This window comes from Trichosurus vulpecula, chromosome 4, assembly GCF_011100635.1.
Source record: "Trichosurus vulpecula isolate mTriVul1 chromosome 4, mTriVul1.pri, whole genome shotgun sequence".
Taxonomy (NCBI): domain Eukaryota; kingdom Metazoa; phylum Chordata; class Mammalia; order Diprotodontia; family Phalangeridae; genus Trichosurus; species Trichosurus vulpecula.
In genome coordinates this window covers 399073947-399201680 of record NC_050576.1, presented here as the reverse complement: position 1 = coordinate 399201680, position 127734 = coordinate 399073947, and the positions used below count along the sequence as shown (strand labels likewise).

General features: G+C 39.0%; 2 protein-coding genes across 2 annotated transcripts; both read right to left on the bottom strand.

The window, feature by feature from the left end:
* Nucleotides 1-10493: 10493 nt before the first annotated feature.
* On the bottom strand, nt 10494-125820 carry FHL2 (four and a half LIM domains 2). The gene is made up of 6 exons (XM_036756049.1): nt 125486-125820; nt 64717-64896; nt 38940-39114; nt 20247-20416; nt 16967-17153; nt 10494-11287 (listed from the first exon to the last, which is right to left on the bottom strand). Exons 2-6 carry the CDS (start codon nt 64870-64872, stop codon nt 11136-11138), a joined length of 840 nt encoding a protein of 279 aa, XP_036611944.1. The 5' UTR covers nt 64873-64896; nt 125486-125820; the 3' UTR covers nt 10494-11135.
* Nucleotides 52088-52601, bottom strand: LOC118847535 (60S ribosomal protein L28-like). Its single transcript, XM_036756050.1, has one exon. It carries the CDS (start codon nt 52553-52555, stop codon nt 52142-52144), a length of 414 nt encoding a protein of 137 aa, XP_036611945.1. The 5' UTR covers nt 52556-52601; the 3' UTR covers nt 52088-52141.
* Nucleotides 125821-127734: the final 1914 nt, after the last annotated feature.

Here is a 127734-nt window from a genome sequence, read left to right as displayed (position 1 = left end):
ATTGGTTTGCTCTGCATCTTAATTTCTATCCCAGAATTTTAAGCATTGTAAAGGTCCTTTTATTTATATATTTTATTTTCCCTCTCATCTCTTCTCTCCCCTCTTGGGTGGGAGGGAACCTTGTAAGAAATATACATAATTGAGCAAAAAAAAAATTCCCACATTGGCCATATATATATATCTCATCCTACAACTTGAGTCCATCACCTCTCTGTCAGAAGGTGGATAACACTTCATTATCTTAATGGAATTGTAGCTGGTCATTGCATTGATCAGAATTCTTAAGTCTTTCAAAGTTGCTCATCTTTGCAGTGTTATTTTCTAAATTTGATTCTGTTCACCTCACTCTGCATCAGTTTAATGCAACCATCTCTATTACATTACAGTTGTGTCAGATTCGAGGTTAGCACAATTCCCTAGTGCAGCCTGAACCAAATTAAAATGCAAAGTTAAAAATGGGGAAATGTTTAACAAATAAATAAAAAATATAATGTAACACAGATTATGTTAATTTGTATTTTTCTAAATCAATATGCCGTGGGCTCCAAAGCAAGAATCCCTATCTATTTGAATGTGTCACAACTCCATTATGTTCCTATAACCTAATTTGTTCTGCCTTTCACCAGCTGATACCTTGCCCCTTAGTTTTCAGTTCTTTGCCTCTATTAAAGATTATTGTAAATATTTTTGCACACACACACACACGTCCTTTTTTACCTCTTTTGGGGTATAGGCCTAGTATTGGTATTGCTGTGTCAGAAAACACGGACACTACCAAGTTTTAACTAGTTCCAAATTGCTTTCCAGAATGGATGGACCAGTTCACAGCTATACCAACACGGTGTTAATATGCCTGTTTTCCTGCAGCCCTTCCAATATTTGCCATTTTAAAGTTTTGTCAGTTTAATGGGTGTGAGATGGAACTTCAAAGTTGCTTTAATTTGTATTTCTCTGATTATTAGTGATATGGATCTTTTTTTCATATAGCTATAGATTTTTCTTCTATATTTTTCTTTTCTCTATTTCTTCCTTTGCAAAAATTGCCCGTTCATATCCTTTGATCACTTATCAGTTGGAGAATGGCTCTTATTGTAAATTTGAATCAGTTTCTTATTATCTTGGAAATGAGATTTTTATCAGAGAACTTTGTTGCAAAGATTTTGTGAAGGTCCCTTTTTAAGTTTATATAAGATTACAAGCTGCTTCTGTGCATTCTAAATTATTAGTTTTTTGATGCACCTATATTCATAATCTCAGTAATATGGCATATTCCCTCCAGATGTGCAGAATGAAACCCTTCCAATTTAATCAATATAATAGACAAAAAGCAGTATAATGACAGAAGTTAATGATCTAAAATTTATCAAATAAAATTAGTCTTTAGACAAAATATTTTTCCATTAATATATTTTCTTGTTGATAATTCTTGTCTTACTGAAATTTAAGAAAATGTTACCGGTTGCACTGTTAGAGAAATATATATATAAAAAACATCATTTATGTAAGCCTATTCTAAATATTTTACACTTTTACAAAATGAAATTAACACTAGTGTTGAAGTTGTAATGATGGAAGAAATAATAGATTTATCTCAGTTTGAGTCGCATTTGAATTTTGACTACATATTCAGAAAAACAGAATGGAAGTTGATGAATGCATAAATTTGAGGGTGTAGGAGTAAGACAAGGTTATACTGTTTTATGCAATGGCTACTTTCTCTTGGTGTTATTTTCTTTCTTAATACCTTAAATTACTGGTCAGGTTATTAACAGGTGAGACTAAAAAGACAACTCATGCACTGCCTCTGGATTCAGAGGACTTGGGTTCAAATCTTCACTCTGGTACTTACCACCTCTGTGACCTTGGGCAAATTTCTGCATTCTCTGGGTCTCTTTCCTCATCTGTAAAACTGAGGGAGTGGGCTTTTCAGGCTCTTTGGAGATTTATAAAGCTTTAATCCTTTGATTCTATAATGCATGAGTGGTTTTTCACTTATTTCCAATTCCTTTCTAATTCCTTCCTAGATACTTACATTATAAGCATGCTGTGACTGAAATTTTATTATTGACATCTTTTAAGAAAAATTTCCAGGAGGTCTTAAAATGTCAGTTCCTTAATTCATACACTGTTTCATATACGTAGTTCCTAAACAGATACTTTATTCCCAAATGTCCATGACATCAACAAAAAATTGTGAATATTCAGTTCATTTTCTTGATTATCTTTTGTAATATGTAAGAAGTTTTATATTATTTTAGTTTTTAATTCTTATCCTTCAAAACATATCAAATAAGTAAATGCCAAAATGGGACATCATGGTGAGATGGGAAATAATTTAATTTTAAAAATTTATTTACAACTAGTTTTAGTCTTACTCAAACCATTAAACACCATTTAGCTAATGATTACTTTCAGATGTGTCTACACTAGTAATTATATGGAGAGAAAAATAAGCCCATGAAATGGATGCTTACCAGCCACTATTTAGAAAAGAATGTTAGTGCTTAAGGACAGCTAGGTGGCACAATGAATAGCGTGCCAGGCCTGGAGTCAGGAAGACTCATCTACCTGAGTTCAAATCCTGCCTCAGACGTTTACTAGCTGTGTGACTCTGGGCAAGTCACTTTACCTTGTCTGCCTCAGTTTCCTCATCTGTAAAATGAGCTGGAAAAGGAAATGGTAAAACACTCCAGTATCTTTGCCAAGAAAACCCCAAATGGGGTCCTGAAGAGTCAGACACAACTGAAAAAATGACTCAACAGCGACACGTTAGTGTTTAAAGGAGCCTTAGTCCATGTCCCTCATTTTGCATATAAGGAAACCTAGATCCAGAGAGGTGCACAACAGGTTAGTAGCTGAAGTGGCACTTTAATTTAGGTCTTACGGCTCTAAGGCCAGTGTTCTTGCCACCATTTGATAGTGTATAGTTTAAATTCATAGCATCTCTTAAACTCTTGCTCGTAGTAGGCATTAAAAAAAAAAAACAACCAAATTTAAGTTTGGCCGCTTCATAGGTGAGCTCATGCAATGTGGGTATTTGTTGCTTTGTAACTAACTCCACTGATACCATTCCAATGTGACTGGTCATAAACTAAGTTAATGGGGAGCAGAAGATAGGAGAATAATAAAATATGAGAAGATTGTATGACTTTGCAGTTACATTCAGAGATAACCTACCTTGCACCCAACCTTCACTCTTTGATCTACTGTATACCCTTAAAAGCTGGGCAATGAATGACAGCAGGTTTCAGGTCTTCATAGGCAAGTTATGAAACATAAGTTAATAGTGAATTTTAAGCTTACAAAGCAGTATGGTAAATTAAAGTGAATCAGAGTGTGTTTGAGAATAATTCCCAAATCTTTATGTCTGTCTTCAACCTGTTCCTCTGAACTCTTGAATCCCTAGTCTTTGAACTACCCACTTAAGATCATCAGGAGGTTATGCTAAAACTGAACTCTTCATCTCCCCCAAAGCTCATCCTCACAGCCTCACTCTTTGTTGATGGCACTGAGGAGTCACCCGCATTTGAAACACTGACTACGTCTTTGATGTCCTTTTTTCATTCTGTACATGTCAGTTGCTAAATCCTATAAATTCTACTTTTAAAATATCATCAGTTACTTTCTTCACTCACACTGTGACCACCTGGGTCATGCTATACTTGCTTATTGTTCCAGCTCTTCCTGGCCTCCAGTCTCTTCTCCACGACAATCTATCTTTCACACTGCTGCCAAAGTAATCTTCGTAATTCAGAAGATAATCTCGTTACTCTCTTTTTCAAACACTTTCAGAGGCTCTTCATTGTGTACAGTATATAATTCACACTCTCCTGGCTGGGGTAGAAAGGGAGGGGCAAGAACAGAGACTTCCAAAATCTCACCCCAACCTATTTTTCTAATTTTTTTATTTGCACTGTACATTCTAGCCAAACTCAACGTCTTACTATTGCCTAATTTTGATGCTGCCTTCTCCCATGGATATTGGTTATGCTGACTACCATGCCTGGAAGGGACTCTTCTCCACTGTCGTCCTTGAAACTCTCTTACATTTCATGGCGGTTCCCAATCCTCTTAAAGTCAAGCTTAGAAGTTACATATTCCAAGAATGCTGGTGCCCCCAACTAGAAGTGTTCCCTTTTCACTAGAATTTCTCGCACTGCTCTTTCTGACCTTGGAATATCAAACATTTATTAAATACTTAGCATGTGAAAGATACTGTGCTAGGCAACAGAGATATGTAGATGAAAAATGGCACAGTCCTTGCCCTTCCCTAATGTAGCTTGAAGTTGAATATGAATAAGGATATGTCATGTGCCTGAAAAAGTACAATAATGTAGGATAACGTAGCAGCAAAAGAAAGATCCAGACAAAGTGCCATAAAACATTTGAGGAGCCAGAAGTCCCCTAAAGCTGGGTGGGTCAGAGAAGATTTTGTAAACATTATGGCACCTGAGTTGGACCTGAAGGAAGATGGATTTTACAGAATTACTGAATTTGAGATTGGAAGTGACCTCAGTAGCCATCTCGTCTAATTCATACCCTAAAGAAACTCATCACTAACCTCTGCTTGAGGATCTTCATTGAAGGTACTACATCTGGAGGCAGCCCATTTCACTTTTGGACAACTCTAGTAAGGATAGGACCAGGAGCAATGAGTATCAGTTGCAAAAAGATATAGAAGGGCTGTGAGAAAACAGGCACACTAATGTGGAGCTTTGAATTACTAAAGCCGTTCTGAAAAGCAATTTGGAACTATACCCAAAAAGTCACCAGACTCTTCGTATTCTTTGACCTGGTTAGAGATGAATGAAAGGAAAAGAGCCCATATGCATAGGAACATTTATAGAGATTCTTTTTTATGGTAACTCCAAATTGGAAATAGAAGGGGAGCTCACCTATTGAAGAATGGCTAAACAAATTTTCGCATCTGAATGTAGTAGAATATTGTGCCTTAAACAACAGACTTCATGGTTTCAGAGAAACCCTGGAAGACCTGCATTAACCGATGCAGAGTAAAGCAAACACGATGAGAAAGACTTTTACAATAACAGTTTAAAGAAAAACAACTTAGAAAGACTTGAAGTGACAAACCACAATTCCAGAGTACTGAATATGCAAAATGAATCGAACAGTTTTGGATATGTGTAACGTTGGAATTTCTCCTGACTACGCATATTTATTTTAGTTTTTATTCAGTTACAGGGAAGGAGGTGAGAGGTAGAGAAAAGAATTGCTTAATAATTGAAAAAGATTATATGTGAAAAACTACAAAATGCCCTTCATCTTACTATCCCTTTAAGCTGTGGCCCTATATCTCTCCTCCCTTTCTCATTCAAATTAAAAAAAATCTACATTAGCTCCATTTGCCTCCACTTCTTTTCCTCTTCTCACACTTTGCAATCTGAAATTGCTCTCTCCAAAGCTGTCAGTGATCTAATTGCCAAATCTAGTGGTCTTTTCTCAGACTGAACCTTCTTCACCCATCTGCTAATTTTGACATAGTTGACCATTCTTTCCTCCTGGATATTCTTTCCTCTCTGGGTTTTAATGATGATAATTTCTCCTGGCTGTCACACCATTCCTCAGTCTCCTTTGCTAATTCATCATCCACATCATGCCCTTTAACTGTTCTCCAAGGTTCCACCCTAGGCCCTTTTTTCTTCTTCCATACTCTCTTGGTAACCTTACGAGAGCCTGTGGATTTAACTATCATCTCTCTGCAGGTGATTCTCAGACCTACATGTCCCTTCCTCATTATGTCCCCTGACCTTCAGCCCTGAATCACCAATTGTTTATTGAACATTTTAAACTGGATATGCCAGAGACATCTTAAACTCAGTATGCTAGAACAGAACATGTTATCTTTTCCCCCAAATCCATGCCAGAGACATCTTAAACTCAGTATGCTAGAACAGAACATGGTATCTTTTCCCCCAAATCCTCACCTCTTTAAAACTACCTTATTCTTGTTGAAGGCACCACCATCCTTTTAGTCTTCCAGGTTAGGGAGATTATTATTGCATTATTCTGGACTGCATCATTTCTGTCTCCAAAACATTTCTCATATCTAAACTGTTCTCTTTACTCACAGCTACTATTTTAGTTCAGGCCCTCATCACTTCTCCCCTAGATTATTTCAACAGTTTCCTAATAGGTATCCAAGTCTTAAATCTCTGTTCATTCTAAGCCGTCCTACACAACTGCAAATCTGACCACCGTAACCCCAGATCCACCAACTCCCATGTCTTCCTGTTGCCTCTAGAATAAAATATAAATTCCTCTGTTTTAAATCCCTACACAATTTAGCCCCAATTTGTATTTCCAATCTATATTTCAGCAGCTAGGTGGCACAGTGGATAGAGTGCTGGGCCTGAAGTCAGGAAGATTCATCTTTCTGGATTCAAATCCAGCCTCAGACACTTACTAGCTGGGTGACCCTGGGCAAGTCACTTAACCCTGTTTGCCTCAGTTCCTAATCTGTAAAATGAGCTGGAGGAAGAAATGGCAAACTGCTCCAATATCTTTGCCAAGAAAACGCCAAATGAGGTTACAGAGAGTTGCACACAATTCAAATGACCAAACAATAACAAAGTATTTCCAACCTCATTGGACCTTACTCCCTTTCTTGCACTCTAAGATCCAGCCAAACTATCTATTGCATACCCAATACCCTATCTCCTGTCTTTGTGTGTTTGCACCAGCTACTTATTCTTGGCTATCCCCTGTGTCTGGAATGCACTCTATTTAACTCCACCTCGTAGAGTACCTCTTAATCTTTAAGATATAGCACAAGCACCAGCTTCTACATGGAGCTTTTCCTGATTCTCCCAGCTGTTAGTACTGTCCCTCCCAAGTTACCGTGTATTAATATATTTTGTAGTATGCTATGTACATACACATCATGAGATCCCATGGAATACATGGAGATCGTATATGTATATAAAATAAATTATGTATTTTTATATAATACATTAATGATATATATATATATATGATATATATATATATATGAATGCATGTGTATATGTACATATACATTTAGCTTCCCTATTAGAATGTAAACTTATCATGAGTAGGAATTGTTGTTTTTTGTACTTATATTCTTAGCACGTAGCACTGTGGCTGTCCCATAGTATGCGCTTGTTTAGTTGTGTCCGCCTCTTTGCCACCCCTTTTGTGGTTTTCTTGGCAAAGATACTGAAGCGGTTTGTCATTTCCTTCCCCAGCTCATTTTGCAGATGAGAAAACTGAGGCAAACAGGGTTAAGTGACTTGCCCAGGGTCACACAGCTGGTGTCTGAGGCTGGATTTGACTCCGGACCCAGTGCAGCATCTTAACCATCTAGTGCTTAGTAAATATGAATTGATTGGTCTGTTCCAGAAATGGCTTGTGGGAAATGAGGCATAAATTAGCATTTATTAAGCATTTCATTTATCAGGCACTGTACTAAAGTGCTGCGGGTACAAATACAAGCAACCAAGACAATCCCTACCATTAAGGAGCTTATATTCTAATAGGGAAAGAGCTCATAGATAGGAGCTAAAAAGCTGGGAGGTGGGAGTAGGGCAAAATTAACAAAAATGGAGAATGACAAACAGTAGAGGGACTATCAGAAAACAAATACATTATTGCATTGCTGGTGGAGTTGGGAATTGGTCCAGCCTTTCTGCAAAGCAGTTTGGAACTGTGCCCCCAAAGCTATTAAACTGCGCTTATCCTTTGACCCAGCAACAACTATCAGGTCTGTACTCCAAAGAGATCAAAGCAAGAGGAAAAGGACCTATTTGTACAAAAATATTTACAGCAGCTCTTTTCACGGTGGCAAAGAATTGGAAACTGAAGGGATGCCCATCAATTGAGGAATTACTAAATAAGTTATGGTATGTGTTTATGATGGAATGTTACTATGCTATAAGAAATGATGAAGGGGGTGCTTTTAGAAATACTTGGGAATACCTATATGAACATACGTGCAAATGATGTGAGCAAAAACAGAAAACAATTTATACAATAACAATACTGTAAAGACAACTTTGAAAGACTTAGGAACTCTGACCTATACAGTGGAACCAACTCTAGTTCCAGAGGACTCATGATGAAATATGCTACCTACCTCCAGACAGGTGATAGATTCAAAATACAGATTGAAATATAATTTTTTTGGATATAGCTAATGCCGAAATATGTGTTTGTGTGTACATGTATATATGTATGTTTTATTTTTATTTTTTATATTTTATGTTATATATTTGTTTCTATTTTATATTATTCTATTTGTTTCTATTTATATTATTTTATATCTATTATAGTATTTATTTATGCTTTCTCAATCGGTGAGGAATGGGAAAATGGAAGGTAGAGAATAACTGAAAATTAAATAAAATTGAATTTTTTTAAAAGGGGGCTATTGCAACACTTTTAGTCAAGATACAATGAAGGCCTGAACCCGGGTGATGGCTGTGTAAGTGGAGAGAAGGGTTCAGATGTGAGAAATGTTGTGAAGGTAGAAATGACAAGATTGGGCGATGGATTGGATGTGTCAGGTGAGTGAATAGTCGTCAAGAATAACCCCTTATTTGTGAGCCTGGCTGCTTGGGGGAATGGTAGTACTCTCAACAGTAATAGTGATAGTCAAGTTCCCTTTCCATGATATTTTGTTTCCTTCTAATTGGTTCTCTTAAGATAAGTGTTGTAACCTAATAATAACTACTAATTTAGCATTTGGCAGTAGTTTGAGCTTACTTGTGAGCTTGTGGTATTCCTATGAAATTTTTAAGCAATTTAAAATTTTAGCTTTTGTGACATAAAGGTGTGTTTTTAGAAAAAAAATCATAGCCAAAATAATGGCACACAGTAACATCTAGTTACAAATGGCAGCTCGGTGCTAGGTGTATAGTCTTTTACCGTGAAACAATATTCTCTTTATCAATTAGGTCCAGTTAACTGTAGATTTGAACTTGTTTACCTTAGACATTATGTGATCATAGCGTGTCATTCATATTTCTTCTCTCACTCTCTCCTCTTGTACTTGTTTCACATGAAGAGCTAACCCTTCTACATGCACCTTGATCCTGTTTCATCCTGTTTTCCCCAGCAGATTGCCCTTTGCACCACTGCGAATCTCTTGCTAATAATCTTCAATCTCTTCCTGGCTGCTGCTTACATAAACACCCGCGTTTCTCCCTTTTAAAAGCCCTCACTTGATCCATCCATGTCTGATAGCTACCTTCAGATAATCTCTCCTTTTTGTAGTTAAAATCCTTAAGAAAGCTATCTACAAATGGCATTTCTACTTTTTGTCCTTTCATTCTCTTCTAAACTCTGAGGTCTGGCTTCTGACCTCATTATTCAGTTAAGATTGCTCTCTCCAAAGTTTCTGATGATCTCGAAATGGCCAAATCTGTGGCCTTTTCTCAGCCTTCATTCTTCTTGACCTCTCTGTAGCCTTTGATACCATCAATCACTCTCTATACCTTAACACTCTCTTCTTTCTAAAATTTTGGCACCCTCTTATCTCCTAGATCTCTTCCTACCTACCTGGCTCTTCAGTCACTGGTTGCTCAGTCCTTCTCAGTCATCTCGGTGATGCCTACTAACCTTGAGTACCTTCTAAGGCTTTGTCCTGAGCCCACTTCTCTTCTCTCCCAATATTAACTCAATTGGTGAGATTGGCTCCAATAGTTCACTGACCAGTGAACTGGATTCCTATAGATATCTTAAACTCAGCATATCCAAAAATGAACTCATTATCTCTTTTTGTAAACCCTCCCCTCTTCTGAACTTCTCTGTTACTGTTGAAGTTAACACCATCCTCCCAATTACCCAAGCTACCCACCCAGGTTTCATTATCACTTACATTCACCCAACATATCCAATCTGTTGCCAAAACCTGTTACAATATCTCTCTTATATGCCCACTTCTCCACTCTGACACTGCCATCACTCTGGTACAGACCTTCATCCCTCACACTTGGACCTCCTGGATAGTCTCCCTGTCTTAAGTTTTTCCCTCTTCCAGCCCATCTTCTACTCAGCTCCCTATTACCCTATAAACTCCAAGATCCTCTTTTTGGTTTTTAAAGTCCTTAATACCGTGGCCCTTTCCTACCTTTCTAGTCTTCTTACACCTTTTCTACCTTCCACTTTTAGTCTATGATTTAGCGACATTCATATCCTCACGCTCCATTTCTCTACCCAATGTATTTTCCCTGCTCCCCACCTTATACAAGTTTTTCCCACTTAATGTTAGTCCCTCCAATTTAATCTGTATATATCTTTCACGTACATAGTTATTTGCAGGTTGTTATCCATCCCATTAGAATGTGAATTCTTTGAGGGCAAGGATTGTTTTTTCCTTCCTTTGTGGCCCCGGCACTGAGCTCGGTGCCTGGCACCATGGTTAAGCACTTAATAAATGCCTGTTGACTTGACAAAGCCACAAATTTCAAGCAAAAATATTTTTGAGGGAGAAACAGACAATTAAAAGGGAAATGTGAGGTTGTTGGCTGACGTAATTTTTATTATTTTGAAAAAGATAAGGCGTGATGCAATTTCAGTTAACACTGACACAGTCAATCAGCTAATCATGCAACACAGTAGGTGCTTGTTACACAACACTTCTGCCTTCACTGATTATCATTTCACACCACGTGTGGTGCAAATTTCTGTTCTGACATATACATATTCTAAGCCACAAGAATTTGCCCTACACCTTGTATCACATGTGGTTACACAGTCCACAGACACCATCCTCACCTAGGACATTCCCTCATGTATTTTGGAAAGATTTTCAAATCCTACATTGACTGTATTATCTCTTTGCATCAATCATTCAATCAAAGAAAGAAAATTAGCTCATATTGATTGGTTATCTACCCACTCTTGGACCTGCTTCAGCTGCAGAAATTCAGAGCCACTTCCCCTGCTATAGCTAGAAGAAAAAGTATTTGCTGTTTCCTCTGGACATGTCCAATCCAGGGGAAAAAAAGTTTTATAGATGTGAAGCCCATTGCAAAACCCACAAAGAAAGTCTGCATGTGGCTCATTAAAGCTAGTATACAACATAGGCATATTTCAGAAAAAAATATATGTATGCATGTATTTGGCAAGCACAGCTTTCCCCTTGTTTGTGAGCTTCAGATATCTTTTCCACACTCTGGGCAAAGGATATCATCCCTCTCGGTGAGGAAGCCACGTCCAACTAAGGACAGAGAACACTTCTTGCAGTTGAAGCAGTCATTGTGCCACTGGCGTTCTTCAAAAGAGATATACTTTGTTCCTCCAAGTCCTGGTGAAAGGAAAATTTGCATCAGATAAAGGAATAAAGTTATATGGACCAAGGGCTTCTTGGGCTGAGGAGAAGAGTGAAGTAGAAGGAATGTTCATCCATGGCTAAGGCTTAAAAAAGGGGCCTATGGAAGCTGGGGCTAGTTTTTCCTCAAAGGAAATGAAGTCCCTCTAAACTTGACTGCTTGGTCTTTCCTATCTGTCTCTTTCCCACAAAGATCTTTGAGGAAATTGACTGTGACTAAAAAAAATCACCCCATTAGAAAAAAATAGTACATTTGAAAAAGGGTATTAATTAATTACATTCAGTAATTTAGTCAACAAATATTTATTAAGTGCTTGCTGTGTGCTAAGCACCAGGAATATAAGAAAAAAAGAATGCCCCTGCCCTCACAGAGCTTTTATTTCTAGCAAGGGAAGACAACACAGACAAGGAGAGAGGGATGAGGATAATGGCACTCCACAAGGATACCTTTAGTTCTGAAATTCAGTATGTCATCTGGAAATAAAATGCAGTCAGCTATAACTTCCAAATAGGCATACCTTCTGTGATCATTAAAACAAATTCTAGGGAAATTTTGTATGTGGATTTAAATTACAGAGAAGAGTTCCTTATGGGGAAAAATGATTGTAGTTGAAAGCAAAATGTCCCTATAATATTTACATTAAGGAAAAAACTGTTGAGTGATGTCTGTGGTTCATAGAATCCTTAGTAACGCGGGCAGTTAGGTGGTACAGAGGATAGAGCACTGGACTTGCAGTGAGGAAGACTCAAGTTCAAATCCTGCCTCAGAGACCAAGAAGCTGTGTTCCCTATTTGTCGTTCGTCCTTTTTTTCTCGAAGAGGACCAATGATATCAGGAGAGAGGTGTGTTGACTTGCAAGTAAATTGGATTTAAGTGAGGCAGAGCTATGCAAAGTCATCAGCTTCACTGTCTCCTCCAGAGTCACTGGAGTCCAGTGGCAAGATGTAAGTCAAGACAACTGGTGATGGCCCTTCCCTATTTATAAAATGGGAACAAAATTAACATTTACCTTCAAGGGCTGTTATGTGAATCAAATGAGATAATGTACGTAGATTGCGTTGCTTACCTTAAAATGAGATTACACACACACACACACACACACACAAACACACACACAGTTGTGGTTGTTGTTCAGTCATTTCAGTTATATCCAACTCTCCCTGACCCCATTTGGGGTTTTCTTGGCAAAGACACTGGAGTGATTTGCCATTTTCTTCTCCAGCTCATTTTACAGTTGAGAAACTGAGGCAAACAGGGTTAAGTGACTTGCCCAGGGTCACACAGCTAGCAAGTGTCCAAGGCCAGATTTGAACTGAAGAAGTTGAGTCTTCCTGACTCCAGGTCCAGCACTCTATCCACTGCACCACCTAGCTGGTACGTATGTATGTATGTATGTATGTATGTATGTATGTATATATGTATATTATATAAATATATAAGTGTGTGTGTGTGTGTGTGTGTGTGTGTGTGTGTGTGTAGGCTAGTTATTATTACTATCAACTGCTTAAGCTGAATTTTGAGCATTGATTACCTCCAGTCTACTACAGATAAGAGCGTACTAATCCAAATCCTACAACTCTTTCTGAATGAATTTTAAATAATTGATATCTTTTTTTGTATTGTCTTCATTTCACATGAATTGATGCAGAGTAAAGCAGAGTCAAGAAAACAATATAGACAATGATTACAACAATATAAATGGAAAGAAAAAACACACACAAAAATCAGAAGCAAGTGTTGCAAAATTATAAAGAATAAATATGGTTCAAAAAAAAAAAAGACATGAAAGGATTATCCCAAGCCTCCCTTTTGAGGAGGCGGAAGGTTCACAGGTATCCCACACTGTACATGTTTTTAGACTTTTTCAAATTATCAATCAGTTGTACTGATTTTTTTCCTTTCCTTTTTCTTTTTCCTTTTTTTAATCTTTAAAAATGCTATTTGTTATATGAGATGGCTCATAGCAGGATACTGGGAAAAATCAGATGATGTAAAAAAATATTTCAATAAAAATTAATTAAAAAAATGAAATAAAACATCACCTTCGTTTCCATATATATCCCCTCTAACCTCATGGATGATATCTCTCAAAAGGAACTAGGTTGAGTTGTAATGAACAACTAACAAAGACCCAATGACCAAAATACTGAGTAATTTTGTTAATTTTTGTATGATTTGTAATTTTTGTATATTTTAAATCAAGAGTACATGGTCAAAGAATATTATTTTTGCAAATTTTATTAAATGTACCCTTTCTTTTTAAAAATTAATTTGTTTTTAGTTTTCAACATTCACTTCTTTAAGATTTTGAGTTCTAAATTTTCTCCCCCTCCCTCCGATCCCCTCCTTAAGACAGCGTGCAATCTGATATCAGCTATACATCAAATGTACCCTTTCTTTCCTTGAAATTGGGGCTACCCTGGAAAATCAAGGACATACGAACACCATAGCTATACAGTGCCTTGAAGTTATCTAACTCACCATAGGTAGGAATGACTTTGAAGTCATTTAGACCATCCCTTGAGTTACACAAAACCTAAATCAAGGGTTCAGTTCAATGAAAAGAGCATTAAATACTGTGTATTTAATACTGTGTACGTACACTCTGGGGCACAGTGACTAGATTAATAAATGCTTGTCAACCGATTGAAAGATACAAAATTTGGACAATGTGCAGGTCTTCCTGCCCTCATGGAACTGAGAATAAGACATAAACATATAAATATAATATACAATATCCTACAATAAATGCACTAGATAGGTGCAAAATAAAGTACTTTGTGAATCTGGTTTCTCATTGGTAATCTTTCCCATAAGACACCAGCCTTTCTTCCCACCGTGGAAGAATAAAAAGGAGGTCGAATGAGTCTCATTTATTCCTTGTTCAATTTCATCATTTTATATTTAAGGAAAGTGAGACCCCAGGGAATTAAAAGAGAGTTCCCAGAGGTCATACAGGCAGGAAGTGATAGAAGTGACATTTGAACTCAGGGTCTCTAATTCTAAATCCATCCCACTCCTCAACACCCTACCAAACTGAAAGTATGGAGAAGCCCTTTTGTATCCCTGCTGCTATTTTACTCGCTATGTTCCATAGGTTAGTGTCAGTTGGCAAACCCTGAGAAGAGAGAATGCAGCTTTTATCCCAATTAAAAAAAAACCCAACAACCAAACCTAGTATAAGAAGCACCACTGTTTGTCTTGTTAAACCCAATAGAAGGAATATAGCAGAGGAGGCATGAGGCATGGAAGAAGTCTATAATCATGTGTGAATTAAGCATCTCCTTTCAGAAAGAGAAGTGTGAGGATTCTAATCTTTAAAAAGAAATCATGTTCCTAAAATTGCATTTTTCTCAATCAAGATGGAAGTCTTGCTGTTTGTCAGAAATTCATTCTACCAGACCCTTGTGCACTAGTGTGAAAATCCAGATAACTAGTGTCTTTTAACTATGTTTTCAAAAGTCCCTTCATCGGCCTCAAGATTTTGCTTCTCTTTTTCAGAAAATTAATTTCCCTCTTTTCATGGAATTTTCTATTCTACTAATTTCTGTCTAGAGGAGACTTTGTTCTTATTGTGAAGCATGTTACAAACCTTCAAGTGCTGGATTATTATTATTATTCCTACAATAGAAATTACTATGAGGTTGCAGTGAATTCAATATTTTATCGCCCAATATGATGAAATTTTATGATTAAGAAAGAAATCTAAAAAAGAAACATTGGAAGGTAAATTTCAAATAAAAATAAATCCCACAATTGCTTTTTCTCTGTATTTTAATTCCAAAAGGTCTCCTTACTCTCTGGGCCTCAGTTTCCCTATCTGCCAAAGGACTAGATGACCTCCAAGGTCCCTTTTAGCTCTAACATTTTATAATTCTAGGATAATGCTAAGATATGCAAAGTCACTGATTTGCGTTGTAACACAGGAAAATCAACCAATAAACATTTATTAAGTGCCTACTATGTGCCAGGCGCTGTGCTAAGTGCTGGGGATATTAAAAAAAAAAGTAAAAAAATAGTCCCTACCCTCAAGGAGCTTATAATCTCAAAAAGACTTTAAAACTAATAACCTACACATGTAAAATCTGTCAAGCTCTTTACAGACATTCTTTTAAACTTTACAACAGGCCAGTAAGGTAGGTACAATGGGTATTATCTCTATTTTACAGGTTAGGAAATTGAGACTCAGCAAAATTAAATGTTTGTCCCATGGCCACATAGCCACTAAGTTTTAGACAGGATTGTAAACCTATATTTCTCTAACTAGGCCAGCTAGGTGGTGCAGTGGATAGAGTACTGGGCCTGAAGTTCAGGAAGATTTATCTTCGTGAGTTCAAATCTGTCCTGAGACACTTACCAGCTGTGTGACCCTGGGTAAGTCACTTAACCCTGTTTGCCTCAGTAACTCATCTGTAAAATGAGCTGGAGAAGGAAATGGTAAACCACTCCAGTATCTTTGCCAAGAAAATCCCAAATGGGGTCACAAAGAGTCAGACACAACTGAACAACAGTTTTCCTAACTTTGACTACCAGCTATGCCACATTGCCCATTTGATCCTCTGATGTGTTTATTACAGTCCAGTCCAGACCCTCTGACTGAATCCAAACTTCACAGAACAAATCCCCTTAATAAAGCAATTTGTTCTGTAAAACTTGTACTCAGTCAAAAGGCTGCACCCAAGGACCTAGAAGGCCACATGTGGCCTCAAGGCCTCAGGTTCCCCATCCCTGGTCCAGTCAACCAAATATTTTTTGAGCCACTAGTGAGCCCTGGTTAGAGGTGTGAGATTGAAAAACAAAACTAGAAACGAAACTTCATTATGTCTGTCCCCAAGGAGCTATGGATTTTTTTTTTCTTTTTTGGCCTGGACCTGCGCTCTGAAGCCCAATGAGAAACTTCCACCATTCAGATGGGTACCTACTCTGAAACTCAGAGAGTTTCATGGGGCACTGAGGTGTAAAGGATTTGCCACAGGGTCACAGAGTCAATGTGTGTCAGAGGGGAAACCTGAACCCAGATCTTTCTGACTCCGAGGCCTGCAGGATATCCACTATTCCAGGTCTTACAATTTAAAAAGTCAACTTGACCTTGAACAGGAGTCCCAACAGGGCAAAGCTGCCAAGCCTGAAATCAACTGCTTTGTTTTATCTCATGTGCTTGTCATGTGTTAATAAAAAGCAGTGCAGGAAATAATCCAACTTGAAGCAGAAATAGTAAACTCCATGACAAAGGAGCTGATAGATTAGAAGTGACCAGACAAGCTAAAGTTGAATAGCAGTCTGTGGAAAAGGGATAGGTCAAGGAGATTAAAGCGGAGGTATTCTCAGAATACTAGCCTATGGCCTGGGGTAGATTTTAAGGGGTCCAGGAACCGGGTTGGGAAAAAAATTACATCTTTATTTTCACCTATTTCTAGCTGACATGTTTCCTTCAATTATGAATATAGGCTACAAACCATGGTAGTATTAGGCTGCCTCTGACTGCCCAAGGGGTCCATGTACCCCTGACCTATGATGAGTAAAGTTAAGGCAGTGAACAATATCATATTAATTTTTATAAAATGCTATACTTTCAAACTGTAAGCCGACGCATGCAAAAACTGATCCTCCTTGAATTTATAGGCGTATCTGCTTAATTCAAAGCAAATACCTACCACTGATGGGGTTGGTGCACCCAGCACACTTCTTGGCATATAAATTACAGAAGCAGTTGAGGCAGTAGGCATCCTCATCCCGAGAAGTGAAACGTTGCCCAGACAGCTGCTTCTTGCATTCAGTGCAAACAAAGCACTCTTTATGCCAAGGCTGTTCCCTGTAAGTCACTCCCCCAGTAGTGATGGCCTAATAAGAAAAAAAAAAAGGTTTTTATAGGGTCAACTTCTTAATAACAATCACCTGTGTGTTCACAGGAATAACGAACTTTCTTACCTGCCAATATTTGGTCCTTTTCTGGATTCTTCTAAAGTAAGATAGCTAAGTTTTTGGAAATTCCCCTAATAGATTGCTTTACAGACCTCACTCTTTCTTCTTGTAGCTTCATCACACAATTTTATGCCAGGCCTTGTAATTCATTTCTATTAATTAATTAGTTAATATAATTTGGCTCAGGTTTCTTTAGCTTTAAAATGACGATTGAAACATTTGTTTCTAGGGAGGGATGTTGTGGCAATCTGCAGTTTGGGGGGGGCATAATTAATCCACATGCCTTTGTTGGCGTGCTATGTTTGGTGCTGGGAATACAAATTCAAAAATGAAACAATTCCTGCTCAGAAAGGGCTGCTATAACAAGGGATACACTGCATTCCAGGACTTAGGGTGGAAATATTGGATCCTCCAGAACATTTTTGCTTATGGAACTTTTAGGGCTGGATAGAGAGAGAGGAGGGCCAGCCCAAGATCAGCCCTCATTAGAAAAAGAAACTCATGAATGTGATGAAAACATTGTAAAATAGCTTTTTAAAAGAACTTGTTAACTTTATTGTTTAAATATTGTGGGGGGTGTTTCTTAGAAGAGGGGTTACTGGTTCCCTTATAGGGTTTGGTTGTTTTTCAGTTGTGTCCAACTATATGTGACCCCATTAAGGGTTTTCTTGGCAAAGATACTGGAGTGGTTTGCCATTTCCTTCTCCATCCCCTTTTATAGATGAGGAACTTAGGCCAACAGGGTTAAGTGACTTGCCCAGGATCACACAACTAGTAAATGTCCAAGGCCAGATTTGAACTCAGGAAGATGAGTCTTCCTGACTCCAGGCCTGGCGCTCTATCCATTGTGCCACCAAGGAGCCTTTATAAGGTAGCTTCTGATACAGGCTGGTTTTTAAAATTCAAAGTTATGTATTAGAGGCAAATTTCTAGTAGTTGAGGGAAGATGTATTTATTTCAATTGCCCTGCTGGGACAAAAGATAGAAGTTACAACAGCAACCAGAATGAATTTTGCCCAGATCTTACCAAGATAAAACAAACTACAGCTCCAAGCAAAAGGAGATTGTTACTTAAGGATGGAAAGATAAATTAAGCAGAGGCATAAGAAGGAGAAAGAAGGCAGGGATTAAGGAAGAGATGAAATTAAAAACAGTTTAAGTTGAGAAAAGGGAAAAACGTCAGGGAAAACAGCTGCAAAAGTGAGGATTGTTGAAAATTAGCATGTAGATTCTATACTTCCAAAAGGAGCAGGAAAGTCTCTCCTTGAAAGCACTTTGGCTAAAGTTGACTGACAGAGGTGGGACTTGGGGTAGGACTTAGCCAAAAGTTAATAGATTGAGAGATTAACATATAGTTTCCCCTCAAATAATAGGCCTCCCTGAAAAAGAGAAGAAAGAACCCTTGAATGGTGAAACAGAAGGACTTTTAGTGTGATAAAGTAAAGGCAAGCAGCAGTAATACTTTCAAATAAATTCTACAGCTGCAACCAACAAAGAGGAAGTCAGTAGTGCCCAGAACATAGGACCCGGGGTCAATTTTTTAATTGTAAGACCAAGAAATCTAGGGACACGATCTATGAGGGTTTTTGCTTTCTTAAAAGAAACTTTGTCCACGTATCTATCTGTCTGTCTATCTATCTATCTATCTATCTATCTATCTATCTATCTATCCATCTATCTACCAATCTCTCTATCTGCAGAAAATTAAACTAGGTTCTGGGAAGGATGCAGTTTGACACAGCTGAATATATGTGGACCTGGACTGAGAAGGCCTGAGTTCAAATGACAGAAATTTAGACTTGAAAGACCCTTAGAGATCACCTAGTATAAGCCTCTCATTTTCTTTTTTACGGATGAGGAAACCAAAGTCCACCAGGGTTAATCAGCTTGCCCAAGATCACACAGGGAGGGAATGAATGGCAGAACCGGGACTGAACCTAGGTTTTTAGACTCCAAACTCAGTATTCTTTCCATTGGCTCTGCTGCTATGTGACTGGGTCTCAGTTTTTTCAAGCATCTTGGACTAGATAGTAGCTGATAGATACACCATTTTCTAGGTGAAGCTAGGTGGCACCATAGTGCATAGAGTGCTGGGCCTGGAGTCAGGAAGACTCATCTTCCTGAATTCAAATCCAGCCTCTGACACTTACTAGCTGTATGACCCTGGGCAAGTCACTTAACCCTGTTTACCTCAGTTTCCTCTTCTGCAAAATGAGCCAAAGGAAATGGCAAAGTACTCCAGTATTTTTTTGCCAAGAAAACCTTAAATAGGGTCATGGTAAAATGACTTTCCTGTGATCACATAACTTTAAGTGCCAGTAGTGGAACTCAAACCCATATCTCTTGATTTAAAGTCTAGCATTCTTTCTACTGTATCATGACAATACTACTACAACTACTTAACGCTACCACCAATACTACCACCACTTAGCATTTAACTAAGGTTTCAAAACACGTTACAAGTGTTAATTCATTTTGATTACTTTATGATTCTTAAGACCCCTTCCAGCTCTGAAAAATCTATGAAATTTGAGCCAGAGAAGGATCTAACCAATACTAAAAGGGAGTGGAACTGAAAGTGGAGGTAGATAGCGAATAGCGTATGCCCTCCTCAAGAAAGCAAAGGATAACATGCTCTCTTCCTTCCTATTTCAGAAGAGCAGTATATGAAAAAAATCACATAGCAGCATAGCAAAGAAGACTAATAGAAAAATAAAGGTCAAAAATTAACATTTACCAATGTGAAAAAATATTTGGAAGTCTTCTATAAGAAGGTAGAGATAAAAGATTTTTAACTTCATGATATACAGGAGTGCTGGAGAACTTTAAATGAGGGTGAATCTAATGAAGTAGCAATATTATGGAATAAGAAGGAAGTCAAGGCATGTTAGCCGTGCTATATATATGTGGTATTGAAGGCCAAAATCACGAAGGGAAGTCCAGAACCCCAGGAGGAAGCCACAGGAGCAAACTGACAAAACAGTGAAGTGTCACTGGGAGAGTAAAAGGTACCTTCTTGCATTGAACACACTGCATGGCAAATTGCTTCTCATAGCAGGGCACACAGAAGTTCTGATCATCCTTAGGAATGAAGCTCTTAGTTCCAATTGGTTGCTGGCAGCGATGACAAATAAAGCAGGTCTCATGCCAGCTATTGCCCCTGTACTCCATCTTGCGGGTACCTGCCACAAGAACCAAGGACAAAGTTATTTTTTTTTCACGTAAAACAACACACAGCTTGGAATACTGAGGTCTTCATAGCAAAAGATTCACTGATGCAGGGACCACATCTTCAACAGTACTTATGTGCTCTGTAGGCACAACTTGAGCTGTCAATAAATGCATCCCTTCTACTTTCTGGGGAGTACAGTTTTCTATGAGTATATCTGAGGCTATATTGATAAACCAGTCTCACAGATTTCAAACATGGGCCACAGGCCACATTGCTGCCCACAACACTTCAGAGTGCAGTCCAACTGTATTAACATATAATTGGGAGGGGGCAGAGCCAAGATGGCAGCTGGAAAGCAGGGACTTGTATGAGCTCCGCGCCCAGGTCCCTCCAAACACCTATAAAAAATGTCACTGAACAAATTCTAGAACTACAGAACCCACAAAATAGCAGAGGGAAGGAGGGCTCCAGCCCAGGACAGCCTGGATGGTCGCAGGGTAAGGTCTACCTCACAGAACTGGGAGCAGAGCGGAGCAGAGCCCAGCGCAGGCTGTGCCGGGACCAACCAGATCTGGAGCCAGGCGGAACAGGCCCTAGCACCCTGAATCAGTGAGCTGTGGCAGTTACCAGACTTCTCAACCCACAAACATCAAAGACAACAGAGAAGGTTAGTGGGAAAAGCTGTGGGGACAGAGTGAAAGGAGTTCACGGTGGGGCCACTGCCCCGGGGGCAGCAGAGGTGATGCAGCTCTGAGGCTGCTTACACAGCTACAGCTGCAGTTGCTTCCGGTCCCAGGCCCACCTGGTGGGAGGAATTAAGTGGAGGATCAGAGCAGGAGTGCAGAGCCAGTTTAGATCTGAGTCTGGTCTGGGTTGGCAGTTCTTGGGGGAGGAGTAGCGCTGGTGTGGCAGAGCTTGCTGTGTAGAAATAGCTCTGAAAACAACAGCGCAGCCCCTCAAGCTGAGGACAAAGTACTCTCTACTCTGCAAGCAGTCATACCCCGACGAAAAACTCAGGGGTCAAGTAGTTGGCTGGGAACATGGCCAGGCAGCGAAAACGCACTCAGATTCAGACTCAGACTTTGGAATCTTTCTTTGGTGACAAAGAAGACCAAAACATACAGCCAGAAGAAGTGAACAAAGTCAAAGAGCCTACATCAAAAGCCTCCAAGAAGAACATGAACTGGCCTCAGGACATGGAAGAGCTCAAAAAGGATTTGGAAAAGCAAGTTAGAGAAGTAGACGAAAAATTGGGAAGAGAAATGAGAATGATGTGAGAAAACCATGAAAAACGAGTCAATGACTGACTAAAGGGGACCCAGAAAAAATACTGAAGAAAATAACACCTTCAAAATATACTAACTCAAACGGCAAAAGAGTTCCAAAAAGCCAATGAGGAGAAGAATGCCTTGAAAGGCAGAATTAGCCAAATGGAAAAGGAGGTCCAAAAGACCACTGAAGAAAATACTACCTTAAAAATTAGATTGGAGCAAGTGGAAGCTAGTGACTTGATGAGAAATCAAGATATTATAAACAGAACCAAAAGAATAAAAAAATGGAAGACAATGTGAAATATCTCATTGGAAAACCACTGACCTGGAAAATAGATCCAGGAGAGAGAATTTAAAAATTATTGGACTACCTGAAAGCCATGATCAAAAAAAGAGCCTAGATATCATCTTTCAAGAAATTATCAAGGAGAACTGCCCTGATATTCTAGAGCCAGAGGGTAAAATAGAAATTGAAAGAATCTACAGATCGCCTCCTGAAAAAGATCCCAAAAAGAAAACTCCTAGGAATATTGTTGCCAAATTCCAGAGCTACCAGATCAAGGAGAAAATACTGCAAGCAGCCAGAAAGAAACAATTTGAGTATTGTGGAAAAATAATCAGGATAATACAAGATCTAGCAGCTTCTATATTAAGGGATGGAAGGGCTTGGAATATGATATTCCGGAGGTCCAATGGAGCTAAGATTAAAACCAAAAATCACCTACCAGCAAAACTGAGTATCATGCTCCAAGGCAAAATATGTACTTCCACTAAAATAGAGGACTTTCAAGCTTTCTCAGTGAAAAGACCAGAGCTGAACAGAAAATCTGACTTTCAAACATAAGAATCAAGAGAAGCATGAAAAGGTAAACAAGAAAGAGAAATCATAAGGGACTTACTAAAGTTAAACTGTTTTGTTTACATTCCTACATGGAAAGATGATGTGCATAATTCATGAGACCTCAGTATTAGGGTAGCTGAAGGGAATATACATATATATATATATATATATATATATATATATATATATATATATATACATAGATATAGACAAAGGGCACAGGGTGAGTTGAATATGAAGGGATGATATCTAAAAAAAAATCAAATTAAGGGATGAGAGAGGAATACATTGAGAGAGGGAGAAAGGGAGAGATAGAATGGGGTAAATTATCTCGCATAAAAGTGGCAAGAAAAAGCAGTTCTGTTGGGAGGGAAGAGGGGGCAGGTGAGGGGGAATGAGTGAATCTTGCTCTCATCACATTTGACCTGAGGAGGGAATAACATACACACTCAGTTAGGTATCTTACCCCACAGGAAAGAAGGAGGAAGGAGATAAAAAAGGGGGGGATGATAGAAGGAAGGGCAGATACAGGGAGGAGGTAATCAAAAGCCAACACTTTTGAAAAGGGACAGGGTCAAGGGAGAAAATTGGATAAAGGGGGATAGGATAGGAGAAGCAAAATATAATTTGTCTTTTGCAACATGAGTATTGTGGAAGGGTTTTGCATAATGATACACATGTGGCCTATGTTGAATTGCTTGCCTTCTTAGGGAGGGTGGGTGGGGAGGGAAGAGAATTTGGAACTCAAAGTTTTAAAAATAGATGTTAAAAAAATTAAAAAAAATGTTTTTCCGTGCAACTAGAAAAGAAGATATACAGGTAATGGGGCATAAAAATTTATCTTGCCCTACAAGAAAGTAAGGGAAAAGGGGATGGGAAGGGAGTGGGGTGACAGAAGAGAGGGTGACTGGGGAACGGAGCAACCAGAATATATGCCATCTTGAATTGGGGGGGAAGGTAGAAATGGGGAGAAAATTTGTGATTCAAACTCTTGTGAAAATCAATGCTGAAAACTTTAAAATATTAAATAAATTAAATAAATAAAAATTTAATTGGGAAATATTTAACAACATAAAAATGCAAAAGAACATAATGTTAACATGTGAATTTCTAAGTTTAAGTCAATATGTCACTGCAGGGATCCTTATCAACAGTTTAATGGCTTTTTCTATTTGAATTTGATACCACTGCTCTATAAAATTAGTTATTTAAACCAAGTTGTGATATCTGTTCATAGTTTTTGATTGCTGTGAGGTGTCAGATACTCCAAAACAGAAAGTCTTAATAATTGGCATCTTTCGTAATCTTATGTATTTCACTTTATGCATCTAAAAATATTATGCTGAGAAGGAGTCTATAGGTTTTACCAGATTGTCAAGGGAGTCCATGACATAAATATGATTAAAAACCTTGAAGGGTGAATGAAATATTGAAGATCTTCCCTGTACATTTATATGCCCACACGACCACATATGTTGTCCTTTCTCCTTGGAACAGGGGCCGAGTTCCCAGGACTAAAAGGTCAGCTTATGCCTGGCCAATTCCTCTTCCTGGAAGAGTTGGCCACCCTTCTAGGAATATATGGAATCCATCCTGTGTTCTTTTGAATGCAGACATTTTGCCATATCAGTCATGGTTGTCTTGCTTCTTTGAACTCCACAGCCTGTGCTGAGTCACCTAGGGCCCTGACACTGAGTCAATCAGGTGCTAAGTCATGTAGGTAGGCTCTGGCACTAAGCCGATTGGTTGCTAAGTCACACCATGCCAATTTCTTCTTTGTTTGAAACTCGATATAATCTGGAAAAATTGCTATATTCTTTGGGGCCTTACTTGTGGGGAAGATACTCTTCCTGAGACTTTCCTAGCTGGGACCTGAAATCAAGGGACCCCCCAGCATGTGAGCCCAGATGTTGGTGTTTTCCCAGTTTGGTGATGTATGTAAATATTTCTGTTACTCTGTTAAGCTTTATCTTTATATTTCAATACTTCTTTAATACTGCTTCATATTGTTACTGTGTGCAGAATAAATGTTATGACGATTCTAATTTGGTGAGAAGAGCATTCCTTATACTGTGCAATCCAATCCTAAAAATATTTAAAGCAGCTGCATGTTATCTCCTTAATGATACAAACCTTTACTCTAAAAGAAAAGGGCATGAAGTAGGGGGCTTACAGAGCTAAGGGGTTATAGCTGTGGAATATTGCATATGCTTCCAGACACAGTTGACATATTGGTTAGTTTTCCTGAGCTGTTTTTTTTTCTCTTCTTTATTTACCTTTGTTATAAGGGATGGTTCACTGAATAGGGAAAGAGGAAGGCCTAAGTTTGTAGATGATATGATGCTAAAAGAAGACATTAATAAAATACAAGATTTTTTAAAAAGGTAGGTAGCATTGTACAAGAGAAAGAGTATATGACCTGGGGTCTAATCTTGACTCTGCTACTTAATACCTGTGTAACCTTGGGCAAATCACTTAAGCCTCTCTCAAATCCCATTTTTAATAGAGTATAGCCCAAGCTCCTTGAAGCCAGGGACTGTTTCATTTTTGTTTTTCTGCCCCAAGCACGTAGCACTGTGCCTCGCACATAGTAAGTGCTTAATATAACTATATTTTCTTGAACTGAAATTTATCTATGAAATGAATGGGTGACCTCTAAGATCCTTCCAGCTGTAAATATATGATATGATCTATGCATAATACAATCATACCACACATCACTAATCTTGTACAAATGTTACATGTGAAAAATAACACCTCATTCAGGCCTGCAGTCCAATATCATGAGCTGCCCCAGGCTCATGGGTCTCTCCACAAACGTTCCTCACTGCTAGGTTTCTGTAAGTATGCACCCACTCCCCCTGCCATAGATATCTGTGGGAGATTGTGACCTAGGTTTATGGGTGAATATTTATGTTTTGTTTATTCCAGTTTTTCCTTTTAATGAGTAAATGTTATGTTACGATTATTCTTGTTTTTGCCTTTTTGTCTAGTAAATGTTTTCATATTTGAAAGTTAGTGGTGTCATTGTGACTGACTTGTATAAATGGGAAGCACACCAGTGGGAGCTCAGTAGCAACAGCAGTGATCACAGACCTGTATTTCCTTCACACCAAGGTTATCCCTAGAACTCTGAGAGTAAGTTGTAGGATGGCCATTCTTCGGAAAATAACTTCCATCTGCTATCATAGCAGCTAAGTGGCAACATGGATAATTTTTACATTTTAAAATAAAATTTAAATTTGTGAATTCAAAAAAATATCACATGCATAACACATACAATGTGTGAAAATATCACACATAGCATTTTTCAACATGTCCTTGCCATTTCTTTTTGAAAAAATAATTTACTAAATGTAAAAATCAAATACTCCCCAATAATATGAACATAGAGCAGAATCCTAAATTGACACCAAGCAAGATGATAAAACAGCATTCTTGATGGGTTCTAGAATAAGTGCCTTATACTGATACCTGTGTAGAGGAAGCTCTAATATGTCTGGAATATATTCACTGATAGCATAAAGAGATTGAGAAATTGCTATTTTCAGAATAGAGCTCTGGGATAAGTAAGCAGCTAACATGACAGGAAGTAACTCTAGAAAATTCTATGAGGAATTATTTCCAAAGCTTCTCCCTAAGCCTGCTTAGAAGTCCTGAATGTTTCTTGTGAAAATCGAGATTTGTGTAAATTCTAGATTTGTGGTTTTAACAAAAGTCCCACATTCTCATTTTCTCTTAATGGGATAGTGGATAGAGAGTTGACCTCAGAGCCAGGAAGACGTAGTCTCCGGATCTACCTCTGATACACACAGTCTGTGTGACCCTGGGTAAGTCTCTCCATGCCCTAGGCCACTCTCTGTGACTAGAAATTGCAGAGAAAACTGTATCACTTACAAAAACTTGACCCATGAATGAGTAGGACCAATCAATCAACAAGCATTTATTAAATATCTACTGTGTGCTAGGAAATGAAGATACAAAGACAAAAAAACCCTCCAGTTTTTCCTCTCAAGGAGGAAAGCGGGGAGGCATCATATTCATATATAATAGGGGTTGCCCCTCAGGGAACATGCATGGGTATGGGACTTCCTAAAGGGGTCTTTCCATGGAATGTGCATTAGAGCTCCCTTGGTAACTTCCAGATGACCATCAGCAAGAGAATGAGCCCAATCAACCCCTGGCTTGGTTTGCTAGAAGACATGGAATTGGAGGGAATTATTTGGACAGTGCAAAGCTGAGATGAAATACATTGAAGTCTCAAATTTCCAGGAGAGGGTAACAGTAGTTATATATTATGGCTGATTGTTTACATTTCTGTCACTGCCTACTTGTGGATTTTGTGTGTGTTAAGAATTTTTTTTTATTGTAGAGAAAATAAATAGATGCCCTATGCTTGCTTTATATTGTACACTGAGTACCCTTCTGCTTCTTTTGGGGCAACCCTAGACATGAGCCAAATGTAAATTTTAAGCTATCCTCCCCTGGGTAGGGGTATAGAGACTAAGAGAGTTCAAGAAACAGCCATATCCATCTTTTATAGGTTAGTCTCCCCCAGGACTTAACCTGGTTGGCTGGTTGATCTTATGTTTGGATTCAGAGGAGAGAAGCCCTTGTATGGAGAAGGAGAGGATATAATACTCCAGTCCTCTGGGCCCAGTAGTGGTTTGTTTTTACTACAAATTATGTATGTACTATATAATGTACATATATATACACATCTATAACATGCATATATAATAAATACAAAGTTTGTTGTTGTTCAGTCAGGCTCCAACTCTTTGTGAACCCACTTGGGGTTTTCTTGGCAAAGATACCAGAGTGGTTTGCCATTTCCTCCTCCAGCTCATTTTTACAGAGAGGAAACTGAGGCAAACAGGGTTAAGTGACTGGCCCAGGGTCACAAAGTTAACAAGTGTCTGAGGCCAGATTTGAACTCGGGAAGATGAGTCTTCCTAGCTCCAGGCCCAGCACTCTATCCATCATGCCACCTAGTTGCCTCAAATACAAGGTTGCTAAATGCAAAGTAGTTAAGGAAAGAGGGCACTAGCCGTTAGGGGGAATCACGAAAGCCTTTGTATTTAGATGCTTCATCATATTTTTTAATAGAAATGACCCCAATGACAAGTTATATTTATTTCCTGACTTCAAAAGCACTATCCTAAAGGTAGGACATCATCGCAAAAATGGACACCAGTAAAAAGTCATGAACATCTGGTTTCAATCTATTAGTAAACATACTCAGTCTTGCCTCCTGAGTCCCTTCTGTCCTTACCAACCTTCATCTTACTGAACTTTCCCCTGTGAAGAATGAAAAATATAATACTCCTGCAACCCTACTCTTTTCCCTCCCCTTAGAACTTAATTTAACAAACTTTGTTAAGCGGCAATTATGGGCAAAGTGCTGAGGCATTGGGGATAGAGAGTCAAGATTATAAACAGTTTCTGCCCTAAAGGAACTTATGCTGCAGTGGAGAGGAAGTGAGAACTAATCACTGAAGGGACCTAAGAAAGCAAGGTAGATTAGGGCCAGATTGTGGAGAGCCTTAAATGCCAAGTTGAGGGGTTTGCCTGTTTCCTAGAAGCCACAGGGAAGCTTTGAGCAAAGGAGTGCCATGGTCAGACCTGTATCTTAGGATATGATTTTGAAGGACTGAATCAGGGGAGATACCAGAGTCAGGAATACCAATCAAGAGGCTACGTCAGTAGTCTAGGGGAGAAGTGATAAGGGCATGAATCAGGGTGGTGGCTGGTATGAGGGGAGAGGAGATGACACAAGACATGTCATGGGGATAGAACCATCAGGATTTTGCACAAGACATCAAAGTGAAAGAGAGAGAGAAGCCCCTTAAAATAACAAAAACAAACAATAGCTAATATTTTATGTAGCTCTTTAAGATTTGCAAAGCACTTTAGAGATATTGTTTCATTTGACTCCAACATTGTCATCCCGGATGACTGGAAGGATGGTGGTGGTCTTAAAAGAAATAAGGAAGTTCAAGAGAGAAGCACATAATGGGACAGATATTGAGGTCTATTTTGGGGAGGTAGAGTTTAAGATGTTCATTGGATATATTCAGGTGGAAATGTGCATAGGCAGCTAGGTGACACAATGGGTAGAGGGCTGGACTTGGCATCAGGAAGACCTGAGTTCAAATCCTGTCTCGGACATTTCCTAGCTATGTCATCCTGGACAAACCACTTGACCTCTCTCAGTTTCAGGTTTCTGCTCAGTAAAATGGGGGTAATGATAGCAACTGCCTCACAGAATTTTTGTGAAGATCAAGCAAGATAATGTAAATAATAAATGAGACGATGTAAAATGCTTTGCAAATTGAGGGTGCTATATAAATGCAAGATATTTTCATCATCAGGTAATTAGGGCGGCAGGACTGGAGTTCACAAGAAAAATTAGGGGTAGCTTTGGGAATAATTTGTGTAGAGAGGAAGATTGAACCCATCGGAGCCAATGACATCACCAAGAGAGAACGTAGAGAAAGAGGAGCAAAGCTTCATGGAAGGAGCCCCAAGGAACACCCTTGAATGTTAATCTGGCAAAAAATCATTAACAGGCAATGGAACCTGAGAAGGAATAGTCAGGTGGGTAAGGGGAGAACTGAAAGAGAATAGTGTCATGGAATTGAAGGGAAAGGAAAATAGTTAACAGTGTCAGAAGCTGCAGAAAATTCAAAGAATATGAAGGCTGAGAAAAGCCATTGGGTCTAGCATCTAAGAGATCTTTCATAACCTTGGAGTTTCAGTAGTGATGGAGTAAGCAAGATAGTAAGGGGTTGAGAAGGGGATAGTGAGAAAGTGGAGTCAATAAATATAGATGGCTAGAAGAATTTGGCAGTGAGAGGAAGGGGAGATAAAAGCTTCATAGCTTGAGGGACTGGCAGGGCCAAAAAAAGCCTTTCTTTAAAGACAAAGAGACTCAACATATATGTAATCAGCAGAGAAGAAGTCACTTGAAAGGGAAAGAATAAAGATAAAAGGGAGAAAGAATGTTCAATACAATGAACTCTTGGAAGAGCTGGAAAGCGTTGGGCACAGGAAGGCGATGTGGTCTTGTACAGGAGAATGGTCACTCTTAGATCCTGGAGAAAGGACAGTAGAAGATACAGACTGATTTGGAGATATGGAAGAAGGGAAAAGTAGGAAATTCATTACACGTGGTCTAATTTTTTCAGTAAAGTAGGAGGTAAGGTCATCTGCTGTGAGAAAATGATTGGAGTGGAATTCAGTTTAAGTCTTCATTTATTAAATGCTTACAAGGAACCATACTAGGTACTATGAACTTGGGGAGAGAGAAATTTCTGCATCATCATGGTATTGCAGGAAAACAAACATAATAGACAATCAGTGAAGAGTAAGTAAAAAGCTTGCTATACAGCAGTGAGGGCCCAGTCGAGCTTACGTAATATATAGCATATATATTACTTAATAATAAATACTATATGTAGTATATATAGTAATATATAATAGACAAAGTTGGCATAGTGCCTGACTTTGACTATCAGTGTTCAGCGGCTCAGGAGTAGGAAAGAAGAGGATATATGATAGAGGTGAGAACTCATAGTGAATGAATGAATGATGGGCAAAGACGTGAGGGATTTAAAGTCCAAATTAGTTAGCTATAGGGTCAAGATGGTGGAGAAAAGCCCAGAATGGAAATGACAGACTGGGAAAACAGAGGGATGGAAGTTTTGGAAGCCATGGTAAGAATGACCACAGAAGATTTGGGGGTTTATCATCATGGAAGTAAAATAGCTTTGGGAAATGGTGGGATCTGTGTGACCATCCCTTTGGGAAGTTGTCAGAGCAGAGATAGAAGTCACAGGAATCAAACAAGTTGATGATCTCTAAGGGGTACTTAGAGTGCCAGCCTGGGGTCAGCAAGCCTCATCTTCCTGGGTTCAAATCCGGCCTCAGACACTAGGTGTATGACCCTGGATAAGTCATGTAACCCTGTTTGCCTCAGTTTCTCATCTGTAAAATGAGCTGGAGAAAGAAATGGTAAACCACCCCAGTATCTTTGCCAAAATCCAAATGGGGTCACAAACAGTTGGACATGACTGAACCTGCATCTCCTAATTTTGAAATTTTATTTTACATCATGACTCACATCAAAAGTTCAGGTCTTAGGCATTACTTCACTTTACAACTCCAATTACAGGTGGTCATTGGGAAAATTCATTTATGCTATCCCATCCTTTTTCCTCAGTGTACTAATAACTTAGAAATTGCATGAAAATCAAGCGAGTGTAAACTCCACCAAAATAAAACGTCAATTAGGGAATAACAGATAGAAAAGTCAGAGGTAAGGACGCATTTGTCTTCTGTGCTCCAGCTTGTCATTATCCTTCATAAAATAAAGGACCTAAAATCGAACACCACACTACTACGCTAAGGCTTTTTGAACATGAAAGATGTGATCCGACCAGAGTAGAGTACGATGAGGCTATTACTTCTATAATTGTTCTGTTAATCCAGGCCAAGAGCCCTTTTAATTTTGGGGCTGCCACACTACACTGTTGACTCATTTGAGCTTGAAATTCACTAAAATTCTAAAGCCATGATCTGCTTTATAGCTATGTCTTGCTTCTTATAATACTCATGTGGTTAATTTTTTTTGAATCCAAGTCAAGGACTTTATACATATTAAATGGTGTTTTATTAGATTCGGAACAATGATTCTAGTCTGTCCAGGTTCTGGAGTTTTTTTTTTTTTGGTTCTAATTTTTTCACCCAACATATTAGCTATCCTTCCCAGTTTCATGTGGCTCACAAATAGCCACATATGCCTTTATCCAAGTAACAGACAAAATACATTGAACAAAATAGGGCCAAGGAGAAATCCTTGGGGGCACTCCACCAGCCACTTCCTCTCCAGGCTGACGTCAATCCATTGATCATTCTTTTCATCCAGCTTTTCAATCATTTCTGAATCTACCAGCTACAGATGTAATCTGCCCGTCTCTTTCTGCCTTTGTCCTCCAGGAATATCATGAGAGATTTTGCCAAATGTCATGTTGAAATACAAGTATATTATATCTAGGACATTCTCCTTACCTACAAGTTTAGTAAGGCTGCCAAGAAGAAAAATGAAGATATTTTGGTATGGGATGTTCTTGATAAAAAGTATTTCCTTGTTCTAATGTTAACAAACCTTTTTGTTGTTTTGAGGTCTCTCAATCTCACTCAGTCTAAAAGTTCAGAAACTATTCACGGGCCTTGCCCTACTGATGCTGATCCGCGTGGAAGTTTTGACCTGCCCCGTTTCTGTTGTAGGCCTGACTGCGCCTCCTTAGCCAGCTTGATGCTTCCCTGCTCCCAGGGTCTCACTATATTGCTGATGAACTTAGCGTAACCATATGCTCAGCTTTAGCCATACTGTAGCTCAAAACTCCCAAGTTCAAGCAATCCACTAGCCTCAGCCTCAGCCTCCCCTCGGCTCACACGCCTTTAATAACATATTCTAGAGTTTTGCCAGGAAACAAAGTCAAGTTCACTGTGGCACAATTTGAAGGATCCACCTTTCTTCCCTTTTAGAAAACCAGCACACTATATGTCTGTCTGCAGGCCTGCCACATTTCCCCATTCTCCCTGGTCTCCAAGGTCACTGACAGTGGCTCCTAATGACATCCGTAATCTGATGCACATCTTTGGACAAGGCCCCAGGATCTTAGACACAGATACAGGAAGGGATCATAGAGGGCATCTAGACCAATTGTCTTGTTTTTACAAAAGAAGAAACTGAGGCTCAGAGAGATTAAGTGATTTGCATATGGTCACACAGTATCAGCGATGGTATTTGAACTCCGGTCTTGCTGACTCCTTGTCTAGTGTTCTATCCTCTGTACCACTGTGCCTTCAAGTTAAGGTGATAAATTCATTGAGAGCTGATAAATGAGGAGATCATGGGACCTATCTTGTTTCATATTCCTCTTAACATTTTTATATCTATTCCCAGATTGAAGATTATTCTCTGTGGTAGAGAGAAAGCAAGCAAACTAGGAGTTATACAGTCTCTCCTACATCATACTGTATACATATATATATTATATGTGTGTGTGTATGTGTGTATATACACACATATATCTATATCCATATATCTATTCCTGTATCATCTCCTTGTTGTCATAGCATCTACTCTTCCTTGTTTTTCCCTCTTGCCTCATTTTACAGATGAGAAATCTGAGACCGAAGGAACTGAAGTGCCATCTATATATCTACACTCATATATTTATCTCATGTACCATCTCCCTGCTATCATAGCATCTACCCTTCCTTGTTTTACCCTCTTGCCTCATTTTACAGATGAGAAATCTGAGACTGAAGGAACTGAAGTGCCCTGTCTAATGTAATAGAGCCATTTAGTGACAGAGTTGAGACGCTATAATCTTGGCCTCCTGACTCCTAATCCAATCTTTCCTAATGCACTCCATCCTGTTTTATTGGTATTGTAATCCAGATAATTAGTTTAGCCTTATTTTGTTTTGCCTTTTTCTTGGGTCCACCTGTGTTTTCATGAGAATATGGAAGTCCCAGTGTGGAAACAACACCAAGGCATATCAGCAACTATTCTGTACCTCATAATTCTAAAAAATTGTCTGAGTCATTGAGAGTTAAGTCACTTACTTGCCCAGGGTGACAAACTAGTATTGTCAGAACCAAGACTTGAGTCCAGGTCTTTCTGACTCAAAGATGAGCCCTCTATCTATTGTGCCACTCCCTATCTCTATAAAGAGAGTGCATCTGGATTTCAATACAATTGATGGAAGCAGAGTTTATGTTGTCCGTATTTATTTACTCTATATAAATAATGACTTTGCAGATGATTCTCATTTACCATGCAGGTAAGCAATCCTGCTCAGATCCTTAATGAATATTTTGCCTGTTTTATATGTTCTAATTCAGGAATGGGGGAACCTGCGGCCTCGAGGCCCCATGCGGCCCTGTAGGTCCTTGCGTGCTGCCTTTTGACTGAATTCAAAGGGCCGCACTTGAGGACCTAGAGGGCCACAGGTTCCCCCACCCCTGTAAATCTAATTTATCACCAAAGGACTTCTAGGGGCCTGAAATCATATTCTAGAACAATCGACTGGGAGTCAGAGGACCTGCAACCTAGTTCTGGTTCTACCCCTATCTGACTCTGTCACTTCAACATTCTGGGCCTCAGTTTCCTCTTCTGTAAAAATCAAGTCAAAAGCATCTGTTTATCTTAAAATGAAGGTATCAGACAAAATAGCCATTAAGGCCCATTCATTTCTCAAGTTCTATGATTTAAATATTCAGATGCATCCTGGGCTAACCCATCTTGTGTAGGAACCATTTCCTTCAGTATGAATTATAGAAGAGGTATGGCTCCCTATGAATTATAGAAGAGGTATGGGCTAATGGGAAGGAACCCAAGCCTTGGACTCAGGAGGCACTTGGGCTTGAAACCCAGCCCTGACACTGGCCAGCTCTGTGACTATAGTTAAGTTATATCACCTCTCTCAGCCTCTGTCTCCTTATCAGTAAAATAGGGATACCACAAGTACTTTCTGACTCAGGTTCGTTATGAGGAAAACATTTTGTAAATATTTAGAGCACAGGCACGAAGGTGAGTAGTAATAACTTCAGGCAGGAAATATCTTTTCTCTTTATCTTGTGGAGTGTACTATATACTGTCACCACTAAATGAATAACTCTCACTTACACCCTTTTCCCTTGAGATTTTATCTGTTCTAATAGCTTCGGCCATCACCTCTGTAGATATGGACAACTCCCAAAATTGTATCTTTGGCCTTCATCTTTCCTGTCTTTCAGTTTGACATTTTAACTTGCTTCTTGTGCATTCCCATTTAGATATCTTGCCACTACGTCAAACTCAACTTGTCTAAAAACAAAACAATCTTTCTTTCCTAAAACAGTGGCTTTTCTGGACTTCCTATTTCTCTTAGGAGTACCAGCATTCACCTGACATCTAGGCCCACATATGCCTTGAAATTATCCCCAGTTTTCCCAGCCTCCCTCACCACACCTATCAAACATTTATATTTGTTCCTCAGTTTGGTGCTCTCCTTCCTATTTCCTTAGCTCAGGCCCTCACTATTATCTCATTTTACACTATTGTGATAGTTTTCAAAGGGGGCTCTCTACCTTCAGCATCTTTACCTCTCTCATTTATTTTACACAATACAACCAGATTAATATTTTGTAGATGTCATTCTTTTCTTTCAGTAACTCCTTCAGTGGCTTCCTACTACCTACAAAATATAATCCAATCTTCCTGGAAATCTGTAATCTGGCTTCAGTTTACTGTTCTTGCCTTAAATTCTAATTCCATGTAAAGACAAATTTTAACATTCATTTGAAAATTTTGAGTTCCAAATTTTCTCCCTCCCTTCCTCACTTCCCCCCACCCTAAGTCAGTAAGAAAATTGATATAGGTTATATAAGTGCAATCATATAAAGTACATTTCCATATTAGTCATGTAGTAAATGAAACAGATCAAAAGAAAGAAAGCATGAAAAAACCAAAAGAAAGTAAAAATAGTATGCTTCAATCTGCATTCAGACCCTATCAGTTCTTCCTCTGGATGTGAGCAGCAATTTTCCTCATGAGTCTTCTGGGCTTGTCTTGGATCATTGTATTGCTGGGAATAGCTAAGTCATTTATAGTTGATCATTGCACAAAATTGCTGTTACTGTATACAATGTCCTCCTGGTTCTACTCACTTCCCTTTCTTGCCTTAAATTTTACCCTTTTCTTACAAAAAAGCTCTGTTCTTCATTGTTCTGTCTCCAAAACGTTTGCCAAATGCCTACCGTGTAAGAAATGCTGTATTAGACATTGAAAGAAATATCTCATTTTCTCAGTTATCCAATCTCAAAATGAAGTCATCTTTGGGGCATGCCTTGCCTTCATCTAGGGGGAGCCAGAGTCAGCTCAAGCTATTTTGGTGAAATCCAATTATTAAATTTTCAGTGTATTTATACCTTAGAAAATGACAAACAATATAAATTAGGGCTTGGCTTATTATTTTGTTTGTTGTTGAATGATTAATGTGTTGATCGAGAAAGCGATGGAGAAAATGTTAATGATTCAGACTAAACTTAAAAGTGTGTGTACTTTTTTTGGCGGAGGGGAGGAGGGAGGAATTTGTTGTTAAATATTTACTGGCACCCTTCAGGCCAGTCTAGTTTACAGTGATTTCTCCTTCCTCTGAACTCTCACATCATTAATTTGGTGTTTAGCATATGCCATTTTATAATCTTAATTGCTTTTGGTCCAGACATGTGTTGTTTTTTGCAAGGGGGGGGGCCTGGGGACCTCCTGGTATGGAAACTCCCTCCATTAATATAGATCAATAATTCCTCTAACTTTAGTCTTAAAAAGTCACCTGATACTCTGAGAGTTTAAAAGATTTACCCATGATCACATGGCTAGTGTGTGTCAGATGCAGAATTTGATCCCACATCTTCCTGACTCCAAGGTAATTAGTGCTTTATCTTCTGTGACATGCTGCTTACATAATGTTATTATTTTTATTTTATCATTATATATATATATATATATATATATATATATATATATTAACAAATCCGTGATTTCATATAAGGAGCTCTGGGTGAAGAACTCCTTCTATCAGTGCAAAAAAACCCACCTGCTCTGCAACTCTCGATCTAGTCTAACCCAACAAACATTTTATAAAGTACCTACTATGTACAAGGGCTACAAAGACAAAAGAAATAGCAAAAGAGTCCGCTTTCCTTAGGGACTATCTTGGGCAGCTCACTGGCACAGAGTCAAGCGTGCTAGGCCTGGAGTCAGGAAGATTCACCATCCTGAGTTCAAATGTGGCCTCAGACACTTACTAGCTGTGTGACCCTGGGCAAGTCACTTAAACCTGCTTGCTTGAGTTGCCTCTTCTGCAAAACGAGCTGGCTAAGGAAATGGTAAACCACTCCAGTATCTCTGCCAGGAACATCCCAAATAGGTTCATGTAGAGTTGGACATGATTGAAAAAACAAACTTGACTGAACCTCTTTCCTTCCTCCCAAGGGATTTTACATTCTTTTGGGGAAGGTTGAGGGGGATATAACAGATACACAAATTTGAATAGGTGAGAGATAACATTAACAACTAAGGGAAACTAGACGATTCCCTGATGGCAGGAACTCCTATCTCATAGGGTATGATGCCTTGCTTCTAGTAAGTACTCCATAAATGTTCATCAATTTTTAATGGTACCCATAATGATGATCAAGTTCAGAAAATGTTGGATTAGATTTAAAGTAAATGTGCCAAGAAACTTTAATTAAAGGGTTCCTAGGAATCTTCGATTCCCCTTTCTGCTATCAGGAAATGGAAAAACTGAACCAAAATTCACATATGAACTGAATCGGTAAGTAAAAGGTTTCATTTTGGAAACAGCCTGAAAATACATAAATGCTTTGACTTCTATTTTGATAGCACACTAAATACTAACCATAACTGCTTGCAAAACCTCAAATATTTTTACAAATATGATACAGACATTCTGGCTCTACCTGGCTATATTAGGGAAATACTGGAAAATGCTTATTTGTTAGATGAGTGTTTGAAAGCAAATCTCTTCCACATGGGAACCTGTTTTATTTAGTCTGAAAAAATCCTATTTTTTTTAAAAGATTAGAAGCAAATGAATGCTTGCATATGGGAATATTGTTATGAGATTGACTTCCAAATAGGACTCCCCTCCACTTAACAGGAAGGGATCTGCCTTCCTCTTTCTCCTTTAGAAAGAAGAAAACCTAGGTTTTTCATACTATGGGTAACAGAAATTTTTTTCTGACTTTGGTTTCTCATACTAAGAGGAAGTTGCTTTAAACTTTTGAAACAGGGTCTAGGATAATGAGAATTATATGATAGTAATAAATTATTAAATTTTGGACTGAGTTTTAAAGAGAGGTTGCAGAATTTCTCAATGCTGTTTGGCCTAAGAAAATTACTGCCTGTTATAAGAAGTGATCAGGGAACCTCTGAATTGGTGAATTCCCATGGAACTGAATTTCATCTTGACTGTTTGCTCAGAGACATTCACAGGAAACTCCTGATGGGTTCATCAGCACCTTGGGGTGTGGAGTGTTGAGTCAACAATATGTGATCAAATGTCAGAGGGTTCAGACTTTTATTGAAGAAATGTTTTCCCTGAATTGAGTCTATAAGAGATGTGGAAATGATTCTGCCCTCCCTCTCAATTTAGGCAAATTTTTCTCTCCCTTGGACTTTCAGTAAGAGAGTAGAGGGGCTTTCTCTTTGTTCTTGAAGACCAAGGAGGGGAAGGAAGGTTGCTTTAGCAATCATCCATCTTCTCTGATCCCAACCCCTCCATGCTCAGTTATTAGTCATCTTAAGCACAACCCCCTTGTCAATGAGACCTAGTAAACCATTCCCTGGGCTATCCTCAGCAAAGAGCCAAAGTCCAGCTTCATGGGAGGTGCTCTAGTCTAGTAATTCAGGGGTGCCCCTGATCATCTCTGGTCTATTTTTTATCTTGATTTTGATGCTTGCTGACCAAAGGCAGGAGGACAGATGAGATGATTTCTCAAGCCTCCTCATGGCCCCAAGGTTTACAAAAGTTGCTCCGATTTTTAAGTCTGAAAATCTAGCCCATTTTGGTATAAGTTATATAGAAGTGGTGATACGGATTGCAATTTAATTTGTATAGCAAAGTCCCAGGTAAGTAAACTCCCTCTACCAATTCACATTGGCAGCTTCTTTCCAACTAACAGAGACTTGCCTACTACATTGAGATATTAAGTGACTTGTTCAATCATGAAGCTGGTATGTGTGTTCGGGGTAGTATTTGAAACCACTCTTCTTGGCTTTGAATTGGGCTCTCACACAGTAGTAATGATTTTTTTGGGGGGGAGGGAAGGGTTACCTCCCCCCATCGTCATCCAATTCTATCAGCCTCTTCTTATCTGACTTCTCTCAAGCCACTTTCTTCCCATCAATAAACATATGATTTCATCCTCAAAATTCAATTGTTAGTGGAGGATAAAAGAGAGAAAGCAACTTGCACATTGACGATGAAGACGCATTGAGATGGCTTGTGCTCAACAGTTAGTTGCTTGATAGAATCATTCCTTTAGATACATGCCAAGTACACATCCATTAAATAAAGGTACTGCTCCTAAAAAGCATGACTCAGTACACTCTACCTGGGTTTTCTGGGTGTTTTAACTGCTACTCTGCAATCAAAAAAACTGTTAAGCAAACTCTAACTAGTCAATCAGCACATAGCCCTGGACCAAAGGCAATGCAAATGCAGATCAAGGGTACTTTTACACAAGGGCAAAATGTTAGAATTACTAGAACCATACTTTAATTCCTTTGTGGCATTCATTTAATCCCTTTTCTGAAATAGAAAGTAACACATCCTGACCTGGCATGATTGTCTTCTTGCACTCCGAGCATTTGGAAGAGTACTCGTTGGAGTAACACTCAGTACAAAGGAGATGTTCATCTTTGGCAGCAAAAGGCTTGTCCACCAGAGAGTTCTTGCATTGGAAGCAGTGAAAGCAGTTCTCATGCCAGTGCCGATCCTTGTAGGACAGATCCTGCAGAATCCCAAACCACAAAAGAAACAGTGAATATTTGGCAGAATGAAGAGTCAAGGGACCCTAAAGACATCTAAACATAATTCCTTTTTTATAAAATTTTTAATTAAAACCTATATACATAATAAGAAAAGAAGAAGCATATTATAAGCTTATATATTAAAACTTAAATATAAAATAAGAGAAAAATTCATGTCATGTGCACAGCAGAATGTGAAAGGATTCAAAATATATAGCAATAAATTTCCATTTCAAGAAAGCCTATGTATACTACACGTTGTGTTGACAGCTGTCCATCTTTTCTTTGCTTCCTTGTAGGTTTTCTTTTGTTCTCTGCTGTACACTTTTTACTTTGTTCTTTTTTCCCCCTTCTTCCCCCTTCTTCCACCTCAGGCTACAGTGAAGTGTATTTATATTTATATATAGACATATACATACATATGTACACATACATACATATACAAACATATGCTTTCCCTAATCTTTGTTTTTATGTTCATGCATATCTTATTTCCTAACCCTCCTGACTCCTCTGCTTTCCTTCTCCTTGCTACCTTGACCTCCTATTACTTAACCTACCTGCCTCAACAATCTCTCCCTTATCCTCGCATTCCCATAAATCTAAACAGCCTAACTGGGCTTGATGGTGAAAATCTGCAGTGTAAAATAATCAAATGTCCAGTATCAGGACAGACATTGATTGTTTTTTTTTAATTTTGCCCTGCCTGATTGCTGAAGAGAGGGTAAAATCGTTCGCTTTTGTATGCATTTAAAATATCACCTTAACTCTGACCAATACAGTGACCAGCCCCCATTCCAGGGGATCAATGATGAAAGATCTCCTGCTGACAGAGAAGAAATGGATTCGAGATGCAGAATGAAACATTACATTTTTTGACATTGCCAATACAGGAATTTGTCTTTCTTGACTATGCTTATTATTACACTGGGTTTGTTCATTTTTTAAAAAATGGGTATGGGTGGGGAAGGAGAGAAAATAAATGCTTGCTAATTGAAAAAATAAATTAAAATTTAAAAATCAAATAGCATCTTAGTTGGATTTTTGTAATGTTATAGAAAACAGGCAGCATTTCGCTTAGGAGTCTCATTTTTTTTAAGTAAACCTAATGTATCAGTCTTTATGATGGATAACACCCCTGAAGCTGACTGACAATTAAGAATGCATTTTTCATATTTGGGAGGACCATTAGGGCTCTTTGGGGCCGAAAAGCAAAGGTAATTTACTAAAATTGCATGCCAGTGTCTTGAAAGAGCTAATGCATAATCCAAAAGTTAGATCCAATTCTGTCATATCTTCCTCTTATGATTAAAATTTTTTCCTTATTTTTCCTTTGGATTTTTATTCACAAGTGACCAGAAACTATTTATTATTGAAGAAGAGACAGAATTATGAACTAGAGGCAAGTTCTCCCCATGATGCTTTGTTTCCTAGGCGACCCAAGCTACCAGGCAGCAGGGCTGTGCAATTAAGGCTGCCTGTCAAAAACATCCTTCTCGAGGTATTTCTGTTACTGAAAATTGTTAACAGGAAGCATATGGAGAAACAGCCATGCACAAGAAGGTACCCCAAAGCAAACCACTTTCCCTACCCCTCTCAGAAGTAGAAGGTGTCTAGGCATGGTGAAAAAGAGAACTGGCTCTGGATTGAGAGGACTTAAATCTAGCCTCTGACGCTACTTCCCTCAGCCTCAGTATCCTCAAATGTAAAATGAAGGGAATGAATTACATAGTCCCTGAAGTCTCTTCCAACTCTATGAATTGCTGGAGACAGAAAATGCTAGAGTGTATAATGTTGAACTGTACTGACTTGGAGACCAAAACATGAATTTGGATGAAGCTATGGACCCCAAATCAGAACAGAACTATCTTGCTGAGATATAAACCAAACCAAATCCATAAATGCATTTTTTTTTCTGATCTATATCCCAAACCAGAGGCTTATTTACTGAGGTTTGACCATCAGGTTATAACTTTTTTTTCAGTCCTAAACTCACGAAGACTGTCTATCTAGGCAGGCATGGAAATGCTGGGATCAGCATTGGTCCTGGGAGTACCTTACCAAAGAAATCACAGATCTTTTGATCAAGGTAAATTAAATTAAAATCAATTGGTTTGCTTTTCACTTACAATTTGGTTTAGTTCAAGCAATTTGAAATATGTTGACACTTCGCAAAAAATTGATGCATTTACCTACCATAGCATTGTATGGTCCTAGATAAAGAGTTGGCCTCTAAATCAGGAAGGCACTGGACCAAGTCCAGTTTCTGACACATACAGTCTGTATGATTGTGGGCAAGACACTTAATCTCTCTGCCAGGTAACTCCCTAAGACTCTTAATTAAAGAGCAGGTACAAATCCACATAGATAGAAGAAGGTTCAGGAAGAATCAACCTCTGTAACAGTGAAATCACAGTACTATCCCTTCACCTCTATCCCCTTTCTAGATACCTATGAAGTGTGGCATACTGGATAGATGGCTGGTCTTGGAGTCAAGAAGACTTGGGTTCAAATCTTACCTTCAATACATACTAGCTATGTGACTCTTAGCAAATCACTTAACCTTTCAGTGCCTCTAGGCAATTCTATTAGTATGAATGACAGATGACTTATCAGGCTGCAGCGTTTCCCCACCAAATATTCATTAAACCAACAAAATCATAGGTCTGTACCAAAAAAAAAAATCAAAGGAACAAATCCATTACCCAACAATTATATACATGGACATCTATCTGAAAGGAAAAGCCAAGGTCTTGATCTTCACATTTTCCTTCTTCCCACTTTGATTTAAACCTCTTTTATTCAACGGCTGGAAGAAGTTTGATAAGATGACCATAGACCTGTGCCACAGCATTTTTGTAGAAATTTGTTTTCATGATGTCTCTCTTTACCTTTCATAGGCTACGCCTCATACCTGGAGTCCTTTCCTCTCCTTACCTCTACTTCTTGGGATCCCTAAATCCCTTTAAGGACTAGCTCTAGTGTGACCTCTTGCACGTCATAGGTCGTGATCGAGAATGAAGGATGAATAACAACCTTCAAGAGACCTTTCTTGGTTATCCCCACAGTTGTTGGTGTGCACCGCCCCCCTCCAAGTTACTTTGCTTTTATTTTGTATAAATATTTTTATCTGTGAACATACTGCACCACCTCTAGTAGAACTTAAGCTCCTTGAGGGCAGGAACTGTTTGTTATTTGTATTTGCAATCACAGCACCTAGCGTAACTCCTAGAACAGAAAAAGCACTTTACAAATGTTTACTCTTCGATGTATCTTCTTGTTCAGATCACAGTTATACCCTGCATACCCTGGGTTCTTTTGAGATCAATAAAATATCACCTATCATAATAACTAGAGGGAAAACATGGTGAAGCGCCTGGTCCTTGCTCCTCTCACCACAAACAAAAAAGAAGGGGAAAACCGTGGTGGGCTGGAAATTTGAAACATTATGATGCAATGTGATATTTTACCAAATGGAGGTGAATCCAAACTCCTTCAGCATTGCAGTCGTTGATCATAACACATCACTACACATCTGTCTACCCAGAAGAGGCTTCAGGTAGCTTGGGTCCTGCCCTCATCTATCCTTTGTGTTTAGGAAGAAACCCTCACAGATATTTTCCTTTATCTGCATGTTATTAGCATGTCATGATGTTCAGATTTCCCTTTTCTTTTTCCAAAATGGTTTTGTAAACTCTGTTTTGTACCATTCCAAAGTTCTGCAACAACCAAAATCTTAAACCTTTCAGTATCACATTTTGCAACAATTCATTCAATTCATTTCCCCCCCTCAACAAAGGAAGTTGAAAGAAAAAATCACTCTCAGGGGAACAATTTTTTTTCTTTATCTTTTAACAGAAAAATGCAAGTTAGATCCAATTGGGAGGAGTTGTTTTTGTTTGTCTAAAACTCTGACGCTGGTGTTCTGGAAAATGGAATGACAGGCTATCTTTATTATTGTTGCCTTCCATGACATGAAAACGTACATATTTCTTGTTATTTTTTTTTCCTTGTCTTCTCCCCTGGTCTCACCTACAACCCCCTCCCCATTTCCTAAGTTTGCTATTTGATTTTCTGGATGAGATTGGTATGTAGGTTGTTTTCTGTTACAACTCCCACCTTCTCCCACAACACACACAAATAATATTCAATTATTCACTCTTTCTCTCAGTAGATTTCTTTAGGCAGCAATCAAAATCTGATTCAGACTCTTTTTTTTCCTTTGGAAGGGGGAAGGCAAGGCAATTGGGGTTAAGTGACTTGCCCCAGGTCACACAGCTAGTAAATGTGTCAGGCGTCTGAGGCTGGATTAGAACTCAGGTCCTCCTGACTCCAGGGCCGGTGCTCTACCCACTGTGCCACCTAGCTGCCCCTCTTGCTGTACTTTTAATGCACCTCCACCTAGCTGTCATATTTGTTATTTGTTCAAGTTGAATATGCCAAGTTGTCTTCCCTAGTTCTAGGACTACTTTCTAATTAATAAGTGCCAATTTTGAAATACTACATTCTGGGGCTAGTCGTGCAGAAGGGACCCAAGCTTCCACCTTTCTGAGTCAGTATGATTATAGATGAAGTCCATGATCACATATGCTTTTTAGTTACTTCTTCCCGAAGCCATAAGAAAAGCGTGGTGATAGAGGCTCCTAATATTAGGGAATGTTCTCTTTCCTACTTTCCCCACTTTATCTGAAGCCTTCACCCCTCATACTCCTCAGGGACCTAGGAATGGGTTTTTTCAGACTATCCTCTGCTTCTGATCTCACCCCGCTTCACCACTGGACTGTCCTCTCTCTGGGTTACTGCTTTCCCACCCTGCTCAACTGTTTTCTGCCTCAACGGAAAACGATCTTAATTGTAGCTCTGCTGCTTGCATTGCTAATTTAATTTCCCCCAATTGCCAGTTCAAGTTTGGTATTCTCACTTCACAGCCTTCTCTTATTCTTCCATTTCATTACATTAATATCAGTGTAATGGGGAGCCTGGTTGTGCAGTAGATAGAACTCTGGGCCTGGAGTCAGGAAGATGCTAGTTCAAATCCAGCCTCAGACACTTACTAGCTGTGTGCCCTTGGGCAAGCTACTTAACCCTGTTTGCCTCAGTTTCCTCATCTGTAAAACGAGCTGGAGAAGGAAACTACAAACCACTATAGCATCTTTGCCAAGAAAACCCCAAAAGGGGTCACGGAGAGTCAGACACAACTGAAATGACTGAACAACAGCAACAAATGGGCACCCTAAGTGGTGTAATGAACTTGGAATTCTGGAAGATCTGAGTGCAAATCCTGCCTCAGACACACATTAGCTATGTAACCCTGGGCAAGTTACATAAATAACCTCAGCCTGCCTCAATTTCCTTCTCTGTAAAACAGGGGTAATACTAGCACCGACCTCCCAGGGTTGTCATGAGAATACTGGTAAATTACTTTGCAGACTTTAAAGTGTTATTTAAATGCCGGCTGTTATTACTATCAGTGGAGAGAGCACAGGATTAAGAGGCAGAGACCTACGTAAAGGTTCAAATTCTCTGCTACTTAATCAATTAAGCTTAGTGGTCTCAATTTCCTCAATCGCAAAATGTGAGATGACCAAACAGGCGCTGAACCGGATGATACCTAAAATCCCTTTTAGCTTTAATTATATAGTGGCTATCATTAAAACCGAACCACTGTGTTTCATTTTTCTTTCTCGGCTTTCCTTGGTCATTTGAGAAGCCTAACAAAACATCTTCAAAGAACAGATTGAAAGTTTAAAGTGACCTTATAGGTCATCTACTCTCTCTCCTTCTTTGCACAGATGAAAGGAACTGAAGCCCAGAGAGGGTTAGTGACTTCCTCCAAGTCACACAGGCAGTAACAGAGCCAGAAAGGGCATTCCCACTCCAATCCCCTGCCTCCAAGTCCAGAGGTTCTTTCCACTGGGCTACCTTGCCTCCTCTGACCAAAAAACAGGATTTGAGATCTTGATTAAAGTAGACTGAGTGAAAAAATTTCTCTTCAGTCAGTCAACTATTTCTTCTGTGCTCATCTCGTCACCTGATAAAGTATTGCCCTCCCCATGGTGGAAAAACAGCAAACTGCTTTCCACATCCAGTGACTCATCCCCCAGCATGAGATGAGAAACCCAGGAGCAGGGGGGGAAAGGGGAAGAAATGTTAATGATTTGCATCTTTTGATGCTGGTTTGTTTATACATGTTAGCTACTCAGCTCAGAGGGTAAACCTCATGCAGAGACCTGGGATACAAGTTATTAGTGCAGGGAAAAAAAGAAAAATAAATAGAAGTTCAAGGGATTTTGCCTTTTTAGGCCTAACTTCAAAAATTTTTGAGAAAGAACCTCCAAGCAAAACATCATAAAAGCTGAAAACCATAAGGACTTCATCATGGTATCCTGTCTTGCTTATTTTGTCCCCAGCAACCACTAAAGGAGCAGTTTAGGGTGAAGGCTTATGTATGTGGGGAAGATGAATTTAATAGGTCTGTCTTTCCTCTTGAGTGCACAAAGAAAAATCACTTTGTGGTTCTTATTTTTTTATAGAATGTCAGTTATCTATTAAACGCTTCTTTATACATTATATAACAACCTTGTGAAGTGAAGTGAGGTATCATCATTTCTGGGCAGCTAGGTGATAGAATGTTGGGCCTGGACTCAGGAAGACCTAAATCCAAATGCCATCTCGGACACTAGCTATCTGATCCTGGGCAAGTCACTTGCCCCTGTTTGCCTCAGTTTCCTGATCTGTAAAATGAGCTGGAGAAGGAAATGGCAAACCACTCTGGTATCTTCTCCAAGAAAACCCCAAATAGGGTCACGAAGAGTTGGACGTGACTGAAACAACTGAACACCAACCATATACTCAGCGCTTTTAAATACATTATTACATTGGTTCTCCATAACAACCTCACGGAGTGAGCGGAACAGATATCACCATACCCATCGTACGAATGAGAACACTAAGACTCAGAGAGGTTACATGACTTGCTCAAGGCCACTCAGCTGGTAAATAATATTGCCAAGACTTGAATTCAGACCTCTGATTCAAGACCGAGGAGCTTGACTTAAATTCCAGGCAAAAATTTTGAACATGTGAATGGAATGGTTAGACAATATCTAAGAAAGAAGTATTGATCTCTAAGAATCAGTCGGTAGGGCTTCGCCAAGAACAAATCAGGTTAAACTAATCCTATTTCTTTTGTTCACAGTGTTATTCAATCAGAAAATGCTGTAGTTATAACTCACTTAGTCTTTAGCAAGGCATTTAACAGAGACTTCCTATTCTGCTGAGAAAGACAGACATAGGATAAATGGCTTAAAAATGATTTGGCCAGATCCAAAGGCTTGTTATTAATGGTTTGATGTAACTTGGAAGGAAGTCTTTAATGGAGGGTCTCAAATATCTGGGGCAGGCCCTATGATGTTTAAAATGTTTATCAATTGCATAGATAAAATGATAGATCATATAATTATCAAATTCACAGATGATACAACTCTAGAAGATCCAAAAAGAACTCTACAGGCCTTAATGCTGGGCCAATTAGATTAAATAAGGTGAATTTTAGCAGGGTCATCTACAGTGGAACCATTGAATTTGGACTCTCATACTACAACAACTGAAACGCTGTTCAAAAGAGTAGAAATAGTGCTAAAGAAAAGAAAGATGAGAAGAACACTACAGTAGACCAGAGGTGGGATGTGTTATGGAGGAGACACAGTTTTGAGAGAAAGATATTTAAAATAACTAAAAGAAAGGAAAATATCAAATACTAGGAAAAATCATGGAGGTCATTACTATGCTTCCAGAAATGATATCAAGAAAATGTCTAAAACTACTAGGGGTGGTGAACCTGCGGCTTTGAGACCACATGTGGCCTTCTAGGTCCTTGGGTGAGACCTTTGACTGAGTCCACGTTTTACAGAACAAGTCTTTTTATTACAGGGATTTGTTCTGTGAAGTTTGGATTCAGTCAAAGGGCCACACTTGAGGACTTAGAGGGCCTTGAGGCCACAGGTTCCCCACCTCTGTACTAACCCATATCTCTAATTTCCCATCTCTTCAAAATCTATGTGAGAATAGTCTACACTTATACCAACCAAAGGTGCCCAATGATAATGACAGTAGAAAAATAGGCAGACTTTCATAAACAATGTTCTCCAACAAACATATTCTTTTTATTGCCTGGACTGGTTTGCCTGAAAGGTATCCAGAAAACATGATCCTGGTGTCCTTAGTTTTTGTTGATTATTTTTTTTAAAGCACTCGATTTGGGAGAGCAAAATGCTGCCTTCTCCCTCTTCCAACAAGGTGTCTCCCACGCATGTGCTAAAGTCACACAAAACTTCTTTAAGAGATATTACGATGGAGATAACTTTTTGATGGTTATTAAAAATCAAGTAGGGCATGAAACAAAATGAGTGAATTGAAAAGGAGATGGGCTAGTCAGAGAATGAGGATGAATTACAACCAATGGACTGGCTCTATCATCATTTTAACTCAGCCTTCATACTCGTAGTCAACTGTAACATCAATTCCTATTCTGATTTCACCTTCAACTTCAAACATGTCTGCTATTGACCTTCAGCTGAAATGCATAATATCAATGTATCCTAGTTTTTAAGAGCTAAAATGGGTCTTAGGATAAATCAAGAGAGACAGAGCACCCAGTGGAGGATTTATAGGAGGTCATGGACAACTCCTGCTCAGGAAGAGAAGGTGTTGTTGAGTTGTGATCTACCAGCAAAATGTTAAAGTAAGAGTCCAATCTTACATTTGTATTCAAAAAGTCAATTTCACAATATAAAATGAAGGTCTGGTAGCTAGACAGAAATTCATCTGAAAAAGATTTTGGGGATTGGTGGTTAGTACTCTACGAGCCCAAGAAATCAATAGTGCAAGATGACAGCCAAAACATTAATGAGATCTTAACTTTTATTAAAGAGAATTATACTTCTCAGGACTAAGGAGAAGGTCACCATGTTATATACTCTATCCTAGACAGATTGTGATTAGAGCATTGTATTCAGTTCACTTGCTGGGTACCACATTTTCAAAAGGATATTGACAAGCTGGAGTACATCCAGAGAAAGGCACCCAGGATGGTCGGGTGTTTGAAGGATATGTCATATGAGATGAAATTGGGGATATTAATCCCCAATATAGTAGAAGAGAAGACTTTGGGGATGGGAGAATGATGGCCATCTTTTGAGTATCTGAAAGGAATCACACTGAAGAGGTCTGTGTTACTCAGCTCTTTGCAACGTTGGGTAGAAGTTGCAAAAAAGGCAGCTTTAGTCTTGATAGAAGGAAACACTGGGGCAGCTAGGTGACTCAGTGGATAGAATGCTGGGCCTGAAGTCAGGAAAATTCATCTTCCTGAGTTCAAATACAGCCTCAGACACTAGCTGCATGACTTCAGGCAAGTCACTTAATCCTGCTTGCCTCAGTTTCCTCATCTGTAAAATGAGCTGGAGAAGGGAATAGCAAACCACTCCAGTATCTTTGAGAAGAAAACCCCAATGGGGTCATGAAGAGTTGGAAATGACTGAACAGCAAAATTTGAATTATACAGAAGTGGCATGGTCTGACTGGTATGTTTGCCCACCCTGGAGGTCTCCAAGCAAGGAATGGGTGACAGGGGTTCCTGTTTAGGAATGCATTGAATTACATAGTCTCTGAAGTGACTTCCAATGGTGATAGACTGATAGTCTGTGATTCTCTGATAACCTTTTCACTGTTCTTTCTATCAAAACATGCTCTCCGTTGTTTAAAAAAAATTCTAGAAATTAAGCTCTCCTAAGATTCAAACTGTTCCTGTAGTTGTTGTTTCCACATAATCTATGCCAGATTTCTTCAGATGATGTGACTTGTAATCAGCTTGTCAGAGGGCAAATGCTCAAAAATGATTCTCTCCTCAATCTTCCTGCTTAGATGGCTGAATTGCAGAGAACTCTGATAGCTAGTATTGAATCACCTAATATCAGTCCCCACCTTATCATTCCAGCTTCATTTTAAATTACTTACTCTCCTGCACTCTCTGATCCAGCCAAACAGTCCTTCTCTCTGTTCTCTACAGGCAATACTCCTCCCACCTGCATGTCTTTGCACTGGGCACCACCCCTCCCCCGCCCGGTACCTCTTCACTCCCTCCTCACTTCTGTCTCATAAAACCCTTCTCTTTCTTCAAGACAAAGTTCAAGCACCACATTCTACATTAAGCCTTGCTCCATCTATCTCCACATCCCATCTCCCATTCTCCAATGCTTGTGCTCTCCTCTTCATAACTACCTTGTATTTATATATTGTCCCACCCTTTCCTCCCCAATAGAATCTAAGATAAATTAATCTAAGTAAGTAGATTACTTCATTCTGTGTGGCCCCAGAGGCTGGCACACTTTCTGATATATAGTAGGTACTTAAATGCTTTTTATTGCTCATTAACTGCAGTAAGATTGTAGGCTACAAAATAAAGCCATAAAAAATCAGCATTTCTACACAGTTACTAACAACACCCAGGGAGAAGTAAGATAAATTCTATAAAAAAAAAACAAACTATAAATTTCAAAAATGGTAGGGAGTTGCCCTATTAGGAAACACACAAGGTTACATAAATACAACTATAAAACTCTTTGAGAGGAATAAAGAAGGCTTAAATAGCAAAATACTCACTACTCATGGTTGGGGCCTGCTAATATAATAAAATGACCAAGCTATCTATATCAATTTACAGTTAGTAGTATACCAAATTATTGATAGGTTACTTTTTTTTAGGATAGACGAGCTAGCAAAATTAATTTGGAAGAACAAAATATCTAGAATCTTAGGAGAATATGAATATACTTACAATAGGATTATTGTTGTTCAGTTATGTCTGACTCTTTGTGACCCTCTTTTGGGATTTTCTTGGCAAAGACACTGGAGTGGTTTACCATTTTCTTCTCCAGCTCATTTTATAGATCAGGAAACTGAGGCAAACCGTGTTGAATGACTTACCCCATGTCACACAGCTAATGAGGTCTGAGGCCAGATTTTTTTTTGTTTTTTGTTTTTTCATTTCTAATTTAAATTTATTTATTTAACATATTTAGTTTTCAGCATTGATTTTCACAATAGTTTGAATTACAAATTTTCTCCCCATTTCTACCCTCCCCCCCACTCCAAGATGGCATATATTCTGGTTGCCCTGTTCCCCAGTCGGCCCTCCCCTCTATCACCCCTGTCCCCTCTCATCCCCTTTTCCCTTCCTTTCTTGTAGGGCAAGATAAATTTCTACGCCCCATTGCCTGTGTATCTTATTTTCTAATTGCAAGCAAAAACTTTTTTTTTTTTGTTTTTGAACATCTGTTTTTAAAACTTTGAGTTCCAAATTCTCTCCCCTCTTCCCTTCCCACCCACCCTCCCTAAGAAGTCAAGCATTTCAACCTAGGCCACATGTGTATCATTATGTATAACCCTTCCACAACACTCATGTTGTGAAAGAATAGCTATATTTTGCTCCTTCCCAACCCATCCCGCTTTATTTTGTCCCTTGACCCTGTCCCCTTTTGAAAGTGTTTGTTTTTGATTACCTCCACCCCCATCTGCCCTCCCCTCCATCATCCCCCTGCTTTTATTTTTTTTATCTTCCTCCTCCTTCTTTCCTGTGGGGTAAGATACCCAATTGAGTATGCATGGTATTCCCTCCTCAGGCAAAATCTGATGAGAGCAAGGTTCACTCATTCCCCCCTCACCTGCCCTCTCCCCTCCCCCCACAGAACTGCTTCCTCTTGCTACCTCTGTGTGAGATAATCCACTCCATTCTATCTCTCCCTATCTCCCTCTCTCAGTATGTTGCTCTCTCATCCCTTAATTTGATTTTATTTCTTTTAGATATCTTCCCTTCATCTTCAACTCACCCTGTGTCTGCTCTCTCTCTCTCCTATATATGTATATATATATATATATATACACACACACACACACATATAATGTACATATATACACACACACATATATACATACATATACATTCACCTATATATACATAAACATATATATATATATATATATGTATGCATATTCCCTTCAGCTACCCTAATACTGACATCTCATGTATCATACACATCATCTTTCCATGTGGGAATGTAAACAAAACAGTTCAACTTTAGTAAGTCCCTTGCAATTTCTGTTTCTTGATTACCTTTTCATGCTTCTCTTGATTCTTGCGTTTGAAAGTCAAATTTTCTATTCAGTTCTGGTCTTTTCACTGAGAAAGCTTGAAAGTCCTCTATTTTATTGAAAATCCATATTTTGCCTTGGAGCGTGATACTCAGTTTTGTTGGGTAGGTGATTCTAGGTTTTAATCCTAGCTCCATTGACCTCCGGAATATCATATTCCAAGCCCTTCGATCTCTTAATGTAGAAGCTGCCAGATCTTGGATTATTCTGATTGGGTTTCCACAATACTCAAATTGTTTCTTTCTAGCTGCTTGCAGTATTTTCTCCTTGATCTGGGAGCTCTGGAATTTGGCAACCATATTCCTTGGAGATTTCTTTTTGGGATCTATTTGATGAGGTCATCGATGGATTCTTTCAATTTCTATTTTGCCCTGTGGCTCTAGAATATCAGGGCAGTTCTCCTTGATAATTTTTTGAAAGATGATATCTAGGCTCCTTTTTTGATCATGGCTTTCAGGTAGTCCAATAATTTTTAAATTATCTCTCCTGGATCTATTTTCCAGGTCAGTGGTTTTTCCAATGAGATATTTCACATTGTCTTCCATTTTTTCATTCCTTTGGTTCTGTTTTATAATATCTTGATTTCTCTTAAAGTCACTAGCTTCCACTTGCTCCAATCTAATTTTTAAAGTCGTATTTTCTTCAGTGGTCTTTTGGACCTCCTTTTCCATTTGGCTAATTCTGCCTTTCAAGGCATTCTTCTCCTCATTGGCTTTTTGGAGCTCTTTTGCCATTTGAGTTAATCTATTTTTTTTTTTTTTGGGCAGACTGACTTTATTAGCCAAAGGCAGGCCTGGCACCTTAGGTGCTCTTGGGTGGGCGGGTTCGCTTCTTCTTCACCACCACTGGCTTCTGGCTTCGAAGGATGGCGCTGGCCCGGCGTAGAGCAGCCATGAGGAGATCTTTCCGGTATTTATTCTTGCGGATGATATGCCGGACGCTGTTGAGTGTGGCCCGGGCATTTTTGTTGATTGTGGTCCTCACATAGGAAGTGGCAGGCTTCCTCTGACCTGCCCTCCGCTTCAGCACTACCACGATGCCCTTGCCGTCGGCGGCCGGCTCGATGCCCACCGTCTTCCGGTGGATCAGCCCGTTGTAGCGGAACGAGTTTCGGGCCTTGAGATTGTTGGGCTCGGTGCTGTACGTCTGCTTGTTGCGCTTGATCAAGAAGCTGGAGCAGTTCCGAAGGACCATCCACTGCAGGTGGGCCGACATGGCGGGGGCTGCACTCGCGGCGGCTCCTGGAGACGGAAAGGGCCTAATCTATTTTTTAAGGTGTTGTTTTCTTCAGTGTATTTTTCAGTATTTTTTTGGGTCTCCTTTAGCAAGTCATTGACTTGTTTTTCATGGTTTTCTCGCATCCTTCTCATTTCTCTTCCCAATTTTTCCTCTACTTCTCTAACTTGCTTTTCCAAATCCTTTTTGAGCTCTTCTATGGCCTGGGACCAGTTCATGTTTTTCTTGGAGGCTTTTGGTGTAGGCTCTTGCACTTTGTTGTCTTCTTTAGGCTATATGTTTTCGTCTTCTTTGTCACCAAAGAAAGAATCCAAAGTCTGAGACTGAATCTGGGTGTGCTTTCGCTGCCTGGCCATATTCCCAACCAACTAACTTGACCCTTGAGTTTTTCAGTGGGGTATGACTGCTTGTAGACTAACGAGTTCTATGTTCTACGTTTGGGGGGGAGGTGCCAGCTCTGTCACACCCACACTACTCGTTCCCCAAGAACCCCCACTCCGAACTGGGCTTAGATCTTCAGCAGGCTGTTGCACTCCTGCTCTGATCCGCCACTTAATTCCTCCCACCAGGTGGGCCTGGGGCCAGAAGCAGCAGCAACTGTAGCTGCCCCACCTCCGCTGCCCCCAGGGCTGGAAGCCAAACCGCGAACTCCTTCCACTCAGGCAGCTTTTCCCACTAAACTTCTCTGTTGCCTTTGGTGTTTGTGGGTTGAGAAGACCGGCAACTGCCGCAGCTCTCCAACACAGGGCACCAGGGCCCGCTCCGCCCGGCTCCTGGTCTGGTTGATCCACGCCGCTTTAGGCTGGGCTCTGCTCCAGTCCGTTCCCAGCTCCCAGCTCCGTGTGGGATAGACCTCACCCAGAGACCATCCAGGCTGTCCTGGGCTGGAGCCCTGCTTCCCTCTGCTGTTCTGTGGGTTCCGCCGCTCTAGAATTGGTTCAGAGCCATTTTCTATAGGTTTTTGGAGGGACTTGGCAGGGAGCTCAAGCTGGTCCCTGCTTTCCAGCCACCATCTTGCCTGAGGCCAGATGTGAACCCACGAAGATGAGTCTTCCTGATTCCAAGCCCCACTGCTCCACCATAGCATCTCGTAGTATTATCTAACTTCAAACTAAATTAGAAAGCAGTAATTGGTTTTAAAAAACAGAAAAGTAGCTAAGAAGAGACTTGATAATCGGGGATTAGGAGCAAGCTAAAACCATAGTACAATACCTGATAAACCAAACAGCGTAAATTATTAGGGGAAGTGACTTAACAGTGACAGCTGGGAAAACTGGAAAGGAGTTTGGCAAAAGTATGACTAAAATGCGTATGTGGCCTGATTATAAAGAGTCGCCCCATAAACAAATTAGAAGAGAATGAGATGAGGTACTTTTCACAACTAGAGCAAAAGAGAGAATTCTTACCAAACAATGAATGGAGATGAAAAATAGATAATAAAATAATAAAAATAGACAATTTTGACTACATAAAATTAAAGTGGCAGTATCAGCACAAGATAGAATTTGGCCCTGGAGCCAAAAAGATCTGGGTGCAAATCCAGCCTCTGAAAGATACTAAGTGACCTCTAACAAATCACTCACCCTGTCGGTGCTTTCACAGTTGTCTAAGATTATACAGTATGAAAGGGCAGCTAGGTGGTGCAGTGGATAGAGCGCTGGGCCTAGAGTCAGGAAGACTCATCTTCCTGAGTTTAAATCCAGCCTCAGACACTTATTAGCTGTTTGACCCTGAGCAAGTCACGGAACCCTGTTTGCCTCAGTTTCTTCATCTATAAAATGAGCTGGAGAAGGCAATGGTAAACCACTCTAGCATCTTTGCCAAGAAAACCCCAAATGTGGTCACGAAGAGTCAGACATGACTGAAAACAACTGAACAACCACAACAACATACATTATGGAGAAGATGCTAAACTGCTTTGATACAAGTTCCTCCCTGGAAGTTCCCTGTGCTAATCAAGTCATAGGTTAAACTCCTATCCTAAAATCAAAAAAGATTCTGTACAAATATGACCAATAAAGATTCTGTTAATAAATATCAGCTATGTTTTTTATTATGATCTTTCAATTTCTATTGTAAAAATTCTATAAAGTTCTTATTTTATTGGAATAAAATTTAATCCAAAATAATTAATGAGTAGCCTGCATTATAAAAATCATGGAGTAGGGAGGACAGTCTAACTTTTTTTTTGAAAATTCAGTAAAAAATGAGGGTTTATTACATAAAATTTAAGACAATCCACATATGATAAACATCTTTCAGAACTAAATGTGAAAAAACTTTTGTCTATTCAAAACAGCTCATCATATTTTCCTATACCTAAATTTGTACTCTCATTAGAAGGGAAGAAAAGGAAGGGAATGAACATTTTTACATTTGTGAACATTACAAATTATTTCACATCAACTCAACACAGTAGATGCTATTATTACAGATGAGGAAATGGAGGCAAACAGAAGTTAGGTAATTTGCCCAGGATCACACAGCTTCTAAGTGGCTAAGGGCTTAGATTTGAACTCAGGATTTCCTGACTCCAGGCCCAAGGGTCTATCCATTGTAACATCTAGCATCATCTAGAAGATTATGTAAAGTAATACATCTATCTGAGCTGCTTCCTACTGGAATTCCATCTTTGGAGACCTCACAAGAAAAAGCAAATAAGAGAAGACCTTATAACAAGAGGATGGGAAATAAATACTTGTCTGCTTTTTTTATTGACGCGCTAGAGTTGATGATGCTGCTGGATCATAATTTCAACATGTGATGCAGGATTTTAGCTCTGTGACTCCCCAAAGTACATCTAAAAATAATAGAGCCAAAGAAGCCAAAAATTAAAATAATATATAGGTGTACCTGTGCATGAAACCGTGCTAGGTATTATTTATCAGCAAAAGACTCCTTCCCAAGCTCTCTTTCTGCTGACTACAGGATGGATTTTTCAATAACTGACTTGAGATTTCACTGCTGCTTTACTTAACAAATTAACTTCAGACAAGAGAGGCAGCATGGCACAGAGGATAAAGAACTGGCCTTAGAGACATCAAGACCTGGATTCAAGTTCTGCTTCTAACATATATACTAGCAGTGTAAATGTGGGCAAGTCATTTAATTTGTCAGTGTTCTAGGTAATTTGGTATTCCTTTTTTCTTTTTCTTTTGAGGCAATTGGGGTTAAGTGACTTGCCCAGGGTCACACAGCTAGTACGTTTCCGAGGTCAAATTTGAACTCAGGTGCTCCTGACTCCAGGGCTGGTGCTTTATCCACTGCATACCTACCTGCCCCGCTTAACTTGAGTCTACAGATAGATTTTAGAAGGTCTTTTGCCAGAGAACATGAGTGGGAAAAATATGTCCATGTGTTTTATATATGCGTGTGTAACGTATATGTGTATGTGTATATATGCACACACATGTATGTATACATTTAATTCTCAATAACTCTTGGTTTTCTTGTATTTCATGCATTTAAACACATTATTCTGAAAGGATCCACCAACTTTACCAGACTGCCAAAGGGTTCCACGACACAAAAAAGGTTAAGAACCCCTCCTCTAAAGCTGTAAATTGCAGAGAAGGTGCCAACCCACATCAAGAGAGTTTTCTCATCTGGGAGTTTTCTCCATTCACCCAAAACTCACTAGAGTAAATTTACAAAAAGATACAATCTTTGCAGCTTTAAGCTTTTATAATAACAACAGCTAGCATTTATATAATGCTTTACGGCTCATAGAGCATTTTATATATTATCTCATCTGAGCCTCAAAAAACCCTCGGTTAGGTGCTATTATTAGTCTTCTATTACAAATGAGGAAGTTAGTCTGAGAGAGGTTAAGTCACTTGCCCAGAGTCACATGGCTATTATACGTTGAAGGTGGTATTTGAACTCAGATCTTCCTGACTCCAAGTTTAACACCCTATCCACTACATCACCTATCTGCCTGAATAACAATACTTAGCATTTATAAAGCTCTTTAAGGTGTGCAAAGTGCTTTACATATATTATCACATTTGATCTTGCCACTGACTCCATGAGATTGGTTCTATTATTACTCCCAATAGAGGTACCTGAATATCTCTAAATTTTATAATCATTTATTTACCTTCAAGGAACTTAAGCTATCCTAGATACGTATGTATAAATGTGTGTAAGTATATATGTATATGTGTTTTATATGTGTGTGTGTGTAGATAGAAAGATAGATAGGTAGATAGATAGATACCCATAAAGGATACTTTTAAAACCTCTTAGCCCAATGGAAAAATACTAAAACAAATCTGGTACCCATAGAAATATTTTAAATTAACGATAATAAAATAAACTAATAAAAATAAGAGAAGAATGCTGATAATTTAATAAGGTTGGGACCAAATTCCTCTCCCAAATTTCAGAATTTTTCATTTCAGAAATATTTCAAGACATGGGAAATGCTTCTAACTTGAATTTGCTATGTAGCACTCTTGTCTCTGAGAACAGCTGATCCAGTTAACAAAGCTAATGACTTAGGATTAACTGGACTCCAGTGTAAACTGAAGATGACATTATGCCATAGTTACACTTAGACAGAGTTAAACAGGGTCAGCTTGTCCACTTTCCCTCTCCTCCTCCCTAGCCAGCCCAACTCCATTTTATAAATGAGAAAATTGAAGCCTCAAGGAGATAGGATCAGAATTTGAGACCCAATATTCTGACTCCAACCAGATCTCTCCCCTCTACTACCCAATCTCTTTTGTTTCCAAACACTTAATGTTGCCTTAACATTTTTTCTTTTCTTTTTCATAATCTATCCTTTTGTAAGGAAAGATACAAATATGTTTACTGTATTTCTGGTGCTAATTATATCCTGGGTATTCAAATGTTACTAGTAAATTCCTGGAGAGATCAATTATGATTTTTTTGAGAACGTAGAAATACCTTCATCAAATGAACAGAAATGCTAGATTGTTAATTAAGAATGTGGAAGTGGGAGTTAGCAAAAATGGTATTCCAGAGGAAAAATCGGTGGGGAAATTAATATTAACTCCATTAATATGGACTCTATTAATAAACTCTAATAATTAATAATAACCATAATAATAACTATTATAACTCATATTTATGTAGCTCTTAAAGTTTACAAAATGCTTTCCATATATTTCCTCACTTGATCCTCACAACAACCCTGGGAGGTAGGTGCAAGTACTATCTCCATTTTATAGATGAGAAAACTGAGGCATAGAGGTTAAATAATTTGCCCAGGGTCACAGCTAGCAAGTGTTTGAGGCAGGATTCAAACTTAGGTCTTCTTGATTCCAGGTCCGATGCCTTCTGCAGTGGATCATCTAACTGCTTCAATGTTGAGAATGTAGAGAGTTTTAGCAATTTCTATTCCTCCAGAAAAGAGCAATGATTTTTAAACTTAACCCCTCAAGTCTCTAGGCAATTCTCTAAAACCACAACTCTTAGAGAAGGTGGTGGTGACCCGCATTGGTGAAGGAAGTTTTGTCATCCGGGAGTTCTCTATACTAATAAAATCACAGGCCTAGTCCTTATCCCATGACAAGTAAGAGGCAATCTAAAAAAAATGTGTACTGGTTATGAGCATGGCAGGTGCTCTCATTGTCTTTAGTTATAGGACTTTGAAAGTTTTTTTTTTAATCTGTCCATCAATAATTTTATAAACATTAAACTAATGTAATCCATGTTCCAGGGCTCTTCCAAGACTCCGGGTTTGAATTGACCACGTTCTATACTGGGAGCTGGCCTCCAAAAGGGTCATGATCTGCCCTTGGCTCATTGCTTCCCACCTGGAGTTTCTCTAGGAAAACTTCCTGCTATACTTGTCCTAGAGTTCATTTCTAGGTTTTTCCATTAGTGGGTAACTGATTGTTATATAAGAACTCAAAGGCATATGGGTACCAGAATCTTTACCTTATCCCACAGAAGATGCTGAAGATGCAAAGGTCTCAAAGGAGCCCAGGATCAGATTCAGAAATACATGAAACACCTGGCCTATCAGCTCACCTTAGAAAGGGATTAAACTAGACTTTACCACCACAGCAATTCTTTGACATTCTGGTTGATACCTAGCACTCCTATAGGGTCTTACACATTTCCTCACAGCTGGCTACCATCCGACTGTGGTTTGGATTCCAGTCAGAAGGAGATACACAGTTTGGGGCTGCTGAACAAGTATGCCTTTGCCATTAGACCTTCCTTATCAGAACAGCTCTTTAGGGCAGCTAGGTGGCACAGTGAATAGAATGCCCACCCTGGAGTCAGGAAGATCTGAGTTCATACACCTTAGACACTTACTGGCTGTGTGACTCTGGGCAAGTCTCTTAACCCTGTTTGCTTCAGTTTCTTCATCTGTAAAATGAGCTGGAGAAAGAAATGACAAACCACTCTAGTATCTTTACCAAGAAAATCTCAAATGGGGTCACAAAGAGTTGGACATGACTGAAAAACGACTAAACAACAAAATCATAATACCTACTGCCTTTACTTTCCAAGCAGGATAATGCCCAACAACTAGGTGGGTCTTCCTTTTATGTTCCAAGGAGCCCATTTGTAACAACAATTCTACTTGCCACTTGCCACAAGGCTGTGTAAGGCCAATAACACCAGAACACAGGACAGTTGCTAGCACAGGTTATTTGATCTGCTTTTCTAAGGAAAGCAACTTAGTTCAGGGGAAAAAGTCAGCACCCTGAACTTCAGAGAAAATATAAACAGAGCAAATAATACAAATCAACAGATAGGCTTCTAGCTGTCTGACCAAAGCTATAATACATAGTTACAAGAGAGAGAAGCACCAACATCTGGATTTTCATGGGGGGGGGGGGCCTCCTTAACGGCTACCCTGAGTCTGTACACCAACACTCTTCCAATGAGTGAGCCCCAAACAAAATGCTAACCTCAGAGTATGTATACACTTTTTCAGGGCCCGAGGGCTTCACACCTCTTCAGGGCTTCACACCTCTTGTGACCTAATTAACAAAAGGGTATGAGCCTTCCTACAAATAAAGCCAAGGCTCAATCAAAGCCACTTGGTTGCCTTAGTGCTGAGAAGCACTCCAAAAGAAAAAACATGGAAAAGTCCCATTTTGCTTGCCAATATACCATTATAGCAAGAAATCCCCTTCTCTCCCTGCAAGGTCCAATCTCTGAGCTCTCAAGCTTTGAAACTCTTGAATCTGAGTTCACCCATGAGACAATGCTAAAGCCTGGGGCTCTCTCCTCAGACCAAGTCAGCATATGCATGTCTGCTTCTGCAGATTGATACCATTTCTTGAGCTGGGAAAAGCCCACTCTCACAATCTTTTCTCTTGTGTCATATACAAATATAGGCAACTCCTATGTTCCTCTGCCCCAGGGCAAACTTTCACAGTTGCTGGGGAGAGCTAATTGAGCATGAACCGGTTTCCTTTCCCCCTCCTCTTAAGCCCCCTAAGGACCAAGTCTGCTCTGCTACTCACTGACCTGTCTTCTGAGTGTGAGACAGAAGTCCGAAAGAGCGTCAGAAAGAACGGGTCTGTGATCTTACTTTTACAGAGCACACTGAGAGAGATGGCCCCTCTGTGTCTGTCCCGTAGTACAAGCCAGCTAGTCATCTTAGAGACGGCTCTAGGATCCATTCAAGGATTCTGTCCTTTCAGCCGGATGTTGTTGTTCAGTTGTTTCAGTCACGTCCAACTCTTCGTGACCCAGTTTGGGGTTTTCTTGATGAAGATACTGGAGTGGTTTGCCATTTCTTTCTTTGGCTCATTCTACAGATGAGGAAACTGAGGCAAACAGGATTAAGTGACTTTCCCAGGGTCACACAGCTGGAAGTGTCCGAGGCCGGATTTGAACTCGGGAAGATGAGTCTTCTTGATTCCAGGCCCAGGGCTATATCCACTGTACCACCTAGCTGACCTTTTAGCCACATACCATCCAGCATATGTCCTCAATCTCCATGGAGATGCCCCTCAAATGCCTGTAAAGCCTTATGTCCTGCAATCTCACCAAGCTGACTTCAAGTCGACAGGGACTTCCCTAATCAATGACCCTCATATTAGTAACTTTTATAGTTAGGAGGATGGTCTCATGCCAACTTTCATTACTAATATGACATTTTCTGCCCTCCCCCATTAAGTTAACAAGTGTTACAAAGAACAGTATTTTAGAAACACATTGGATGTAATTTCTGCAGCCAAGTTGCCATCATCTGGGAAGGTCCTCAGGGAGAATGGCTGTAAAATTTTCCCCCTTATTATTTTTTTCTTCATAGCAACCTCGGGTATAGGTTTGATTTTATAGTGCCTCTCTCAGGGCTAGAGGGTATAGGAATTCTAAGCTATTTATGTAGTGTCGCCTCCATTAAAATATCAACTTCTTCATTAAAAAAAAGTTGTTTGTCTTTCTTTGTGTGCCATAGTAAGCATAGTAAGCACCACTGGTGGGACAGTGGATAGAGCGCTGAGCCTGAAGTCAGGACAGATCTGAGATCAAATCTGGCCTCATACTTACCACCTGTGTGATCCTAGGCACGTCTCTTAACCTCTGTTTGCCTCAATTTCCCCAACTGTAAAGTAGGGATGATAAACCTCCAAGGGTTTTTATGAGGATCAAAGGAGAGAATATTTGTAAAAAAGTGCTTAGCACAGTACTTAGTACACAATAGGCTATACGTAAACGTCTATTCCCTTCCCCTCATGCTTATGATTTGTCTGCTTCAGTCCCATTCTTTCATTTTCCAGCTTCTCTCCTGCGGAAGTATCCAAAATTAGCCATCGACCAGTCAACGAGAGCCATATTACTAGTGACACACAAGGCCTCATAGAGTCCATATTTCTGAGGGGAAATGACCAAGTCCTTATCACCACTACCGCCTGCTCCAGTCCAGAAAAACAAGAGATCTTTCCTTTAAGAACATTTCTGTATTTTCTCAGAGTTGTACACAAGACAAGGCCTGTGATTTACGGGGATCTTCTGATGAGGAAATGCTTTCTACCACTAAAGGTTGGCACCATCTCTGAAACTTGAAATCTTAGTTGCCTGGGGCCTTGAGAAGTAAAGCGATTTGCATCTAGCATGTGTTTGCGGGCAGAATTTTCCTGAATCCAAGATCTATTCTTTATCCATTATGCTGCAATGCCTCTCTATTAACATATGTAATTAATATAATAATTATATTAATTAGAATTATTTAGTTAAAACACTCTAATTACATTATAATAATATGGAATATGCTTAAGGAACTCACAGAGACATACATTAAGCGTATAGGAATAAAGATAAGACACAAAAATTCTGAAGTGTCTCCCTCTCCAATCTTGGGTCTTCAATTACCTATCAGACATCTTGAACTGAATGTCCTAAAAAAACACCTTACATTCAAAATATCTAAAACTGAACTTACGATTGTTTCCTTCCAACCCTCCCTTCTTCCTAACTCCCCTATTACTATACAGGGTATCACAACCTTCCCAGTCAGCCAGGTTCACAGTCTAGATGTCATCTTCAAGTCCTTGTTTTCTCTCAGCCTTCATGTTAAATCAGTGGTCAAGTACTGCCATGTCTATCTCCATAACGGTGATACCATCACCTCCCATGGATTCAGTTATCAACTCAGTGCAGGCAAGTCCCGTATAAACTCTCTCCTGAACTCCAGTCTTGAATCTCCAACCACCTGTAAGACGTCTCAAACTATTTTTTCAAATTCAGTGTGTCCAAAACTAAACTTATCTTCCCCTACCCCAAGCTCCTTCTCTCTCCTAACTTTCTTATTACTGTAAAGTCTCCCCCAGAGACAACTCCTAATTTATCCCTTCTACATCTTGTTTATGTATAGTCATTTTCGTATTGTTTTCCCTGTTAGACCGTGTAACCTGCTTGAGAGCAAGGACTGTCTTTTGCCTCTTTTTGTATCTCCAGTGCTTAGTACAATAACCAGCAAATAGTAGGTGCTTAATAAATGCTAGCAGACTGACTTAACTGACCAGCACTCAAGTCCACGCAATAAAATTAGCTTCATTCTCTCAGATTTGTTGATTTTTTTTACTTGTATGCATACATTGCTTGGAAGGGGTGGGGAAAGAGACCTGTGGGCTGTCTTATTATTTTAAGAAAATAGAACTGCAAACCAGATTTATCAGTTCAATTGCTCTGCTGGGTGTCTTGCCAGGAGTTTTTGCTTCACTTCCTGAAAGAAAACAGACCATTTTTTTCTCTAGGACTAAATTCTCCCCTCCCCCAATTAATTTTATTCCCTTTTAACATCTAAAAACACCCTCCCCCAAACACCTTTAATATTAAAAATTCCCCAAACTGGGTGGTCTAGCCCCATTGAGTTCTTTTTGTTTTAAAATACAGAAAATCACATTGAATAAAAAAACCACATTTCTAAAACCTCTAAATCCAAGTTGAAAAGTTCAGGCTGATTAATTCCTGACTTTGGTAAAGACTTGTTGATTTTGGCCCAATTTGGTGGGATTTTTGATCATTAACACATAAAACATTTCTTGAAGGATTACTGGTTTAAAGAGACTTTTAACTGAATCATATTCTCAAGAAAAGGAAAGTTATTTCAGTTTTTTCAGGTATTCACTGGCCAAGGGAGACTAGCCCCGAATATCTATAACTCTTATCTCTAAAGATCTGGGTTTTTACACTGATGGATTTTTCACCCATTTGAGCTGTCTCAGACAAATTTACTGAGTTTTAGCCCTTACTTTAATCCAAATGCACTTTTTAAAAAAAAACCTGAAATGTGACATTGTTGGGAAGAAGGAAGACGATTGGACTTTTATAAGTGTGAACATGGCTTGGCAGTAACTGTCCCAAATGCCCGGAATTCACTTCCTCCTACCTTTAAGATATCTCAAATACCATCTTCTGCATGAAACCTTTCCTGATCCCTCACTGCTAGTACCCTCCCTCCCAAAAGCCCCATATTTGGTTACTTTGGATATGTTTTTATTGATTCGGCATATATTTATGCTGTGCATATTTTTAGATGTACTGGTTATCTCTCCCATGAGAATGTAAGCTCATTGAGAGCAGGGGTAGTTGCTCTTTGTACTTGTACCCCAATGCCTAGCATAGTGCCTCACACAAAAGAGCCACTTAACAACCTACTTTTTGATGGATTTATTGAGAAAGGGTACAAGAACTCTCACTAAGCATTAAGGAGAGATGTCAGGCAATTGACAGAAGAGAAATCATTTTTTAGATGAGCTAGGCCAACTCATTTTTGCTATCTCTAAACCTCTGAACCCTTCAAAGTTTACACAATACTACTGTTCGGTTTTGTTTCTTTTACATTTGGCATCTCGCTCCTGTGAGATAGCCAAAAAATACATTGCTGTAGTTTGGTTTCATGAGACATAAAAAGCGCCATGTTGCACATTCCTCATCTCATTTTCTTCACAAGACTTCCTGTGCATGGGAGTTGGGGGGAGGGAAGAGAGGGATTATTGCTCATTTGTCATCCAACATTTAGCAGCAGAAGGCAACGGGACAATCCTGTCAGAACTGCCTTTCCTAGGAACAACTTGATAAACGAAGCTAATGCAATAGCTGAGAAATATTTGAATTATCTAATTATAGATACCTTTCCCTCAGCTCACAGGTGAACTTGTTATTTATAACCTTAGGGGACATATGATAACACTCTCCAAAGTTTTTAGTCGTAGGGATTTAAAAGAAGGTACATGAAATTCCATAAATTTTGGTCAGAGCCAGTTTTACTGGAATTATAACTCTGGAAAGTTCAAATTGGATTATCAGTATTCCTAGCCTGAAGGATTTTAAGGAATAGGGTCAAATGTGTATGTTTCTGCTGCTTACTACCTGTATGATCTAGAACAACTCTCTGGGCCTCAGCTCCCTCATCTGTAAAGTGAGGGAGTTAGGTTAGATGATCATTAAAGTTGCTTCCACCTCTACAATTTCTATGTTTTCTATGTACCCACCACCAAGTTAAGTGCTGTGGAGAACAGAGATGAAATATGAGTCAATCTTTGTCCTCTATAATCTCACAGCCTGGTTAAAGAGATCATTCTAATACATGCAGAACATAATGATAGCAAAAAAGTATTCCCTGGTGATTGGCCCAAGGAAATGATTTGTTCAGTTCAGCCTGACAGGGACTATCAGAATAAGGCATAAGACTAAGGTACCTTGCAGTCACAGCCAATGGGTTTCTTGCACTCTTCACATATGTTGGAGTACAGGCTCTCAAAGCACTTCACACAGTAGGGATCCTCTTCTCTCAGGATGTATTTCTTTCCAAAGAGGGATTCGTTGCAGTGATGGCAATCAAAACGCTCAGTCATTTTGACACCTTGGTTTCCAGCAACCTGTCAAAAGGAGAAAATTCAAAGTCCCGTTAATGCTTCTTTGTCACTAAGCACACTTCTGAATCAAGCACAGTGACATTGCTATCAGTTTCAGTCAAGTGGTATTCTATTTCCACTTGGTGAATAATTTCACATTGGTTAGTTTAAGTAACAGCAATATTTCATTTACTAAATTAGTGTGCGAGGAAAAAAAGCTTTTTATTTTTCCCTTAGTGGCATGGGTTTTTCCACAAATTCTACTCTAAAATCTATTTTTCTTTACTCAATGCTGTATGAGACCTTATCAATTTGGGAGAAAAATGAAACTCTGTACCAGGTTTCTTTAACCTCTCTTGTTTTTTATATGTGTTTTAAATACGTAATATCATCATAAATCAATTCTCTCCTTTCTCCCTCCCCCTGAAATAGATAGGCAGGGACTTAAAACAATATGTTCATTTCTATTAAAAGATTTTCCATGAGATTCTTTTCATGATTCACAAGTTTAAATGTTAAGAAACAGCAGTGGTAGGGGGTGGGCCGGAGCATCAGGGAATAGTCAATCTGAGGGGAAATGGGCACAGTATCCTCGACTGTGAGGTTGCATTAGGAAATACATGAACAAAAGATTAATGACCTCAGTGCTTCATTTATCCCAAATTTTAAAAACCTCAATTCAGCTGCATGGACATTTTTGGAGCAGGATGAAGGAAAAGGGTTCTCTTTAAAAACACAAAGACGATTGTACAGTTTCAAAAGCAGTGACCTCAAACGGTGGCACTGACGGGCAATATGGGGTTCATTTCAAAGAGAAGCAAGTATGAGTCTCCGTGCTTTGGCAAAACGACAGTCATGACGAATTTTTCCAGAATGAGTGTACGCTGTGCCTGACTACTGTGGAGGTGGGGTGATTGGAAGCAGGGGTGGGGAATGTTTTTCACTGTTCCTCATAGACTATCTCATACAAACCCGTTAGGATTTTTCCATAGATTTATGGGTATGAAGTCAAGATTTATAGATTGCTGGAGCTAGAAGGGACCTAGGACATTACCTAGTTCACTGATCTTATTTTAGAGATGAGAAAAACTGAGAAAGGGTGAAGTAATTTATGTAAAGTTGCACAACTAGTTAGGAGTAGAGACGGGAATCACAGAATTGGAGCTAATCTGACATACATAGAAGAGGAATGGACTCTGTAACTTGCCCAAATTTCCACAAATAATTAAATGGCAGAACCAGGAATTGAACCCAGGTTTCCTGACTCACAGTCCAGAGCTCTTTCCAATTATTTTATTGCATCATGACTGGTGCTACTTGGCAGGGGATTTTTTTTCCATTGTACTAGTAATACTTGGTACAATGCATTTTTTTCAGGAGTGCACACACACACATGCGTGTTCCTTTTTCTTTTACAAACAAAGGAATGGTTAATTTACTAAAAGCAAAAGGGAAAAAAGATTCAATAGGTTGGACATTGCCACATATGACCACCTCTATGTTAAGACTCCTTGAATGAATAGCATTCTGTAAATGGAAAATGGTTTTGAATGGGTATATAAAAGGAAAATGGTAATATCTCTGTTTATGATTACTGAAGCCTTGATTCTGGGTTTGAAGTAAAAAAAATTAATAAGTATACTGATTTGTGCCATATAGCTGAGTAAAGTCCTAAAGGATACCCAATAACTGACTTTTATTTTACTTAAAAGTTACTAAAGTGACAAGAAAGACACAACTAAAGTCACATTAAAAATACCTGCCTAGCTTGTGGTGACAGCCTGTGGAATAGAAGGACTGATTCGGTGCTCCTGTGTGCTTGAAGCGTCAATAGCTATATGTAAAGAAGCTGCCATCTTTTTTGTATATTCATTCTTATTTACTCTTGAATTTATAGGATACTGTTCAAGGAATAGCCCATACAGTTAGACACATGGGGTATTGTCCACCCCACTTAATCTTTCTTCTTGGAGTCAAAGAAAACATTGTTTGGACATCCTTGGGATAGTATCAATGTGGACCTTAAGAATTTAAGTTGTTCTTATGAAACCCATTGTGCAAAGATCCTTTGTACCTTTGCCATCTTGCCCTGCAGTAAGGTTGTGCTGGCAAGAGATTTAATACGTTCCTTTAAGTCAACAGTTACTGGCAAAGTCAACGATCAGGTATTTTCTTGTAACAGCTGACAACATATGCATTTCTTTCAAGGGAGGACTACAAAGAAAGAAGGGAGATAAATATATATATATATATATATATATATATATATAAAATATAGGTATGTATGTGTACGCACATACACATATTTACATACAGATATAGATTTTTTTTGGCTTGCTTACAATGGTGTTGGTTCAGAAATGGAAGCGGCAAAAGGAGATGAGAAGGGTAGACAGAGCTCACACAAATATCAACAGAACCTGAAAAGAGAATGGTGCTCAAACTACAATAAGTGAAAAGTGGTAATAGTAGTAGGTGTATCCGGTAGAAATGCAACCTCCTTGAAGGCAGTAGCTGTGGGTTTCATATTGTGTTTGTTTGTTTGCTTGTTTGCCTTAATATCCCTTGTACCCAGAACATTGGATATAGGAGGGTTTAATAAACTTTGGTTGAAATGAATCATGTGCTTTCATCTAAGAAAGGGGCTGCATACATCAGTGAGATTATTGCATTGGAAAGTGTGCTATTAATATAGGTATTTGTCTTCACATAGTGCCTTTTCTACGTACTTTAGCAGGAGGATTTTTTATGGCAAACTAGTGATCACAGTACATAATTAAACAAACATTTACTAAGCGTGTAACTAGAAGCAAGGCACTGAAAACTTCATCACTGCTGATATTTCCACACCCCTCTTTGCTTTACAAAGTGCTTCCCACACATTTTCTTAGTTCAGGTACAACATGCAGCATCATCTTCATCTTGCAGATGAGGAAACCGAGGTTCAAAGTTGCATAGTTGCACAACTAAGAATCAGAGTTCTAGAAAGTTCTAAGAAACAGAGGTCTAGAACCCAAACCCCAATCCCAACTCTCCTGACTCTGAATCCAAGGTTCTTTCTGCTGTATCTCCCTACTGGGATATATCGGTATGAACACATGACACATGAGTGTCATTCAGCTGAAACTTAATTGAACCTGGAATCAAAAGATAGGGAGGCGTATCTCAGCTCTGTCATTTAACAGCTCCCTGAGCTTCACCTCTGAGCCTCAATTCCTTCATCTGTAAAATGGGAAAGTTGCATTAAATGATGCCCAGAATTCCTTCCAGCTTTGAAATCTCAAGATATGTGTTCTACAGTATCTTGCTAATCTGGTCATTCTGTCCTAGCTGAGGTAGCTTGGGAGACTTAGTGGACAAACTGCCGGGCCTGGCATCAGGAATATTTAAGTTCAAATCCTCATTTACTATTGTGTGACCCTGGACAAGCCACATCACCTTCGTCTGTCTGATTCAGTTTCCTCAACGATAAAATAGAGATAATAGCAGCACCACACAGGGTGGTTGTGATGACCAGATGAGATATTTGTAAAATTCTTAGCACTGTGCCTGGTACATGGTATGAGCTTAATTAATGCTTCCTCCCTTCCAATTCTAACAGAGGTCCTATATAGAAAGAATTGGGAGAAATTCCAAGAGGACAAAACTTGGGAGAGTTAAACCAAAGAAGACCTTTTCATGGTGTTATTTTTGACTCCTCACTTAAATCCCCACATATCCCATCTGGTGGCTGTTTTATTATTTCTTCCTTTGTAATACTATCTCTTGTATGCATCCCCTTCTCTCTATTCATAAAACTCATCACTTCACACCTAGACCACTGCATTAGCTTTCTGGATGGTCTTCCAGCCTCATGCCTCTCCTCATTCCAATCCATCCTTCACTCAACTGCCAACTCAACTGAAACACAGCTTTGACCGTGTCATAGTGTCAAGGTCCCCATCTTGCTCTCCTATCCCATCCCCTGCCTCAATAAACTCCACTGGCTCCCTATTACCTCCAAGATCAAATATAAAATCCTCTCACTTTTAAAGGTCTTCACAACCTGGCCTTTTCCTGTTTTTACACCTTACTTTTTAATGTACACGTACTCTACAAATCAACAACTCTGGCCTTTTTGTTGTTCATCTCACAAGTTCATCTCCCAACTCTTGCCTTTTCACTGGCTACACTCATGCTTTACTTCTGTCTACTGGTTTCCATGACGTCCTTCAAAACTTACTTTGAACCTCACCTTCTGCTACAAGCCTTTCTACCATTTTTAGCGTCTTCCCTTTAAGATTACCTTCAATTTACACTGTATATACTTTGTATGTACGTGGTCGTTGGCATGTTGTTTTCCCCTTTAGAAAATGAGCTCCGTGAGAATAGAGTAGGGGGCACGGTCTTGCTGTTATTTTTATCCCTAGAAGTTAGCCCAGTGCCTGGCACAAAGTAAACACTTAATTGTAACCCCTGCCCCCAAACCCATTGGTATGGGATGGACTCTCTCCTCATTGCTGGAGATGACCGTCTTATCCTACATGAGGGGAGGAGTAGAATTAATGAAAGTAGAAGAGTTCCAGTCTCTTCCAGTCTCCTTTGGGACTCCCCAAAGACCAGTTTCCTTCATTTCTCTCCAAATTTCAAGTCCGCTTTAAGCTTTCAGGTGCCTCAGATGCTACTTGCTTCCAGCTGTGAGAGAGAAGATGGAAGAAACCAACCCCATTTCAGGTTGCTGAAGGCATAGACTCTGGGAAGACACGAGAGGAGTCGGCAGTCTCCACCATGTCTGTATTTCCAGCTTGCTACTCTAGACACTTTGGGAAGTTTTGCCTTGGGTGAGATCAAGGACCCTCTTGGTTCAGCTGAGTCGTCTAGCTCCCAAAAGGAATGCTCCTTCAAGCTATATTGTTTGGCATATATTCTCTTTCAGGTATGATTTCTGTTTTGTTTAAGATTTGGATAAATGGATTTCTTTGCTATTCTCTATCTGTGTTCACTGTGGAACTAGTATTTGGTGGGAAAGAGGTCAAGCCTTGGATATAGAGCTTATGGTTCTCCTTGCCCCCCAAATAATAATGACAAAGCAATCAGAAGACAGAGTGAATCCAATCATATCCCCTAGACTAGCAATATTTAAGGGAGTAGAGAGTTATACTTGTAGCCTGTTATGCCCTCTCTCTTTCTCAGGTAAGCAGAATGGACTCCTGTCCTAACCTTGTGCTTCCCTTCCTGGAAGGAATGAAAAGTTCCCCTGGAGAAGGGTGGGGAGAGAAGAGGCTAGAGATGTCTATTCTGCCTCCCTTTGAGCCAAACAATGAGAGCCCTCATCACAAGTGGATCTTGCTCTATATAGGTGAAATCACTCTTGCTAAATAATAAATATATGTTGACTGACTCACTGGTCCTGGGAAGATCCCTAACTTTTCACATTAGCTATCTCCTATCCTTTACCACTAATTCTAAGCATTAAAAGTACAAGTAGTAATGTTAAGGACCTATATGTGTGGCACCTTCTGCAGACTAACCCCCAACTTGAAGTTATAGGCTAAGACCAAAGGCGAGGTAACTATTCCCATGTTCAAGGCACATTTTGGGTCCATAGGACTAAAACTATAGTCCCCATCCATGTGCTTACCTTTTTAGTAAACAGACATAGTTGGGTCAAAGCAAAGTTATTTACAAAATTAACATCATAAAAACAGAAGCTACAAAACATTCTACCCATGAACCTAGTAAGTACTCTCCTGTGTGTGTGTGGGGGGGGGGAGGGTCAGCTAGGGGGCTCAGCTGGAATCAGGAAGACTCATCTTCCTGAGTTCAAACACGGCCTCAGATACTTACTAGCTGTGTGACCCTGGACAAGTCACTTCACCTTGTTTGTCTCATTTCCTAATCTATAAAATGAGCTAGAGAAGAAAATGGCAAACCACTCCAGTATTTCTACCAAGACAACCCCAAATGGGGTCATGAAGAGTCAGACATGATTGAAAACAACTGAACAACAACAAATACATATGTGTGTGTGCGTGTGCATGCATGTGTATGTGTGTGTATGTGTAGTCAGGAGGAGAATTTGGCCCATGCGCAGAGTATACTAGTAGAGAGGAATACATATAGGGAACATACGTGATCCAGGCAAATCACACTTCTGGCCATGCAGGCTCCCAAAGTCCTTTCTCTTTTAGTGATGTCTCCCTGTTGCTCCCCCTGGGCACTGTTCCTTCTCCTGGATGAGTGCCACAGAGGTGAGAATAATTATTCTCTCTCAAGAGCTGAGTTCTTCCATAACTGACTCTCTCTCTCTCTCTCTCTCTCTCTCTCTCTCTCCCTCCCTCTCTCAATTCTTCCTTTCTTTGTAATTTATTCAATAACTACAGCAAAAACTTGAGTTTGCTGGCCAAACACTTTTATCATTGCTACAATGGCTTATAAATCAAAGTAAACATTTAGGGGAAAAATACACACACACAAACACATAAGCTACTGACGACAGCTCAAAGAGCTTAGAAGGGAACAATGGAAACAGGAAGTGAACAGTCAGGAAGTAAATGGGGAATAGGTTCCCTCCTCCATATTTATCCTTTGTGGATGAGAAGGGGAAGTAAAATGTTGTGGCTTGGGTTTTATGAATCTCACCAGCCTGGACCGACCATATTTACGTGCTTGTGCTCGTGCTGTCCTCAGTTCATACATGACCTCCATCAGACCACCTTGGCTTCTCAATCTTGATCCTCCACAAAGCATTTGAGATAACTATCTATTCTTTGTAATTTGGTAAGATGGCTTCAATGGCTTTCCCTTATGCTGCCACCCACTATGGCTTCTCTAAGAAGTTCATTAAGGTTCAAGGAACTGACTCTTTTTAACCATCAGAGTTCAAATTCCTCACAGCTGTCTCCTGCATTAATTGTCTTCTTAGAAAGTGTGTGTTGGTTTTTAAAAGGCCTCTGGTAACTTTGACTCTAATTCCATGAAGCTTGACTAAAGAATTTTTTCACACCACTTAAAGGGGTAACAGTCGACAATGTAGATGCCTTTCTGCACTTCAAGGGTAGAACACCCCATTGTCTTTCTTAGCTGACCCTTATCTTTTCTAACCGCATCAATAGATCTGGGGAAAATCAGTTGATCAGGGCTATCCTAATCACCTCCCTCATACTGCATATGATTTGAGAAGAAGGTGAGTCTCTCTCACTAGAGAAGGAAATGACAACAAATGGACAGTCTGAGTGTTGTGGCATTCATAAAATTTTAATTTAGAGTAAGAAGAGTGCTTCCATTGCCCTTAAGCCTCCTACAGAAGATTTATATAAAGACATGGTCATAAATCACATAGGATGAGAAGGTATGGGAGGGCTGTGATCTGCATAGATGGATGGAGCATCCACAGTGATGAGCTCATAGATTTAAATACTGAAGTAAAAGTACAAGTGAGATCCATTAGTTTGATCTGTCTATGACTGGTCTGTGTGATATCCGGTGTGCTCAGGAGAGTGAACCAGCAAACTCCTGCACAAATTCCCATCAATTTGGTCTGGAGTCAGGAAGATTCATCTTTCTGAGTTCAAATATGGCCTCAGACACTTACTAGTTGTGTGATCCTGGGCAAGTCACTTAACCTTTCTTGCCTCAGTCTCCTCATCTGTAAAATGAATTGGAGAAGGAGACGGCAAACCACTCCAATACCTCTACCAAGAAAACCCCAAAAGGGGTCATGAAGAGTCACACATGACTGAAAACAACTGAAAAACAATAAATATGTACATATATATGTGTGTGTGTATGTATGTGTGCGTGTATACAGTGTTCACTTTATTCTGTGTCTTCTCTAAGAACCAACAGCAACTTTAAGGCCAGCTAAAGATTTGTAGTTAAATAAAGATCTTCATTTGTTTAATTCATTATTTATTTAATTTGTTAATATTAATTAATTAATTTAATAAAGATATTATGATTTCATTAGCAGAGAGGACTCTCAGGTGAGGAAACTTCCTTTACCAAAGCATTAAGAAGTTAAGTGTCTTGCTCCAAGTTATGTAGCCAGTATGTATCATAGGCAGTTCTTGAGCCCAAATTTTCCTGACTTCAAAGCCAACACTCTAGCTGCTACACCCACACAATTAAATATTAAATATATTGGGCTCCGAAGCAAATGGTCACCATCACTGATGAAGTACATGTTAAGATGCGTATTACTTGCTAAAGTCATTCTTCAGTAGTTTAACAATAATACCACCATTATACAGTACTATAATGTGTTATTTACACTTCACTTAATCCTTACAATGACCATGGGAGATAGGCAGGACACGAATTTTTATATTCATTTTACAGAGATTTTTAAGGGCCTCAGGGAAGTTATGACTTGGCTAAAACCATACATCTGGCTTGGGAAACAGTCAAGGGAGGTTACTCCAGTGACTCCTTGTTGCTTTTGGATAAGTTACAGAGACCTGAGATGCACGGCATCCAAAGCCCTTCCTACTATAACTCCTCCCTATTGTATAGTACTCTTTTTCACCAAGCCCATATTCTAGCCAAATTGGCTTTATTGATATTCTGTATATACTCCACTCTCTCATCTAAAGTCAGTTGGATGAAATCTAGTTAGTACTAGACTTAGAAAATTAGAACTCATGTTCTCTGATTCCTACTCCAGTAAACGTTCCCCTGAAGAGGGTTTTCTAATTTTTTTCCTTTAAAGTGAGGAGGATTTTCTATTTTAACAGAATTCTATTGAACACACACATTTTCCAGTATTGCGTTAGATTGTCTATAGGCCAACAGGAGACCTAAGAGTTCTTTCCTCCACTTCTAAACAGTTTAAAACGAATTCTTTTCTTTCCAAAGTGATACTAAACAGAAGAGAAATAGTTTTCTTATCCCTACCCACACCCCAAATGATCCATGGACTTAAGTTATAAGAAGCCAGCCTTAAACAGGCTTTTGTTTATTTTGAGCCTTGTACCGTATTCCACCTCCCCCAACTTCACATTTCCCTTAGATTATCTTAGAAGATAAGGCTTAGAACTTGACATATGAGATGAAGGAGAGACAAAACTAGTCTCAGTGAATTTTCCTTTTTTTTACTGCAGCATAATGTACTTGGGAGTAATGTGCTCTCGTTTAAATAGGACACCTGAATTTTCATGCCCATTTTGAAGTGACCCTATGTAGTACCATGCAAAGCCAACCACTCATCATCTTTACTGCCTATTACTTAACTCACAGGAATGTGTAAAGGATTAAGCAATGAAGCCTCAGAGCTACAAGGAGCCAGGTATCATACGAGCCTGAGGTGTGACTGCTGCAATGTTATTTCACTGACTCCAATCCAAGGTACAAATTCCCAGATTGGACAGACTTTATTAGGATTCAATCATGCCATGATGTCATTTCCCAGAACTGTTAGAATACTTCTGAACAACCAGGTTAGGCAGGGCATCCTACTCACCTTCCATCCTGTACTTTAACTCAGCGTTTGGCTGTTCCTGTGGGAGACTCATCCGATGAAGCTTTGAAACAGCAATACAGAATCCCAGCTACCCACCTAGCTCAAAAACCCCACAAAATCATCAAGCAGTGGGTTAAGTGTAGCCCCCACAGTTTGCCCCACACGTAATTAAAAGCTCAGGCAACCAACCATATGGACCAACACCTTTGGGTATGTGAAGTCTTACTAGCTGTCTCTCCCTTCTTTCCCTCTACCTCTCTAAATAAGAGGTAAATCTATTTATAGGTGTAACTTCGTTTCATTGGCTGAATGAAACTGAATGAATGAATCTGGTTAGTAGCAGAGTCAAGACTAGAACTCGGGTCCTCTGATTCCTACTCCAGTAAACTGTCCTCTGAACGAGGAATTCTATTGAACACACACATCTTCCAGTATTGGATTAGATAGTCTGCAGGCCAACAAGATGCTTAAGACCTGTCCTATTCAAGTTTGAGACTCAAAAATCACAAAATTATGGGAGAGAAGGAAAAGAGAAGGGGATGGAAATAAAGAAGAAAGGAGAAGATTGACAGCTAAGTAGGCAGAAAGGAGAAAAGGGGGAGAGAAGAACAATAGATTCAGGGCAAAGAAGAAGAAAGAGAAAAACAGGAAATCCATACCAGTAGTTCCTGTTTAGAATGGACCCTGGGACCCACTTTGAATGATATCAAGTATTTATTAAATGCCTACTATATTCCATTACATCAGATGCTGGGGATTAGAAGACAAAAAAAACAAAACAGTCCTTGACCTCAAGGAATATATGTTCTATCTAATTCACCAAAACTTTGGGTTTCTCATGGTTTGTAATATTAAACAAACAAATATAAAGGCAGCTAGGTCAGTGCCAGGCCTGGAGTATGGAAGACCTGAATTCAAATCTAACTTCAGACACTAATTGTGTGACCTTGGGCAAATCACTTAACCTGTTTGCCTCGGTTTCGTCCTCTATAAAATCAAGATAATAATAACACCCACTTCTTGGGGTTCTTGTGAAGATCAAATAAGAGAATAATTGTAAAGTACTTAGCATGGTACATAGTAAGAGCAAAATTAGCTATCATCTATTATTTAATAAACAAATATTGTGGTCATGGCCCCATGATTTCATCCGTACAGAGAATTCACCTTAAGGAAATTACCAGTTCAGCTCGGTAACTTTCTTGCAAGCTATAGTCTTGCAGAGAATTTCCTTCGAATGTTACTACAGTTTGCTATCATATCAAATCATGTATCATTTTTTAAAAGAAAGATCCTAATTCTTTTAAAGTGGAAAAAGTCCTACAGCATAAACTAATTTCCAATTTATATTGTTAAACATTTTCATTTATATCTTCTATTTAAGCACAAAAGAAACCATTGTTATTGGTCTGTATTTGTTTTAAGAACTTAAATGAGGTCTTGTAAACTCTGAAACAGAGAAAATTAAAAGAAAAAACTACTATAGATTGAATGAAGCTGTAAAAAAAAAGTAATAAGATAATGAATTTAGAGAAGAAGAGAGCTTAAAGATTATCTAGTCCACTCTCTCACATTACAAATGAGGAAACTGAAGCTTAGGGAGGTTAAATGACTTAAATGACTCTAAAGTCACACAAGTAGGAAGAATTGGAGACAGAATTTGAACCCAGGGCTTCTGCCTTCAGGGCTAGCCCTTTCCACTGTCAAATGAATTTGAGAAAAGCTGAAAACTAATTGAAATAAAACATCATCATACAGATGTTTGTTTTTATTGACCCGCTTTACTCATCGTCAAATAATCATTACTACATATTTCAAATTCTTTAGAATCATGAGCTAAATGTGTATGAGTTCTGCTTACATTCTCAAATGTGCATTTCAAAAGCAAAAACCCTTTTACAACGTTATGCATAGTTTTTTCCTTTTTAGATCACTTAATCACGAAGAAATTCATAATCTCTTTATAATTAGTGAATAAGGAGAGGGATTAAACCTGTGATTTAATTCGGGGTAGGGCAGCTAGGTGGCACAGTGGATAGAGGGCCAGCCCTGAAGTCAGTAGGAACTGAGTTAAAATCTGACCTCAGATAATTACTAGCTGTGTGACCCTGGGCAAGTCATTTAACTAGGTTTGCCTCAGTTTCCTCATCTGTAAAATGAGCTGGAGAAGGAAATGGCAAATCATTCTAGTGTATTTGCCAAGAAAACCCCAAATAGGGCAGCTAGGTGGCACGGTAGATAGAGCACCAGCCCTGGAGTCAGGAGCATCTGAGTTAAAATCTAGCCTCAGACATTTGACACTTACTAGCTGTGTGACAAATCACTTAGCCTCAACTGCATTGCAAAAAGAGGAAAAAAAGAAAGAAAGAAAAGAAAACTTCAAATGAGGTTACGAATAGTCAGACATGACTGAAAACGACTCAACAAGAGTAGAAAGGAGCTAACAGTGAGGAACCCTGGCACTTTCTCTTCACCGACGGTCTGAGAGACCAATAGTCTCAGGCAGCTGCCTAGAGCACCCAGAGGTTAAATGAACTGCGTAGGGTCACACGTAGCCTGTATGTGTCAGAGGCAGATCTTAAATAGAGGTCTTTCTGGCTCTGAGGCTGGCTTATATTTTTAACATGACATGGGCTATGAGGATGAATTATTGCTTGAAAACAGTACTGTTTGATATAAATGCATAAAATTTACCTGTATTCTGCTCTAAATAGAAATGAGTGGCAGACAGCAAGAGCTGTGTGATGGTGGTATGATGCACATGGGGCGGCTAGGTGTGACAGTGGATAGAGCACCAGGCCTGGAGTTGCGAAGACCTGAGTTCAAATGCAGCTTCATATACATACTAGCTGCGTGACCCTAGGCAAATCATTTAACCCTGCTTGCCTCAGTTTCCTCATCTGTAAAATAAGAACCATCATAACGCTTTCCTTACAGGGTTGTTGTGGCTCAAATGAGACAATAATTGTAAAGTGCTTAGCACATAGTAGGTGCTATATACATGAGGCCATCTAAGTACGGGCCTTGCACGCCTCCTGGGTAATCTTTCTCTGCTCCCATTTCGCACAGAGTTCTGACCGAGGCCGGCCCGGGTTTACTAACATGAGGTTTCCTCAGTCTGACGGGATGAACTGAGTCTTGTCCGATATTTTCAAGACCTTATTTTGCAGGGTTCTCTGTGGATTTGGGGCCCTGATCTATAAACTTAGCCCTGGGTTTCCCGCCTAACACCTGGATATATTTCTCTGATTGGAATTTCTAACTTGGACTTTACATTCAGGTCAGTGGTGTCTTACTGGCTCTCAGCTTGCAGTGGTATACAACAATGGAAGGAGCATCAGAGGACCTGGGTTCCTGGTTTTGCAATCCAGATCACTGATTTATATAGTTGGAAGGTCCTCTTGGCAGCATGTGACATTGGGCTTCAGTTCCTCCACATACAAAATGAGGGTGTTAGACTAAATGACTTTCAACTCTAAATCTATTATTTTGTGAACGTCAGCATCAGGTATTTATGATGGCATTTTCTGAACAGAGTTTCTTAACTATCAGTCATTTGCTAGTCTCCTGACAGACTGGCACTAATCAGATTTGCTTCCTGTTAAATTTGGGCTACCTTGCTCCAGAATCCTACTACATAACTCTCACCACATGACCAGGTAAGCATGAGATTTAGGGTAAGTTTGTTCTTGTTGTTTGGTCTATTAGTCATGTCTGACTCTTTGTGACCCTGTTTGGAGTTTTCTTAGCAAAGATACCGGAGTGATTTGCCATTTCCCTCTGCATCAGGATAAGTAGACGCCCCATTAAGCAATCATAACCACCTCGTTTACGTTGTCAGTTCTTCATTACACGTAGCCATCCGTATTAGGCTAGCCTCTTAGGAGCCTAATGCCCCTTTGCCAAAGCTTGGAATATTCTCTACCAATTTGTATGTAACAGGATTCATTCCTTAAGAAAACACTTAAAAATCCCTATTTATGGGTGTGCCTGGATCCAGCAAATGAGTCACTAATGGAAGTTATGTTGACTCTTTTCAGAAGCTTTTCTCTCTTCTTCCACTCTCTCATTTCCGTGTCAAGGAGTGGACTACTGCTTTGACTCTCATCTCTCATGACCCTCCCCCCAAACGAATGGACATGAGAAATATTTTTTTTTGTAAATAAGTACCATCAAGGGAGAGAGGGTATGAACTATTTTATATTTCCCATAGTGCCACACAGAGCTTTTGCATCTAATAAATAGTTGTTGAATGAATCACCAAAATGTAAATTTGTTTTACATGAGACACTTCCTTCAATTCTTTTAGGATGAGAGATTTTATCCTTGTGGGTATTATTTCTACCAATGCATACTGCAGCTTCTCCTGTCCTTAGTATCCATGGCCAAAAATATTCATCACTCATCACTCATCATTTGTCAATGCTTAGACGATCTTGGAATTTAGTTTCACTTCATCCATGGGCCTTTCCAGCCCAGCATTCCATAATGTGCACTCCAAACATTATAGCCTTTGAGGACCCCAGGTCATCCTTTCCAACATGGACTAACCATCTGATGTCAGGAATATCGTGGTTCAAGTCTCAGCTCTGGCGTATCCTGGCAACGTGACCTTATGACATTTAACCTCTTAGTGGCCTTTGGCAGGTATTCCTGACACAAAATGGCTAGTGTTAAACACTCCTAATGCAGAATGGAATATAACATATGGAGACTAATTTTCCCTGCTGTCCTCCACCTAGGCGATAGTAAGTTAGATGAAGCTTCATGGTTTTCCACAGGGGAGAGAAAATATCTCTTGAAATGGTGCATCCAGGTATGTACCAGCTGCACAGTCTGGAAGGGACTAAGATAAATCTAGGGCAAAGTAGCTGCCATCAAGAACATTCTTTTGGGGTAGCTAGGCAATACAGTCGATAGAGTACTGGCCCTGGAATCAGGAGGACCTGACTACCAATCTGGCCTCAGACACTTACTAGCTGTGTGACTCTGGGCAAGTCACTTAACCCTGATTGCCTCCAAAAAAAAAAAAAAGAGAAAGAAAGAACATTGTTTTGTAATTCCCTGAAGAATACTCTCCAGCTTCCCTTATTTTTATGCAATACAGTTCTACACAACATCTAACAGCCCCTGGCTTTCTGCACAGACACATAATCTATACACATTCAAAGACATGGAGATCATCTTTAAAACACTGAAATTTGGGTCAAGGAATAATTCTTCCATGGAAGTAACAAGGGTAGAGACATTGGAGAGGGGATACTTCATTTGGGGATTTCCAGGCCACTGCTGGAAGTTAGTATCCCCATGGTTGTTTACATTTTTATTTGTCCCATAGCTATTTCCATTAGCATGAAATTCCTGCATACCTCCATATCAGCCCAATTTAATTTAATAAACAATGATTAGGCACCTGCTATGTGCAAGACACTGGGCTAGGCACTGAAAACACAAAGACAAAAGTAGAACAGTCCTCTCGAGGAGGATAGGGGAGAAGGTAAGTTATGCTTTGGATATGCTGAGTATGAGATTACCAGGGGAGATCCTGAAGGAGGTCTCCAGGAGACAGTTGTTAATATGTTTCAGTTAGAGCTCATGAGAGAGGTTAGGGCTGAGTTAAAGATGTAGAAGTCTCTTACCTAGAAATGATACAGGAGCTCATGGCCGAAATGTCCAAACGGAAAGTATACAGAGAGATGAGGAGAGGGCCTAGGACACCGCCATGGGTTATACTCACGCTAAGGGAGCAGGTGATGCATGATTATTCTTTTTCCAGTCTTCTTGGCTGAATCACCTCTAAGACAGGTGAAGAATCACAAAATAGGGTGACAGAAGCCAAGCAAAGAGAGAGCCTCTTGGAGGAGTGGGGTGGTTAACAGTATTGACAGTTGCAGTGAGGTCAAAAAAAGATGAGAACTGAGAAGACATAATTGATTTAGCAGTTAAGAGATCATCAGTGATCTTGGACGAAGCATTCTTGGTCAAATAATGGGGGAAGGAAGCCAGATTTAAAGGAATTAAGAAGTGAGTGGATGGTGAGGAAGGGAAGGCAAAGAAGTAAAGACAATTCTTTCTAGGATTTCGGTAGTGAAAGGTAGGGAAGATATAAGACAGTTTGAGGAAATGGCGAAGTTGTCAGGTCTAATTAAACTATGATTGCTGCAATTCATTTCATAAAGCTTGGCTTATTGGTGCTGTCACCTTTCTCATAAAATATATTTTGTAGTTTTATAATTACAAGTGCCATTCTTCCTCTGTGGATATAAACAGATTGACAATGCTTACTAGAAAACGTATGCACTTACTGGGAAATATACACGCACTTTTTTATTTGCCTGCTAGTCTATCTCATAAATGCAAGACACCTATAGAATATGACATTATAGAATTAAGAATATAGAATAAGACACTATAGAACTGTAAACATAAGGCTCTAAGCAAATGCTCATCTGTTCATCACACTGATAACATTCATTAGAATCTGGGTAGTGTTTCAGGAGAGTTGACTTAAATCAGAAAATTAAACCAGGAATAAGTATAATGGCACCTTTGATCTTTGTTTTACCATGTAGCCCACGGACACTGCTAAAGAATAAGCCCCTGATCTCTGGGAATGTTTTAAAGAATTCAGAGAGGGCCAAGATAGTCAAGGCTGCCATGTCAATGAGAACAGGCCCCAAGTTAGTCACGAGGCGAGTCAAACACTCTCTCTGTCTTCCTTTTCTCCCTCCTTTGACCTTTCAAACAACACTTTTCACTACCCGTCAACCACAGCCTTAGAATCCCCAGGACTTGAGGAAAATGAAGACAGATCTGAGGTGACAGCACTCTGGTACGCAAAAGAGAAAGCTGGGAAGCCATTCTGAAGCTGCAACATCTTGAACCCTCCCTTCCCTCTTGATTTGATACACTTGGAGATTTGCAACATTCTCTACCTCCAGATGATTATCAGAGGGACTTGGCCATTTGTAAAGAATGTCCTTCAATTAATTTGACTTTCAAACACAAGAATCAAGAGAAGCATGAAAAGGTAATCAAGAAAAAGAACAAAAGAAATTGCAAGGGACTTACTAAAGTGGAACTGTTTTGTTTACATTCCTACATGGAAAGATGATGTGTATGACTCATGAGACCTCAGTATTAGGGTAGCTGAAAGGAATATGCATATATATATATGTTTATGTATATGTGAGTGTGTATGTATGTATATATCTATGTGTGTATATATATATATATATATATATATATATATATATAGAGAGAGAGAGAGAGAGAGAGAGAGAGAGAGAGAGAGAGCAAGCAGGCACAGGGTGAGTTGAAGATGAAGGGAAGATATCTAAAGGAAATAAAATCAAATTAAGGGATGAGAGAGGAATATATTGAGAGAGGGAGAAAGGGAGAGATAGAATGGGGTAAATTATCTCGCGTAAAAGTGGCAAGAAAAAGCAGTTCTGTAGGAAGAGAAGAGAAGGCAGGGGAAGGGGGAATGAGTGAATCTTGCTCTCATCAGATTTGACCTGAGGAGGGAATACCAATTGGGTATCTTACCCCACAGGAAAGAAGAAGAAAGAAGATAAAAAAGGGGGGGATGATAGAAGAGAGGGCAGATAGGGGGAGGAGGTAATCAAAAACAAACACTTTCGAAAGGGGACACGGTCAAGGGAGAAAATTCAGTAAAGGGGGATAGGTTAGGAAGGAGCAAAACATAGTTAGTCTTTCACAACATGAGTATTGTGGAAGGGTTATACATAATGATACACATGTGGCCTATGTTGAATTGCTTGACTTCTTAGGAAGGGTGGGTGGGAAGGGAAGAGGGGAGAGAATTTGGAACTCAAAGTTTTAAAAACAGATGCTCAAAAACAAAAAAAAAGTTCTTGCATGCAACTAGAAAATAAGATACACAGGCAGCGGGGGGTAGAAATTTATCTTGCCCTACAAGAAAGGAAGGGAAAGGGGCATGGGAGGGGAGTGGGGTGACAGAAGGGAGGGCTGACTGGGGAACGGGGCAACCAGAATATACGCCATCTTGGAGTGGGAGGGAGGGTAGAAATGGGGAGAAAATTTGTAATTCAAACTCTTGTGAAAATCAATGCTGAAAACTAAATATATTAAATAAATAAAAAAGAAAAGAAAGATTGACATCATAATCTTAAAAAAAATCCTTTTGAAGTACCAAAATGCAAAAAAAAAAAAGAATGTCCTTCAATTAATTTCATTTGGATAGGTATTTTTTTAGTGGATTATTTCCTTTTTCTTCCCTACTGTGATCATCATCTTACCACCAAAAAAAAAAATCACTTGGAGAAGCATTTGCCACTATATGCAGGAATTAGAAATGAATAGAACTGGATCAATTTTTTTTTAATATTGAGAGGGGAAAGATCCTATGACCTTAGAAAAACAACATTAATTCAAGGATCAAGTGAGTTTTTGTTTGTCTTATGTTGTTTAAGAATGTGGTAGATCCAGACATATTTATAAGAAGTGGAGAGATAGAAGAAGAGAGAAAGTAAATAATCAGTGAAACCACTGCTTGGAGGAGGTGGGTAGGGATAAGGAGGAGGCCCCAGGTAGAGCAGCTGGAAAGGAGAAAGAAAAGCCACCTCTTTCTTCCTCAGGGAAAGGAGGAAAGGACAGTCGAAGATGTAGTGGGATTCTGAGGTATGGAGTATAAAAAGGAAGCTCAGGATGTCTAGCATCTTTTCATAGGAGACAAAGACATCTGCTGTGAGAAAGGATGTAGAGAAGAGATTGGAGCTTTGAAGAGAGAAAAGAAGATTTGGAGGTTCCCCTCGCCCCTTGGGAAAACAGGTAAACAAACATGGCATATCTGTCTATTATAACAACAGGTCTCCTGACCCCAGATCTGGCTTGCTTTCTTTCCTGTACATCATATTACCTCCTTATCAATGGCACAAGGAAAAAGTGAACAGTGTTTCTAGGTAAACTGTTAGCTTTCAAAAAATGTTAAGTAAGTACAAAACTTTAAAAAATATTCTTGAGAAATGTTTTACATGAACCATACTTGGCCAAACAAAAATAGATTGCTTCTTTGTTATTCTTCAAATATGGACTTGGAAATGAAAGGATACGAGAAAAGAGGAAATGCCAAATTATTCACTTCTGACAAAGTGAATTAATATTCAATCATTCTGTATTGGTTGCGTATAATTCTGTATCTATTGTGCTACAGAATCATTCTATGTGGAACTTAAAGCCTATGGTGAACACTAGCTAGTACTTCATTCTCAAACACCCTAGATCAGTAAGAGGACAGCTATGATCCTGGTGCTTGGAATCACCAGTATCAGACAAATCTTTAGATAGGATCTGTGATTCATGAAACAGGACACCATTTTCCAGCTTCCCCACTGATTTTTGGATACATCCAGGAAATTTGTTTATACCTTGTTTCTTCATCAGTCAATAGTCTTGCAAAGAAAGGTCTATCACAAAACCAAAGGCCCCTTTTCTAACCCTGTTCTTGGTCCTTGATCCTATGGGTAGTATTTTCAGTTCTCACTTGATTTACAGTTTTTCTCTGTGTGTTTCTCTGAACCCCAAATGAACTCAAAATAATGCCATGTGAGGACTCACTGAAGAAACTGGGGACATTTAGCCTGGAAAAAAGGACAAGACTTGAGGGTGATCACTGCCTAAAAATATTTGGTATCTGGTCATGCGGAAGAGGCACTAGACTTTTTCTGCTTTCATCCAGAACTAGCGAAACTTACAGGGGAAGATATTTCAGCTCAGTAGGACAAACTTCATAACAGTTATAGACGTTCAAAAGTACGGTGGGCTGCCTCAAATAGTTGTCAGTTCTTTCAACTGGAGGTCTTTGAGTAGTAACGGTGTAGTAGGCTATCATGTTTCAGAGAGAAATTGGGCTAGTTGATTTTTGAGGTCCCTCTCAACTCTAAGATTTTTTGATAAGTTTCACCAGGATTTAGGATTTCACCAGGATTATACATACACACACATACACATATAAATGAATATATGTATGTATGTATGCCTATATACACATATAACATATATACACACATACACATATGTTATATCTATCTATGCCTATATACACATATTTCTCCTTATTTTGTTCTTTTGTTCTTTCTTTGAGGATCTGCATCTGTTTCAGTGGCTTAGATTGCAGAGTGTGTGTGTGTGTGTGTGTAACCTTGCTTTTCCATCTGTATCAGTGTTAGATGTCCCTCCTCCTGGCAGAAGCCTACCTTGATCTTCCCCCTCCTCCAATTGCTACTATTCCCTTTCACCAACTCTCCTCCTTATCCCTGAATTACTTCATACCTACTTTGAATATATTTTGTATTTATTTATTATATATGTTGTTTTCCCCAATAGAATACAAGCTTCTTGAGGGCAGGGCTATTTCTTTTCTGATCTTTATATTCTCTGAACCTAGCATATAATTGTTGTTGTTAAGTTGTGTCAGTTGTGTCCAACTCATTGTGACCGATTTGGGGTTTTCTTGACAAAGATACTGGAGTGTTTTACCATCTCCTTCTCCAGCTCATTTTACAGATGAGGATACCGAGGCAAACAGGGTTAAATGACTTGTCCAGAGTCACACAGCTGGTAAGTGTCTGAGACTCAATTTGAATTTAGGAAGATGTGTCTTCCTGACTTCAAGCCTGGCACTCTATCTACTGCAATACGTAGCATACAGTAGTTGCTCAAGAAATAATTGTTGAATGAATGCTTGCCTATATGGATTGTGGGCTGTCCCCTAACAAGAGAAGGAAGGCTGAACTTTTTTCCCCTCTTCTACCTTGTCTCTCAAGTTTCTCTTTGATTTTTCATTCTTATTTTGTTCTAACTCTCTAACACAAGCCTCCTTCTTTAGCACAACTTCTTTATTCTGTATCCTATTAGCTATAAATTCTTTCATACATGAATGCTATTAATTTAGGTTCTCTTTCTCAGTGTTTTAGTCCATCAAAATTTTTCTCTCTTCCCTCCTCCCAGGACTATTGTTATTTTTATCCTTTGCCATGGCAACACCACTCATTTATTTAAATGACTTGAGTAAAAACTGAGATGATTGCTATTTGGTAGCTTCTTCCAACGCATTTCTGCTTACATTACCATCAGGTCTTATGTACTCCCTTCTCTACAGGCCTACAAACCATTACTGTCTATAAACTTCTTGGAAATGCTACTTATTAAGTCTGTCAAGGTACCCCTCTCTTGGTAGCCAAATTCCACCTCACAATATGTTTTACCTAAGTTAGGACTGATTTACACTAATGAAGAAGATGAGTTTTGAGGTACAAAACCAGCAATGATGTAAGGACGCCGACCATGAGCATGGTGGGCTTCCTAATTGTTGTCACTGCCCTTTCCAAAATTCTGGACATACTCTTTGGTGACTGCACGGCACAAAAAGGTATAGGGTTGTATGTAACTTTAAAAAAATTCAACATTCATTAAGTGCCAACTATAAGCAAAGCCTTCGGGATAAAAGAAGAAAAAAATCCCTGATATTAAAGAGTTTTGTCTTCTACTGTATTACATACTCATCAACTCAACTAGCCTGTTACAGACATAATAGTGCGGATTATTCCAAATTTTCTTATCTTATGCTTATAAAACACATTTTCCAAATGGTGTTGATCACACACAAAAAAATAAGGAGTTTTTGTTTTTAAGTTTACTCCTGTCTTCTAAATTATAAATTTAACATCACTGAGGAGGCTTCTATTTGATAAAACTACAAGAGGGGTATTTTATTGGAAAAATTTTATTAAAATACTTACTGAGTGGCTACTATGTATGAGGGCCTGTACTAGAAGTTATGAGTGTGTCCAAAATGAATAAGATGCAGTCTTAGAGTCAATGAATTTGCAGTGTATTAAGTGGAAAAGAAAAAGAAGAGTATTGAGAATGACAGAGAAAAAAAAATCAGTTTAGCTTATTCTCTTGCCTCTTAAGTCTAACACTACCCTAGACAGAGAACTATCTTTCTTATTTACAAAGACCTCTTTCTCACATCTCTTTTATTGACTCTATTTTTCTGAATAACCCTCACTCTCAGGAAACTCTTCCTCATATTTAACAAAATTGCTCTATTGATTTCTAAGCAACAGGTGTTATTACCCTTGACTACTTCTAGTCATGGAGTTGCTTTGGAAAAAAAAAGTGCAAAGGATCAATAAATATATGTAGATGTCTTTGGCTATGCAGAAAACCCCCTTGACATTTTGAGGTACCTAAAACATACACATTGGAAATATGATATACGAATGAAATGAATATTGCAAAATCCAAATTGGCTGAGGTCTCTACCAACATTTTTTAAAAAGTCCATGTAAATATACTATTTGGAAAACGAGGACATTTTTACTTTACTAACATTTAAAACAGAGGTGTCATATGTGTCTGTGTATATTCCTATCCAATTCCTATCCAATATGTGTATATTCCTATCCAATTAAGGTCTGTACAACATACATTTTTAGCTCACTGATCTGGACACTCAACTCCTTCCTGTTTCTAGATACAAATATACACTAGCAGCATTGGCACCAATACATTGAGATGAATTAGACTTTAGCAGCTGGGTTTGGGACATGCTTCTCTACATACTGTCATTTTAACATAATCTCAAATTACAGTTACTTCCAAATAAGTGATCCAAGTGGACACCTAAACAAAAATACACGTGTTTTACGTGATTGTAGTAAGGAGTAAATACAAAAAACTAGACCTATTGTGTTATTAAGCAAAAGCAGGAAAAAGCGTGCAGGTCAGTGATTTTCATTTTCCTTTTTTCCAATGATCACAGGGTAATCAAAGCTCGCTATTAATAGAATACAGCTTAAGAATTGTCTCTTTTACTTTGAATTGGGAACAAAGATTCTTGATTTGCAGGTTTTGCAATTCTTTTCCCCATAAGAAAGTGAGAACTTTTCTATCTTAGTCTGTTTTTTCTCCCTATTTTCTCCCTACAAGAAAATACTCCTGACATACGAAAGCAGATGGACCTAAATATCCTCCTCGGTTCTCAGGCACTACCGTCGGAGCACAAAAATATGCCACTCTTTTGTTGAGTTTGGAAGCTTTAAATAAGCACGGGGATGTAAGAGGGACATTGAAACTCGGACTCTCTTAAGCCAGACGCCAAGGCATTGGACCATCATCATCACACACAGCAGAGTTTTGTTCATATGTTCACTAAATACATGACACAGTCCTTTTCTGTCACCTAGCAGGGATCCAAATGGACCTAGGTACCCAAGGACGCCTTTCCTCCTGCCCCCCTCCCTTACACCCTTTTGGTAAGGTGAGGCGGGGGAGAGGGCTAAGCCGAGATCCTTCCTGGACTCACAATACCCTCCAAAATCCCAACCTTTTTGTTGTTCCTCAGCGGAACAGACTTCTCTCCTGCAGCCTTTGTTATTCAAACAACACACCTCCAGCCATACCTCCTACCTTTCTTTTCTCTTTTAGAGATCTGGAATCAGACGGAAGCCGGGCCGAGGAGCGAGCGAGGGAGGCAGGGAAGGAGGGAGGCAGCGAAGAAGGGAGGCAGGAGAGTTCTACTTACGGGGCAGCTGCTGCCGCGTTAGTGGGACTCGCTGGACCAGGGATGGGGAGGCACATCCATGCGCAGCCTGGGAAGGAGCACAATGGCCTGCGTACCGAGCGGACGCGCAGGGGCCAGCCGCCCGGGAGCCCGCCACCGTGCAAGGCGAGCGGAGGCGGCTCCGCGGATTTCGGCTGCGCGGCCAGGGGTGTGTGGATGCAAGCTGCCTGCCTTCACAGCCTAGCGAAACCCCCACCGTATCATTTTACCATATAAGGAGACAAAAGCATCGGAGACACTCACTCTTTAAGGCTCACAGCAGCTGGCATTCAACACTTTCTCTCGTCTGTAGTGTGTGTGCGTGCGTGCGTGTGTGTTTTCTTTTCCTCCCAAACACTCTTTGTCAGGCTCTCTCGCTCCAGCCAGACTCTCACTCCTCCTCCATCCTCCCTCCTCTCATCTCCCGCCACCTCCACTCCCACCCCTCCACCCCCCTTCGACTACCTCTTTTCATCATGTTTTCTTTCTTTCCCTGTTAACCCGATGATGCCTTTCGTGGAAAACATCTTGGTGAAAAGCCCAGCCGTATCAACTTACAGGAAGGAGAGCTTTTACAGTAAGGCTGACACCAGCATTCCAGGGCTCCTCACCTGGGATAGAGTGCCAAGGCCGGAGCTGCTGCTCCTGCTGGTCTAGGACTTATCAGAATCCGGTCACACGCGGATAATTCTGTCAGCTAAACATTCACCTTCTGTTTACAAATGAGGTGGGGAAGCAGACAGACTTTGGAAGGGAGGGAATAAGGGGAGCGAGGAATAAAGACTGGGCATTTGAGCAGCAGGAACAGTGAGAGCAAGGCATTTTGCATACTTGGCGCTTCCTTTCAGCACACCTTTCAGTTAATAAAAGGAACTAGTAGGTCAGTAAGTCAATCAGCTAGCATTTATTAAGCGCCTACAATGTGCCAGCCACTGTGCTTAACGCTAGACAATAACAACTGACAACCAAAAAGCCAGTCCCTGTTTTCAAAAATCTCAGTCTAATGGGGACCAAAACGAAAACAAAATGCAAAGTCTCTCTTTTTTCCTCTGCGAAAAGGCGGAAGATCAGCCCTTAGTTTTCCTTCCACTGGGACAGATCAAAACATGAGATGATAAATGAAAACTCTGCAGATAACAAAGGACTATACTCTCTACTAATTAGATCCATTAATTGAAAAAAGTCAATCCAGTCTACTTAACCCCCAGGAAAGTTAGGGTCTGCATGGAAAGCTGGTGAAAGGTGGCTCTAGGATTGCAACTGTTTCTTCTTCAGCGTGTAAAGAAAGTTCAAGTTGTGAACTGTGGATCCAGGCCAAAGAAGATTAGCTGATAAACTGCAGTGGCCACTTTCAATGTGAAATATGTCTGTAGTAGTAGTACCATTAAGAGATTGGTTGAAGTTTATTGTAATAAATACTCCGGAGGGAGATAAAGGAAGATGACACTAAATTTAGAGCCAGAGGACCAGGTTCAAATCTGTCTTCTGCCAGTTTCTGCCTATGTGTGCTTATGCAAGTCTCAGACCTCTTTGAGCCTCCATTTTCTTTATCTGCAACAGGAGGGGACTTGATTAGATGATCTCTAAGTTCATCTTTATGTTTTATAATTCTGTAGGAGAGATGGACAGCTATTAACTGTTGAGCTCAGAATTCACCCAAAGGAGTCTCCACGTGATCAAGAGCTTACCCAGAACTAGTCCCTCATTTTACAGGGGACCATATAAATTATCTAATGAATCCACCCTTTTCGTGTTACAGCTGAGTAAACCTGGGCTATGTCTAAAGCCATATAGATAGTAAGTAGCAGAGGTGAGATCGGACCTCAGGTCTTCTCGCTCCAAAGTCAGTGCTGTACCATTTTCGTCCTGACTGGATGGTCGTCATTTGCACTTTATACCAAACAGATTATTACACCCATTTTAGAGAACAGAAACTTGACAGCCAGAGAGGTGGCATGACTTGAGCATGGTCACAGAGCTAGGTTAAAGGTTAGAGATGGAATTTGAACCCAGGCCTCAGAGCCAATGTTCTTTCTAATATACTACACCCTGTTGCCTCCCACAGGCAGTCAATTAAAAATTGTGATGGGTGAACATATGGACATCCAGAACAAAGCCAGGTGTACAACATCACACTCATCTGGGTATAGTGAAGGACTTTGAGAGAAGAATGGGAAAGGTTATTACGGAAGTAAAACAGCATAGTGACTCAAACTCCGGACTCAATAATTTACTAGTGACACATTATGAAGTCAGCAATTCCCTGGGGGTGAGATAGGGTTGGCAATAGACTAAATATACACATGGAATCAGGAACTCTGAATCCTAACTGCAATTAGCCTTTCAGTTTCCTCAAGTGAGGGGAAGCCACTATTAGCAAAACTTGGCGGGGGGGGGGGGTGTGTGTGTGTGAAGAAAAGTCAGATGGGCTGTCTTTTTAAAAACACTATAATTAAATAATTCACAAATAATTCTCTCAAAGCAAAGACAGCTTTTTTTTGGTTAAGGGTACATAAGAACACAAGTGGTTTTTAATAGGTAGTCTCACAGCTGACAGATGGATCCATTCTCCTAAGCCTAGTGTGACTAGACCCACAGGTGACTGAACATAGCTAGAAAGGAGTTAATAGTATGAGAAGAAGTATGTTATAATGTGCTGGACTTATATAGTAAGAAAAACCTGCCTCAGCACTTCTTAGCTGTGTGACCCTGGGCAAATCTCAGGGTTTTTCAGGGTCTCAGTTTTTTAATCTGTAAAATGGGGCAGTTCATCTTAGTAATCTCTAATTAGGGTTCCTTCCAGCTTTGGATCTATGATCCAGTGGTATGCCTGCAGATGAATTCTGACCTTCTTTGAGAAAAGGACAGATGTTAGATCATCTCACATTTACCAGTCAGAATGGGGACAGATGAACGGGTGAGAACTGAAACCTTGTTATTAGTCAGTAACATATCAGGACCAGCTCTACACAATGACTTCCTTCTTGTGTCTCCTCCCTTCACATTTCTGTATTGCCTCAAGTTTTGCAAAGAAATTTGTTCCCAGGAACCTTCTGACCTAGGAGGTCTAGGTATTGTTCAGTCATTTCAGTCCTGTCCGATTCTTCTTGACCCCCTTTGGAGTTTTCTTGGCAAAGATACTGGAGTGGTTTGCCATTTCCATCTCTGGTATTATCATACCTGCTTTATAGGTGAGGAACCTGAGGCCCAGAGAGGTCATGTGGCTTGTCAAACTCAGATCAAAGAATGTTTATCCTTTAGCATATAAATTATACTTCAATGAATCTGTGAATACATTAATATGAATATTATCTGCGCTGATATAGATCACAACTCTTCTCCACCTTCACAGCTTGTGTTAAACTTCTCGTCATCTACCAAAGTCCCAAAGATGTTCTGCAGAGGATCTTGCCTCTGATGCTTACCACCTCTGTGACTTTGGACAAGTCACTTCACTTCCCTGGGTCTCTATTTGCTCATCTGTAAAGTGAGAGTGTTGTACTTCTCTAATCTGCGTAGCGTGTTGGAGGTCTTTCTGTACCTTTTTTCATGTCCTTGGTATCAGGACACTACTTGGGCTATGCCTACAGTATGCCTTATGGCTCGTGACATGAATGGCTCATCATCTTCTATTACTATTATGCTTTTCTGGAATGATATCTCTTATGTTATTGACTGTGAATAAGTTGTTATTGGAAATATGCTGAAGCCTACTTGTGTGTGCCACCCATCTCTCCTTTGCCCTTTTCATCATAACTTTGGTTCCTTGGAGATTGTCATGCGCTAAGATTTGTAACCATATAACATCACCAGGAGAACACTGATGTTATAAAAAGATGGCCTCTCTATTCCTCCTAGGATCAAACATGAACTTCTCTGTTGGGTCCTTAAACCCTTTCACAATCTGATCCCAACCTATCTTTCCAGTCTTAGTACACATTGCTTCTCTTCACACCCAATGGTTGAACAAAACTGGCCTCCTTCCTGTTGCTCATAAATGGCTCTCCGTCTCTTACCTCCATGTACCTACACTGGTGTCCTCCATGCTTAGATTTCAATTCCTCTTCACCTGTGCCTCTTACAATCTCTGCTTTCCTTTAAGACTTAGCTCAAGTACCATCTTCTACATGAAGCCCTACTTGATTCTTCCTAGTGTTTCCCCCACTCTGCAGTAGCCTCTGATTAGACTGTAAGCTTCTCAAGGGCAAAGAAAAGGGAGAGAGAAAGAAAAAAAAGGAGGGAAGGAAGGAGGAAGGAAGAAAGGAAAGAAAGAAGGAGGGAAGAAGGAAGATAGGAAGGAACAAAGGAAGAAAGGAAAAATGAAAGAAATAATTTAAAGATAATCTCCTCTCTATTTCTTCCTCACTATCTACTAATAATCTTGATCTCTAAATGTATCATTTATGGACCAGGAAAGAACCAGCATAAGTCACTCATCTAATTCTCCGAGTGTTAATGTTGTACCTAGAAAGGTTAATGGGAGTGAAATAACAAGAAAAGGGAGAAAAAGAGTGAAAAAAGTAGGGGAGAAATAAGAGGAACAAATGAGTGGGCTACTATAGGAAGGAACAGGGAAAGATCGAACCTCGTATCTATTGAATCTTTGTATCTGCTCTGGTCTTAGGATACCATTTAGGTCCCAAAGGAATCGGGTGAAGGCTCCTGTGTAGTGGCTCAACACTCAAATCCTCCCACATTGTGAGTACTACTCAGCACAAGGAATGTCTCTGGGGAGAAGGGGTCCTAAGAGAGAATGTCAGGAACTTGTGGCTGGGGGTGGGGGATGGTGTAAGGAATGGAAGAGAACTCCAGGTTTCTCAGGGTAGCAGTGGGGCTGAGTAGCAGCCTGGGATGAGTGTGTTCTATGTGAATGCCTTTGGCATCAATGTCCAAGATTAAAGAGACTCTTTCTCTAAACTATGGCTTAACTCTTATCTTCACTGTTATCTCTATTCTTCTCTCTCTACGCACATAAATGTATACATGGCATGGATTCTTTCTACATTAATTTTCTACATAACTTATGCGTAGATGTAATGCACTGTGCTTAAGGGAGGTACAAAAATAAACAAGATATAGTTCTTGCCCTCAAGGAATGTATAATCTACTAGTGTCTTTGCTGATGCTAACTATTTCTGATTCCTCCCTGGGCGTATGTGATTGTCACGACTGTGGTAAGCAGAGGGGAAATGGAAATGCATAGGATCATAGATCTAGATCTGAAGACACTTAAGAGGCAATCTAGTACAATCCTCTCATTTTACAGATGGGTAAACTGAGTCCCAGAGAGGTTAAGTGATTTGCCAAAATTCACACAGATAGCAAGCTTTAGAGGTAAGATTTGAACCCAGGTTTTCTAAGAAAAGAACCAGTATGTTTCTACTGTATCACATCAGAATGCAGATCACTCAAAGACTCCCCATACCCTGCTTATTTAACCCCCAGAATAATACAGTTTGGGGGAAGGAAAAAAAAACTTTATTTTTATAAGAAAAATTAGGGCAGAGGAAACTTCATCCTTTATATGCTAAAATGACACTGTGGTTGTTTGTGTGAGTGCCTGGTACCTAGATGAGTGCAATGGCACATTGTAATGTGTGACCCACAGGTCTTGCCACCCAGGAAATGTGAGTCACCTCTGTTTGAGTTAGACATTTTTCACAGGGCCTGCTTCTGTTATTGTCTTTGTATTGAGACAGGCATAGTTTGCAGCTCTGACTCTGTTTGCTCAGAGGAAATGCTCAGCCCACCATGAAGCCAGCCTTGATACTAGCAAATAAATAAACAAAAGGCCAATATTCCCTATCCTCTTCCCGTTCTAGTTAGAAGGAGAAAATTTGGTTTCTTTCTTAGATGCAAACTTTCCATATCCAATTTCTTTCTCTGAGGAAAAAGGAAAAAAAAACCAGATTAAATGAATACAAATTGTCAATGTTCAAAGTCTCAAAACATTCCAGTGTTCTGGCCAAATCCACAAATAACTATATGGTCCTAAAGAGTTTGCCATCATATTGTCAAAATAATTCCAATCTTACTTGGTTGTCCTTAATACAAGTTTCTATTACAGTCTTGACAGACCATTAAAGAAAGCTGCTATTTGGGGATAATGACCAATTGTATGGAATCTTGCAAACCCAACATTTCAGCCCAATAGGGCTTACATGGCAGTTGGTTATCATTACATGTTGGTGAAATTTTTTAGATATTCTATCTTCTTAATATTGAGAGCAGGCACTGTCTTTTTGCCTTTCTTTGTATCCCCAGCACTTAGCACATTGAGTACCTGGCACGCAGTAGGGGCTTATTAAATACTAGTTGAGTGATTGACTGCATGTGAGGCCAAGGGGGAAAAACAGTTTTTAAAAACTTTCTTGTTTCTATGCTTTACTGGGTCTCAAGTTTCAGCTCTTATTTGCAGTAATCTGTTCATTCATATCGACTTGGAAATTGTTTTACTCTTGAGTGGAGACAACATTAAAAGGATTCTTTTTCCTGTTACCATCTATTCTGAAGTCAATTTGAAAAGTTGCATTGGGTGGGATGGAGGGGGGTGCAGAGTAAATTCCTAGGATTGGTATAAACTTGATGAAATCTTATTCTGATTCAACAGTGTTTGCTTTCTTAACATGCCTGAATAGCTTTCACATATGGTCTCTAACAATCACTCCATTGCTTCACTGAAACTGGAGAGTTTCACCCAGGATCAACTATTTCTAAGAATGTTTATTTCAAAGTGCATAACTTTCAGTTATCCACCAGTGTCTTGTTTATCTTGAGGACAACTGCTGCAAAATTTGTAATCCCAGGTTGGTTTTCTTCTGCTGTGACTAGTCTTTGGGACTATTTCTTTTTTGTTCAGGGATTACAAGCCAATTTTGATAGAGAGGCAGCATGATATGGGAGAAAACATAACAAACAAACAAAAACTATATGGGACCAAGAGTCAAGGTTTTAGTACATATTAGGTCATTAATTTAGACTCATAGAATATTAAAGTTTATCCCCCTCATTTTTAAAAAAAAGTTTCATTGTTGCCTTCAGTTTTTATACCATAGGCACAAGTCAGAAAGTCCTGAGTGTGAACTTGCCTCAGATATTTACTAGCTGTGTGACCCTGGGCAAGTCACTTAACTTCTGTTTGCCTCAGTTTCCTCAACTGTAAAATGGAAATAAAAATACCTCTTTTAGAGAGTTTTTATGAATATAAAAAAAAAGAGATGATGTATGTAAAGTATCGAGCTGTATATAAATGCTAGCTATTTTCACTTCTGGATATACTCTATGCTTTCCCACCAAAAATTGAACCCTTCATTGTAGCAAAGGGTTAAGAAAAAACAATTGATATGGTGACTATCTCATAATGTAGCACTCTTCTGCTGTCATAGTCTTCTGCTTTGTTGTTGAGAGACAAGCAGTATATTTCATTATCTGTTTTCTAGGACGCACACATATGTGTCTATGTCCATACACGTATATATGTAGCATATGCATACAAGTATATTTATATATGTATATGGATGCAGCATGCACACACACATATACATACATGTACATATATGTGTTTATAACTAACTCATCTCGTTATGTAGATGAACAAGCTAAAAGGCAAAATTACTCGACCAAAGTTATTCAGTAAGACACAGTCAGTAGAGTTTAGGCTTGAACTTTGACCTTCAAGGCTCAAAAATTGATGGTCTTTTTATGATATCGCATTGCCTTGCTATGTAACTTTAAGGCACAACCCCTTTGCACGTCAGTCTCCTGAGTTGTAAAATGAGAATAAAGCTATCCACCCTAGCTACCTTCTAGTGTTTGAGGATTAAATGAGACAATAGATATGAAAATGCTTTGAAAAGTGAAAAAAAACCGTACAAATGTTAAGGTGGTATTATGCTAGCCCAATCAAAACAGAATTCCAAAGAAGCATCAATCTTCTCCCTCTGCTAATCAGACTCGCTAAAAACCAAAATAACAACTAACCTCTCCACTCTTTCCCTTTCCTCCAACAACTCACATCCTCACAGCTGCTGAAGCTGCTACTGTTTTTAGTTATGAATCACTGTTCCTATTGTCATGTGTAATTATGGGCTGAATATACCTTCAAATGTCACCTTATGCAGATGTTATTGAAATAACAAAGGAGACTTCGAAATTCACCGAATTCTAGAGGTGGAAGGAGCCTTCCAGGTGAACTAGTCTAACCTTTTGCTTTTTCAGAAGAGAGATAAACCCACTGGTTCCAAGGTCATGAAGAAAATTAGGCAGACAACTAAGAGGGAAAGGCGGTGAGATGGGATATGGAACACAACATGTATGTAACACAGAGAAAGCCAAGTAATATACAGGTTGTAGCCAGGTTGTGAAGGGCTTTAAAAGTTAAACAGAGGAGTTTATATTTTATTCTTGAGATAATAGGAAGCCCCCGGAGTCTATTGAATAGGGGAGTGAAATGGTCACATCTAAATTCCATATGCACTTAAGGAAAATCACTCTGGCAACATTGATCAAGATGAACTGGAGAGGGGAGAGACAGGAAGACCAAATTAAAAGACTGTTGCAATAATCTAGGTAATAGCTAAAGTTCTGAACCAAGGTAGTAGTTGTGGGAGCAGAAATAAGGGGTTGGATTCAAGAGATATTTTGAAAGTAGAATCAGCAAGATTTGACAACTGACAATACACACACAACATTCACATGCCACCCACATGTCATTCACAAGGCATTCCCATATCACGCTCACGACATTCACATGACATTCCTATGTCACTCACATGCCATTTACATGATACTCCCATGCTATTCACATGACACCCACATGTCATTCACACAACATGCACATGCCATTAAATGTAGTTCTCATGACATTCACATCACTTAATGTAGCTCTTATGACACTCATATGGCACTCTCGTGACATTCACATGCCACTCTCATGATGTTCACAACACCCACGTGTCGTTCGCATGCAATCCCCATGTTCTCATGTCATTCACATGTAATTCATGTGTCGTTCCCATGTCACTCACATGCCATTCTCATGATATAGTAGATACTTAATAAGTACTTGTCAATTGGTCTTATTACCTACACTTAAAAATACATTTTTATTGATATCTTGTTTTTACATCATTTTCATTTCCCAATGTGTCCCTCCTAGATAAGCAATCTCTCATAACTAAGAATTAAAAAAAAGAAAAACATTAGCAAAATTGATATATCAAAAATAGTTTGCGAATATATGCAATGTTAAACACCTATATCTCCTTACTTTTGTGGGGTTAAGGGTGAAAAAGTTACTGATATATAATTTTATTATTTTTTCTCATCTCATAATTTTGTTTTTTTTCAGGTTTTTTAGAACCTGATTCAATTTTTTTCCCATCATAATTTTTGATGTAAAACATCTACAGAGAGTTTTCTAAAGAATAGCCTAATGACAGATCCATATACAATGAAGGGAAAGAAAAGCAGACCAAGGAGTAGTAATTAGTCAGGATAGGAGAAAAACCAGAGGTCAGAAGGAAACTGCACAGAAACAAAGGAAATGAGAAATCCATCGAGTAAACTGTCATTAATTTCATCTATATGTTTAAAAAACCACAAAGAATAAGAAATTTATGTAGGAACTGATTCATATACTCAGTCCTATTACTAAATAAGGCAGGTCTGCATGTGTGCAAAGATAAAATAATTGCTTGTAAACTAGGAAAAGGGTGGCTCTCGTTCTGTTGTTGCTAGAGTCCAGGTCTTCAGCACTCCACATTTCTCATCTCACCCTACTCCCCATTTGGAAAAGATGGATGCAAATCACGCAGGCTAAGAACATTAGGGAACATCTCTGGTCATTTTCTCTCTCATGAGTATGACTCCATTCTGGGGCCAGAATTTAGCAGTGATAGAAGACTAGGATAGATTGCTTTGGGGAAATTGCATAGTACTTTCTCTAATCCGAAACTATTTTCTGCTGCAAAAATCCATACTTCAACACCAGATTCTTACAGAGATGCTAGGATATTTGCAGATCCTGGAATACCTCAATTTCAGAAAGAATTGAAATTAGAACGAAAGAAAAAGAAGGGACATTGGAAACCACATTAATAGCAACAAAGCACCCACCTGCAGAGCACTGGGGGGAATACAATGTTTAGATAAAACAAGGTTTCTGTCCTTATGGAATTTATAATTGACTAAGGGGAATAGACATAGAGACCTTTACCATCGTGTTTTGTTAGGAGTATTATCAGAGTTACAAAACAAAATTCTGTTTAAGGTCAAAAGAAGAAGGTGGCAAAGTTGTATGAGCAGCAAAGACAATGGGAGTTTAAGAAGTATGGAAGACTTTATTAAGAATACATGCATACATATATACATATGTATATACACACACATGCACACACGCCTTTATACAGATAACTTGAAAAAGAAGTGAGCTGGTCATTAGGTGAAAGAGAACAGAGGTACAACCTGAGTTTTCATTGGTACCATCAAGATAATAACAGAACACAAAGATGGATTCCATCGTATTAGGTCAATCCACATCCACTATGGAGAATTTATGGTAAACATAGAAAAGAATTATACAAGATAAGAAGGTATGGAGGGTTCTCAATCTGCGTAGGTGGCGAAAGTACCCATACCAATGAAATCACGTATCTTTCAAAGTACCAAAATCAAGACTAAAATCCGCACGTTCACAAAACAAGTACTCATCATGAACTGGATGCTAAAATTAAACAGCTCTCATCCAGACAGGCTATGATTCTGCTCTGGGGCTTTTTCGTTTAGTTTTCTTTTGTTTTGTGCCATCTGCCTCTCCCTTCTTCCAAAACAACATTTCCTTCTCCAACCAATAACTTACTTAGCTCCTTCTTCAAGGAAAAGTTGGTTTTTGTTCAGTGTTTTCTGACTCTTCGTGACAGCATGGACCATAGCACATCAATAATATCTATAGGGTTTTCTTGGTAAAGATACTGGAGTGGTTTGCCATTTCCTTTTCCAGTAGATTAAGGTGAATAAGTGATTTGCTCAGAGTCACACAGGTAGTAAGTGTCTGAGACCAGATTTGAACTCAGTCTTTCTGACTTCAGGCCCAGTGTTTTATCCAGTGAGCCACCTAGCTGCCTCCAGGTGGTACATAGCATTAAATCATTTCCTCCCCCACTTTGGGAGGGGTGTGTGTGATTTTTTTTAAACCAGCGTACCAATTAAATAATGAGCAAAATCACAGAAGTATAACTCAGTAATTTCAGTCTTAACCACCAAATCATGTATGCTGTTTGGCCATTTAATTGATTGCAGTTGATTTGTTGCTACTTACAAAGTTTCAAAACTATCTACATTATTTTTCTTTACTTAGTTTATCTGAATCTTGTCCTTTTTACATTTTTTGATACTTCTCTTTCCATGCCAAATGTTGAGTATAAAACCTCCACTTACTCCCCTAAACTGTCCCCATCTCCTACCTCCCCTATTACTTGTCTAGGGCAGCATAGTCCTTCTACTTCCTCAGCCTTACAACCTAGGTGTCATCCCCTTATCTTCGTATCTCCTACCTTCTATATCCAATCTGCTGCCAAGGTCTGTCGATTTCACCTTGCAGCTTGTCTCCATACGTCCCTTCTCTCCTCTGGTGCTCTAGTGCAAGCCCTCATCACCTCAAGCCTAGATTATTTTAATAGCCTGCTGGTGTGTCTAGCTGCCTCAAGTCTCTCCCCACTCCAATCTACCCTCCATTCAGCCACCAAGGTGAGTTCCCTAAAGTGCAGATTCAACCACGCCACCCTCTACTTAATAAACTACAACAGCTCCCTATTGTCTTCAGAATCAAATGGAAAGATGATTATTTCTTTCTTATACTAATAACCAAATATTGAATTAAGATGAAAGGATTTTCCACTTCCTTATCCAGAATCAGCCATTGTGGGAAGTCTGGGGAAAAATTTACCCAGCCAGACTGAGAGAATGTTTCAACAATCTGGTTAGCAGCTTCTGTGGGGGTGCAAAATCCACCCACAGCCAGCACCCGGAAAGCTGCCAATAGCACAGGTTCTTTTGATCTGCTTAACTAAGGAAAGCATGGTGAAGGGGTTGACAAGCTTACTTTAATTCAGCATACAAATATCATTCACTTAGTTCAGAGGAAAAAACCAGCACCCTGAACTTCAGAATAAAATACAAACAAATTACAAACATCAGTAGACAGACCTTGTCTGATTCAAATCCCAATACATAGTTACCAGAGTTCAACAAAGTCTCAGCATCCGGGTTTACAAGCTGGAGGGCTCCTTGGCTACAGCTGCCAGGAGTCTCCTCATTAACACCATCTCCAGAGCCCTTAAACAAATTACAAACAGACAGACCCAATACAATTCATAGTTACCAACCTCTAGGTTCAGCCCGGGAGCTCAGAACAAGGGCTGGCCCAGTCACGCATGCCACCCCTGCTGTGGGTAAGAGAGCTCCAAAGAACAGACAGCCAACCCCTGGTTTTTATATCTTTTTCAGCGTCAGGGGTGAGTCACACATGCGACTCACCCATGTGATCTAGAATTGTCACAAAGAGGCAGACTTAAACCCACATGGTCTAAAAGCCTCTGCTCTCCCAGACATGTAAACTAGGCCCTCCCTGGAGTTAGTCCCACCTTGGGCCCCACCTTAGTTGCCAATTCACACCCACTAAGGTTTTACACCTAATAGGGGTTTGGGCCTGGGGCTTAGCACCTAGTAAGGCTCAATGAATTACTCAAAGGGAACAAAAGCCAAACTATTCAAGGGCACTTGTTGAACTAAGTGCTAAGGAGCCCATTTTGCTTACCAACACAGAGAATTGGTGAATTCCTGTTCATTGTGTTTGGTCAGACATGTCCGGGGTAGAAGTGGATCCCCTCTTTGATGTGCATGTTGATAAGTCTCTTTGACCAAGACTTGGGTAAACCAAGTCCCATACCATCCCCCGCTCCAAGACCCTTATTACAATGAGATCATATCTCATTATAACATTTATTTTCTCATTCATTGTTAGCCAATTAGAATTGATTGTCACTCTCAGGAACACCCACTCTTCCAAGGGCATATAAATTGTGAGCCCACTACCATGAAGGGGTCCTTTGGCATTCGAGAGTGCTAAATAAAATGCTAGCATTATTAATAAAATGATCAATTACCAAGAAACTATGTCTCTCAAATCTTTTAAGTGTCACAAAATACAAAATCCTTTTTTTTGGCATTCAAAGCCCTGTGCAACCCCTTTCTACCTTTCCAGTTTTTTCACATCTTATTTTCCATCTTTTACGCTTTGATCTAGTAACACTGACCTCCTTGCTGTTCTACGAACCAGATACTCCATCTCTCAGCTCTGGAAATTTTCTCTGGCTAATCCCCTGTGCCTGGAATGCTCTCTCTCCCTCCCTCTCTCTCTCTCTCCTTCTCTCTCTCTCTCTCTCTCTCTCTCTCCTTCTCTCTGTCTCTCTCTGTTTCTCTACTCAACTGCCTTCTCTGGCTTCCTTTAAGTTTTAACTAAAATCCTGCCTTCTACAGAAAGCCTTCCATAGCCCCTCTTAATTCCCGTGCCTTCCCTCTGTTGATCATGTCCTATTTATCCTATATATAGCTTACTTTGCATATATTTGTCTGCATGTTGTCTCTCTCCCCCACTAGATTGTGTGTTCCTTGAAAGAAGAGACTGTCTTTTGCCTCTTTTTATATCCCCAATGCTTAGCATTGTGCCTGGCATATAGCAGGCTCTTAATAAGTATTTATTGACTGACCAAACTCACTCCCTTATACTAATAAGATAATTAAACAAAAGTAATGAGTCATCATGAGGGAGGGCAAAATTCTTTGGAAGCCTGCTCTGGAGTGAATCAGCCTTTTTTAAAAAAACTATTTATTTTTTTGGGTAAGACCACCAGTGTCACACAGCTAGTAAAGTGGCAAGTGTCTGAGGCCAAATTTGAACTCAGGTCCTCTTGACTCCAGGGCAGGTGCTCTATCCATTGTGCTGCCTACCTGTCCCAATGAATTAGCCTTAAGTACTGAATGTGCCTCATGATATTGCTCCCCCACTTAGAGAGAGGACCAGAGGAAATATTTATTAAGCACCTATAGCAGGCACTACTGTGAGCACTTTACATTTGGTGTTTCATTTGACCCTCACAACAATCTTCGGAAGTAGGTGCTATTAAGACCTTCACTTTACAGCTGAGGAGACTGAGGCAGACAGAGATTTAGTGATTTGCCCAGGGTCACACAGCTAATAAATGTTTGATGCTCCATTTGAACTCAGATCTTCATGATTCTATGCCCAGGGCGCTATCGTGCCACCTGGACACCTCTTAGCTCAGGATTAACTCATGTGTACTTGGTCAACCTTTTACCCTGTAGATCCTGACAATGTCAAGCATCAACCCTGATAATTCGGCTATGTGATAGTTAGGTAGTACGGTGAATAGACCCCTAGACTTAAAGTCAGGAAGATATGAATTCAAATCCTACCTCAGACATGTGCTAGGCTGTGTGACCCCATGGTAACTCACTTAAGCTTTCTTGTCTTTGTTTAACCCATCTGTAAACTGAGGATTATAACAGTACCTACCTCAGCATGCTTGTGAACCTCAAAGGAGATAGTACATATTTAAAGCGTTTTGCAAACCTTAAGTGCTATATTAATGCTAGCTATTATTATGATTCATGCGATCCATAAATTTCTGGTCAAGGGATCCTTCTCTTTCCATTATTTGTAGGTGGATGAATTGTTAATTATTCCCAGATGCTGAGGAGAGAGGAAAGATGGGTGGGTATATCTCCTGTGTTATCTCCCATTATAGAAAGTGAGTTTCCCAGATTCAGGGCCCATCTCTTATTTTCCTTGAGTACCTCATGTAGTCATTGGGCACTCAAAAGAAATCATTCTGAATTTTGGTGAGCTATTTATTTACATTTAAAAAACAGCTAAAAAACAAACTGTGGCTTCTGCTTTTAATTGTTGGTTTCCAAAAAAAGATGTCATCTATATAACTCTTAGTTTGGTTCTATCCTCCAAAATCAGCCCTCCAAATTCTCTTACGCACGCCAGGATTACTTGGCATGGGAAAACAAGTGGGAAGTGTGTGGTATGCAAGTCTTGTATCTGCTTGCATTTCTACTATTCTGGGGACCAGAATGGTCCAGACAGGTGGAAAAAAGTGAAAAGATTAAGAGTGAGATCTCAAAATGCCTAATCCTTTCAAATAAGGATTAACAGTGCCTCAGAACAACCCCATAGAAAATGAGGGACAATGACTTCCAACATTTATATAAGCAAAGGGTTTCAGACATGCCTAGTTATTTTAGGAAGTCACATAGTACATGTTAAATCAACTGCAGAAGTTGCTGGCATCTGTGCCTGCTGCCAACATTAATGTTCATTTTGGCATGAAGTTGACCTTTCAAGAAATTTTAAGGGTTCACTAATGAAATACTCGTGTGGACAGATTGATAACATGACCTAATAAGTTATTTGCCATGTGTCTGGTACACAAAAGACCTTCACCTCAAGGTTCTAAAGTTCCCTCACCCCCAACACAACTTGAGTTAACTGTGGATCTAGTTTTATTTCCTACCTTTACAAACCTAACATCTTCCTATCTTAAATTGAATTCTTATGAGATTTAAAGGGAACCCAAGGAACACACAGGAATGCAAGGAATATTTGATTCAATTCAAGAAACTTTCATTAAGTACATACTATGAACCATGAACTCTTCTAAAGTCTGGGGATATGAGCAAAAAAGTAAAAAAAGAGATCTTTGCTCAAAGAACTGATGATCGCCAAGCACATATTAAGTACTACTTTGTAAGGCTCCATGCTAGGCACTCAAGGAGTTTACATTCTACTAAGAGGAAACATTATGCACGTTGTAAACAAAAGGGAGGCATGGGGTCTTATTTCCAGTCCAGGTCAGCTTAGAGAGACAGACAGGAAGGTCTTCAGATAGCATCTGGCCAAGAAAAGCTGAGCAGAACATTCCAGTATAGGGAGAGGCTATGCCATCAGGCCAGCCTAGAGGGGCCTATACTTAACATAGGGTGAAGAAACAGATGCCAATTGACAGCTCTGTTGCTCAAAGTCCAGCTCCAGGTCATAGATCCAGGACAAACTGAGAAGGGGACATTTACATAGAGAGGGCATTCGAAGATGGGAAGCTATTGAGGGCCCTAGGCTATGGACTGGGTAAGAAGCAAGCTCACAACGAAGCAGCAGCTGTGCATCTAACTGCTCTCTCCAGGAGTGGAACAGGTTCTTATTTCCATATTCCAGCCTCGTCTGAAGTCTATAGAGGAATGACTGAGGCAGGAATCCTAGGAATCAAAGTAAAGCCAAGAGTTCTGTCACTCTGAACCAGCAAAGTTATTCCACTTGGCTGACCATGGCTGAGTCAGTCAGTCCAAAAACAGTCTACTGAAACTCTAAACAGGGCAAGCTCATAGGCCTGTTGCTCAGAACCAAATCCTGAAGAGGAACTTGCAGAGTTCAGGCCAGGGGGAGTAACATCAGACTCTGCCCTGCATCAGACCACTTTGGGAGCACTGAAAGCCTGAAGGTGCCCAGCCTGAGCTGTCCTAGAGATCCTAGGATAGAGCAACACTCAATACCCCAAGAAAGCAGCAATGGAACCAGTCCAGACATTCCCATCAGAAGTACGCAGAGCCTGGCCCTAACCTGAAGTCTGAAGACAAAACAGCAAACAGTTTTTTACTTTTATTTTTTGTTTTTTCGGTTTGTTTTGTAGTTGGATTCATATATATTCTGAAGGCATTTGGTAGGTGGAATCCCAAACATTTTATACATTGTTTATTTTTAATAGAATTTCTCTTTCCTTGAATAGAATTATTTCTACTTTCTAGATTTTATTGTTAATACATAAAAGGAGGATATTTATGTGAGTTTATATTATATTCTGTTAGTTTGCTAGGTAGCTAGGTGGCACAGTGGACTTTGAGTCAGGACAACCTGAATTCAAATCCCACTTCAGGCATTTCCTAGCTGTGTGACCCTGAGCAACTCTCTTAACCTCTGTCTGACTCAATTTTCTCAACTGTAATAGCATCTAGTCCTCAGGTTTGTTGTGAAGATCAAATGAGAGATTAGTAAAGTGCTTTGCAAACCTAAAAACATTAAATACTAACTACTATTAGTTGTTTCAATAACTCTTAGTTGATTTTCTAGGATTTTTAAAGTAGATCATCATATCGTTTGAAAAAAGTGATAATTTGTCTCTGCTATATTTATTCCCTCAATTTCTTTTTCTTGTCTAATTTGTATATTTAACATTTCTAGAACTATATCAAAGAATACTGCTGATAACAAACACCCTTGCTTTACCCTGATCTTATTGAAAAGTTCTTTCTGTATTACAGATAATAGGCTTTTGGTTTTAAGGGGATCGCATTAAGAAAAAACTCAGTCCTGTGTCTTTTAGTGGGTTTTTTTTTGACAGAAATGGGTGTTTTATGTTGTCAAAATTCTCTGTTATATTATGTGATTTTTTGGGGGGGGACTTGTTATTAATATGGTCTATTGTGTTTGTAGTTTTCCAAATTTTGGATCACCTATGTATGCCTGGTATACATATAACGTGATCATAGCACATAACATTTTAAATATATTGTTTTAATCTCTTTGTTAACACTTTATTCAATATTCTTAAATTAATATTCATTGGAGATATTGATCTATATTTTTATTTATCTGCTTTGTTTTCTTTTTTCTGGTTAGGTATCAAGACCATATTTATATTATACAAGGAATGTGGTGGAGTCCTTTTTTAAGAGGTATCAAAGTAAAATGGAGAGAGAGAGAGAGAGAGAGAGAGAGAGAGAGAGAGAGAGAGAGAGAGAGAGAGAGAGAGCTGGCTTTAGAACTGAGAAGATTCAGGTCTCAAATCTCACACGTACTTGATACGTGACCCTAAGCAAATCAGTTAATCTCACAGCTCTCTAGGAAATTCTAAAATTTTAGGCTGAAGAAAAAGTGAATTGGTAGAATGCATTTGCATACTGCGAAGTTCCCTGTATCAATATAGTCCCTATCCTTTCTTTTCCTTAGTTTTGCAAACAGTCTATGTAATGTTGGAATTAAGTATTCTTAGAAAAATTGATAGAGTTTACTTATAAATCCTTCTAGTTCTCTATTTTATTTTTCCTTTGGGAGTGATTTATGACTTGTTCAAGTTCACTTTCTGAGAATGGGTTACTAAATTTTAAAATTTCTTATTCTGTTAGTTTGGGTATTTTATACTTTTGTAAATATTTATCCAGTAGTAGTCAGTAAAAGATTCACATAATATTTCTGCTTTTCCTTATCTGTTTATGAATTTTTATGCACACCATCAATTTCTATCAAGGTGCCCTTCACAGCTGAAAAAAATGTACACTTCTTTCTATTCTAATTCAGTAATTGTCAGAGATTTATCATATTTGACTTTTCAAAAATTCTATTAAAATATTTAATTTTTTAAGATTTGTCTAGGTCCAAAAAGGGTACAATGAAGTCCTAAACTATTACAGTCATATTGTCTACTTTTCTTTGTAATTTGATTAAGTTTTCATTTTAGTATTTATATGAAAAACCTTTGGTAAAGAAATATTATGTACTGATATTATTTGTTTATGATATCTTTAACGTTATGTAGTTTCCCTTTTTATCTCTTTATAATTATATAATATAATATATATTACACATATTATATATAATATAATTTTTTTATTGCTGCCTTGTCTGAGATAATTGCTACCCCTTATTTTTTTAAACAATTTTGTTTATTTTCCCCAATTTTTAATATTTTTATTTAAAGTTTTGAGTTCTGTATTCTATCCTTCCCTTCCTTCCATCCTCTCTGAGATAGTAGGCAATCAGATATAAGTTATACATGTGTAATCATGTAAAACATTTTCATATTAGTCATTTTGTACAAGAAGACTTGAATAAAAGAAAAAAAAGAAAGAAAGTGAAGAATATCATGCTTCAGTCTGTATTCAGTTAATATCAGTCCTTTCTCTGGAGGCAGATAGTAACAGTTACTCTTCATTATTAGTCCTTTTGGATTGTCTTGGATCATTGTATTGCTAAGAATGACTAAGTCATTCCCAGTTCTTCATGGAACAGTATTGCTGTTACTGTGTACAATGTTATCCTGGTTCTGTTCACTTCACTATGCATCAGTTCATATAAGTCTTACCAGATTTTTCTGGAATCATCCTGCTTGTCATTTCTTATAGCACAATACTATTCTGTTACAATCATATACCACAGTTTGTTTAGCCATTCCCCAATTAATGGGCATTCCTTTGATTTCCAATTATTAGCTACCAAAAAAGAGCTGCTATAAATATTTTTGTACAAATAAGTCCTTCCCTGCCCCCCTTTTTGGATGTTTTTGGGATATGGACCTAGCAGTACTATCTCTTATTTTAAAAAAATTTCCTGAAGCCTTATAGTTTTGCTTTAGACCCTCATTTTATCTTTGTGAATTCTTACATTTAACTTATATGAATCCTTATGTAAACACATTGATGGATTCCTCTTTCTAATCCATTCTACTCCCTTTTCTATTTTGTTGGTTAGTTTATCCCATTTACATTCATCGATATGATTATTAATTATGTATTTCCTGTCATACTATCATACTTTTCCCTATTGCTGCCCTCCCCCTAGACATTCTTTACAGAGAACAAAGTGATAGTAGGAATGTCAGCAACTAATATTCTCTAATTGAAGTAATCTGTGCTCATACCACTGTCCTCCTCTCTTCTTCTTGTGGTGACCTCAATCACTAGTGTCCTTTCCTCCCTCCCTCCCTCCCTTCCTTCCTTCCTTCCTTCCTTCCTTCCTTCCTTCCTACCTACCTGCCTCCCTTCCTTCCTTCCTTGCTCCCTTCCTTCCTTCCTTTCTCCTTTCCTTCCTTTCTACTGGCTACCGGCTGACATGTAGGCATATAAGCCAGAGATCAAAGAGAGGGGGAAAGGACCCATAGGCACAACAGTATTCATAGTAGCACTTTCTGTTATGACAAAAAACTGGAAACAAAGTCAATGTCCATCAAAGTGGGGAATGACTGAATAAATTATAAGAATGTATTATAATATTATTGCTCTGTAAGAATTGATGAAAGGGGGTGATGACCCAGGAGAGTGCCAATTCTGGCTAATGGTGAATGGAAACTAAATGTGTTAGAGAGACCTTGGGAACCCAAAGAATCATAACTGCTTGATTTTTTTTTGTGCTTTAACAATTAAAAAAATATTACCTCATTTGAGTCTCACAATAGCGTTGTAAGATAGGTAATGCAATTATTTTTTAATCTCTGTTTACAAATGAGGCTCAGAGAGGTTATGTGACTTTTCCAGGGTCAATTAGTAGGTATCAGAATTGGGATTTAAACCCTGGTCTTCTGCCTTTAAATCTAATGTTCATTTCACTATACCACAGTTGCAACGAGTTATTTAGTGAATATTTGTTGTTGAGTTGTTTTCAGTTGAATCTGACTCTTTGTTAAGCCATTTGGGATTTTCCTGTCAAAGATACTGGAATGATTTGCCATTTCCTTCTCCAGCTCAATTTGCAGATGAGGCATCTGAAGATGCCAATCAATCCAAAAGAATTAAGTTCCTATTCTTTGCCAGGCACTGTTTGAGGTACTTTCTGTACAAATACCGGATATCCCAAAAATCTTGTTGCAGCTTTAAGCTTTAGTTATTTAAAGTTACATTAAGTGTTTTAGGAAACCCTATATAAAGCATGAAACCATGCCTCCTCTCAAGGAGCTTGCCTTCTACCCGGGGAGACATATAGAAGTACATGCAGAATAAATGCAAGATAATCAAGTACAGCATAATATAAAAAGACATTAGAAGTTGAAAGGAAGGAACAAGGAAAGGTGACCTTTATGCTGTCTTTTGAAGGAAGAGATTCTATGTGACAGAGATAAGAAGGCAGTGCATTCTAGGCATAGGGTACGGCCAGTGCAAAGAGAAAGTCAGTTGGTGCTATCAGAGAGTATGGAAAAGGAAGAAATATATGATGAATCTAAAATAGTAGATGCAGGCCAGGTTTTAAAGGGCTTTAGAAGTCAAACAGACGCATTTCTATTTTATCTTAAAGGTACGAGGGAGACATTGGAATTTATTCAATAGGGGAATGGCATGATCAGATCTTTGGTTAATAGTCAGCTGACTGGGAAAGATGAGGTAGAGATCAATTAGGAGTCAGCAGCAATAGTCTAGGCTAGGGGAGATGGGATGAAGGCCTAAATTAAAGATGTGAGCTATACAAGTACAGTGAAGAATGCAAATTTAAAAGATGTTGTGGAGGTAGAAATCAGATCTGTCCATTTATGTGTGTGGAGAGGGAAGGTGAGAAGTCGAGAGTGATGTTGAGGTTATGAACTTGGGAAACCAGAGGAATGATGCTGTCTGAAGTTTAGAAAGGGGTGGATTGGAGAGGGGGAGATAATGAATTCTGCTAGGGATCTCTTGAATTTGAGGTGTGTTTGGAACATCCCTAATGAGGCGTCTGTTGTTCACCCTTTGTTTTCAAGGAGGATCAATGACATCTTAGGGGAGGTCTTGATTTGCCTGGGAACTGGATTTAAGTGAGGCAGAGTTACCCAAAGTCATCAGCCTCACTCTCTCCTCCAGAATCATCAAAGTCCAGCAGCAATGGCTTGGGATGCAGTGCATGACCTTGGCATCTTCAACAGCTGACCAAGTTCTAAGTGCTCCACAGTGCCTGCTTCAGTCACCTTCATGGCCATTGGAACAAATTGTTCTCGTCCACCTGTTCCATCAGAAGAAGTCTTCACATGCTTGGGGAAGAAGGTCTTGAGGCCTCTCAGTTCCCCTCAGCCTAGTTAGCCCATCTGCTGAGACAGTTTATTGGGATGTGGCTGCTGCCCATGCCACAACTTTCTGGAGCCACAGATGAGAGGTTGGGGGACAGGGAGACACCAAAGGTGGGTGAACAGCCCTGAAAAAGTCTTGGCAAACCCTCATACTAAAGGTGTTAGCCCTCCTTGAACACCCCATGGTGTTGCAATTGAAGCTCAGGAGAGATGTGGGCTGGCTACACAGACATGGAGTAATTTATATAGAGTTGATCATTAAACGGTTACTGATTAAATGATTACTGGTGAGGTCACAGAAAGAGAACAGTTACAGGGTGTGATGCAGATGATGAGTCAGCAAAGGAGACTGGGAAAGACTGGTCAGGCAGGTAGGGGAAAAATCAAGAGAGAGTGGTATCATGAAAACCCAGAGAAGAGAATGTACCCAGGAGGAGAGTGATAATAATTCCTGTAATATTTATTTCATGAAATTACATGCTCTAATGGATTGAGAACCTCTGAGAATCAGGAAGACCTGGGTTCAGATGCTATCTCTGACCAATTCTGGCTATGCATCTCAGGGCATCAGACAACACTCTTAGACTATAAGTTTACAGGATAGGTGCTGCTATGTATTAGTAGAAAGCAGCTAAGTGGCACAGTGGATAGAGTGCCAGTCCTGGAGTCAGAAGGATCTGAATTCAAATCTGTCCTGATGCTAGCTTTCTGATCTTGGGTAACTTAGCCATATTTGCCTCAGTTTCCTTATCTGTAAAATGAGCTGGAGAAGGAAATGGCAAACCACTTCAATATCTTGGCCAAGAAAATCCTGTATGGAGTCATGAAGAATTGGACATGACTGAAACAAATGACTGAACAATAAAAATGTATCGGTAGAGGGTGTTTCTTTATCAAAAGTTCCCTACATGGTCTGGGCCAAGAACAAGAAAATCTACTTCAACAGGTTGTGAGGCTCAAATTAAATAATATACATAATCTAATACTAATTTGCACAGGTCTATCAAAATCTCAGTTATTATATGTAAATCACCACAATGCCTCTTTACAAATATAATGATCTTTGTTGTCTAGGAAGGGAAACTGAGGTACAAAGCAAGGAAGTTTCTTGAATCTCAGTGAAAAATCCCCAACAATGTTAGGAACAGGTTTTGATTTGTAGCTCAGTGTTTTTGAGCAACTAGCCAAACAATGCTGCTCCTTTTTAGCATTTAGTCATTGAAAAAAATCCGTAAAACTTTCTATAATGGGAAGGATGTTGATCTTTGTGTCTTCATATCTGGAGCAAATTCTGTAGGGTAAAAGGCACACACATTCTCCTCTAAGACATAAAACTGTCTTTAAATTTCACTTCAGGAGAGAGTACCTTTCAGTGATGGTTGAACTGGTATAAAACAGAAGATTGCAAAATGTTCCAGGCCCCTATAAAAATACTGTGCTATACCTCAGTGTGCAATGATCGACTTGGATAGACTTAGCCCTTCTCAGCAATGCAAGGACCTAAAACAATTCCAAAGGACTCATGATGGAAAATGCCATCCACATTGCAGGGAAAGAACTATGGAGTCTGAATGCAGAGCAAAGCAGACTATTTTCTTTTTGTTTTGTTTTGTTTTGTTTTTCTTTCTCATGGTTCCTTCCATCCATTCTAATTCTTCTGTACAACACGACTAATGTGAAAATATGTTTAATAAGAATGTGTATGTAGAGCTTATATCAGATTGCAGGCCATCTTAGGGAGGGGGGAAGGGAAGGAGGGGGAAAAATTTAAAACTTATGGAAGTGAATGTTGAAAACTAAAAATAAATAAATTAACTTAAAAAATACTGTGCTGTATAGCCAAGAGATGATGTTGATGATGGTGCTAATAATAATTGATAAAATTTCTATGGCTTTTTAAAGTTTACAAAGTATTTGATCTTTAGAACAACTTTATGAGTTAGGTACCATTATCGCCATCCTTTTAAAAATGAGGAAACAGAGTCTGAGGAGTTAAGTGACTTGCCCAGGGTTACACAGCTAGCATGTATATCTAAGTCAGTAATTGAACTTAGATCTTCCTGACTCCCATTCTAGCACTGTATCCACTATACAGAAAAGCAAGTTCACATCCAGTCTAGCGAGCAGCACTAAATTCTTTCTTCTCATTCTCTCTCCAATAATCTGTCCCTCCTTCCCAAAGTGGGGCATATATTGTATGTATGTATGAAATTTCCAATAAATCACAGCATAGTTTATCTTCAACAAGAGACATAGCTCCATAAGAATTCAAACGTAACCCAGTTGAATGAAAAACACATGGTTAAAAAGGGAACCATCATGTGTATTAATTAAAATTCCTTTATAGCTTGCTTTATCTTCTCTCCCAGACATCCTGCCTGGGTCTACTCCTTTCTGTTCTCTAGTAAGCTTCACCTCTCTTTCCTTCCCTCTAGCCATATGTGATAAGCAGCCTTTGATGTTGGGGAGACCATTCCTCCTCTTACTCCCAGAACCCCCACATCATTTCCTTTTTTCCAAATTATGGGAAGAGTCTGGCTGATGGGGCTTCAGTGGCCTCCTACTTCCTGCCCTGTATCCCTTTATAGAAACCCCCCTGAAGTTACCAAATATTCCTTGCTCAAGCATTTTTTGACCTGATTTTATGGTCTGTATGAAGGTAAGGAAATATTCACACATCTGCCCACATGTATGGCACAGACACACACAGACACACGCACACACACATGGACATACACACACAGACACACACACACACACACACACAGACACACACACACACAATGGTGCAGGTGAGTATTCCAACCATGGGTTAAGGCTTCAGAGTCAGGGAACAGGAACTGAAACTAGAGGCCAAGAAAGGTAAGGGGAATATGGTGGTGGAGAGGAGGGGGAAGACTGAGAGATGAGCTAATAATTTTACAATTTTCTTTCAAATGTCGAAGAACTCCTTGTGCAATTCTTCCCTATACTTCCCACTACACATTTCTAAATCATAGCAAGAGATAGTCCTCATTGTCAGGAAATTCTAAAATAGGAGTTCTTATCCTTTTTGGTGTCATGGACCCTTTTGACAGTCTAGTGAAGTCTATGGACCCCTTTTCAGAACACTGTTTTTTTTTAAATCAAGAGGGTTTTTTTTATTGTTTTAAGGTTTAATTTTTTGAGCTGCTATTTTAAAAAAGATATATTTATTTATTTTTAGATTTTGAGTTCTAGATTTTCTTCCCCTGCCTCCCCTCTCCCCTCCCCAAGATGGAACACAATCTGATATAGGCTCTACATATACATTCATATTAAACATATTTTCACGTTAGTCATGTTGTAAAGAAGAATTAGAACCAATGGGAGGAACCACAAGAAAGAAGAACAAATCAGGAGTTCTTAACCTGGGGTCCACAAACTTTTAAAAAAAAAAATCTATATTTTGACAATTGTATTTCAATATAATTGATTTCCTTTGCAATCCTATTTTATTTTATACATTTATAAAATTTAAGCACCTATATATGTATAAATATGTGTATGTGTGTATATGTATATACTTATGTATGTTACAATGTTTCAATCATTAATATATTTTCTAGAAAGATGTAGTTTCTATTAAATTAACCATGATATTTAATAAATTTTATTTTTATAAGATCTGTGGTTATATCAGTGAAAGGAACTCCAAGACTGGAACCTACTCTGAATCTTGTGGTCATAGGGAACTGTCTGGAGACACTGAGAAGTTAAGGGACTCACCCAGGGTCACATATGTCAGAGGCAAAACTTGAATCCAGATCTTTCTGAGTCATCTTGAAGGCCTACCCAATAAGGCCCTATTGCCTCTCCAAATTTTAATTTACACTTATAATCACAACGATGTAATATATATGCTGTCATATCGAGGCTCAAAATAATAATTCAGCAGCTAAGTACATGTTAAATAAACTCCTTGAGGCAACAAGGTGGTACAGTAGATAGACTCTGGAGTCGAGAAGACCTGAAATTCAAAGCAGGCCTCAGATATTAGTTGTGTGACCTTGTACAAGTCACTTAACCTGTCTGCCTCAGTTTCCTTAACTGTAAAATGGGGAAAATAATAGCATTGATTTCACTGGGTTGTTGTGTGGATAAAGTGAGACAATTGTAAAGTACTTAGCACAGCGTCTGGCATATAGTAGGCGCTGAATAAATATTTGTTTCCTTCCCTGCCTCTCGCCTTTTCCCCCTCTATGATGTCCTTTTCATCCTGAGGCTTTGTATTAACATTTGACTCAGTTTCATTCTCCTTTTTTTAAAAAAATAAGATATGGTATTAAATAAGTTAGAGTGATGGACTATTTCAGAGAGTCAAGGTCTATGTCATTGGAATAAAGGATTTGAAAAGGACTAAGATGCATTTTAGCTCTCCCAAAACATCATTAACAGACCCTCCATTCTAATTTCTAGCTTTTCACTTCAGGATGTTTCTGCTTTCATGTATGGTACTCATTGCTTCTTATGAAATGCCAACATAACTGCCAAACACAATCCTGAAGAGCTTTGGCCAAGAGCCTTCTCAAATATAGTTTATTAACCATAAATTGGAAAAAAGATGGTGATTCTTCGAGTAGGGGCAATATTCAGAAACTTGTTTTATACTATTTCATAACTGTTTTCCCACTGCGTAGTGCTGGGACTGTTTTCTCAATCCATCCTTCAATGAGCATTATTAAGCATTTACAAGATGCTCAGTGCTGAGAATACAAGGGCAAAAACAGTCCTTGCCCTCAAGGAGCTTATGTTCTACTGAGGGAGTCAACAGGAAAATACTATGTATGGAAAAGATACAAGCAGTGTAAATGGAAGGTAATATGAGAGGAAGAATAGGATTGGAGAGGACCTCCTGAGAAGGTAGGCTTTGAGTGAATCTTGAAGGAAGACAGGGAAGGGAGGAGTGACAAAGAGGCACATAATAGGTGCTTAATAAACATTTATTGAGGTAAATTGAATTGAACTAGGAAAAAGTTTCTTGAAAACCTCGAAAGGAAAGAATATACAGGGAGAGAGACAGTATAGTTGCAGGGGTGGGGAATCTGTGGCTTCAAGGCCATACGTGACCTTCTAGGTCCTTGGGTACAACCTTTTGACTGGGTCCAAGTTTTACAGAACAAATCTTTTTCCAGTTGTAGGAGAGTCAGAGAAAGTGTTGAGTGCCATGTGTGGAGAACAGTCAGTACGACTGGATTATAGAGTGCATAGAAGGAAGTAAGTGTAAGTTGGCTGGAAAGGCAGAAAGGGTCTGGGTTATAGGCTCCAAATGCCATAGAAATTTATATGTGATCCAGAAGATATTAGGGAGTCAATGGTATCTATTGAATGGGTGACATTCATGGTGAAGAGAAGAACACTGTCAATTTGTACTTTAAGAAAATCACTTTCAGAGCCAAACAGTGGATAGATTGGACTAGGGAGAGACCTGAGGCAGGGAGACCAATTAAGAGGTTATTGCAACAATTTTGGCAAGAAGTGATGAAAGCCTGTACAAGAGCGATGACCATGAGTGGAAATAAGGGAATGCATATGAGAGATGTTGTAAAAATAAAAGTGATATAATTTGACAACAGATTAGATGTGTGAAATGCATGAGAGTGAGGAGTCAAGGAAGGCAATAAGATTTCGAGCCTGGGTGAAAGGTGGTTGGCTCCCCTTCCTTAGAAAGAGGAAGAAAATAGGGGAAAAGAGGTTTGAAGAAAACGATGAGTTCCATTAGGACGTGTTGAGTTTGAGATATCTAATGGACATCTAATTTGAGATGTCCAAAAGGCAACCGGTGATGTGGAACTAGAACTCAGGACAGAAATTAGATCAGGTTATATAGGCCTGGAAATCATCCGCAAAAAAGAGGGCTGGTCAGACGGCTAGGAGGAGAGCTCCCTTCTGATTGGAGGCCTGGACGGTAGAGTACTAAATGCTTCCTGATGCTTTCCTTTGTAAAGGACAGAAATTGGACTTTCAGCTCACTCAGTTTCCCGCCTGCAGTTCTGCTTGGTTTCAACTTCATGGAACAAAATGCCCCAAGCTGTGTCCTCCCTGTCATCCCCAGCCCTTTTCCACTTCCTTTTGTGTATTGTCTTCCCCCGTTAGACTAGGGAACCATGGATAGAACTCCAGATCTGGAGTCAGGAAGGCATGAGTTCAAATGCCACCTCAGATACTTTCCAGCTGTGTGACTCTCGATAAATCAATTAACATTGTATGCCTCATTTTCCTCCTCTGTAAAATGAGCTGGAGGAGGAAATGGTAAACTACTCCAGTATCTTTGTGAAGAAACCCCAAATGGGGTCACAGAGAGTTGGACATGACTGATACCACTGAACGACAAAATTCCCCCATAAAACTAAGCTTCTTGAGGGCAGGAACTGGCTGGTTTTTTAAATTTTGTATCCAGTACTTAGTACAGTGCCTGGCACATAATAGATGCTTAATGAACATTTACTGAGGTGAATTGAATTGACTAGGAAAAAGTTTCTTGAAAACCTAGAAAGGAAAGAATATACAGGGAGACTGACAGTATAGTTGCAGGGGTGGGGAACCTGTGGCTCCAAGGCCACAAGTAGCCTTCTAGGTCCTTGGGTACAGCTTTTTGACTGGGTCCAAGTTTTACAGAACAAATCTTTTTATTAAGGGGATTTGTTCTATGAAGTTTGGATTTCAGTCAAAGGGCCTAGAGGGCCACATGTGGCCTTGAGGCCTCAGGTTCCCTACCCCTGGACAGCGTAACAGAAAGCATACTAGAGTCAAAGGATCTAGATTCAAATCTTCACTCAGCCACATACTACCTGTGTGACCTTAACTTAATCATGTTGTTTCTCTAAATCTATTTTCTCATTTGTAAAATGAGAGGATTATATTGGATGGCCTCCATCTTATTAGCTTTAAATGGCTGTTCCTATGAACCTAGATAAACTATGTTAAATAGTTTGAACTTTATCGATCAGTTTGGTTTTTGAAACTTTCCAAATAGTTCCTTAGGCTTCTTTTTGTGAATACAATACATCAAGGCATTTTATTTTTACTTTATACTGAATATAACTAATGTGAGATGTTTTATTATATTTTTGTCCTTTAGTTGAAGAGAGAGAGGGCTAAAAGTAGATTGTTGTTGTCCACAATTTCATGTAATTGCATTTGGGATTTTGAAATAAGAAAACTCTTCTCTGATCTAGTTTTTCCTTTCTCCAAATTGGATCCAACTGACAAATTGTTTCACAGTTTCTGGTAAATGAATAAGAAGTCCACCAATAAACATTTATTAGATGCTTACTATGTGCCCGCCACCATGCCAAGTGCTGATTCTAAAAAGGTTCAACGCACAGTAGGAGAGATTCCCCCAAAGGAAATTTAAAAGATTCATGTTGAATGGTCTTTAAACTTGAAACAAAATATGTTCTGCATTGGGAGCAAAATCTCCTAGGACAGAAAAGAGACATCCTAGATGTTCTTTATCTTTTGTTTTACCTGAATCTGTGATTTTGTGAGTCTGAGGAACTTTTTGATCTGTAATATATAGTTTTAAAGAGTAGCCTGTGACATTGAGAAGTTAAGTGACACACCCAGAGTCACATAGCTAGTTTTAGTCAGACACAGGACTTGAACTCAGGTCTTTCTGCCTTTATCCACTCATTACACCAATGGCTTTCAAAGTGTGGTCCAGGTTCCCATTACCTGGGTCCCTCTCTCAGGCGTTTTGGAAGGTAAAAACTATTTTTATAATAATACTAAGATGTTTTAATTTCTAATATGGTAAGTAAACCCAAATAAACAAAAGCTTTTAGGGGTCCCCAATAATTTTCAAGAGTGTAAATGGGTTCTGAGATGAAAAAATTTGGGAACCACTCCATGACACCACACTTCCTCTCCAGAAGACCTATCTTATGATCAGTTGTGAAAGATTTAGCTATTCTCAGCATATAACAATCTGAGACAACTCCGAAGGACTTATCATGAAAAATGCTATCCATCCCCAGAGAAAGAACTAATAGTGTCTGGATACAGATTGAAGCACTTTTTTCTTTTACTTACTTTATTTTTCTTGAGGTTTTTTGGGTGTCTGTGTTTTCTTTCACAATATGATTATTATGGATATGTTTTGCATGACTACATAAGTATATCCTATATCGAATTGCTTGCCTTCTGAATGAGGGAAGGAGAGAATTTGGAACTCAAAGTTTTAAAAATGAATGTTAAAAGTTGTTTTTACATGTAATTGGGGAAAAATAAAATACTAAATAAAAAGAAGCTTTATCTTGCATATATAGTATATGAAAGATTGTAATGTATGTATTGTAATACATTATAATATATATGGTATAATATATTATAATATTGTATATATTATAATCATTAAGTAATATGTATTTCTTATTAGCTGATATGCATAGTAATCTCAGATATGTATAAACACAGATTTTTTTCCATGAGGAAGAAGAGGAGAAGATGTTTTATGATGGAAGAAGATGTTATTATGAGGAACAAGAGGGAAGAAGACCAATTTGGATGAAGAAGAAATTCAGTAACCAATTTAAAATTTTAAAAGACTTTATAGAAGATAAAAGCAAGGACATGAAATGGAGGAAAAATATAAATGGGTTGCTTGGTCCGTGGTAAGGCTGTTGAAGCTCAAAATGACTAAGGTACATGATGAATTAAAATCGTTAAAGGTAAAAAGATGAACAAAAAGGGAATATGACCAATGCTCAGGGATGGCAATAATGGACAAAAAAGAAAAGTTATCATTACTAAGTTCTAATTTTGGTCCTGGTTTGAGTGATTTTTTTTTTCTGCCAAGAGAAATTATCTTCACAACGAACAGGAAAAAACAAGCATGGCTAAAAATTGCTTCCCAAGTTAAGTGTGGTGGCCAACACCTGTAATCCCAGCTTTGAGAGATACTGAGGCTGGTGTATTGCTTATACTTGGGATTTCTAAGCTGCAGTGGGCTAAACCTATTTGGTATCTGATTTAAATTTGGCATCAATATGATAATCCTCTGGGAGCCGTAGGTCACCAAGTCGATGACAGAAGAGTGAACTGGCCCAGATTAAAGCTTCTGTGTAGATCAGCAGTCAGATCAGATCTATGAGTAGCCCCTGAACTTCTAGTCTTGGTGAGATAGGAAAATCCAATCTTTAAAAACAACAACAAAAAAATGAAAAATAAAAATAATTCTAATAGAATCATTCTCTGGTTCCCAACGGCTAATGCTTTCTTCTCCAACGTTACCTTGTATTTGATTTGTAGATTTGTACCTATATACATGTTGTCTCCACCATTAAAATATAAGCTTCCTTTTCTCTGCATTTTTTTGTGAATTTTTTTGCTCTAATGCATGATCAATTTTTGTGAAAGTGCTATGGACAGCTGAGAAAGAATTATACTCCTTCCTATTCCCACTCAGTTTTCTCCAGAGGTCTATTATATCCAAAGAATATAAAGCTTCTTGAGAGCAGGGATTGTTTTGGTTTTGTCTTTGGATTCCTAGTGCCTAGCACACTCTTGGTCACAGAGTAGGAACTTAAATGAAAGATTGTTTGATTTGTAAGAGAGCACCTAGCTATCCAGCTCAAGTCACTAGCACCAGCTGAACTATGTCTGAGGGTACCAAAAGACCTGGCAGATATGATTATTGAGCTGCTCTCATGTATCTTGAAAAGACTGGAGAACTGGAGAGGGTGCCACAGGATAGGAGACAGGTGAATAAATGTGGACTTGATATTCAGAAAAGGGAAGAGGGTGGCATGCTATAGTCTGATAAACTTTGATTTCTGGCAAAATTCTAGAATATATATTTTAATAAGTAGTGTTTGAGCACTCAGAAAGGGAAGTGGTTGTCACTAACAGACTTTTAAAAATTTCATTCATGATTCATTCCATTGGTTATGATTCTTCTTTACTCCTGGACTATTATGTAAATAAGTTCAATGTGAAAGTATATGTAGATCCTAAATTGGATTACATGCCATCTTGGAAGGCAGGGTGGAGGAGAGGGAGGGAGAGAAAATTTGGAACCCAAAACTTGTGGAACTGAGTGTTGTAAATTAAAAATAAAAAATAAATTTATTTAAAAAAATTTCATTCAACCTGGCACAAACAAAAACAAGTTTTGTCAGCCTTATCTCATTTCATTTTTTGACAGGGGTACTGATTAGAAGATGGGGGAATGCCACAGACATAGACTACCCAAAATATAGCAAAATCTTTGACAAAATCCCTTGAGTTATTATGGACGAAATGGAAAGATATATGCTAGATGATACCATATAGTTAGGTGAATTTGGAACTGGTTTAATGCATTAATAATGGGTTCTATTTCAAACCGGAGGGATATCTATAGAAGAGTATCCCAGGGGACTATCCTTGGCCCAGTGATATTTAACATTTTTTAGCAATGGCATATTTATAAAATTGACAGATAATATGAAGCAAAGATGATAGATCAGATATTCTAATATTTAATTATTAATAATATAATTAATTATGATACTAATTAGCCTATTAGTATGTTATAATAATTAATTATTAATGATTCAGTTCCAAGTCAATAATCTAGAATGAAAGATCAATTCCAATTTGAGGAAATTTAATAGGAAAAAAATGTAATATAACTTAAATGTCATTTAGGTAAAAAAAATATCACAGGCACAGCACTTATGGTCTAATTTATATTATAGTGACTTGGGGCAGCTAGGTGGTGCAGTGGATAGAGTGCTGGGCCTGGAGTCAGGAAGACTCATTCATCTTTGTGAGTTCAAAACTGCTTTACTTGCTATGTGAACCCGGGAAAGTCATCTAACCCTGTTTGCCTCAGTTTCCTAATCTGTAAAATGAGCTGGAGAAGGAAATGACAAGCCACACCAGTATCTTTGCTGGGAAAACTCAAATGGGGTCACAAACATGTCAAAACAGAAACGACTGAACAAGAACAAAACAGGGAAAATGTAATATAACCTGAATGTCATTTAGGTAAAGTAAATAAATAAACTTCACAGGCATGGCACTTATATTCTAATTTATATTATAGTTGTTTTTAGACATGTCTTACACCCTCTCTATTAGGATATAATTTCCTTGGAGATAAGAACTTTATCTTGTTTTTCTTTTTTATCCCTGATATTTAGCGTAGTGAATTGCAAATAACATATGCTTCATCAATGTTTGAATTGAATTAATGAACAACAAAGATGGCTTTTCCTGAGCTAAAAACTTGTTTAAAAACTGAACAATTATTCAGGATAAGTAAAATAAGGTAGTTTTCTATTTAATGACTTTTTGAAAAGAAACATGATTGAACTCAGGATGGATGACTAGAAGAAGCACGCATAGTGAATCTTATAACAAGCCATTCTATACTTTAAGATGATGAATTAGGATTTTTCAATTGCTTTGGTAGATTCAGAGCTAAAGGCAATAATACTGATCTCAATGTTTCTTCCAGAACTGAGCTCTGGGAAACATGCAGCTGGTCTCTTAGAAGAAATTGACTAAATCGGTATCCTATTGTCCTTCATTTTGTATTTGTACTAAACCACAGATTGACATTGAAATTGTTCCAGATAGATCATCCTAGGACTGAGCCCAAGCAGAAAACATTATGCAGTTACAATTCATCCCCCCCGAAAACAAACGGCTCCCCACAGCTAGTTCAGATATTTCTACCTTCTCTCATTCTGATTAGATGTCACAATGCAAAGAAATACAAAATGCTTGCAAATCAAAATGGAATTCTTGTATTTTTCCCTTGGCTATATCCTCAATATCTATTTTAACTCTCTTTTCCCTCTATTGTAGGTATTTTTCTAAATATGCATACATATGTTAGAAACACATAACCATAGCTTATGTGAATTATTTGAATGGCTTGGTGATGACATTAACTTGTTCTGATTTCATTTGACCATTTTTCAGCATCAGTTATTAACCAGAGGAAAAGATTGCTATTAAAATGAACAAAAAGGAGTTTTTTTTCTTTCTCTATCCTTACTCTTCAAACTTAAAAATGATCTTTCTAGTTTAGAAGAAGTTAACAGCCTTAGGTTCTAAAAATTCTCTGTTAGAAAAAAAATTGTTTTTACAAGATAGCATTTTAAAAAATAGCATGACATTTATAAAATACATCTGTTAAATACCAAATTCTCCAAAGCATATGTTATTGTTGCTTTTAATTTTCCAAGCACGATTTAAGGACCTTTGAGAGTATAATTACAGGAAGCCAAATTAACCTGGGTAGAAAACAAAATCAATAAAATTAGATGCTTGGTGATGTATAGACTGATATGAAAATCTCTAAACTAATTTTTTTTTCCAATTTTTAGCTGATAATTTGGCTAGGGTAGAAGTAGCTTCACAGTACTCTGGCACAATTTTATTTTTGTGCATTAAATGAGGATCAAATAAGATCACGTATGTAAAGTGCTTTGAAAACCTGAAAGTGCTAAATTAATATTATTGGTATCAATGAGCTAACTTGATTTTGAATTTGAGGTTCTATATCAGGATTAGTGAACTGTCATTCATTCAGAATGGTTTGGGAAAGGATGGCTCTGGTTAATTTAATATTCTATTGAAAAATAATTTGTAAAGAATTAAAATGAAAAGTATATAATTAATAAAAATACTACGACACCTAGTTGGACTGGCAGTTCAATGAATAACTATGAGTGTATATGTATATATATATGCACATGAACACATATACATATGTGTATACACTTATATACATATATACCCCTACTTAAATATATACATATAAACTCATACTGTATATGAATATAAACATGCATACATGCATATACACACACATAAACTTTTTCAGGCAGTGCAAATTAGAGAAGACCTGAACTCTGAAATGACTAAGGGGGAGTCAGGAAGATTGGGTTGGAAAACTATGCAGCCCTTTCAGTGTTTCCAAGTTGCTCACTTTTGCAAAAATACTTCTTCTTATTGTGACTATAGTGGATAGAGCCGGCCTCTAAAATCAAGAAAACCTGGATTCAAGTCTTGCCTCTGACAATAATTGGTTCTGTGAACCTGGACAAGCCATTTAATTTCTCAATGCCCCAGGCAACTCTCTAAGACTATAAGTTGCACAACATTTGCTGGTCTACATATTATATTTGTATACTCAGTGGCTAGAAGAGTTCCTGGCACATTTTGTTGCTGTTCAGTCGTGTCTGACTCTGTGACTCCATTAGGGGTTTTCTTGGCAAAGATATTGGAGTGATTTGCCATTTCCTTCTCCAGCTCATTTTACAGATGAGGAACTGAGGCAAACAACAGTGCTTACTTAATAAATGTTTATTGATTGATTTCCATAAGTAATAGTTATATTGATATGATTATAGATCTCAGAAAAAGATTTGAGGGAAGGGGGAAGAGATTGGCAGCTAGAGTAAAAATGAAGAAGTTTAATTGGCTCTGGAGCCAATTATGTATTATGTGTGCCTATTGGCAAGATCACGGACTCATTGAAGTAAGAAGTAACCCTAAAACACACTGACTACAATTTAACTTTTAATTTTTGTGAAATTCGGATATGCTTAGGCTAGATTTGTCACAAATATACATGTAATTTATGTAATAAATTACATATGGTCTAGTCTGGCCATATACATGAGCACTATAATGCATGTGTATACACATAAAGCATGTTATATTATCATAACATATAATAATGTAGCATATGTGTATGTTGTAAATTGCTTTTATTATACACTGTCCCAAAAGTCTTAGTGCAGTCTAAGCTTTAATAAGCTGACAATTGTACTAAGACTTTTGGAACACACTGTGTTATACATAGATGCATGTTTTTATAGATACATATTTGTGCTAAATGCCAGGCTGGATGAATCAAAAGCTGGAATTAAGGTATCTCAGATACGTAAATGATACCATTCTGATGGCAGAGAGTGAAGCAGAATTAAGAAGCCTCTTGATGAGGGTGAAAGAGGAGAGTATAAAAGCTGGCTTGAAGCTTTATGTTAAAAAACTAAGATATTGGCAACTGGTCCCATCACTTCCTGGCAAATAAAGGGAAAAGAAATGGAAGCGGTGTCAGGTTTTTTATTCTTGGACTCAAATATCACGGCAGACAGTGACTGCAGCCATGAAAGTAAAGGACACTGGCTCCTTGGAAGGAAAGCTCTGGAAAATCTGGACAGCATACTAAAAAGTAGAGACATCACCTTACTTACAAAGGTCCATATAGTCAAAGCTATGGTTTTTCCAGTAGCAATGTATGGCTGTGAGTTAGACTGTAGGGAAAACTGAGTGCCACAGAACCTATGCTTTCAAATTGTGGTGCCACAGAAGACTTTTGAGAGTCCTTTGGACAGCAGAGAGATCAAATAAGTCAATACTTAAAGAAATTAATTCAGGCTATTCACTGGAAAATCAAATACTGAAGCTGAAGTTTAAATATTTTGGCCACATAATGAGAAGATGGGGCTCATTGGAAAAGATCCTGATGTTGGAAAAGATTGAAGGCAAAAGGAAGAGGGGATGGCAGAGGATGGGATGGATAGATGGAAACAGTGAACATGAACTTGGAGAGACTTGGAGAGAGAGAGAGAGAGCAGAGGACAGAAGGGCCTGGAGTGCTATGATCCGTGGGGTCATGAAGAGCTGAATATACTGAACAATTGAACAGCAACAAATCCTATTTGCCATAAACTCTTGTTTATTGTATCTGACCATGAGCCCCATTATAGAGCAAATACTTATTACAAGGACTTGGATCTACCATTAGTCAACTCTGCCTCTCCCAACATTTCTTAAACACAGCCACAAGTACTTAAAACCTCATGAAATACGACTAGTTTTATAAAACAGGGGTTAGAGTTGGCCCCCCTATACTAGCATCATAAAGGGGTTCTACAAACAGCTTTCTTTTATAGACTTGAGGTAGGAAACAGCACTTTCCTGGCTTCTGAGGAGAGGTAACTAAGCAACCAATGTGAGGTGCCAAGCAGTTGGCTGGGCTCTAGCATTCATGACTCAGTCCTAGGCACATCAGGCCAGAATCTACTGCAAAAGCGTGACTGCATTTTCTTTTGGAAAGCCCACAACAGCTATTTGTGCTTTCATACCATAAGCCATAACAAGTCATTTGTTTAAACATATTTTCCCAGTGTGTAATCAGTCTCATCAGTGATTTGCCTTTCACCCAGAGGCACCCGCAGGCCATCAGGAAATGCTGTCACGGAGAAAAGCCTAAAATGCAATATGGAGGTTTTCATCCCTATTTTTTTTGTTGTTGTTTATTATTTCAGAATTTTCCAGTTTCCAAATATTCTACAAGAAGCAAAAAAAAAAAAAATGACCAAGGCCTTTTCCATGCAATTTTCTATTCAAATGAGAAGGACAGTCCACATTGAATGAAAAAAGCCTCTATTCTTTTAGAACAATCTGCAAAGGGACAGGATTTTGCTGGTGTCAGGGGTAACACTGCATAATGAGCCCAGCTGTTTAGCACCTGGATGGCAGCCCCAGACTGGCATCAAAAGGCGAAATTATGTGGGCAGAAATGGCTAGAAGGGAAACTAACAGTTTTTAAAGCTCTCTCCCCCAAATAGCAAAGCTTTCTTACATTAAGTGTTTGTTATCTTACTGGCAGCCCAGGAATGGGAGAGGAAGGAGGCGGAAAGACAATGACTGTGGATCAAATCATTTCAACCTTACCTCGGCTACAACCCAGTGACAGCTCCTTTCGGTCGGCTCCCTTGCTTGAAATGAGAGGACAGCGGCCAGTGCAGGGGCTTACTGCTTTATTGGATTACTCCTAACTATGTCTTTAGTAATTAGACAGGTCTTCTCTTGCCAGAGAGAGCTATAAATATAGTATCACCAAAGAAACAGCCATCCACAGAAGATAAGAACTGAAGAACCTCCGCTCTGGAAGCCTTTTAAGGCATCCAAATTAAGGCAGCACAGACCTCCTAATGAAAGGGGGCTGCCAGGCTCCCCTTTTGGTCCGTTCACTCCAAGGACATACTAAACCTATGTAAATATCTCCGCAAGCAAAGTGGAGGGGGGTTATTGGAGGGGAAGGAGAGAATTTCAGCTTTATCAAGCCTATGACAGACTGTTAGATTGCCACAACTGCGGTGTGTCAGGAACATATTACAGGTTTGGAGGGCCAAGGACAGCTTCAGAAGTCAGCCTTTTAGAGGTAGCTTGGAACTAGAAGTACCTTTGACTTAGTCACCGTAAAACACTTGTGGAGTCAGTGAGGGCTCTTCCATCATCTTCTAGTGGTAAGCTTTCAAGTTCTGTTCTTGAAACTGCTATCCCACAAGCCTTTCTTTAATCTTCATGAGAAGATTCACGGGGTGAGAATCTTGGCATCATACCCTTGGATAGCCTGAGAGGGGGAGGGGCAGGAATAATGAACAACAAGCATGTTTTTCTAAGCTATTCTAGTGACTTCTGGCTCCATGAATGATTTTTCTCCCGAGCATTCAGTAAGAGAAGACTTTATCGTAACAACAATGTTGCTAGTAGCTGTCGTGGGAGCGAAAGACCAATGATAAGACCAATAACAAGAGCGCACAGGAGGGCTGCTAGCACAGGTCCTTTGATCTGCCTTTCCAAGGAAAGCAACTTTAATGGGTCTATAATCTCACTTTAATTAAACAAAAATATACCATTCACTTAGTTCAGAGGAAAAAGTCAGCACCCTGAACTTCAGAGCAAATACGAACAGAAATTACAGACAGATCAACAGACAGGCTTTTATCTGTCTGACCAAATCACAATCAATACATACACAGTTACCAGAGAGAAGCACCAACAGCTGAGTTTTCAAAGCCATGGAGGGCTATACTTTCAGAAGAATTAAAATTAAAGTTGACTGAAAGAAAAATGGAAACACAATGTGTATGAGATGGAGATAATAGGCATGAAATAGTTGCTCATTGACTACATACATCACAACAACTGTAATAGTACCACTTTACATGTGACTAACAAGAATTTTCATGCTTTTCCAAAAAGCATGGTAATTTTTGCCCATTTTATGCAGAGACAAATTTGAATACATTTCTAAAGCTCATACAAATTAGTGATGGAGCTGAGTTCTACTTCTCAATCCAACTTTCTAGACCCAACAGAAGATATAATTTCCCCCAATTTTCTAAAGAACATAAGAGAAAAAGGGAGGCTACAGGACTTTGGACTTCTCCAAGATTATACATTAAAGCACTGGCTGAGTTAAGAAAGATGAGCTGGTCCTTAAGTCCCCAGGATTATCATTAACTCATACCACATCTAACACTGTTGCTACCCAACAGTGTTATGGAGTGGAAAATTTCGTGTACTCATGAAGCAGGGCAAAAATAATAGGTTTTTTTGGCCAGGGAAATTTTTCCTTCATTCCTCTCTAGACTACACTCTGGACTTTCTCTACCATCCTTGAGAAGCCTTTTCATCTTGTATGTTCATTCCAGGCCTGGAATTCACATGCTGTGAGTACCCTCCATCCCTCTGGCCTCTCTCTCTGACTGAGTGGCTCCTCCCAGAACTTCTATTTAAGGAGGGTGCCCAAGCCAGCCATGTCTCATTTCTCTCCAAGCTGTAATCTGAATTTTCTCTACCATGCCCCAGAAACCTTTTCATTCTGGAAGATGAGGAAAGAGGGCCAGAGGTTAAGCCACTTATCTAAGCTTGCACAAATAGTGCATGGCAGATCTGGGATTTAAACCCAGATTCCCTCACTAAAACTCAGAGTTTTTTCTACTACAATTCACTGCCTCATTAATACAGTCCACTTGGGACTTAAGGAGTGCTCCTTTTAATGTGGTCATATGACACAAGTAATTTTTCTTCTCATATTGGTGGAGTGATGAATAGATGAGGGTTGGCATGGAAGTCTGGTTAGCATAATCATATCCATCTGGGTTGAAGGGCTTTGTACCCTAAAACAGTGATGT

Excerpts from the sequence above, each read along its gene's own strand:
- LOC118847535 (XM_036756050.1), bottom strand. The coding sequence starts at position 52,555 with ATGTCGGCCCACCTGCAGTGGATGGTCCTTCGGAACTGCTCCAGCTTC.
- FHL2 (XM_036756049.1), bottom strand. The coding sequence starts at position 64,872 with ATGACTGAGCGTTTTGATTGCCATCACTGCAACGAATCCCTCTTTGGA. Across the intron at positions 39,115-64,716 it reads CCATTGGCTGTGACTGCAAG|GATCTGTCCTACAAGGATCG; the intron begins GTACCTTAGTCT and ends GGGATTCTGCAG. Across the intron at positions 20,417-38,939 it reads CAAGAAGACAATCATGCCAG|GTACCCGCAAGATGGAGTAC; the intron begins GTCAGGATGTGT and ends TTCTTGTGGCAG.